A 144,179-nucleotide genomic window follows, 5' to 3' on the forward strand; every position below is an offset into this window, starting at 1 on the left:
ATGGGTTGGTTCCCTCTGTTGAGGCTCATGGAGGCAGCGCCAAAGTAGATCCTGTTCTACCCATGCCCCTTCAGATGCCCGTTCTTCCCAAAGCCACTTGCTGCCAGATGTGTTTGATGGTATGGGTCTTGAAAGGGGGGTTATGATGTTGCATTGTCTTTCCTCATTGGTGCCTGCTTCCATTCAGACCTCTCGGAAGGGATTGACCAGGAAAGCTTATGCTCATTATTGGTCTTCCTTTGTACAATCGTGCATGAATCGGTCTTTAGTTCCTGTCACTTGACCTGCCTCCTTGGCCCTTCAGTTCCTTCACAATGTTTTCCAGAAGGGCTTGGATGTCTCTGCATTGAGCGTCCAATGGACGGCTATTTAAGCGATCCACTCGCCTTTTGGTATTCTTGACCTCCTTCCTTTGGGTTCACGTCTTCTTAAGAGGTTTTCTTTGCTGAAGCTTCAGGTTCGTTCTGTGGTTCCTGCCTGGGACTTGCCTCTGGTCCATAGAGCTCTTCAGTCTCCTCCCTTTGAGCCCCTGGACAGTGTTTGAAATTTATTTCTTTCAAAGTTTTTTTCTTGGTAGCCAATACTTCTGCACAGACGTTTGGTGAGCTGGATTCCTTGTCAAACTGGCCTCCTTATTTGCAGGTTTTTTCTGACCAGTTGGTCCTTCACTTATGTCTTGGCTTTCTCCCAAAAGTTGTTTCCTCTTTTTACCATCACTGGGAGATCACTCTGCCTTCTTTTTTTCCAGCACCTGCTACTCCTTAAGAGGTTGCCTTGCACACTTTGGATGAGTTGAGGGCTGTGACAATCAATTATTCTTGCACCAAGGATTTTCGTTTGTGTGAGAGCCTATTTGTGAACCTTGGTGTCTACTGTCATGGTCGGAAGGCTTCTACGCCTACTTTGAGTTGTTGGATTTGCTTTTTGATTTCCCTGGCATATGATTCTCAGCATGTCTGTTTGCCTGGTGGTGTTCAGGGGCAGTCAACAAGGTGCATGGCACCTTCCTGGGTGGAGGCTCAAGCCGTTTTCCTGTTGGGCATTTGTCAAGCGGCCACTTGGGATTCTCCGTCTACCTTTGTCTCCCATTACAGGTTGGATGTGATGGAGTCTTTGTCCTTTGGGTCTCAAGTTTTGGCAGCTGTTACTCAGTGATCGACTTGTTCTCCTATCTGATGCCTTCTGGTTTGTTGTTTCTGCAGTATCCAGAGTTTGTCGCATTTGTATTTTGGAGGGGAGCAGGTTATGAGTTTGCTTTGGTATATTCTTACATCAGTAAGTATTGGGATGAGAAAAAGGGATGAGGAGGTAATGAATTCATTACTTACTGGTAATTCTCACTGCTCTGAATATCACGTTTCTCTTACAAATACTTACGTCCCGCCTTTCCAGTTCCTTCCTGGATCACAACATGTACACCTTGAAATCTTGGGCTTGGGGATATACAAGATGTTTTCTGGGCTCAATGCCCTTTTATCACTAGGATTGGTGAAAGGTGATTGGAGATTTGGAGGGCGGGGTTTCTTTGCACAACAGCCTTTTGATTGGTTATGGCTAGGGCACATGGGCCTGGATAGCGTAGAAACACATCATGTTAGTAAGTATTGGTACAAGAAACAGCGTATTCAGAGCAATAAGAATTACCAGTAATTAATTCATTATACGTATTTAATTTATTTATATGTATTTGTTTTTATGTGACTTGAACGTAGCTGCCAGAGTCAGACTGGCTCAACAATAAATGACAATCAAACAATAGATTAAAACGTGTATTTACAGTAAAGGAATGCATCAATTGCACAGGATAATGATTCATAACAAGAACGGTTCATTCACAGAAGCACCCATGGATCCTTTAAGGATCAGATTTCAAATTGGCTACAGTCTGCTTGTTTCATAACACTTGCATTTGTAGTGTGAGTAGGACAGTTTTACATGAATTAAATGATCGAAGGGTAGGTTTAGGGTAAATGGCCTAGCAGTTGAAGGGCCACAGCAACGTACGATACAGAATCTCCTAGTCAAGACATCTCCTTGAACAAGACGTCAAAGCTGTGTAGGGCATTTCTAGTATCTATGAATGTTACTATAGCAAACTCTCATGAGCAAGAGGGCCCACTATTGAGAGTCAAAATTGGTTTCACAAAAGACCTAGTGTGGGGATACTAGAAATCCCATTTAAACAGATGCTCATGATGCAGGAAGAGTCCACATATCAGTTAACCCTCCTATTACACACTGGTTGTGGCTTTGCAATTGGCTCTGAAGAGCACAGTGCTGCCTTTTGGTTATATTTAATCTATATAACTATGACATACATGCATACTAAGTGTAGATGATCAGCAGCTTAATAGGAATTAGGGATACCAAGGAGTGAGGCCGACTGAGGGAAGCCACCAGAAGAAGTAGTTAGGATGGCAGTAATAGGTGATGTACCCTTGCTCAAACATTAGGGGCACAAAATGCAATTTGGATTTGATATCCCCGATGGAAGGGCTGCTTTTCAGGTGGCTGTGGAACATCTTATGAATGTTTGAATGCTTGTACATAGTAGTTATCTGGGGCAGGGAAGGGGCAAAAACACTCAAGAGATGGCATGCAGGTATCTTTATCATAGGCTTTAAAGCACAATGAGTAAGGAAAAACACAAAAAAGGATTGAGATAACAGGGGAGTACAGGCCACGTGATTAACCTCTAGGAGGACCACCAATGATGCAGAGCAGAAAAAAACTTGTGATTAATATATTAAATTAGGAAAATACTAACAGTCACATACTTACCTTTACATTCCTAACATTGTTTTTTGCAATCTTTTCCTTCATTCCCAAGGTCCCAGTATTTCCTTTTCTAGTACTTACATACCAGATTTGTCATTACCTGTTCTATGCAATGACCTCATTGTCATTGCCATTTTCAGGCTCCAGGTATTAAAATGAGGTCACAATTACTTTAAAATATGCATAATATATAGATGTAGAACAAGCGCAAGACTTTCAGTAACTGTCAGACATGTGGAGTCCCTCAATTCTGTTTCTACCTTAACTGTTAGTGCCTCGATGACGACAATGAGCAGGTATTGGGTCTATTCAGTTTGTAGGATGTAGTATAAACATTAAAATAAAATGGTTAGATAGCTACAAACATCTTGTAGCATTTATGCATAATTAGTAGTCTCACTCATACATGAAGATTTTGTTAAAAAATGCAAGATGACCTACGCATTTTTAAGGTATTGCATTGAAATATTGTTATGCCCAAGGCCATGATAGGAAGGACAAATCTAATGATTATCCTTTGCACTTTCCTCTTTCTGTTGTGAGAATAAATTACATTATGGAGTGTATCGTACATTCACAGTTAAAGTTAAATTGTGTGCAACCTTGTTATTAATAGCATCCTTTTTTTGTAAACTCATTGAAGCTTGGCTATAATAAATATTGGTCTCAGGGTTCCCTACATTAAATCTGTTTGTGGAATTCTTTGGAATATATAGGGTAAATTGATTCCTTGTTTACATGTCCTTTTATCAGTCATTGAAATGTAGCTGAAATACATGTTGTACAGGTTGTTGTTCCATTCTCCTTTTAATTAAATCTGTTGAAAAAGGTTGTGCTGCATATTGTTTCATTTTACTGATCTAGAACATCATTTTCGAGGAACGCTGCTCATTTTCTTCAAGAGCCTGCATGTTTTTATCCAGAGGTGGACAATGCAAGAACATTGTAGGTATTTCATCACTGCACAATGTAAGGCATGTGATGCCACTCAGTTGCTTATCTAGTTTGCAACCTTACATGTGCATGAATATGATTACCTTATGATCATTCAGTTTGCAGTAAAATGTACGGTTTCAAAGCCATTGCAGTTATGGGTTTGCCCCCATTCGATCTTAATTGCATAATAGTTATCTTGTCTGCCCCATTGACAATGTCTAGTTCACACGATTAAAATAATATCCAATAACTGTTTGGGGTAGACTCTGTTCTTGGAGAAGGGTGAGGGACAGTGCAGACAGGGCACTTGGGCCACCACTGCGGTGTTTGAGATAGTTTGTCACTGGTGTCCTGGGATCCATCCTATTACAGCTCTGCAAACTGAGCCAGCTGATTTCAGCACCCAGACAAACACACTCACAGATTTCTACTAAATGTTATGTGTCATGTACCCATTGTACATGCACATGGCATGCACATGGAATGTCAGCTCAAAGTTCTGGGTTTCACATAACAACTGAACAATACACAAGAGGGACTAGTAGAACACAGTCACACTGACATAAGATAAATAGGACTTGCCCCATTACAAATTAACAAAATGTACTTACAGATAGGACAGTGACAGTTGTTCACTGTCAACTATGAGGGCAAGCTTGGTGCACCCTTCCACAGTACAAGGACAGTTCTGGATCTTGATTTGTCAGGAACAGGCCTAGGCGTCTCCATACATGGATATTAACATGACGACAGGGCAAAAATTTAAGTCAGGATACATGCTTCACATGCTGATGGATTCTCAGGGCAGGGGAAAACACCTGTTTGCTATGTAGTGGACATTGTCATCCCAACAAACCTACATTAGTTTTGACACTAGAACATGGTGTACCATTAATTTCTAAAACAATCGTGTTCCTTTATCCTCTTTAAAACATATAGTTGAATAATTGAATACCTATCACAGGTGTGGATGTGTCTAGCCTTATATGTCTTTTGATAATTTATTTATAAGGTGGCACGTATAGGGTAACCATTAATTATCCTTTGAGGTCTACAAAGACCTTTGGACTCAGATGGGTGTTAGATGGTTAACAACAATGAAATCAAATCAATAAACTTCACTTTTCATATATAGAGTCAGTAACTTATACCACCATGACCCATCTGGCCATGACTCACCACACCAGTTTAGTAAAGTTCAGACATTTGATGCCCTTTAGATTAACAATGCTAAGGTCATGTAAACCAAATGCAAGGCCAAATGATAAAAATACATGAATAACACAGGCTGACCGAATCTTCTAAAGAATCTCAGTCTGGACAGAATATTTATAATTAAGCATTCAAGAACCACCATACAGAATAACACCAATAGCAAATAAATGATAGATACAGTATACATTCAGTTATTGCAGATGAATTGTTTACAGCAAATTTATATAGAACAGTCAAATTAACGCGTGGCATCCTTAGCTATTACTCTATTCTGATAAGCATGTTTGGGCTTCATGCATTCTAAAGGAAGAAACATAAAAATCTGTAAGAAAAGAAAAATAATTGCATATTTGGTCATACCTCTCCTAAATGGATCAACAGGCAATGATGTCTTCATTAGTGGAGCACCTTCTGGTCAGTTCAGTAATGTTTGACCTTAATGCATCTCAACTGTGAGTGACAGAAAGCTAACACATAGCACATTATTACTCTAGCAATAATAAAAGCACATCTGAACACAGCCAGGAACAGAAAGGATCTGCCTACATTCATATCACCTAATTCTGTTATATTAAACTCCTAGAAAACAAGAAGATAAATCTCTCTCGGTCAGTTTATAGGGTGCCTTAGGTCAGAGCATATTAAATTTTCTCCACGTTCACAGCTGTAACCTTTCTTAATTTTCTGCATTCACCATTGGTTCATCATCTCCCACTGCCATCACCAGTTTCTGCATAAAAAACACAAATATTACAGATTACTCATAAGCCTATTCAGAAAGTCAGTAAGTCTTTGTTTCATGAGTACATGTTATCTTCAGGAAGCCACAAAAATGTTACAACAAAAGAAGAAAACCTTCCACAGTGCTAAATCAAATCACAGGATACTTAGAAAAATAATTTCACAACATTAGCATTTTAAACATTGCTGCTTCATTTTTCTAACATGAAACCTTTAAAAAACTAATTCTAAAATATGCAGTATAAATAATTTCATAATATTTAAACCAATAATACTTTTAGTGCATTTAAGTATGCACACACAAAATATATTTTATTTGACAGTTATTTTATTATTATGTCAAACATGTTTTCTAAAACACTCATTTTAATTATTTCACATTTTAAACTTAATTTTAGTAGCACACTTTTATTAATTATATTTACGCTCCCGCAATCCCACCTCTGATGACAATATATGTCGTCACAAAATATACTTATTAATACTTGTATTACCACTTATGTCAGTCATTTCAAAGTTTAGTTTTTCTTCAATATCTAGGGGGTCATTCTGACCCTGGCGGTAAAAACCGCCAGGGCCAACGACCGCGGGAGCACCGCCAACAGGCTGGCAGTGCTCCCTTGGGCATTCTGACCGCGGCGGTACAGCCGTGGTCAGAAACGGAAAACCGGCGGTGTACCGCCAGTTCTCCGCTGCCCTGGGGAATCCTCCATGGCGGCGCAGCTTGCTGCGCCGCCATGGGGATTCCGAGCCCCATACCACCATCCTGTTCCTGGCGGTTTTGGCCGCCAGGAAGAGGATGGCGGTATGGGGTGTCGGGGGGCCCCCGTAACAGGGCCCCACCAAGATTTTCAGTGACTGCCATGCAGACACTGAAAATCGCGACGGGTGCTACTGCACCCGTCGCACCCCTTCCACTCCGCCGGCTCCATTCGGAGCCGGCATCCTCATGGAAGGGTGTTTCCCGCTGGGCTGGCGGGCGGCCTTCTGGCGGTCGCCCGCCAGCCCAGCGGGAAACGCAGAAGAACCGCTGCGGTCTTTTGACCGCGCAGCGGTATTCTGCCGGCGGGACTTTGGCGGGCGGCCTCCGCCGCCCGCCAAAGTCAGAATGAGGGCCCTAGTGTTTCCCAGTTTTCTCAAGTTTTCAGTTTGTCTCAAAACATAAAAATATCTGCATCTCATTTTCTCTAGTTTAATTTCTTCCCTCCTCTGTTCATTGTTCATCTTTTGTCTTTTAATCAGTATGTACAATTTTTTACATCAGACAGATGGCACATTCAGCTACAATTAATAATTGTTTCAATATGTTTCCCACACTACCCTTATCAAGATTAGCCAGACAATTTTTCAATTTTATAACACCTTTGCCAACATTTTCCCTAACCCCTAGCTCTTCCAGATCTTCTATGTTTGAATTTGATTCTGTCAAGTTCTTAATACAATTTCTAATTCCTTTACTATTGTCTGAAATAGAAGTACAAAAATGTTTTTTTTGCAGCATCATGCAGACTCCACCTTCCTTTGCTTAAAGAATGTCTAACACAAGACGATTCTAAAGAACCATAGAACGGACAGCAGACATTTCAGTATCCATTAACATTCGAGCTCCAGGAAAATCAGTTAGCATGTAATTTATGATAGTAGACAACTATCTAATTTTCAAAGCATTCAGAACAAATTCTACAGAAGGAATAATTGCTCCAAATATATCCCCAATTATTTCAGAATAAGTTTTCCTTTATGATCTTGGTCTCTGCAATTCATTCGAATTATGTGTGTCATTGAAACTGTCAAATTTATAAATCCTTGGGAATACAACTCCCAAATAACAAATCTCATACCATACCCTTGGGAGACGATAATGAGCATTTCTCCCACAGATGTAATATACCCAAGGAATAACAGGGTCCTGCCCATTTAACATAAAGTACCATGTATTCTTGAAAATAAATACATGTCTGCACTTACTCTGCATCCAAAACAGTTATATCCCTTGTTTAGTGGAGGGATGGGAAGGGGCTCAAAAGAGGTAGTCTCCTAGTCAACTAACAACGCCATCTCTGCCTCCCAGGTGGACAGTTCTTCCTCCAGTGTACTCTGTGGCCTTGCCCATATTGCTGGAAATAATACTGTTATGGGGTCCCTTACGAATACCAGCACAATCGAGCCCCCTCAGGAGATTTGAGACCAGCAGAACTCACAAGCGTGCCATTCATCTCAGGAATATCGAGCCAAGACAGGCATTGGCACTTCCTCAGAAAACTTGCTCCTTCAAATTCTAGCGGAACTCAGGCCTCTGAAAATCTCCCAAGAAGAAGCAAATCAGAAAACGGAGTCGCAATTAAATTAATATCTGGCAATATTCGGCAATTTAATTCACGCATTAAAGATGTAGAGCAATGAGTATCCGATTTGGAAGATTCACGCTCTTCCTTAGATCCGTCAGTCACTAAATGTCAAGCCAATCTTGTAGATTTACAGACTCGGCTAGACGATGCAGAGAATCGCTCACATAGGTCTAATCTGAGATTTACGGGTATTCCAGAAGGACGTGAAAATGGTCAGACTCTCACAGATTTAATCTCCGATCTTGTTTTACAGAATGTTCTTTCAGAACCAAAGGATAAACTTTTGGATCTCACTATTATGCGGGCCCATCGGGTCCCTGCAGTACAGCCATCCAACGCAAAGTATCCTCGAACTGTGCTCGTCAACTTTGGCGATTTCCGTATTAAGGAATGTATTTTACAGCAAGCAATCAAGAGTAAAATTCATCAGATCCCCGGCGACTACGCCTTTAAAATCTTTTCGGATATGTCAGTTGCTGCCGCACACCGGAGAAGAGAACTGAAGGGGATGATCCCCGCATTTCAAAAAGCCGGAGCTCCGGCTGGACTCGTGCAACAATCTAAACTAAAAGTTTTTTTTCAGGGACACTCTAATTTGATCCACACAGTGGAAGCTGCTAAAACTCTTTTGCACTCAATTCAGAATTCTGATAGATCACAAGGGGCAGGGGGAGGTCAGGGAGGGGAAAACTTGAACAAAAATTCTAAATATGTATGAAAGAAGGAGCATGCATCAGGGACTTAGAGGGTTGAGACTTTCCGGGAAGGGAGGATTGTGTCACGTTTAGCGTTATTATTATGGCACTTACTGTCCAGTTCTCTGTAGTCAATGGCATTAGGGTGCCACGTCAAGGTACCTGATTAGGGAAAAAGGGAGTCAGGGGGTGGGGGCCGGCCCTGGATCTCCCAGACGGGAGGGCCCCAGGTGTCGGCCACCCAAGGGGTAGAGTAGGGACGTAGGGAGACGGGCGGGGGAGGGGGCTAGGGTTCCAAGATCCTTTATTTTCAGACTAAAATATAGGTATTTACAATGTAGAATTACTAAGTCTCTGGTGCGGATAATGTCATCTGATCCAGACTTCGGCTCACGCTTTTTGGTGGTTCCTGATCACTTAATATTTAGGCAATTCTTTGTAAAAAGTTAATGGCAAGGTTAAACTCCACATTAAAAATAGATTCCTGGAATGTTAATTGGTTAAACAATCGTAGAAAAAGGGCTGTTATTGAGGATAGGGTAAATGCTCTGTACCCCTCTGTTATCCTATTACAAGAAACTCATATCCCTGTTAAACAAATAACTGGCTTCAATATGTTGGAAAAATTTGGCTGATTATAAGGCTGTTGCCGCACCCCCAGCTGCTCATAGAGGTGTAGCGTTTTTTTAGCTAAGAATCTTGGAGCTCGGGTACTCGATTTTCTTGCCGACCCTGCTGGGCGATGGTGCTGGGTACATTGCCTAATTGTCAAAGAGAGATTTATTTTTGTCAGTTTTTACGCACCCGTGATAGATGATAGAGGCCCTTTTCTGGAACTCTTTCAATCCCTGCTGCAACTTTCAGGCAAAATTATTATTGGTGGGGATTTTAATTTTTTGCAGAATCCATGTTTTAATTCTACTGTTAAAGGTAAAAAACAGCACAAACCTAAAGTCGCTAAGATTTTTAAGATCTTTAAAGACTACATCAAAGTGTTGATGCTATGTGATCCTTGGAGAATAAGTGCTCCAAATTAGAGAGAGTACACATGCGTTTTCAGCCGGTTCAAGGACGCTTCTCGCATTGACCGTTTTTTAATAACAAAATTATTGCGCTTTAAGAATCAGTCAGTGAGCCATTCTGACTTATCCGACCATGTCACCCTAGCATTGGAAATATTCCTTCCTCCAGACCATTCTGTGCCCAAACCTAGAAGGTGGGTGTTCAGTCAGCAGCTTCTTCATGAGAAGGGTTGGGTACAGGCCTCCAAAGTCGAAATTAAAAATGATTTGAAAGTAATCGGGGGTCTTCTACTCCAGCCATGGTCTGGGACGCATTTAAGGCCTTTTTCAGGGGTTTAGTAATTGTCAAGGGGGCAGCAGATAAATTCTATCAAAGATGGCAGGCTAGGGCTTTGGAAGTAACAGTACAGAGGAGTTTGGCTATCTATGTGCAGGCTCCCACGGAAAATAATAGAAACTCTTTTGTATTAACTAAACGGGCTTTGTCTGAAAGTTTCCTCAAGAGGGTTGACATAGGATATAAGACTAATAGACAGAAAGCATATGAAGAGAGTCATTTTACAGGTAAATTCTTGGCCTGGCAAGCTCGAGATCAAATTGCTAATAATAGGATACTTGCATTGAGGTGTCCTATATCCGGGATTAGGTATACAGACCCCAGAGTTGTGGAAAAAATTATGTTAGAACACTATAGGCTAGTTTATAGCGAAACCCAGGATATTGATCATGTGGCTATTAGGGATTTTTTGGGGAATTTAGACATCCATACTCTTGCGGATGAAGATAGTGAGGCTCTATGGCAGCCATTTACAAAGTCGGAACTTTTTGAGTTTGTTAAGAATCTCCCCATGGGTAAGGCCTGTGGACCTGATGGCTTCTCGCCTGAATTTTACAAAAGCTTCATCGATATATTTATAGGTGACTTTCTGTCTTTAATTAATGGTTTGCTGAAGGGTGAGCCGATCCCCAACACTTGGTATTCTGGGAATGTGGTCAGCTTTCCTAAAACAAACAAGGACAAGGAAGGTCCTAATGCATATCATCCAATCTCTTTGTTAAAAACAGATTATGAAATCATCACCAAACTTCTGGCGAACAGGCTCAATAGGGTTGTTACTAAACTGGTGCACACTGATCAGAATGGGTTTATTGCTGGTCGGCAACTTGCATCTAACACGCATTATTTAGCTGAGGCTCTCGACTATTTTGCTTCTAATGAAATCTCTGCCATCATTCTTTTATTAGACGCGGAAAAAGCGTTTGATTTAGTCATATGGGACACACTGTTTGAAATACTATCCAGATATAAGGTGCCCTCCCAGATCTCTGCACTAATTCAAAGGCTGTATCAAGGCTCTCAGGCCAATATTATAATTAACTCCGCCTGTATTGGTCAACTTCAAGTTCAGCGCGGGACCCGTCAAGGTTGTCCCCTATCCCCTATTCTTTTTGGTCTCTTCATTGAACCTTTAGCAATTAAAATCAGACAGAATAATTGGATTCATCCCCCGCTGAAGTCAATGGGGAAGATCAAACTCTACGCTGATGATATTATTATGTTTTTAGATGAAGACTGATCCTCCCAGAAGGAGGCTCTTAAAGTGTTCTCCGAATTTCAGCAAATTGGGGGCTATAAGATTAATATGAGTAAAACGGATATTATTCTCTCTGGCTCTTCTTCTGTTAAACTGCTCCCCGAACTAAAGCATTGTGTAAATAATAGGCCAAAGAGATATCTAGGGATTGATTTTTCATCCGAAATAGGAGATTTGTACGATTTCAATTATGTCCCTTTACTTTTGAAAACCCAGGCCCTGCTGGCACTCTGGGTGTCCCTTCCCCTTTCTATCCTTGTACGAATTGCACTGATTAAAATGTCTATATTACCATTATTTAATTTTTTGTTTTTGGCCATTCCCTGTGTATTAACATCCTCATTTTTTAAGAAAATAGAGTCTATGTTCGGCTCATTTATTTGGTAAAACCACAAGGCGCGGGTTGCTTTAAGTACAGTATATGCTGATTGAGAAAAAGGAGTTTTGGCATTACCAAATTTTAAAGATTACTATTTCGCTTTTTTTGCACATTATTTGACTCATTTTAAAGTTAATCAAATTACGGGCGGCCCACCCATCACAGATTTTCGCGACTTAGTCTGCAAAGAATACAATATTCAGAATCCTGCACTATTGGCGAAATCTCCAAAAAAAGTTCAATATAAGGTTCTTAAATGGTTGTTTAAAAAGAAATCTGATTTTTTTAGAAGATATTCAATCCCATATTTGCATCTTCTTACTCCCCTCACACATTTTGTGTTGAGCTCGGGTCTTTAGCTCGATTCTGAGACAGTAAGGAGATGGGATTCTGCAGGATTTAGTAAAATGGGGGATTTTCGTATTAATGATGATTGGGCTACCCTTTCAAATATTATGTCGGCTGTTCAAAATGATTTCCTTCTGGGAGGCTATTATAGTATCATGCTCCATAGTTTGAGAGATCTGGATATTGATTCAATTATTAATATACAGGTGGTAGTTTCCGAACTGGTGACCCCCTCTGAGACAAGGCGTACGGGGGCATGGAGAAGGCTGCTTCTTGAACAGAATAAGACTGATCTCTGTGCAAAGGCGGGGAGGGAATGGGCTCGTCAAGAGGATCTTGACCTCTCAAGGGAGTGCTGGGAAAAGATTAATTATTTACATTTTTCAGTTCTCAGAGGTGCAAATTGGCATCGCATTATATTTTTTAGTAAATGGCTATTATATTGTACCCCACAAGCCTTGTCCCGAGTTATGCCCAGTTGCCCTGATCTCTGTTTTTCTTGTAACGCAATAGGTGTGGCGGGCTGGATACATGTGATGGGTACATGTCGCCTAATTCAGGATTTCTGGGATGGACTATTTAAGATATTAACAACTATTGCTCAGATCCCTATAATCCTTACAGTTTGGTTGATGGGCGTGGGCTACGACCCTGGGGCAAGGCTCCCACCTCGGTGGAAAAAGTTAGATTTTATAGCCACTGCGGTTGCCTGATCTCTTCTATTAAGAAATTGGTGTTCTAATCTAACTCCCACCCCTCAAGAATGGTTAAGTAAAATGCTGCAGGTCAGAAATCAGGAAATGAGGTATGCCAGGAGAATGGGTGGTGGCAAAAAGTTTTCACGGAGTTGGGGGGATTTTTTTTCTAGATAAGGGTATATAATTATGAGTAAAAAAAGGGGGGCTCTCTTCTCTCCCCTTTTTCTCCTAGTCACTTACCCCTATTGTTTGTAGTTGGAGCTGTCCTATTAGAAATTCCTGGGGGAGAATGTGTTTAAGAGAAATAGTATGGAATTGTAAAAAAAAATGTTTGCTCTGTTATTTTCATTGGATCTTGATAAAAGAAATTAATAAAAAGAATTATAAAAAAAACATCTCTGCACTTACTTGTTCCCACAAAATTAGTATCACTTCTGGATTGAGGTTTATGAATACACAGTTTCCCCACATGCTGAAAATCTAAAGCTAGCTTCCCTTGGGATTTTTTCACTAAATGCATAGTCATTTTTAATGTCCTCTTCAATAACCCTTTCTCTATTTTCTCCTTCAATGCTTTTCTCCTGTCATCAGTTTGATCTAGAAAAGATTTTTCTACTGGCGAAAGCAAGCATGTAAGGTTATTTCTATGTGGTCAAGCAGTGCCAAATGTTAGCGTATGCTCAAAGAAACCACCTACAGCATCTATATTCTTTTCTTTACCTATGTTACTGAAATGTTGGTTCATCGGAACAAAAGAAAACTCAACATCTAGGTTAGAATATAAATATTGTCTGTTCTTTTGGTTATAAAGCCTTGTTAGTAAAAGACTACAACTAATTCCATATGTTAATGGCAAGCTATGGTAAGTAACTCCTTCTTCTACTGATAAAGGAATCTGCATACAAACATAACATTCTCTCATATCCATTGTCTCAACATATTCATACAACAAACAATAAAAAACATTAGAAGAAAGATCTCCTTGTGAGTTTTTTAAGTGTAAGTATTTCTCATCCCTGTTAAACTTTTCTACCTTGGAAAGTGTAGAAGTCTCTAAAGACCTAATGTCACTATTTTCAGGTGTATGATGAATAATCATACTCACTATCAACAACAAACATATTAGCAAACATATAACTCCCAAAGCAATATACATATACTTGCAACACCTATTCTTTTTAACTCAATTATGATTATCTATGACTTGTAGAAAATCAGAAAGTAGAATAAAAAGAAAAATATTTAACTATGCATCCAAAAATCAAAAACAAACTAATCTTCAATCTTCTTTTGTGGTTACTTAAAGTTTTCAGACTTTTATCTAGAACTTTTGCCAAGAATCTGTTTAGCAGCTTGTCAAAAATCAGTTTTCAAAGTCTTGTTCATTCGATCGTAGTTTATTGGGCAGTGATTTTCACTTGTAGTATGTAATGTCTCTCTTGTTCAGTTGGTAATATAGTTTCAAATTTCAATTCAAAAGCAATTTCAAGTTCCAAAATATTGATCTGGATATTCACGATCAAAACAAAATGACAAAACTTCACATTGCCACTCATCTGTTGTCAAATATACCTATTCAGGACCTGAGTATCTTCGACTTGCAACTCTTTTTCTCTTTGATTTCCAATTTGCACTTATTTCTCCTTCACTCAGATCTTCATCAGTATCTGCTCTTGTTGTTGTGTTTGGCTGTTCATTTATGGTCGACTGTACATCTGGAACCCTTTCACTTGTCTGCAGTTTGGGCCATTTATCTCCTTTCACAGTTTTCTTTGACAGTCTTGTTTGCAAAATTGGACTTACAACTCTTCTCGATTCAGCAGGATTTTGACCTTGACTTGATGTATCTGCACCATTAGCTAATTCAGGAGGAGTCAAATCTGCATGAGTTTGATTCAACACAACACCCCCCTCAGCTGTTTCAGGAAATATAATTTGTTTCAACTGATCTTCCCAATTGTCTGCTTCTGGGAGAGTTCGCCTCTGACTTAACTCTCCTGCTACATTTGCTGATGCTTGAGCAGCTTCAGGTACCTCTATTTCAACACTCAGAGATGTATTTATCTCATCCCTTAGAGGAGTACCTAGATCTTCACCAGTTTGCTCGGTCTCTATTTATGTTTCCACAGTCTATCTTCTTGCTCCTTGAGACTGTTAAATAGTTGTTGGTACTCTCAACAACTCTTCTTCATCGTCCAGTGGATAGGGCACTTTTCGAGTGTGGCTGGCGTGAATCCAGTTCAGAATCCCAGCACACTTCACAGCAGTCGTCGTTACTTGTACGACCTGGACCTGAGCCTTCCACCTAGGTTCCAGACAAGTTTTCCTCATGTGTTTCTTGATCACCACCCAAACACCAGCTCCCAGACTAAAACACTGGTCTTGGGATGGTTGCACGCTCATAGCTTCCACCTGTGAACCACATCAGCCAGAATCTTGCAATAATCCAACACTATATCATCTGTCATACTCACAAGAGCATTTGCAGGAACAGCTGGCAACCTCATTGCTCTACCCATGAGGATCTCATGAGGAGATGGTCCAGTCTTTCTATCAGGTGTGTTTCTCATACTCACCAAAACCAAAGGCAATGCATCTGGCACGTCAGACTCATAGATTCACACATTTTTACAAGTCATGCTTTTAGAGTACCATTCATTTCCTCTACTAATCCAGATGCTTCAGGGCGATAGCAACAGTGCAACTTCTGCTCAATGTTTAAGGCTGAACATAGAATGTTTATCACTTTGTTATTGAAGTGACATCCTCTATCTGATTCTAAAGAGGCTGGAAACCCAAAACAAGGTATCAACTCCCTAAGTAAAAGCTATGCTACTGTGGGACTATTATTTCTACGTGTGAGTAGGTGTCAGCGAGACCGGATCCTCAGGGTTTGCGCCTGTTCCCAATCTGTCCACCTCTTGGCAGCTCCAAACTATACTAGCTGTTATAGAACAGAGATAAAGAATGGCCAAGTGAGGCTTGGGGTTTAGGTTGGGAACAGCGGGGAAGGAGACCTGTGGAAACAAGAGTTAAGAACACAATAGCAAAGTCATTAACATTAATCTTCATGAACTTTGTTATAAATATCTATACTTTGATAACATAAGAGATCAAGAGTTTTTCAATAACATGACCTTTTAGTTCTGGATACCTTGAAGTAAAAGAAGGATTACGCAAACTTTCATATAAGTGTTTCCAGAATAACATCTTATGCACTGAACATAGAACTCTCTCAAGATTGTTCTTGGAATAGTGACTATGGCATGACAAGAATCAATTAACACATTAATTCCCAAAACATGAACTGCGACAGACTCATGAATGATATTGTAAAGTCATACTCTGTTGTGATTTGAGTTTCAGGATTCAATTGCCCAAAAATTACTATGCATCTTATTGCCAAACTGTACATCAAGATTCCAATATCTGAAATGATCGCGCAACTCTGCCGATCCGAACTGCAAGGGTAAATTGCCAAGAATGAATTGTGGACACTGCCGATAATTCAACCATCACAATTCAAATGCCAGGAAATGATCGGGCACGCTGCTGATCTGAAATGCAAGGGTTAATTGCCAAGAAACAATCGCACACGCCATTTAGTCAAAAGACCAAAACTCGAAAATCTCTGGAAACGGAGTTGGGGGCAACCCCGACCCTTGCCTTACCGCCCTGCTTGAGGATCACCATGGTATTGAGGATAGGGCCTGGAAATGTCCAAGTAGGCCTCCGGAACAGGAGCCCTGGAAAATGCTGCTGCTCTGCACCGGGACCTCTGAATAGTGAGCACGTGGAGCTGGGTTGGGTTCCTTTAATAGACCCAAGCACCCCCCACCTGCCACACCCAGCAACACCCAGCCAGGCTGCAGGAAAGGCTTGGAAATAACCAAAACATTGCAAACAGTATTATTGCAAACAGTATTAATGACATTTCAAGATAAATACCTGCAGTTCATATGCAATATCAGCACACAATGCATGAATTATTACATTACATAATGTTTGTCATCTTGCATTATGTTGCCCGTAGAGCGCTCACTGTCCTGGTGTTGACTGTAGGATTCAATCCAGTGACTAAAAATACAGACAATCACCAACAAATTTCTCAGGCCACCACACACAGGCATCTCAATGAAATCCATTTACATTCTGTTAAATGGACCTCCTGCTCTTCCAATGGCGTTCAAATTGACAACTGTTCTTTTTCCCACATCCATTTGTTGACATGTAACACATCTATGACAAATTGCTTCAGCAACCTGTCTAAACTTTGGAATGAACCAGGATTGCTTAAATGTTCGAATCATCACATCTCTGCCAATGTGTGCTTGATCATGGTAATATCTTGCCATTTGTGTCAGTAGGCAGTTTGGCAAGACCACCTGCTCTTCATTTGTGACCCATAGGTCATCCGCATTTCTTTGAAAACATTTTAATTTTAACCAATTAATGTTTTCATCTTCAGTAACATTTTCCTGCACATATTTTAATTCCTTCTTCAGGCCTCAAGTATACTAGAAATTGTGCACACAGCATATCCAGATTTCAATGTTCCCACATTATCTCTTAAAGACGAACCATCCACGAAAACAACTTGATCATTTTCCTCTAACGGAGTATCTTTAATATCAGGTCTGGGTTTCATGCACAATTCAGTAACCTCCAGACAATCATGTTCGACTTCTTTCGGTTTCTTATTTTCAACATTGTCTACTGGAAGCAAGGTTGCTGGGTTAAGCACTGTATGCATTTTCTAAGTAACATTTGAAGAACATAAAATTTGAAGTTGTATCTTGTGGGCTTGGAATTTGTTAGTTACTGGGTCTGTGTTCTGGTGAGCAAAACTTCAACAGAGTGAGGGACCAAAACAGTTAAATAATGTCCCATCACAATACTCTCACACTGGACTAGTGACAAACCAACCGCTGCCACAGCCCGCAACCAGCCAGGTAAACCTGCTGCAACAGGATTTAAAGTGGCAGAAAAATATGCTACAGGGTGATTTACACCACCCTGTACCTGTGTAAGGACAGAAAGAACATGAAAATCACATTCATGACAAAACAACATTAATTGTTTTGTGTAGTCAGGCATTCCAAAAGCTGGTGCTCTGCACAAAGTTTCTCTCAGCTCAGTAAAAGCTTTTATACAACCTTAATTGAACGGTAGGGGGTCAGAAATGTCTTTGTAAGTCTTTGCAATGGCTTTGAATATCAGAAAAATTAGGACTCCACTGGCGACAGTAATTCACCATTCCCAGAAACATCCTGACATCTCTTTATCTAACCAGAGGATTCATTTGCAAAATAGCTGTAACTCTGGTTTTGCCATTAAATGTTCTAATTAATAGTTATTACTTATTCATTTTTGCATGTGTTGCTGCTTTACCAAATGTGACACCTTTATGACTGCAGATTATTCTCTTTCCACTTACTTTATGCTGTGTCAAAATATGTGGAATGCCAGACGTTGCCCATTATTGAATCGACAATACACTGTCATTTGAATTAACTTCTGGTGGACCCTACCAGTCATTGTGACAGACGCCTGAACACTGAGGCTTAATTATTCCTTGTTATAGTGAGTGTTTCTTGACATCAATCGCAGATAGTTTCTTATGCAGGCTGTAGTGGTTGGAGGAGGTGTCTAGTGCTCATAAATGCTCCAATTAAGTTTCCATCTATGTGTTAAATCAGAGGAAAAAGGGGTAAACGCATAATCGAGCACGTAATCAAGTGACCGTTTGACGAGATGAACATGTTAACATTATAATTGTTATTGGTTGAAAGAGCTATTATTTGTAGCTGATAATCTTTCCATAATAGAATGTCCTGGTTATGGATAATTAGGATATATGATAAAGTGAAAGACACACGGAATTACTATTAAGGATTGCCTGTGTGTCTTATACGGACATGCTTTTTATAGAATTCCATTATATTTTGGAACACAAAGTGAGATAATGGTTTTGCAAATGGTTACAGACAATTAACATTTTACTTTGAAATTGATGGTCTGTTATCATAAAATGTTAGTGTAAAATATATTTCATTTGCTTAGATATTATGCTACTGACAGTTACATTGTCTCTATTGGTCAGCTAATTGCTGGTTCAACAAAGTTTTAAGAAGTGTAACGTGGATTAAAAGTATTTAAACAGTCTTCTATCGTTTTTAAGATGACAATTTCACAATGGCATAATTCAACCTTAGTTCGCCTTTGAATTATCATAAACGTCAGACAGTACTTAAAACGCAACTAAGAAATAAAAAGATGTCAGACATCCATGCATGTCCATATATTAATTTAGAAACGTAGTTACTAAAATCTGGTCTTGTGAAATATAATCATTTTAGTAAGTGCCACTGTAAATGCTGAATTTAATCTAATTAAACACTTTAAACCCTTTCTCCTTCATTGATATATATGGGATGTGTTTACAGTGAGGTGAAAGATGCACAAGCAAGGGAGTCATTAGATGCCTAAAGTTGCTTTAATGTAAACAGTTCATGAAGTCTCAAAGTTCTAGAGCGAACATACTTCTACACCTACTAGTAACTCTTTAAAATCTGTGGATAGCTAAATCTTGTCTATAAGAGATCCGTTTTAACTATATTTTCTTTGCAGTGTATCTCGTTCATGGCATGTAAATGATCATGCTAAAAAAGCAAGGCAGGCACATGTAACTGTTGCATGGTTTTTCTATCAGCCCAGTTCTTACGTTAAACTTTGAGTGATTGATTAAACTTTCGGCATCACTCTTCCAGGTGGAAAAATGTTCATTGCCCTTTGGGATATAAGTGTATTCGTTATTTGAAGTTCTGTCATTCTTAGTATTACACTGACAATATAGTAGCGCGTTTATTCCTTTAGCAAATGAGTTGTAGCAATAGATACAAAAGATTAAGGGGCATATTTATACTCTGTTTGCGCCGGATTTGCGTCGTTTTTTTTTTACGCCAATCCAACGCAAAACTAACTCCATATTTACACTTTGGCGTTAGACGCGTCTAGCGCCAAAGTCCATGGAGTTTGCGTAATTTTTTAGCGTGGACACCTACTTTGCGTTAATGAGATGCAAGGTAGGCGTTCCCGTCTAAAAAATTGACTCCGAGGCATGTGCGCCGTATTTACACTCCCGGGCAAAATTGACGCCCGGGAGTGGGCGGGTCAAAAAAAATGACGTACGGCCGCTTTTGCGCCGTTTTTTAGCGCCTGGAAAAGGCAGGCATTAAGGGACCTGTGGGCTCTGAAGGAGCCCAGAGGTGCCCTCCCATGCCCCCAGGGACACCCCCTGTCACCCTTTCCCACCCCAGGAGGACACCCAAGGCTGGAGGGACCCATCCCAGGGACATTAAGGTAAGTTCAGGTAAGTATTTTTTGTAATTTTTTTGGGTGGCATAGGGGGGCCTGATTTGTGCCCCCCTACATGCCACTATGCCCAATGACCATGCCCAGGGGACAGAAGTCCCCTGGGCATGGCCATTGGGCAAGGGGGCATGACTCCTGTCTTTGCTAAGACAGGAGTCATTTCTATGGGGGTTGGGAGTAAAAAAAAATGGCGCAAATCGGGTTGAGGCGAAAAATTTGCTTCAGCCTGACTTGCCCCATTTTTTGACGCCCAAGCTCCATATCCCCCTACGCCGGCGCTGCCTGGTGTACGTCGTTTTTTTCCACGCACACCAGGCAACGTCATTGATTAAATACGGCGCCCGCATGGTGCTTCAGAATGGCGTTAGCCGGCGCTAATTTTTTTGACGCAAAACATAGCCATCAAGGCAGAATACCAGCCATGTTTACACTCTCAAGTTACATAGCCTCCATAGCCACCTGAAGGCCACATATGAGATTGTATGGGTCTATAGATGGGCATTTTATAATGGGTATCTGTGTGCAGGCCCAGTCTTCCAAAATTTCACTGGAATCTTTTTCCACCACAGACTCCCAGCAGCCCCTTCACTCTACTGTTCTTCAAACGGTGTACTTATGAGGTCAACCCACATGCTCCCTGTGAGAAAGTGGAATGTTAGTTGGGGTAGATGGCAGTTCACTACAAGTAATGATGCCTCTGTGCTTGTTAGGTCCAGTAAAGTTTTCAGTAATAATCCTGAGCTCACACTCTGGTAGCTTTGGTGCACAGCAGACAGGTTTAACTTAAGAACACAGCTAAAACATTTAGAAGTACCAAAACAATTAAAAATGGAAAATGTTTGACAATAAAAATCCCACTCCAATTTACAAAAATAGAGAATAGTTAAATGAACAAAATGGCAATAAGAAAAATATAATAACCAGAGATATACATTTTTAAAGTTTAAATTTAAAAATAGTGCCAAGAAGTGTTAAAGACCAACCACGATCATCTGGTTGTGCTTGACCATGATCTATGCACTATTTAAGGCAGACTGTCATGGAGTGCAGGTCGGATACCAAAATAAGGTTTGTACCAGTCAGCAATTTTACCTTTTAAATTAGCTTCTGAAATGGCAGTCAAAAATCCTAAGCAGGGCAAGTTAGTAGGCTGTGGCTGGATAGCCATCGGATGAGGTCTCAGCTAAGTCATTGACTTTTGGTGGGAAATCCCTGAGCAGCAGTAATTCAAAATTAGTGCCAAAGAAGGTCACTGGCAGGCCAGATACCTTTGGCACCTTTCTACACCAAAGATTTCTACCTTTTGACTTAATACATTTTTTGAAGCTCAGATTTCTCCTGCAGGGCAAAGCTCCAGGCTGTAACTGAACGCAGCATCATGAGGCCAGATACTCTCGCTGAGATGTCCGCTTAAACAGAACTTGCTGCTGTGGAAAAGCTCAGATTGAGAGCTCCCTGAATCTTTGGCCCAGCAGCAGTGCACAGCCATCGGATTGACTTGGCAGGTTTATCCTGGTTCTCCAGAGAGCTTTGGAACTGATATGTTTTTAAATCCCAGGTTTCTCAGGATATTAGAAGGAATACACTTTGAGAGAATCAGCGGTCCTCAGTAAAAGTGCTTCTAGGAGCTTGTTGTTTCCCTGTAGCTTAAAACACAGTCAGCTAAATCACCCTTGGAGTCTACTTGTTTCTCTTGGGTACAAAAGGATCAGGTCCAGTCCTACAGGACACCTTTAAGGTCACAGACAGCAGGTACAGCCCAATTCGGATCATATACAGGTCAAAAAAGTATTCTGAAGAGGGTTTGTTATTATAGGACCTGGCCCTTTTACAGGGTCATTCCCCAAACTTTTTGCCTTTTTCCTCCTTATTTTTCTGACCCTTGTTGGCTGACGTTACGACTCTGAGCACTTTTTCACTACTAATCAGTGCTAAAGTACATGTGCTCTCCCTTGTAAACTTGGTATGATTGGCTTATACCTAATTGGCATATTTAATTTAATTTCACTTGTAAAGTGGTATCCCTATACCCAGGGCCTGTAAATTAAATTCTACTAGTGGGCCTGCATCACTGCTTTCGCCACCCACTAAAGTAGCCTTTCAAACCTGTCTCAGGCCTGCTAGCGCAGGACCTGTGTGCGCAGTTTTCTGCCACAGAGACTTGGCATCTAAATTTACTTGCCAGGCCCAGAACTCCACTTTTCCTACATGTAAGTCACCCCTAAGGTACGCTCTAGCTAGCCCTATGGGCACGGTGCCATGAATGTAGAGGGAAGGACAGGTGCCTAGTAATAAGGCCTGTCCTGGTAGTGACAAACAGCCTATTTGGTTCTCACTGCTGTGAGTGCTGCCTTCTGACAGGATTGCATTGGAAATGCCTTGCCTTATGTGTAAGGGGTATTGTCTTATTTATGAGGGGTAGCGTAGGCATATTTGGTATGGTTGTAATGGTGGTAGAAAATGCTGCTTACTGGTGTAGGTGTATTTTTTATTACTATTTCAGAAATGCCACTTCTAGAAAGTGAGCATTTCTGTGTGCTTATGACTCTGGTGTTTTGCAGCTTGACACCAATCCATGTCTGGACAGAGTGACAGTTTTGTGCATACTTTTCAGACAGCCTGTACACAGGGAGGGTGTAGGTGTCACAGAGGTGCTTCTACATACTAAATAGTCTTCCTGGGCTGAAAGAAGGGAGAGGTGGGGCACACCTGCATTTGTAAAGGCTGTGCCCTGGCCTCACACAATAGGGTTGTTTACCCCCCACTTATGTTTGGAGCCTATGCTGGAGAAGAGAAGGGGATACTCCCAGAACCAGTTGTAACTGGTTGAAACCCCCTCTCCTCCTCATTGTAAAATGCGCTGTAAACTGAGTATAAGTACAGGAGAATTTTCCCCACAATTTAGACATTCTTGGGACTCCAGAGACTTACTTGGAACTGGACACAAGACGCTGCTAAAATGGACTCACCAGGACCCACCTTGAACTGCTGCTGCTGACCTGTGACCTGCCTGGTCACTAGGAGGAACTACCACCATCTGCATCCCTTGTGCTGGCCTGTTGCCGGACCTGGTAGCACTGTGCTTCCCTTCTCTATGGTCTCCAGGGACAGGGTGCCTTGGCCCCTGACCCCTGTACTCATCCAAAGCACGAGGAGTGCTAGATTTCTTCCTAAAGCACCTGGAAGAGCGCTTTAGCTTTACGCCTTGTGCTTCTAAGCGCATTGCTGTGCCAGAAATCACCGCCGGGTGCTTGTAATTGCCTCAGGTGCTTGAAAGTGCTTTCCTGATGCTGTGATCACCGCCGCGGCCCGGGCATCCATAATTACCAGAGCGCATGGTGAGCGCCCTGGTGGTTCTTGCAAATTGTGCTCGGAAGCGCGTTGCCAGGGAAATCATCGCCCCAGCCCAGACGGGCTGCCTCTGCCAAGCGCGAGTGACGCGCGGTACCTCAGACCTCTGCGGCATCATAGATTGAGCAAAAGGAGCAAGCGCATTCCTATTGTGCACCTGGGGAAAAGTGCTCTCTGCAGAGCACCACGGAGCACAAGCAGGCACCTGCTTTGGTGCCTGCACACTGCCGCAGCCTGGGCGGGCTGATCCGGAAACAAGGAGACGTTGGGCGGGGTAGGAAGCCTCGTGCGAGGTTCCTCGCTCCACTGGAGCCCCTGTGGTGCTGTACACGGGCAGGGGGAAAGGAAGCCTTCTTGGAGGCTCCCCTTTCCCCCTTTGAGCCTTAATTTCTTTTGTTGGATGTCGCGGGCAGGGCAGAAGCCTTGACGGAGGCCCCCGCACCACAGGTCCTTTGCTTCGTCCCCACTGTGGCATTTGGTGCTTTGTTCGGGCTGTCTTGCTTCCCCCGTTGGAGGGCCAGTGAAGGCCTGTGGGGGCCCCAGAGATCACGGGCCCCAGGAGGGGCACATTATAAAAATACTAGAGAGGGTGCAGGAGCACGGGCCCCCACGTTAATCTTCTTGGCACTAGGAGTGCCCACTCATCATAAAAACAGTATATATTTCTGATGGTCCTCGGATGGACATTATTGGTTTCACATGTACCTGCCTACTTTGATGATGTTACATATGTGTGCTGATGTTTACTTTGTGAAGTATATATTGCGTCACATGTGTTGTGTGTGTTGTACAAAGGCTTTACACATTGCCTCCGGGTTAGCCCTGCCTGCTCGTGCAAAGCTACCAAGGGGGTGAGCAGGGGTTATCTTGGACATGTAACTCCCTTGCCCTGACTAGAGTGGGTGGGGCCTGCCTGGCTTAGGTCAAAACCCTAGCCAACCAGAAACCCCATTTTTAACAGTTATTGTTTGACATTTATGGTTAGGACTAGCCAGTGGGTAGGGTTGATTCCTGGATATTTCCTGCCCCATTGGCAAAAAGTTCCTGGGACAAACCTACCCACCTTTTTCCGAAATTCCTGTTTTCCCTACTACAAATATTCCCACAAGGCACCCACTCTTAAAATCCAAGATGGGGAAACCCTTTCTCCCCTGTGCAGAGCTCTTGTGCCCACCCAAATGTATTGCCAGGGAAATGAGCATTCCACTCCTCTGTGCACACTCCAAATAGTTCTGGAAGCAGGTTCCCTTCCACTGGGTTTGGAGCCAGCCTTGCTAGAGTGGTCCATGGCAACTAAGGCTTTCACATCTTAATGTCTCTTATACAAAGCTGTGACTGCTCAGGCCGCACCTGCATCCTTTCAAGATAAGAAGCCCCTGGGTGCATCTCAACTGTCCCTATTGGGCTGATAGGGATCAAAAGCTCCACACCCAGTCCAACCTATCACAGGTCTAAGCCAATCTTCTGAGAGGAGATTAAGGTCAAACACTTGCCAGGCACTGTTGGCAGGGTAATGCAAATTAGCCTCCAGGAGCTTCAATGAGTGGAAATGTAACTTTCTAATATTTACTTTTCCAGAATTATTAATGAAAATATATATCTTCAACAATAAAAGTCTTTGAATGACTAATCCATTCACTATCAAAAGTTACAGAATAAAGTTTACAATCTGAACTTTTACATTTTCTAGGCTCCAACTGTAGTCCTGTCAGTTAAAATAGCTTTTGGGGTCTAGTCACTGGAGGAACATCCCACCTTTCATTTCACACTTGTTTCACTTTCAAATATTAGGCACCCTATGTTTTGGGTGGCAAGGTATACTTTGAGGTGACTGGCTAATACTTAAAAGGAGGGGTTCCCATATATTTAAAAGGATTATTATGAAACATTTGAGAGCACATACTTTTGCAGCCAAGCTACACATGGCAGGCCTGAAGCCATGTTTTACAGGCTAACCCTGTCAACAGCACCACAGGCATTGCAGCCCACGAGCCGCATTCAGCTTCAGTTCCCTGTGTGTATTTCTTTCCCCTTATGTTACTAGGAAGTTTTAGTAATCCATTAGGAGTAAGCCAATTTAACCATGCTCAAAGGGGGAGTAATGGCAGTAATGGTCGATCTTCTGGTCGCACTGCAGGCGGGTGGTGATTTTCAGCTGCGAAGCAGGTGGGGCATCTATTTTTCAGCCGCAGATCGGAGACGCATCGATCTTTCCCAATGTGCGCCGGTCTATGCGTGGATTTTTCACTCTTGGGCTGCCAGCTTCTCCTTTCAGAGTCCCAGGAACGGGATCGGCACCACTTGGCAGAGTAGGAGTCTCTCCAGAGACTCCAGGTGCTGGCAGAGAGAAGTCTTTGCTGTCCCTGAGACTTCAAACAACAGGAAGGAAAGCTCTAAATCAAGCCCTTGGAGAGTTCTTCACCAGATGAATGGCACACAAAGTCCAGTCTTTGTCCTCTAGTACAGGCAGAAGCAGCAACTGCAGGATAGCTCCACAAAGCACAGACAAAGGTAGGGCAGCTCTTTTTCCTCAGCTCTTCAGCTCTTCTCCAGGCAGAGGTTCCTCTTGGTTTCCAAAAGTGTTCTAAAGTATGTGGTTTTGGGTGCTCTTCTTATACCCATTTTGCTCTTTGAAGTAGGCCTACTTCAAAGGAAAGTCTCTCTTGATTGTGAAATCCTGCCTTAACCAGGACAGGCCCCAGATACACACCAGGGGTTTGGAGACCGCATTGTGTGAGGGCAGACACAGCCCTTTCAGGTGTGAGTGACCACTCCTCCGCTTTCTCCTACCACAGATGGCTCATCAGGAAATGCAGACTATATCCCAGCTCCCTTTTTGTCACTGTCTATTGAGAGGTGCAACCAGCCCAACTGTCAAAGTGACCCAGACAGGGAATCTACAAACAGGCAGAGTCACAGAAATGGTAAAAGCAAGAAAATGCTCACTTTCTAAAAGTGGCATTCTCAAACACACAGGGGGTCATTCCGACCCTGGCGGTCCATGACCGACAGGGCCGGGGACCGCGGAAGCACCGCCAACAGGCTGGCGGTGCTTCCTGGGCTATTCTGACCGCGGCGGTAAAGCCGCGGTCAGAAAAGGGGAACCGGCGGTTTCCCGCCTTTTTTCCCCTGGCCCAGGGAATCCTCCATGGCGGCGCTGCTTGCAGCGCCGCCATGGGGATTCCGACCCCCTTCCCGCCACCCTGTTTCTGGCGGTTCTTACTGCCAGGAACAGGATGGTGGGAACGGGTGTCGTGGGGCCCCTGGGGGCCCCTGCACTGCCCATGCCACTGGCAAGGGCAGTGCAGGGGCCCCCTAACAGGGCCCCACAAAGATTTTCACTGTCTGCTTAGCAGACGGTGAAAATCGCGACGGGTGCCACTGCACCCGTCGCACCCCTGCAACTCCGCCGGCTCCATTCGGAGCCGGCTTCCTCGTTGCAGGGGCTTTCCCGCTGGGCCGGCGGGCGGCCTTTTGGCGGTCGCCCGTCGGCCCAGCGGGAAAGTTGGAATGACCGCCGCGGTCTTTTGACCGCGGGCGGTCATTCGGCGGTGACCGCATGGCGGGCGCCGGTCAGAATGACCGCCACAATCTTAAAATCAACTTTACTAAAAGATGTATTTTTAAATTGTGAGCTCAGAGACCCCAAACTACACATGTCTGTCTGTTTTCAAAGGGAATCTACTCTTTAATCAGATTTAAAGGTAGCTCTATTGTTAACCTATGAGAGAGACAGGCCTTGCAACAGTGACATTTTTTTTTGCAATATTTCACTGTCAGAACATATAAAACACGTGACTATATGTCCTACCTTAACCATACACTGCACCCTGCCCTTGGGGCTACCTAGGGTCTACCTTAGGGGTGCCTTACATGTAAGAAAAGAGAAGGTTTAGGCCTGGCAAGTGGGTACACTTGCAAAGACGAATTTACAGTGAAAAACTGCACACACAGACACTGCAGTGGCAGGTCTGAGACATGATACAGGGCTACTAATGTTAGTGGCACAACCAGTGCTGCAGGCCCACTAGTAGCATTTGGTTTACAGGTCCTGGGCACCTCTAGTGCACTTTACTAGGGACTTACTAGAAAATCAAATACGCCAATCATGGATAACCCAATTACACACACATTTTGTATAGGAGCTCTTGCACTTTAGCCCTGGTTAGCAGAGGTAAAGTGCTCAGAGTAACAACATAGCAAAAACAGAGTCCAGCACACATTAACAACATGGGAAACAGAGGCAAAAAGTTAAGGGAGACCACACCAAGGATGAAAAGTCTAACAGCCTCTACAAAAGAGTGTCCTGATATGCCACAGTTCTGTAATGTACTCTTAGGAAACAACAGTTAAATAGACAGTGATGAGTAGAAAAATTAATGAACTTGGCTCCCATTATATGTGGAAAGTTTTATTAACTGGAATGAAGTCTCTCAAGTAAGCTAACTAAGGCCAACGTTAGCAGCTAAGCATGGCCAACAACCTGGAAAGGAATTCCATACCCAGAACTAAATAAATGGTGCCTGAATCTTCACTATGGTCTTATGAAGCTATTGGAGATATGCTGCCCCACAATGTTCGTTTTATTACATTCTAACTTACTTTAGAAGTATGGTGTGCTTCAATTGGATAAAGTTATATAATCTTGTAGCACATCAGTTTTGACTAGCAACTTTTTTAGCAACGCTCCTTATGATTCATCTTTTGCAAGTGGTAGATTGAAATACAAATATGAATTGCCATGAAATATTAGGAACACATACATTGAAAATAAGCAACATAGAGTTAATTAAAACGTATGACTTGCTCTTGAATTTCTACAAACGTTGGAGACTTATCTCAGGGGGAATAAAATAACAATTCTAACATCATGGTCCATTTGAGAAATCCGTTCCTTGACGAAGGGGGCTGCATTCATCCTTCTTTTTCTGTGAAAAAGGAAACAAAATCTATTTAAAATCTCCTAATTGCAGATACTTTGTACATACAGTTTTAGGCAAAATATGTTCAGCAGAAATGTATATTTATACTAGATAAGCAAATGTTATGGAACTCCGAAGGAACACACATGTGCAAAAGGGATTTCAGTAAATTTACAAAGCAATTTTTACAAATGGGTGCATTTTTCAATCAGGCACATTGGACCAGATCTACCTCTGTGGCTAATTATGTCTTTCTACATACTTCATGCAATCTGAAGCACACTACATGATACTGAGAGAAAAGGGCTATATTTTAATTCAGTGAGTAAGTATATCTTATTGCAGAAAAGGTACAAACATGCAAATAGTGACCATGCTCACCAGAGTGAGATTACACCCTTTAATCCTTCTGCATCAAGTTAAATTCATGTGTTTTGCACCTATTGGCACAGTGTATTATAACGTACCATAGTTTCTTTTTGGATTGAATTTTTTACCATTGGGGAGGGAGTTAAATATATCTTTTCTATTGTACTCTTTTGCTCAAGCAATGATAAGTCTGGACATCTAAGACCAAATTCCCTATGGTGTTAATATTGTTGACTACATTCTACCCAGGCATTAGCCTCCTTTTTAAACAGAGTCTGCCTCTCCCATTTCTTCAGGTCATAACATTAGAAAAATATTTAGGTGAAAGTGAAAAGACTTATACAGGTGTGATTCTCCAAATTCATTTTTTTCAGATTGTACTAATGACAAGCCAAGTTATTATTGAATTGAATTAAAAACAAGTCTTTCCTCATTTTGCCTGACAGAAGGTATTGACATAACTTCTCAATTTCTGTAGGTATACACAAAATATTGCATTGTATTTAAGTTCAGTAACCTGCTTGATGGTATAGAACAAATTGTTTCTACTTTATTGTTGTGTGTCACACAGTTATTATGTGAAAGAGATTTCTTTAGAAAATATTTAAAGTTCTGGCACTTGACTGTGGTAAAGCATTTTCAAATGTGTCACTTACTGCTGAAGTTCTATTAATGAGATGTAGCACAATTATCAACATCTGCAGTTTTGCATTGAAATGGTGAATCTAATCATACATAAAATGTTCTTATCAACATAAAAAGTGTTTGAAAAAATATCTACTCTGAATTACAGCTATTTAAATGTGAATTTGTCAAAAATAAAAACATGGCATTCTAATTTGAAATTTCTCATCTCCATTTTCAAAGTAGAGTGGATTTGGGTCAGTTAATTTATACCATTTTCACTCTTTGTGTGAAGGGGAGGATGGCAGAGGTGCTATATTTTTAATGATTGAAGGAGAAAGGGAGGAAGTTCCAGAAGAGACAGATACCACAAAGGATGATATAATTACTAAGGTTTCCCGTAACATCTGATTCGGTAGGCAAAAGCAATTTCACTTCACTAGCTTTCCCATAGTAATCATTTGCACTGAGATTAAATAACCAGAGACAGAATAGAGAAAGACAAAAATTGCAGCATGAAAGGGTAGAATCAAAATTGTGTGTACCAGATTTCTAATCTGGTTATTCATTGGTTTGATAAAGCAAGAGTTATAGATATGGCCTAAGAGCTAGCACTCACTTCTGTGTTCTCCCACCTCACATGGGGCTTCAGGAACCCTAAAAAACACATAGAGCCTCATTTTGACCCTGGTGGTTCTAAGACTGCCAGGACCGCAGTGGCGGTCGGATTGTCGTGCAAGGGGCAGTCTGACTGCCACATCACCCGTCCAAACACTTACAAACACTCCCCAACCGTACACACACATTCAGACACCTCCCAACCATACACATCCATTCTAACACTCCCACCCGCTCTCACTCTGATATACACACACCCCCACTCACACATACGCACCCCCTTCTGCAAACATTCACACCTTCACCCCCTCCACAATTATCCACACCCCACCCCCTCTGCATATGCATACATTCACACACACCCCTCCACATACGCATACATTCACATACCCCTCTGCATACGCATGCATACACACACACACCCCTCCTCATACACATAAATTCACACACACACACACCCTTCTGCATACATTTACACATACACCCCTCCACATATGCATACATTCACACACACATCCCCACTCATTTGCAGACTTGCACACATGCACCCCACTCATCCCAATACACACAACTACCCACTTGCACCCTGACACACCCTCCTCCCCTCCACATATATGCAGACACACGCCCAGCCCCATGCATACAACCAGACTCCCCCACTCGCTTGCTCACAAACACGCAATCATACACCCCCATTCGCACACATATGCACACACACCACACACATGCACCCAACACTGCCCCCACCCCCTTTTCGGACGATCAACTTACCTTTTCCGGCGAGCCAGCCGTCCGGGAGGGGATTGGTTCTGGCAGTTTTTGTACCGCTTGTACGCCACACATGCAAGACTCCACCAAGCCATATTACAGCTCGTAATACAGCCTGCGGAGTCTTGCAGGTGTGGCAGTGCTGGTGATGCATCGCCTCTTCAACTCCATTGACCAGGCGGAGTTTGGATTTCTGCCTATAAATTGGATGAAGTCCAAACACAACTCCTAATATGGTGGGCAGCAGGCCACCAGCACTGGCGGTCTGTTGACTGCAGCGGCTTCGGCAGTCTTCGGAAAAGTCCGCCAAAGTCGTAATGAGGCCGTGAATACCCCATTTATAGATTAATTTACTTTGAAAGCTTATAGTTTACAAGGCTGTTTTCCATAGTTCTGCTTAGGGGCAACCGTTTCTTTCTTTCAATCAACATTAACAATTTTGAAAATCTTAGTTAAGGAATTACATTTATTAGTTGAAAATAACCTTTGCTTACACTTGTATTTGTATGCCTTTATATAATGAGAAGTCATTTTTTATTTCGAAGCAGTGTCTCAATTAATAATTAAGTTCTACTGACGTTATTTCTTACCCTTGGTCCAATTCATAAACTGAATTTCTCTGAGTGTAGCTCACTGCTAGAAATCAGTATAAATCAGTCTTAGTCATTGGAAACGAATTGGGCCCTCTGACATGATTCTCAAGCTAGTAAGGATATGAGGTAGATATACAGATGAAAGTCCACTAATCCTTTTCCCTAATGAATGCACTGGCAGATTGTAATTTCATTTGGGGAGACACGCAAGTGAGGAAATAAAAACAACTGGAGCTCTCAAGGCCTCAGTGGAAACAACTCTTTTTGGGTGTCTTGTGAGATTAAGGACCCACCCTCAGATTGCCAGGTGTCACAGCATGGTAATAATGGGTACAAGGCTGCTGTGACAAATTGATTCTGCTCCATACGGTTCCACAGAAATTACCAAATATCACATAAAACCAGAATGCAAAGTCTGATTGAAGGCAGAAGCCTCAGAACTCTACATAGAACAATAGAACATTATGCTTACCCTGTCTTGCACTGAGAGGATGGTTAACAAGTCCCGCCAAGAATACTGTATGAAGATTGGCAAGGTGCAAGGAACCACAGGGCAACTCCATGAAAAAGGACTGCAGAGAGCAAGGCATGACTCATCAGGGAAACATAGCAGGTAAGTTGTAGTAGGGCTACAAAAGAAGAGAAAAAATCAACAAATTGCAAATAAATGCTTCATGATGAGCAAATCACAAATGACAGTGAGAACCACGTACCATAGATAGTTGTGATGTGTCATTTCCTTCTCTATATCTCTATGTAAACTGCCCCTGAGATGTTTAACTGTTTTTGGTTGGATATGTTCTAGCCAATCACTGAAGCTTCTGTTTTCCGCCCATGTCTAATGTGCGACAACCATTAGATAAGGTCTTCTACCCGATCAGTCTCTTTCTGAGTGTGAGTGGTCATATTGTGAAACTTGGGTCTCACTGTTTTCCCTATTTGCCTGCATCTCTTTGTTCTTTCATGGTTCCTGATACACTCTCAGCTGAACAAGTTCTGAGTGTTGACTTAAGAAATGTTGGTGGTTCTAAAAAAAACATAAGCAGTTTGTAATATGTAATTTAGAAAGCTGAAAGCTCAGTTTGAGATTTTACAAAAGGCTAATATGAATGTTAAAACTATGTTTACATTAAAGCCAATTCAAACTCAAGCTTTTTGAACTTTGGCAAAACCACATATGATGAAAAGAAAGCAGACGTTTTTCTGTTAAAAGGGTTATACATGGACATGTTCAAACATAAGAAGACCATAAAGAATTTTATGAGTTCTATATTTACATAAACATAACAGAGTGTTAATTTTCCAAGAATATCAGTTCCACTTTTCCACTTGATGTAATTAATTAAACAAATCTAACTGTAACTGAATAATTAATATGACTACACTTTAAAAAATATTTAACTGCTTAACCAATAGTTTGACATTTTGAAATAAAGGTGACTCATTACTTACAGTATTGTTGAAATTTTAAACCATTTTCAGAACCATTTAGCTTACATTTTAAACTTTGGAAAATGCACTACAATTAAGTCTAAGCTAATGCCACCTTTTATATGAATTCCCAAATCAAATCATCAAAATCAAATAAAGCTAAAATGCAAAAATATTCAGTAGTATACATATATCTATATATATATAAAAAATCACAGTCACCACTTTATAGTTAGTAACATGTTTCCATAGAAAAAGTGTTTATTGGCTTGCCTATATCCGTCGCATCATTTGATGAATCTTCACAATTTTTTTCCAAAATTCTGTGCTGGTGATTCTTGTTGCGCATGGCGTATGAAAATTTTTAGGGTCATCTGTGAAGTGGGGGGGGCCAAGAAAAAGAGGGTGTCAAAGAAGTTTTGTTTTCCATGTTAATTTCCATAGGACCTTTAGACAGAACAAAAGCCCAAACCGCTTGACAGAATGACACAAAATTTGGCAGAAAGCTAGTTTTCGGTACACAGATTAGGCTTTTGCTTATCTGGTGTAAATCTGTTCAGTAGTTTTTGAGATATTAAAGGGAAAATAAACTTGTGTATCTAGGGATGTGGAGCTTTTGCGAATAAATCGTGAAAATGTGAGAATTTTTGCAAATGCACATGCAAATAGTATTGCTGTAATTGGTTGGTCACAACCTAACTAGAAAGTTGTGCCTGCCATTGTATGTTATCAGAGAGGGCCCCTGAAGCTGAAAATATAAATGATAAGTGGTGAAAGCGGTCAGGGTGGAGGTAACCTGATCCTAGGTGTGTGATATAGGGGATATTCAAGTATATTCAAGGCTATTCAAGGATATTCTCGAATATTCAAGAATATGAAGAAAAGAAAAATGAAAAAATTCACAGACTCATTCATGCAGTAATTCATTCACTTATACATGCACTCAGAGACTCATGGTCCACTCACACACCCATTCATACACTCACAGATCCACTGATAGAGAAAGGCCCTGGGGCCAACCTCTGATGCCCATGGCCAAAAGCGCTCTGTGGCACAGGGTTGGTTGGTATAAGGGCTAGGCCACAGGCCCTATGACCAACACCCAGCTGTACATGGCAGGGTTTGGAATAACATAAAATAATTCAAATCGCTTTATTAAAAAAACATAGAAATTCACTGAAAAAAACAAAGGTTACAGGGAAGTTATAGTTAGGTTCTGAATTTACTCGTAGAAAACCATTGAGGTTCAGCAGTTATAGTTAGAGTTATTTCAAGTCACTATAACTTGCGCCCTGAGGTAACTATAACTCGCGCCTTCACCATGCACAACGTATTACTCCACATATTAACTCCACATATTAAATCATTGATGACATCTTGTATGACATCTTTGGTATTATCACTGCAACACTTGGAATAAACTTTGGATAAGAAATCTGTGAATGGCAAGGGTGTGAGTTATAGTTACCTTAGGGTGCGAGTTATAGTTACTTGAAATAACTGTAACTGCTGAATTTCTATGGTTTTGTACTGGTAAATTCAGAAGCTAACTACAACATCCATGTAAGCTTTGGTTTTTAGTATATATATATATATATATATATATATATATATATACACAAACACACACACACACACATATATAATTTTCTTTTGTACTTGTCAACCTTGGGGTTAGCTGTTTGCTTCATATTTTGCTGATTCGTTTTTGTTGGCCTTAGGACTCTGAGCACCTTACCACCGCTAACCAGTGCTAAAGTGCATGTGCTCTCTCCCCTATACACGGTTTGATTGTCTAATTGTTACATCCACAATTGGCATACCTAATGAACTTATAAGTGGTCTACAATTGCCTGTAAATTAAGTGATACGAGTGAGACTGCAGCACTGCTTGTGTCACCCTCTCAAGAAGCCCTTAAACATGTTTCATCCCTGCCATTGCAGTGGCTGAAGGTGCAATTTGCATTGTCATGTCAACTTGGCATTTAAAACCTCTTGCCAAGCCATAAACTCCCATTTTATTACATATAAGTCACCCCTAAGTTAGGCCCTAGGTAGCCCATAGGGCAGATTGCTATGGTGAGCAGGACATATAACTTAAAGCTGTACATGTCCTAGTGGTGAGAAACAATGAAATTAGTTTTCACTACTGTGAGGCCTGCCCCTCCCATAGTTAAAAATTGTGAAGTTCTTATTGAATTTAGTAAGCGGCAATTCCTGATTAGGAAGGAGTAGATATGTCATGTTTAGTACTTATGGTATTGTAATAAGAAATCCTCTTTAATGGTGAAGTTAGATTTGTTATTACAATTTTGAAATAATAAATGCCAAATTTAGAAACTTGGTATTTTCAAGAGTCCTTGGGTGGATAGTTATATTCAAGAAACCTTAAGACATGCCTCGATTTGACTCCCCATCTATACTGACTGCATTCTCAGACTTTTATGCCACATTGTACAGCTAAAGAAAGTCAGCGTTGGCTGCTGAGCTAGCCCACTATCTAGAGTATATTACCCTAGCCTGCCTTTCATGAGGAAGTCTTAGCCAGCCTTTCACTGTAGATGAAATCAAGGAGGCCATTCATGGACTACCAAATGGCAAAGCCCCGGGTCTGGATGGTATACCGAGGAGGTTTTATAAAGAATACACAGACCTTCTCGACCTTCATATGCTGATAATGTTTGAGGAATCCTATGAGGCGCGACAGGTGCCCCCCACTCTCAGAGAAGCACTTATAATAACGTTGATGAAACCTGATGAACCATCTGAGCATTCGGGAATAATATCACTCGCTACACCTCATTAATGATACCAACATTTTAGCTTAACTACTTCCCAACATGGTGCTGCCAGACCAGGTAGGGCTTATACTCACCCTCTCAACTACTAACAATCTCTGCTCCATCTTTGCCTTATTACACTATCTAGACTCTTCAATGAAAGCCATGGAGGTCTTGTTTGATGTGCCAAGGTGTTTGATTCCTCTAGACATATTTATTTAATATTCTGCAGAGGATGAGGATCCCCCTGTCTTTAACAGTTGGATCCCGGCTGCTTTATACAGATCTGTTTGCCTGGGTGTGAGTCAATGGCCTCATCTTGGATCCCAACAAGGTATGCAGAGGAACACAGTCCCCTGTTGCTGATCCACTTCGCCCTGGCTCTGGAGCCACTGCCACAGACAGCAACATGCAGACGCAAACTTAACAGTCCGCTTTTGCCCGTTGGTGATGTCTTTGTACTCTGAGGACATGGTGTTGCACGTCCGTGATCCAGAGACCCACCTGGCATCCCTTTTCTGTGAGTACTTGCACTTTTTATGGCAGTATGGGCTGAGAATTAACTGGGGAAAATCATATGTGCTACCCCTTTTTACTGGTACTAAACACTAATCCACAGAGTGTTCTCTGTAGTGGTGTGCACAGACCCTGTGAAGTATTTAGGTGTCTGGGCACATAGAGACCTGAAACTGGTGCAACAATATAACTATGGAAGGGTGATCTCCAAACTGGCAGATCAGGTACAGCGTTGGTCATGCTTACCTTTGAAAATGGTCATCCTGTCCCAGTTCTTGTACTTATTTAATTAATGTACCTCTGCACCTCACTCAGGCGTTTTTCCAAACACTGCAACCCATTCTGATATCCTTGGCATCGGCGGGCAAACACCAGAGAATAGCCTGGTGCCAGCTAACACTTCCCTTTAGCCATGGTGACTTTAATGCCTCAGGTGCCTACTTCTATTATTTATGGCATAACACATGCATCACTGTGGGCACCCTCAATGGTACACTCCACACATAGGTATTGAGCTTGATGATGCATATCCTACACCGCATTTCTCGCTGTTACTGCATGAGCGAGTGGATGTACCTAACTGCAGTATTCGCTCCAATAACTGCATCCTGAAAGCTTGCTGTGTCCTTGACAGATAAGCGGGCAAGCAACCGCTGTGTGCTCCGGCACTTCTGTTAGCCCGCCAAAGGCACTATCCCCCCTGTCAGAAGCTGGCATTAAGACCTTGGGAGATGTCTTCCTGAATAATCACTTTGTACCACTCTCTGCCTTACCACCATTGAGCCGCTATTCCCCTCTTCCACATTTTACCTATATGAGACAATGGGCACCTCAATGAGAGCACTACCTGATATTTCTGCAGGCTCCCCCTAACTAGCAGGCGCTACATACATTACTTTCCCAATGCACCCACACAACTCTTATTACTCACCTATATATTACGATGCACAATATTATTCAGCAAAGAACACTAATGTCTTACTAGACAAGTGAATACAATCCTAGATTCACCACTCACTAAGACAGAGTGGGAATTTTGCTGCTCATAGACTGGGAGGCTCACGTCCAATGGGATCTTAAGAATTGTTCATTTAAATTTTTTACAGCAGATGTATTATATATCTATGCAAATGGTCCAGTTCGGGCTTAGACGGAGGGATAACTGTGTGTGATGTGATGCACTCTGAGCAGTCTTTATGCATCTCTCCTGGGGCTGTGCCAAGATTTATAGGTCTTGGTAGCAGGTCATTTAGACACTTGCTAAGTTGACACTGGAATCTTTATTCTGCAATTGGCGCACATGTATTTTAGGATATGTTAAACTTTTACAACCTTCCAATTGAAAGCTAACTACTATTGCACTCTTACTTCCAAGAGGAGAGTCACTATCCAGTGGAGAAAGAAATCATGCCCAATAATAAAACTATGGTTACAAAATTGTACATATTGCAGAGACCAATTGGAGACCAATGGGGAGGAACACCAGAGTGCTGTTGGGCCCGCAAACCCGAATATGCAAAAAAAAACACATCTGGTATTTAGTAACGTGTGCCCCTAAGCAAATTACCTGCCCTGGCATGGTCCAATGATTGTTGTTAGCTTTAAAAATGTTTATGTGAGACAATGCTTGTTTTAAAACTTGTGTATGAATCTGGGGCACGTGTCAACTTATTGCCTGAGCATGTGACATCCTCATGACTCAGACTAGGTGTGGCCAGGTACAGCACCCTTATCACTCAGACTGAGTGTGGCCAGGTGACTCAGGCTGGGTGTGGCCAGGTGCAGCAGGTATTTAAAGCCACACCAGTCTTAAGGTGGTTGCTTGCTGTCAGAGTTCTTCAGATGCAGAGTGGGTTTCTCTGTCCTTCACATTTCCTGAATCATCTATTCCACAGCCCAGCATTGCGGATGCCAATCCTAGAAAAGAAGAGATCAAGAAGATTAGCATCATAATAGGCGGTAACATGCTACACACGCTTGGAAGGCTTCTTATCGGTTACCTTTGATAGTTGGTGGCCAGATGTTCAGACAGGCAGTGCGCACTAGAAGGGCATGTTATCAATGTCCTTGGTTACTTGAATACTTGCTTTCTGCCAAGTAATAATGATCCTTTTTGTTAGCTTGCAATGACAGTACAGATTTTAGCGCGTGTTCGACAACTGGTATTTTAACGATGTACTATGAACGTGTTTGCTGTAGTTGAGTTTTATATAGCATTTTTGTTATACCAATCATTGCCTATGATAAAGAATGCTCAGTGGTTGGCACACACTAGTTTCAAAATGTGAATCAAAGGTCTGTTATTTCCATGTACAATTGTCACTGTGATGTAACAGTGATTACACCAATGACATGCAAAAGTGAGCTTTAGTATGTTGATCCTATGCGGTCAGTGTGGATAAAACACTGAACTGTGTACTTTCCAATAATAACATACTGCATGAATATTTGAGAAATCTAAATACTTAAGAATTTATTTTCTTCTTTATCGCCTGTTATATGTCTATGAATGAGTGCGACTGTGTCTCATCAAGACCCAATGAACAAGATGTACACTGAATTTCTGGAACACTTTAAGTAGGTCTTCCAGTGGGTCACTATGACTTGGGAACAAGGTTTGAATAGATGTAGACAGTATAGAAGGGTAACATTGTATCTGGTTGCAGGTTCCATGTTGTTTCTTGAAGATCCCTAGAGAGAGGGGAGAGCCATCAAAAGCGGAAAAGGGGTCCCTTACAGGGACATCTAGTTTGTGGGAATTGGCGAAGAGTAGATTTAGTATATCGGTTTCATGAAAAGTGCTATTTGACTAAATGTTTAATTTATCATAAGAGATATCTGCTCTTCGTAGACCACCACTTGCCATCCTGGTCCTGCCAGGCAACTTCTGTGTTTCTCTCTCTCTCTCATCCATCCCCTTTCCCCTGGAATGTTCCTGTGCTTATCACGTACAAGTAAGTGGGAGGCACACAATGCCTAGGTTGAGTTGGGAACAAGCAACTTGGGTCGGCATTGTCTCTCCATGGGACGAACAGGATAGTGCTTGACAAATGCTTCCTGTCCTAGAGACTTCTGGATACCTATGACTGCATCCCTTCTAACACTGCCAGGTAAGGTATAGGCTGGGTGGGTTTTAGAGGGAAATGTTGAACTCTCCAGCTCTCAATCATGTATCTAATATTCTTTTATGACAATGAAACTATGTATTCATTGATCACCACAGCACCAGTGGTGCTACTCGAATGATGGGCAATTGTTTACAGCTGAAAAGACAGTGTCCTGCCTCACACAAAGGGCTGCATATCCTCTGTAGTGAGTTTGGAGTCAGGGCAGGAAGAAAGGACTTGGGTGTGCTTCAAAGATACTTCTTTGAAGTAACCCCCACTACAAAGGCACAACTGGGTATAAGTATCAGACCTCTGATCCCCAACTCAGTACAGTACTGTCCCCCAAGGATCCTCCCTCAGCCCCACCCTTTTCGATAGCTACTTGGCTCCTCTCACCAACATCATCCCACCAACACCGTTGGACCACCCCAACACCCACCACTCACGGACGCAATCTTGGCCTCACACTGGACTCATCTCTCTCCATGACTCAGCAAATCAACGCCATATCATCCTCCTGCTTCAACACCCTTTGAATGCTACGCAAGACATTCAAATGGATTCCTTTAGAAACAAGAAGAATGGTCACTCATGCCCTCATAAGCCGCAGACTGGACTACGGCAACGCCCTCTACGCAGGGACCACAGCCAAGCTTCAGAGAAAACTCCAGCGAATCCAGAACGCAGCTGCATGTCTCATCCTCAACCTCCCCCGCCACAAACACATCTCCGCCCACCTCAGATCCCTACACTGGCTGCCTATCAAAAAAAGGATAATCTTCAAAATCCTTGTTCATGCTAACAAAGCCCTCCACACCACCGGACCAGCCTACCTCAACGAACGAATCAACTTCCACAAACCAACTCGACAGGTCTGCTAAGCCAACCTCGCCCTCGCTACAGTCCCCCGCATCCAACGCACCACCTCCGGTGGCAGATCCTTTCTCGCCTCACCGCCAAGACCTGGACCTCCCTCCCCACCAACCTACACAAGACCCATGACCTCCTAACCTTCAGAAAGCACCTCAAAACATGGCTTTTCGAGCAGTAACCCCCAGCACCTTGAGACCCTACGGGGTGAGTAGAGCGCTTAAGAAATGTGTTTGATTGATTAATTGTGGAGAACTCTGCCAGGAGTAAGGACTGCTGTGTTGCTACAAGGACTGCCACTATCGACTGCTGCTCTGGAATATCTGATTTTCTGCTGTGCTGCTCTACTGCCTGCTGCCCTCTGTCCTGCTGAGGAAGGGCTGGGCCCATCTTACTTGACCCCAGAGTGACTCCAAGGACATGTTGGCTTGCCCTCTGTTCTAAGTCTCAGCGGCATCAAAAAATTATCATCATCCTGCAACAGTATCTGGAATTCACTTGCTGATAGTCTTTTCCTGCCAAGTGATGCCAATCCAGTCCTGGGCATCTTGGACTTGGCATCTCCAATTCTTGGAATTCCAATCTGCATCAATGCCATTGGGCAGATTGGAACTGGTGCATCTCCAATGACACTGACACATCACAACTGCTTTGAGGGCTGCAGACACAGCATTTCTGTAAACCCTGGCACATCGCCGCTGCTACGAGCATAAGGAACTCTGCTTTGTTGACTGTGTTACGCATCGCCTCCATTCCCAACGCATCTCTAATTTTTAGCAGCTTAGAGCTGATGCATTGCTTGCATCTTCAAGATCGATTGAAATGCATCACCTCCTTTGCTCTTGGCACCTTGTTCTCAACATCATTGCAACTTCGAACCAAGGTAGTGTTTCAGTGGGCCAAGGTCTGGTGCTCCATATCAGTCAGCCGGACTTTTCAAATTTAACCCAGTCTAGTGCATCGAGATAGCCCTGGTTGGCACTTTAAGCTTCTGAGCACCACAACTAACTTTCTCATTAAAAAAAAAAAATATTTTGACTTCTACTTATTAGATTTTTGTTGTTTTGGTCTTGATTTGGTCATAAAAATGTATTCTATTGTTCTGACCTGGATTTATTTTGTGGTATATTCACTGTGTTACTGTTTGAAGGTCCACACCAATACTTTACACATTGCCTCTCAAGTTAGGCCTCCTGGCTCTGTGCCAAGCTACCAGAGTGTGATTGCAGGTTAATTTATGGTGTGTATTTGACTTACCCTGACTAGGGTTGTGGGTCCTGCTTAGATAGGATGCATAACTCTGCCATTGAGAAACCCAAATTCTAACATTGGCGATCAGTGGTGAAGATAGAACTTGTGTTTGTGCAGTGCCAGATAGTGGCTTGATGTACACTACTCCTCTATATCTGGACCAATTTGAATTGATTTTCCCTGATTCACACATTTTAGTTTTTCCAAATTTCCCCTATACCCATTTCTTTTTGTAGTGTCTGTGACCCCACCAGCCTAGATTAAGCAGAGTGTCATCTAGGAACCTTCCCCCAGAGGATCTAGAGGACAGGAGTGAGGTGAGAAAACTTAAGCTGGAGCACGCATAAGCTTGGAAATTTAAAGAGGGAGCAATCTCTAGAGGAAAAGACGCTGGCCATGGAGGAAAAGAGAATGGCCTATGATCTAAGCCTCAGACAGTTGGACTTTCAAGCCATGCAAGGGGAGCTCAGCAGCAATGGTGGCAGTGTGCCTTCAGTGTCCACTCGGAAAGGGGAGAGCTGCATTCCAAAAGATTTGGTACCCATTTTTGTTGTGGGGGATGACCTTGACAATTACTTCTCCACCTATTAAGTGGCTCTAAGGGAGCACAAGCTTCCTGAGTAGTCCTGTGGAAGTGGTTTATGGTGATATATGCCCCAGTTGGCATATATCACCATGACACATGGAAAGTAGAGAATCAAACACGGTACACCACCATAAAGGTCATTTTAGTTAACAAACTTGGGCTGACCCCTGAAAAGTATAAACAGCCTTTCAGAGGCAGCCACAAGATTTCTTCACAGACATGGGTGTACTTCCTTGATTATGCTAACAAGGCACTGAAGGGCTGGGTGAAGGGCAGCTAGGTTGATGAATATACAGGGTTGTAGAACTTGACTTTGAGGAGCACATGCTAGGTACTTGTTTTCTGGAGCTGCATCCATCCCTGGTTGATAGCTACCTGACTGACCCAGGAAGCTTGCTGAAGAGGTGGACTTCTGGGTCAGCACCAGAGTGTCCAAGAAGTCATCTGGGGGTACTCCCAAAAGGATGATCAGTGTTTCCACTAGAAGAAAGAGGGGAGATAAAAAGAAGGCATTCACTTCAGATCCCCAAAACATTTTACAGGGGAAAGGTCCCATTTTGAACATGGCCAGCAGAAAAACTGTTTCCATGACACAAGTCAGAATAAAAAAAGTGCTATGAGAGCTTTGAGTATGGGCACTACAAAGGGGAATCCCCAATGCCACAACAGAGCAGAGCCTTCCACTGCAAGTAAGACACCAGGGGTGGTGAGTGTAGCTCTTGGGGAGGAATGTTACCCAGCTAGTCGGAGCAGCCAGTGAAATTACCATAGTGTGCCAGGGTGACGAGGAGATGGTTCCCAAAACACATGTGCCTTCCAATACTGCAAAGTATAGGCAGTGGGTGACACTAATGGGCAAGGTGTTGAGGCTCTGAGGGACACAGATGCCAGAATGGAGTCAGCTGGTGGCCCTACAGCAGATTTTAGCCAGTGTGTTCCACCAAGTTGTAGTAGCAGACAACTGTGTAGGTCACTATCCAGTGGCCCCTGCTCAGTTTGAGTGGGGAGGAGTCTCAGGTCTTCTGAAAGTTGCAGTGACTCCTGCCACGTCTGTGGATTGTTTGTTAGGAAATGACCTTGAGCACACTACCTGGAAAGAAGAGGAACTCACACCTGGAAATGTTGGAGTTACCTGAGTGGGCGTGTGCAACCATCAAGTCCGTGGCTACCCAAGAAGGGAGTTGAGTGAGTCTGGAGCCTGAATTAATGTCCCAGACAGCTGACAAAAGAAGGAATGACAAGAGGTGTGGAAAACCATCAGCCCCTGAATGTCTCCCACCTGAGGTGGATAGGCGCCAGAGGAGGTTGTCCAGGAGCCCAGTGGATAGTGATAGCCTCCTTTGGTGACCTGTAAAAAACTTGATAGATGGCAAGTAGAAGGAGGACACACCAGGGAGGACTTCTGCAAGGCACAGATGGAGTGCCCAGGTTTGGAGGGCAAGAGTTAACAGGCCGAAGCTGAGGCAGCAGGTGATGCCTTTGGTGGTCGCTGGATTTAATGGGAGGGCAACCTCCTGTAAAGTGAGCCTAAGATACCTGTGCCTAGGGAACCAAGGGCCCTGGAGGTCCCTAAATGCTACAGGGCCAGAAATGGTTCATGAGATACCCCTTACAGGACATCTGAGCCAGGTCAAAACCTTTGCCAGGCTTGTCCCCCACTTTTACTGGCCCCGGATGAATGTTTCCTCAGATACCTTCTGTAGGACCTGCTTGACCTTCCAGGCTGGTGGGAAGAGAGGACAGAAACTGAAAGCTCCCTGAATCCCTTGCTTGAAATTAGCACCCCATTTGATGGACATCAACAGTGTAGGGTCCATTGATCCCCACACAGCCTCTGGCTACAGGTTTATCCTGGTACTGGTGGTTCATGCTGCAAGATACCCAGAAGCCATCCCTCTGAGGAATGCACCTGCACCTGCAGTCACTAAGGACCTAATAGAATTTTTACCCAAATGGGTTTCCCCAAGAAATTGGTGTCTGAAAAGGGCATCAACTTTATGTCTGCTTATATGTAGTCTATGTGTAGAGCGTGTGGAGTTACCTATAGCTTCTCCACACCGTACCATCCACAAAGCAATGGGCTTGTTCAGCAAGACCCTAAATGGCATGATCAAGGTATAAGTGGAATGTCCTCTTGCCATGCCTACTCTTTGCTTAGAGGATGTGTAGCAGAAGGGGGTTGTATTCAGCCCCTTCAATCTTCTGAAAGGTCAGCCTGTAAGGGGGCCTCTAAGTCTGGTGAAGAAAGGGTGGGAGCAGTCTCCCAAGAAAACCTCTATGATGTTGTTATCAGAAGCCAAATGGTCAGGTTGTGGAAGCAAGCTTCTGACAGCTTAGAGGCTAGGCAGGATGTAAGGAAGCAGTGGTATGACCTAATTGCAACCCCTGTATAATTCTAGCCTGGGCTGAAAGTGTGGGTGATGACGCCTATGGAGCCCATGACCCTCCAAGACTGTTGTCCTGGGCCCTATGAGATTGTGGAGAGGAGGGGGGAACCTACCTTGTGGACTTGAAGACCCCCAGGCACCCACAGAGTCTGCTCCATATCAACTCTCTCAAACCACACTTTTAAAGGTGAGGTCACTATGTTGTTGGTGACAGATGCTAGGAAGAAAGAGGAGAGTGAACCTCTCTATGACCTACTAGCATCTAAAGAGGAGGATGGCTCTGGGGAAGGTGTATAACTTTCCCCTACCCTGACTTCAGAACATCAGGGAGATTGTTACCAGTTGCTGGGACAATAAACCTCTTTGTTTTTCCTCACTCCTGGGATTAAAAACCTGTGTACACATGACACTAACACAGGAGATAGCCCCCCTGTCAATAATAAAATAATTAGCATGTCTAGCAAAGTGAGGGCCAGGATTAAAGATGAGGTTTGTAAGAGGATAGAGTTGGGGGTGATTGAACCCTCCAGTAGCCCCTGCTCCAGCCCTGTGGTGCTGGTACTAAAAGCTGCCCCACCAGACACACCACCAGAAATCAGGTTCTGCATAGATTATAGGGGCTGAAATCAGTCACAAAGACTGATGCTCATCTCAAGCCCTGGGATGATGAGCTGATTGGTAGGTTAAGGGGTGCACAGTTCCTGAGTACATTTGACCTTACTTCAATACCTATCCTTAGGAGCCAAGGCAAGGTCAGTCTTTTGAATTCCAGATGGCCATTACCTGCCAATATATAAACAAATGCCCTTTGCACACAAGAATGTCGCTGCCACCTTCCAGTGGATGGTGAACCATGGTTTGGCTGGTATGGAGGCCTTCATTGCTGCTTACTTGGACAACATAGCTGTCTTTAGTAGCAGTTGGGAGGACCACCCGTTTGCCCTGCAAGAAGCGCTTCAGACCCTGAAATAGGTAGGACTGTCAAGGTAAGTAAGTGCCAGAGAGGGCACAGGTCTGTGGTGTACTAGCGAGACCTGTGGGCAGGGATAAGGTTTAGCCCCTCCAGACTAAGATAGAGACTATCATGTCCTGGGAGCCCCCAAAAACCTTAACTGAGGTGAGAGCCTTCCTAGGCCTCAGAGGGTACCACAGGGGTTTTGCCAAGGGATATGACACCATTGTTGCACCCTTGACAGATATGACTTCAAAGAAGCAGTCCAACAATGTGATTTGGACGGAGGCATGCCGAAATGCATTTGACTCCCTAAAGCAGGCCATGTGCACAACCCCTGTGCTCAAGGCCCATAACTTTTCCAGGGACTTTATTGTACAAACTGATGCCTTAGAGCATGGCATAAAGGCAGTACTGTCGCAGTTGAAAGATAAGGGCCTAGACCAATATGTAGCTTTCATCTCTATGAGGTTACTTCCCAGGGAACAGAGGTTGAGTTCTATTGAACCAGAATCCTTTGCTGTGACCTGGGCATTGAAGAAGTTGAGACCATACCTGTTTGGGACTCACTTCTGGATTCAGCAGACTACAGGCCTCTCAGGAGAATAATGCTAATGAGAGGTGAAAATCTAAAATGGTTGAGGTGGTCCATCTCCCTACATGGTATGGACTTTGTGGTAAAACACAGACCTGGATCACGCCACGCCAGTGGTGTCTCTAGCTTCTTCCACCTTAGTGATGAGAACTCCCAGGAGGTTGGACAGTTCCCCCACTTTCAGCTGCCTGATTAGGTAACTATAACTCTCGACCACACCATACACTGCTAATTTCCTCACATATATCAGTCATGAAATCTTCCATAAAGTCTTTGATACTATAACTGCAACGTTTGCGTTAAAAATTATGGATGAGAAAACTGTGCATGGCATGATTCTTGTGTATGGAGAGTTTTGGGGTGATCCGTCAAGTGAGGGTGAGTAAATAAAGGGGACCCCAAATGGCAAAATCTTCATGCATTTTCTATAGACTTTTTTAGGCAGGGCTAAAGCAATAACTGCTCAACGGAATTACTCTAATTTTAGCAGGAGGCTAGATTTTGGTCTGCAGATTGTGCTTTTTGTGATTTGGTGCAATCCCATCCATTAATTTTTGAGAATTTACGGTTCAAAAATAATATGGTTGGGTCCACTTGAGGCTCATAAAAGTCTTGCAGGCACATCAATTTAAAAATAGAGTGTTCTTATTGGCCCAAGGAGCTTTTTTTCCTTGGGCCATCTTGCTTCCGTGAGAGTCAGATTCCTGCAAGAGTGAGTGCTCTTATTGACGGCAAGCTACAGTTTAAAAATATTTCTAGTAACCATTACAGGACTTAGGAACTTAGGCCCTCATTACAACCCTGGCGGAAAATCCTGCTTACCACCGTGCAGAAGACCGCCAACATACCGCTGCGGCCGCGGAATTCCGCTACAGCTAGTACGACCCAGAGCTCGGAATACGCCATAATGCAGACACCCACACAAGTCCGCCACACCAAAGGTCAGTGATAAACTGGCGATAACAAAACCGACACCGTCACGCCAATAGGAATACGCCCACACTATCACGACCCGCGAATCAACGTGGCAGTCTTTCAGCCGCGGTATTCCATTGGTGGTACACACCGCCGCTCTCAAAATACACACACATTTACAAAACACAACCACATTGGACAAATCGAAATACACACACCTGATACACATACACACACCATACCCACACACCCAATCCAATATAAAACACACACCCACATCACCCAGAAACCCTTACTACCAGAATTCTGAAACCACGCCAGAGAGAGACACCACCATAAACAACACCAGCATCCACAGACACACAACACCATCACATATACAACATCCACGCACCTCAAACAACACACACCAACACATTCCCTCACACATCACAACACACACCACCTTACACATTACCCACACCACTTCATGGCACCTCAACGACACCCCAGGTTCTCTGAGGAGGAGCTCAGGGTCATGGTGGAAGAAATCGCCCGGGTAGAGCCACAGCTATTCGGATCACAGGTGCAGCACACCTCCATTGCAAGGAAGATGGAGCTATGGTGAAGAATTGTTGACAGGGTCAACGCAGTGGGACAGCATCCAAGAACTAGGGATGCCATCAGGAAGAGGTGGAACAACCTACGGGGGAAGGTGCGTTCCGTGGTCTCCAGACACCAGATTGCTGTACAGAGGACTGGCGGTGGACCCCCACCTCCTCCCCCACAACTAACAACATGGGAGGAGCAGGTCTTGGCAATACTGCATATTGAGGGACTCGCAGGAGTAGCAGGAGGACTGGACTCTGGAAAGTCAACTCTTTACTACCTTATCCCCCCACCCTACCTGCCATCACATACTCCCAACCTCACCCCATCACTCCAACACCTTACATATGCCCCACTATCACAACCCACCCATCCCAATACCAAGCCCTTCATGCAACACCAAAGCATGGACACCCATCACCAAAGCACGTCCACTACAGATACCCACACAGACCCCAAACCAAATATCATACAAGGACCAAGTCAAGAATGCAAGCACTGGAGTACAGGGTCACTCACCCATCGCACACGATGGCACACACAGATGCAATAATCATGCCTTTACACCCCTTCAGGACCCCTACCCAACATCACCGGACAGGAGGTACCAGACATGTCCAGTCCCCCCACAGAAGAGACCCACAGTGATGACAGCAGCTCTGCACAACTGGATCAGGATGACCAGCCCAGCCCATCAGGGACCTCGGGACAGTCGGTTCCCCTGACACTGGCACAAGCCACCACAGAGCCTCCCCCTCAGGAAACACCACCACAGCACCCACCCAGCGGGCCCTTCCCTCTGTCCCCAGGACACGTCAATCAGCAGTGTGTCCACCACTAAAGGGAACCCAGGCAAACCCACTAACCCAAGAAAATCTGGGACCTGGGGGCAGTGGCAGTGGGCACACAGTTCAGGGGACAGAGGCACAGGATAACAGGGAAGCTGGGAGGACTGCTGTGCGACAGGGGGAGGACAGGCCCAGGGAACCCACTCTCCACGAGGCAATCTCCAACATCATGGGAGCTTACCATCATTCCCAGGAGACGAGGGCAACGGTACTGGCCAAGTTTCAGGAGACCCAGAGGCTGCAGGAGGAACACTATCTGGGGATCAGGGAGGAACTGAAGTCCATTAACAACACCCTGGTCACCATTGCAGGGGTGCTGCAAGAACTTGTCAACACCAGGAGGGACACTGTGGCACAACAAGGGGCCCCTGGCACTAGCCTTGACGATGAACAGCACTCCACCTCCGCCGGTGCTAGTGGACAGGAGGCACCGCCACAGGAACACAACACTAGCGCCCCAACCCCTGCAGATGGAAAACCACCCCACAAACGGTCCCTGAGATCCAGGAACAATACAGAGAACATTGCCAAGACCCCACCAGGAAAATAGACCCCCCTAAATGTCACCCTTCTGTCCCACTTTGTCACCCTGTCCATCCTTCAACTGCCATTGCCACACTTCCTATGCCCCTTTGGACAATGCAACTGTGAAACAAGTAGACTGGACTCTGCCATGGACATTCCTCCACCATCCCCCCTGCCCATTTTACAACCCCCTCCACGTATTTGCACAGAAATAAACACACTTCAATCACAAAACAATCTGGAGTCAGTCTGTGCTTTCACAAACGTGTGATTGCAATAACCATGGAATATAGCAATGTCAATTTACTTGTTCACATACCGATGTAACACAGCTGTAGGCCTGGAGGAAATATAGCAGAGGGCACAAAGTGGGACCCACATCTGTGAAATGGAAAGCCAAAGTTACACGTCAGGGTCCATAGACTGAGTGTAAAAGACAGACTTATGCTAGCTCCAATAATAGTATGAGATATGGGAGGCAGTGACATCTTCTTACCTGTGTCTCACTGGAAGTATTGCATGATTATGTTGTTTCTGTTGTCGATATCCTCTTCTTCTGCCTCCACCTATTCACTGTCCACAGGCTCCACAGCTGCCACAAGACCACCACCTGTCCCATCCTCCTGCAGAAAAGGCACCTGCCGTCCAAAGCCAGGTTGTGCAGCATACAGCAGGCCACGATGATCTGGCACACCTTCTTTGGTGAGTAGTAGAGAGAACCACCTGTCCTATGGAGGAACCGTAATCTGGCCTTCAGGAGGCTGATGGTTCGTTCAATCACAAGCCTAGTTGGCCCATGTGCCTCATTGTAGCGTTCCTCTGCCCTTGTCCTGGGATTCCTCACTGGGGTCAGTAGCCATGACAGGTTGGGGTAACCAGAGTCACTTGCAAATATCAAGGGACAACTGTTAGACACACACTAACCCTTAGGGACAACCCCATACCCAGGCACCTATTCACATGGTATAGGGTCCTTGTCCTCACCTATATGCCACACACAGTGCCTCTGGAGTTGCCCCATCACATAAGGGCTGCTGCTATTTCACAAAATGTAAGCGTCTTGCACTGAGCCAGGAAACTTGGCATTCACATGGGAGATGCACTGGTCTGCCAAACACACCATCTGCACATTCATAGAATGGTAGCTCTTCCGGTTTCTGTACACCTGTTCACTCCTGCGTGGCAACAATGATGTTGGGGATATGTCCCAGGGCATAGAAGTCACCTTTCACTGTGGGCAAATCCTCCACCTGAGGAAACACGATGTAGCTGCGCATGTGTTTCAGCAGAGCATACAACACTCTGGACAACACGTTAGAGAACATTGGCTGGGACATCCCTGATGCAATGGCCACTGTTGTTTGAAAGGAACCACTTGCCAGGAAATGGACAGGACCTGCACTAGAGGGGGTATTCCTGTGGGATGGCGGATAGCTGACATCAGGTCTGGCTCCAACTGGGCACACAGTTCCTGGATTGTTGCACGATCAGGTCTGTAGGTGACTATGATGTGTCTCTCTTCCATTGTCGACAGGTCCACCAGCTGTCTGTACACCAGAGGATGCTGCCATCTCATCACCTGCTACAGCAGACGTGCCCTATGGAGGAGAACAGCGAGCAGAGAGTCAGCCAACACTGAGGAATCACAAAATGTAATTTGCACACATTTATTAATCCGCAATGTTCCTGTAACTGTGTATATTCAAGGCCTACATTGGTGTGATGCAGTTATTAATAATGCCATGTGACCCCCTGAAGTGGCGGCTGCCTGACCTGTAAGGTGGGACAAGGGGATATCAGGTAACTGGGCTGGCGTTGTACACCGTCGCGCTGGGCGGTCGAAGACCGTGGCGCAATTCTGCATTGGTTAACATTGGACCCTATGGGTCTGAGGAGCCAATGACGATTTACCCTGGCGATGACAGTACGCACAGCCGCGGACGTGACCGCCATTTTCTGTCTGTTCACTCACTTGATACCTGACCTTCAACAGGAGAGGACCTACACTGCAAGTGCTGCTCTGACCTGTGTCTTGAAGCGACAATGACTCATGTGTCTGGGGAAACGGCCCCTGCCTTGACTTCGGAGGAGTTTGGAAAAATTTGTGGATAGGGTCCTCCCTTCTGTGTACTGTTTCCGCCGTGTTTTTGTTCGCGTTCGTTCCGCCCCGGAAAAGGTGGTGAATAGGCCTGTTGTGATAGGGTGGGCGGTACATTGTCTTCCGCCTGTCTGTTGGTTTGTTTGTACCGCCGTGGCGGTCGGAGTGTTAAAGTGGCTGGCTATGTTGGCGGTTTCCGCCACGGAAAGAATTCCATTTTTTTCGCCGCCGGACTGTTGCGTTATTACTGCTGCTTTAACACCGACCGCCAGGGTTGTAATGAGGGCTTTGGTCCTGAAATTGTAAAAACATAATTATGAGTTATGATGTAAGGGGGTAGGGTTGGGATACCCTGCTACCCCTAGGCCCCATAGGGGGACCCAGAGGGAATTTAGGGGGAGGGGTGTTCAGCCCTCTCCCCGAGGTATATTTGGCCCCAGGGACCCCATTGGGGACCTCCTAGCCCCCCTACATGAGCCATTTTAAGCCGCATCTTCCACTGCCCAATTTAAATATTATGGTGAGGGGAGCATGCAGATTATTGAAGCAGTTGAACATGCTATGCACATAGCAGGTCATATATCAGATCCAATATTTATCAATTCAGACAATGTCATATGTGAAACTTCATTACCTCTTGTTTGGTCAGATCACCTGACAGTTCTGTTCTTCAGTGAAGTGTTGATCAACAAAGTTAAAGTTAATACAGCTTCTTCAATGGAACAACCTTGGCATCACGTCAAAGAACCTAAATTGAATTTTGCTATTAGCTGCCAATCAATCAACACTGATTGACAAAGGAGAGGCAGATAAAGTAGCCCCTCTGAACCAGTTTTTCTAGGAATTTATCTGCTCCATGTGCGCTACCTTATATGAGATACTGAAAAATGTGTATCATATGCCACTTAAAGATTTCCACAAGGCTGTTAAACTAGCTAAATTTGCCTTCTATGCAACAAAAATAGATTCTGCAAAACATGCCTCTAAGGAGGTTTTTGCAAAAGTAAAATCTACCACACAGCTTGCTTCAATGAACCAGAAGATCGCACACTCCCAAGGTATGTGCAACCTTCAAAACTAAAATTCACATAATTAAAAATTCCTTCCCTGATTCAAGCAGATTGTACTTTTTCATCTATACGTGAATGATCCATCCAAACCTAGAGAATGCTTAACTTAGGAGCCTCTCCAATTGCCTTCTATTTTGAAGAGTAATGCAGCCCTTAAAGCGTCTTCCAATCATAGGCCAATTTCATTTTCTCTGGCACCGGTGATGATGGTTAAAATGTATGTTATTAATAAATTTTCTTCATTTGTTGAATCCAATAAAAGTTTAGACATCTCACAATTTGGTTTCCATGCTGCTCATAGTACAGAATCCCTTCTTTTTAGGGTGTCTGATCAATTCAGTCACCTTCTTGACAAGGGAGGTATTGCTGACCTTTTTCTTCGTGATGTGTCGGCAGCCTTCAACACTATCTCATTCTGCTTTTATCCGTCAATTAACTGAGATAGGTGTCAAAGGCTCTGCACCTGACTGTATCTCTAATGTTACTACCAATATGTATCAAGCAGTTAGACTTCATCCTTTTCTTTTTCTAGTGTCATCTTTGAATCCTAAGCTTGTTAACATATATATAATCTCCCTGGCAGACCTGATTCATAGCTTTGGCTTTGAAGAGTTGTCATACACCAATAACACTTGATTGTTTCATTTGCCACTGAGAAGGATTCTAGCCAATAAAGATCTAGAAAATGCTTAAGGGCATATTTATACTCTGTTTCAGCTAAATTTGTGTCATTGTTTTATGCCAATTCAGCGTGAACGTACCTCCATATTTATATTTTGATGCTAGACACCATTTTTTGGATGCATGAACCTACCTTACGTCAATGAGATGTAAGGTAGGTGTTCCCATCTAAAACATTGTGCTATCCCCATAGCCCCATATTTATCCCCGTGCTAAAATGAAGCACGGGTGGGAGGAGGGGCTAAATAAGCTTTGCACCATTATTTAATGCCTGGGTCAGACCGGGCATTAGGGGACCATTGGACGCATTTCCATGGCTAAACACCATGGAATGGGCCTACAGGTGCCCACCCAAGCTCCAAGAACACCCCCACCAGAGGGTCACCGGAGGGTAGGGGACCCCATCCCAGGTAAGTGGGGTAAGTATTTTGTATTCATTTTTTGCGATCAGGGGCACTATCTTTGGGCCCCCTCCATGGCACAGGGTGCAATGACCATGCCGAAGGGACACTTGTCCCCTGTGCTGGCCATTAGGGTGGTGGGCATGACTCCTGTCTTTCTTAAGACATGAGTCATGTTTCTGATGGTTGTGTGCCAGGAAATGGCATTTTTTTTTCCTCTAACCAGGCTAGCGTCATTTTTAGCGCACAATCCCCTCCTTCCCTACCGCCATCCCCACCCGTCTAGTGTCTTTTTAAGACACCAGCCCAAGTTTAGCGCCGGCTTGCACCATTCCTTTAATATGGCATCCGGCTGGCACTGTGGAATGGCGCAAGCTGATGCTATACTTTTTGCCACAAAACTGTGTATAAATCTGGTCCTTAGTATCTGTATCTTCCTGAATAAACAAGAACCATTTAAACTAAAATTGAGAAGTAACAGAACTGCTGCTACTGGGAAATAACAAATATGTTTGGAGTGACCACTGGTGCCCCAACTAAACTTAGATTATTGTCTTCTTCAGTGGAAGTAGTCAGAATTCTTAAAGATAAAGTTGATGCCCAATTCTCCTTTAAACACTAAATTCTTGTAGTAACCTGTACCTGGTCTGACGTGCTAAAAATACTGCACAGAATCCTTGTTCTTTTTCCCTTAAATGCAACAAATATGATTTGCGCCATCATAACCTCCAGATTGGATAATTCAAACCTGCTTTATCTAGATTTGCCACAAAAGAATATCTAGAAAATCCATTTGGTTCACAATTTGGCTGTCAGATTACTCAAAGTTCCTAGACGCTGTCTATCGGCCTGATTGGTGGATGGGTTACACCATCAAAAGCGTATGGATATCCCTTCCGCCATATTATGATCTCCATAGTCTATAATGGGATCGTATTATGGTGGATGGGATACTTGTCACATTTGTGACAGAGTAACCCTCTCCACCAAACTCTAAATCAGGCCCTACATCTTCTAAGTTAATGGACCTTCTTTGGCTGACCATAGTAAATTGGAACCAATATAAAACTTTTATGAAAACCCATAAACATGTTTACAATTTGGGACCCTTACAGTTTACAGAAATTGCTTACATTTTACTCATCTACTAGATCTTTGAACTCCTTCTGTATACTCTCTCCCAAATTCTTCTGAATGAGCCGCAAAGGCTGCTCTGTTGCAGTTATAGGAGCAAAATTGTAGAACAATCTCCCTTTGAAACTTTGAACTACACTAGACTGTACTGGTTTCTTGAACAACCTCATAAACTGGTTCTTTCACAACTTCGAATCTTCAATCCACATCAGGTTACACAAGTTTTTTTAATGCTTCTTTTACTATGATGCTAGCACCTAGAAACTATGGGGGTTATTCTAACTTTGGAGGAGGTGTTAATCCGTCCCAAAAGTGACGGAAAAGTGACGGATTTACCACCAGCCGTATTACGAGTCCATTATATCCTATGGAACTCGTAATACGGCTGGTGGTATATCCGTCACTTTACCGTCACTTTTGGGACGGATTAACACTCCTCCAAAGTTAGAATAACCCCCTATGTCTGATCATTTGTTGTGCATTATAAATCACATTTACATTACATTAGATAACAATGCACCTGGGAACTGTGAGTAATATACAAGGTTCTGTTTAATCCCGCCACTCGGGATGCTTGCAGGTTGCAACCTGGCTAATCCCGGCCCCCTGATATATCTCCATTAATAAACTTGTCCAGAGACTTTCATTTTTCATTTGCGTGTTTGGGTAATTAGAGAAGTAATTTAGCTTTCGTAGACATTGCTGATTCGGGTCAAATTCTTCTGGAGCACATTTTTAAAAATTGTAGATGTGTTGCAGTGATGATGTAAGATTTCAGGAATCCTGAGACCTATATATTTCATTTTAGTGCCAAATCATAGGTTTTGGGGGTCAAGTAGTTGTATAGAGACAGAAAATAACTTCTCAGAGCAACCCGTCATTTTCTAAAATGGTGGCTACAATAGATGAAGAAGAGAAATATATAGAAATGAAACAAATAATAATGGTTTTGAATACTTTTATGAATACAATAAACAAACTTTATAATCTGAATATGAAAAAAAAAGTTTATCACTCCTGTTTTAGTCACATTTTCATAGTTCACTTTATGTATTTGTTTCGCCAATTGCTCATGCTACATTTGCAGAATGTTGAACATTTTAGAAGAGCATATCGACAGGGACATCTTTTTGTAGCACATATTTTGCAAGTACATGTAAATTCTGTAGGTAGAGACTTTAGAAATTTCATAGGTTTTAGCACCACATCAATAACTTCCTAACCAAATTCACATGGATCTTTCTCTCCATATGCATGATCCAAAACATTTACACATCTTCTGATCAAATAGAATGCTCTTTTAATGTGTACACACACAGAACATGTTGTCGGTAGAAGGTCAATTAGCAGGACAGATCTCTTGAACTCACTGTACCGAAGATTGCCAAACTCGTCAGAACTCGTTTTCCACACACGCACAAGGTATATTTCTGCCTTTTAAAGTCACAGTCTTCTTCTGCCTCAGCAAATTATTTTCGAAACTTCACAAGCTCAGCAGTTAAAGCTCCAAACCTCGTTCCGATTTTGCTCACAGTGCCATCATCTGTTAGAATATGGGCGGCCTTGAAAAGAATACTGGGCATCTCTGGGTCAAGTTTTTTGTACAGAATATGAAGCAGGATTAAATGTATTTTTTCGCCTGTTCCATACATATCTATAACTCTGACAATACTTGACTTATGAACATTGCAACATCTCTAAGTAGCACAATATTAACATCTGTGTCATTTGTCAGTACAATGACTCGATTGGAACCATTTTGAACAGCCCACTCACCATGTGGCACAATATGAATGTCAGCTTTCTCCAATTTGCTGTTAAGTTCTTGAACAATATGGCATGTACCTTTTGAAAATCTCTCTGCAGGCACCGACTTCTCATTGACAATCATTCCACCTGCAATAAATGGAAATTCAGTGTTCACTGAAGCATCAGCAATGTTTTGGTGAGTTAACATCTTCAAGTTCATATTGTTCAATGATGATGACCAGAATTTATCAAGTTGTACAAGTATAGTTGTTGAATTTGTTATGCAGGCAAGGTCAAGATTACATTCTTTGACAGTTAGTTCAAGATAGCTATGAAAGACAATGTACAGTTACACACTAACTTTGATATCTGTAGTATAGTCTGAATGACCTCTCCAATGATTTTCATGGATGAAATCTTGCCCATTCACAATTGTGACATATAGTCCACAACAACAGCAGTTTTCAATGAGGACACTTTTTCAAATTGAAATTCTTTAAGTGAAAATTTTTGTTTGAGCTCTTGTACAAAGTCGTGCTTACTGGTGTGGTTGCAGCATCTCTATCAAGTAATGTGTTTGTTGGAAGAAGATCATGTGACACAATATCCTTCATAAATGCACCATTTTTTTGCTACATCCATGTCTCTATGTGCTTGCCAAAGTTGTTTTTTTCTGTACCCTGTTTTGTAGGGGCTGGTTGGATGAAACTATTACTATGGCAATTAAAGCATATAAATTTAGCGTTAGTGAATATGTCAAACAGCTTTTTCTCTTCCACCACAAAGCTCTCCTGCTTCGGTTCTGTGTACAGTTTGATCCATGTTCCAGGACATCTAGTAGACGTGTATTTATAGCATTATCTACATATTGTTTGGTCGCAAAGTTGTGTATTTGCACAGGTTCAGTCATTTCAAAAGGGTTTCCTTGCTGCAGCATGAAATGAAGAAGTCCGTCAATGTGTTTATTAAAGTGTTCCCCTCTCTTTTTCTGCAAGTTTGTGATGAGAAACACTTTCACAGTGGTCCATTAATTTTGAATTTGTCATCTCTCTGAAAACATTGCAATTGGAAAGGACTTCATGGTAAACTAGCTGCCATTGCTCAACCTATTCGCTTTTACATATCTGACCAACAATTCCCTTGAAGCTTTTTGTTGCTCCATGGAACCTCGGTTCCAGTGTCATATCTTTAGCCACAGCATTGAACCTTCCCTCTCTGTATTTCAACACAAAATCTCTTTGGATGAATTTTCTGTAGCGCTATAGTTTTTCCACCTCTAGCTTCTTCAATTTTTCCAAATACCATGACCCGTATTTCAGGTAGTTTATTCAATTAAATTCATGAAGCACAGTAATCAGTGACTCCACAGTCTTCATGTGCAGATCCCAATCACCTTCCCAAGCAGCATGTACTACATTTTTCACTAGAGCAATCATGTGTAAAACAATTCCCCAGTAGTTGCAAAGTTCTGTTTTTTCTTCACATTCTTTGACAAATTCTACACACTTGGTTTTCAGGCTTTCTGATTTTGAACTGAGTGTATTGAACATTGGTTGGCTTTGCATTATGTCTTTTGAATGAAGTACACCCTGTGCCTTACTCACTTCTGAGATAAGATATGCAAAACATAATTTGTAATTTTTGTTCCAGAAAGCATTCCATTGCAATGTTTTTGTAGCCCCAGAGATGATGAGCATACCTTGTAATAAATGAATATAATGAGACCTGCTCAATACTGACTGGACAGTTATGCTTCCAAAGATTTTAGCCTCAATAAGTGCATTGTCTATGCCACATTCACTGAAATAACTTCCTACACACCGCAGCACAACTTTTGTCATGTGGAAAATGCCCATCATTGGATACAGATCATCAAATTCTACTGGATTGCTCATAAAAATGTCAGCTACAATATGGAAACACCTTCATCACAGACAATTGGGGGAATAGGCTCATTTTCAAGCTGAGCATGCACATTTTGGAAATATTCTAGAGCTGTGCATACTGTTGCATAGTTTGTGACTGGAGACGGTATTACTGGTAAAAACACAGCTTTCTTCAGTGGGACGGTAACCAGGGAGATGAAAGCATAAATTCTAGCCCATGGAGAAACTCACTTTTATTCATCCTTCAGTCCGACACCGAATAAGCAATATGATAAATTCATTTAAATCAGTTTTGCGGACTACAGCATCAGGTAGAAGAAGATCCATGTCCTCAGCCACTATGAAACTTTCTGGTAGACTGGAACCTGTTGATGGTTTATGGTGATTTTACACACATTGGCAAGGTTGTTGGATTATAAGTTTGCAGCTTTGTTTTCCAGCTGCTGCTTTATTGGTACGGTCTTGAAAAAGCAGTATCATGTGTGCTGGATGTTCCAGACAAACAAGACCTGTCTTCAAAATTAAAATTATCAAGAGCAGCAATTGTAAATCCTTTCCTGGTAAAGTGACTTGGAAGTGGTGTGCTGTCAGATTCACAAGATTTTACAGCATGGGCAGCTAACAGGTTTCTGCAACTTGTTGATACATCAATTCTATTCATTGAAGTGATTAGCTCTCTACTTTTGCACTTGTCATAGGTTGCGTGGGCAGTCATCATGTGTAACAGAGTTTTCCTTTCACCATGATGTAATTCATAAACTTGATTTGAAAAAGACATTACATTTGCGCAGCATAATCCTCTCGGTTCGTGGGATTGTCTTCCACTTCTTCGCTTATATATTCAAAGCCATCATCAATGTTGTCCGCTTCAGTTCTGAACTCAAGAACTTTGGTTTGTTACAGTTTTGCTTTGCTGATATTAAACAATGATGTAAAAAATGTTAAGACAACATTAGGCACTCTTGTTGACTTTTATGATTTGTGGCAGTCTGGGGTGTCAGAATATTTGTCATTAAGTCCATAAGCTAGATTTTTCAGGCCGTTTCTTAAAATGGTTCCTGCTACTTTTACTGCATCCTGTGATCTTACTTTGGCAGCAAAAACTTCAGGAGTCATATCAGCTGAGAACACCATAAGTGTCTCATCCTTTTTGCTAGACTGACAAAAATGAATTCTGTCATTGTACATTCTCACCAGAAAAACCTTAACTTCATGATTATGCCTCAATACAGTTTCATCAATGTTGACCATTATTGAACCCGTAGCCAGTAGTCAACAATAAAGAGTGGCTTTAAAACTTAATTTGCTTTTTCAAAGAGTGCAAAACTAACTGAAGGCTGGCAGTTACGTTGCTGCTGAGAGCTTAATACACATTCATATTTTCGAATGTATGCAGAGACTCACATACTCTTGTACTTTGACCTTTGTCAATCCCTTTGGCCCTTGTTCTGGCTGAACCATAGATAACACATTTAAGATCCTCTGCTTTCCGATTAGTTCTTGGAGGTGGATGAGGTATAGCCATCAATCTTCTAAGTGAATGAGCATTGGGTTTGGTTGTCGTCGCTTTCTCAGAAGACTCTGAGTCTTGCTCTGATTCACTTGTTTGGGCTATTTTGCTGAATTTGTTCCATGTTTTGTTTTCCACTGTTGTAGTACTTGTTCCAATGATGAAATATTTGGTCCCCTTCACCCATCAGTTTCAAACTTTCATGATTTTTATCTTGCCATACTTCTACATTCCTGATGATAGCTTTTCTTTCAGATTAGTTTGGCATATGACACATTTTTCTTTGTTGAAGGAATCCTCAGATTTTGTAGTTATCAGCACTCTTTCAGGAACAAAGATCCTCTGCTACCACCTGCTTCACTCATGTTTAAGAATTTGAATCAGCAGAAAACCTGAAACAAAACAATATTAAAATAAATTACCACTAAGATGGCTAAAACACATCCTTACCGGGGACTTAGAATTTCAGTGTCTGCTTAGCAGACACTGAAATTCGCGACGGGTGCTACTGCACCCGTTGCACCCCTTCCACTCCGCCGGCTCCATTCGGAGCCGGCTTCCTCGTGGAAGGGTGTTTCCCGCTGGGCTGTCGGGCGGCCTTTTGGCGGTCGCCCGCCAGCCCAGTGGGAAACCCAGAATGACCGCCACGGTCTTTTGACCGCGGTACGGTCTTCTGGCGGTTCCCGCTTGGCGGGCGGCCCCTATATTGGCTCACGTAGTAGTAATAGCACTCTATTCGAAGTGACCTTTGTGACTCCACTGCCCTAGAATTCTAGTGTCAATTCAGTTAGTCCTTTAGTTTGTCCAGAGCCAGCATCAAAGAGAAAGAAAGTGGTAATGGTCCTCACCTGTTTGATAAAAAATGCATTAACACATTTTCTGAGCTTACTCTTGATGGTTTGCCTGAGCAAAAACACCATTGTACATAAAGATCAATTGAATGTTCATACAGAGAAAATTGCACGTCAAAATCGGCTCTATCATCAAGGAATTACTCCAACAATTGTCTATCGAGTTGAGCATATTGAGTTGAAATTTAGCAAGGTTCAGAATTACAGCATTCACCAACCTGCTGTCTCAGACTGTTCACCTCCACTTAGACATGCACAAGCTTGACATCAGCAGATGCATACCTTGCAGTTTCATTTGTAATTTTTTTCTATAGTCCATATTCTAGACCATCACTGAAATCACAGGTTCCTCAGTCAACACTAACTTTCAGCCAGAATCAGACATTTAATTTTATGTTGGGCACAGACAAAGCGTACCAGCTCTTGGATTAAAACTTCTTCACCAATTTTGAGTCTGCTCCGGGATGCCTGTCCTTTCATCTTGATCTTTGCAAATGTTCCTAGATTATGCTCAGTCATGAGCAAAGATGTTAGACAGCTCAAAAATGAAGTTGTCACTGGCAACCCAAACATTTGAACTTTAATACTAATTTCTCTGACCAAATTGTAATGGTCAGAATAGTGTCTTGGTTTGGCTGTTCAAAATCTCTAATGGGTGACTGTGTAGCAGTTAACTTTATGAAACTGGTATATGTTAGAAACCTACCAGGCTATGCTCATAATTAGTTATACAAATGTAGCTCAAAAGAGGTTCTTCTGCCTGTTGCCTTCACTGCCTCAGCAACCCTTGAGATCAGCATTACATTGCTACATCTTTTGCATCCCTGGTCCTGTATTTAATCATGCATCTCCAATCAATGTGGCTGTAACTGCAGGGGGCTGAATTGTAGCTCCAGTGAGTACTTTAAAGGTCACTAGCTGGCCCACTGCAGGCATTAGTAGCAAGATTAACCTAAGAGAATGGCTTCTTTCTATAAACTGTTATGGCAATACATTGCTTCAGGAACCCTGGACAACTATATATGTATTTGTTGATGCTTTTCTAACCCTGCAGTTTCATCAGAGTTGAATAGAGGAAAGATTTGTCAACTAGGTTCAAATTATCCTTGTATTCAGATTGCAAATTGATGTACAGCACAGTTGGTTCCAAGCACACTCTATAAATTAGAACAAGTATGCATTTTGTCTTATCAAGTTTTATAGCAATGATTTTTCTTATCAGGGTAACCAGAATTTTAACAATTTATACATCACTATTGACAGAATTAATATGAATGCAAAGTCTTCCATTAAAGTTTTCAGGGCAATCCTTTGTGGTGCATTTAATGTATTTTAATATTTTTTTATTTTGAAAATTATGTTTGGGGTGCTAATAAAGGTAGATTGTGTCCATATGATGCCAGAGGCTCTCTGCTCTGTAATTATATGTTGAATCAATATTTTGAAATCTGATGTTCATTATCCTCACCCCAGATCTACATTTTGTTGATGAGGCTGTAGCCCCACCATTGGGTATTTATTTTGTATCGTTAAGATTGGTTAAACATTTTCTTGGTGGTAAGGCTGGTGATAAAAGGCAATGTGACCATAATCCTTTATGACATTGCCCCCCCTTTTGCTATGGGTAAAAGTATGGTCAAATCCGGCGGCCATTTTAACACAGGACTGTGTAAAAGACTGTTCTTTGTTAGCAAACTACAACAAAATTCCATGGTTACATTTTATTCAAAATTGTTTTCGGAATTTGGACCTGGAGTTTATGTATCTTAATCTGGAGCTTATGCCAGCCAACGCGAAGGAAATTGTAAAATTCCGTTACAAGGAGTATGTCATGAATCTTAGATACCAAGTGGCAGAGAAACTGAGATCCTTTGAGTTATATGTACAAATGTCATCTTCAAACTCGATAGAACCCTATTTTGTCTGGTTTCTGCTTCCCTCCCTATATGTGTGTGGGAAAAAATATTACCGCCATGTCCCTGTGACAACTTCTCGAAACAAAGCACTTGTCACTTTACTCTATTTTGTTCACTTTGCTCAGTTCCTAGGAAAACTTTTATACTACCAATTTTGCGCAACTTAAATACTCTTTCTCATAAGGAAGGACTGATTGGTATTCAAAGTCTTTCATCTAAACAAATGTGTAGTTCTATTTTAAGTTTTATCAAATCAGCTATTGCTATTAGAAATCGATATGAATTAGTTGATGTGACTATTTGTTAACATAATTTTAAATACTGTTTTATTGTTGTATATGATTTTATAAGAATTAACTATTATCCTGATTTAGAAGGGCTAAGGGACACGTTTGGATTTTTAGTTTTGTAAATTAGCAGATTGAAAAAGTTTGTTTTTAGAATTAAGTAATAAGTATTGTCTTTTTTATGGTGATATATATATATATATATATATGCATGTGCACTTTTATGGCAATATGCTGAATAAAGTTTTTCTGACTGACTGACATAATCCTTTAACTGCTGTTACTGACTTTCCAGTTATCCATCCATTTTGATTTTTCAGTGATAATCGATGCCTAACTGTAAAAGACAAAGGCCTCAGACTAGCATAGATCTTGCTGATACTTGAGCTTTTAACATATTTTAATGAAATATCATCTTGTGTATTTCCATATGTGTCTTTTCTCTAAGGCCATTTCTGAAGAATTGATAATGGAAGTCTCAGAGATGAGTCATACGCTTAAAAGATCTCTTACTAAACCAATGCATAGTACAGTTGCCAGTATCACTAAACAGTTTGATTCAGCTTGTTCCTTAAAAAAATAAACAACTTCATACTGCTCTTTCTATTAAGCCCAAGCACAATGCAGCGCTAACAAAATGTAATGCTCTTTATAAAGTTTCCAAATAATGGCAAAAATCTGAATGTAAGAAAGATCAATGTGGAAATTAAATGATTGTATCCATCTATGAGGATTCTAGTTATTATGGCCAACAGTTAATTCTGTCATCATTAGACATCCGTCTACTGAATGTTTGAAGCTCACATTCCTGATGAACATTGATTATCACATGTCCAGGTAGTTTAGAGCCATAAATCAATGATTGTAGTTCTTGCTGTGCTTTCCTTCTGGAAAAGCTCTATGCATTGATACAGAAACAATAGACTTGTAAAAGTCAGTCATAGATCTCAGGGGTCCATTACTCATGAATGTGCCTAATAGCACATGTAAAGCTGGATTTCTATTTTCTTGGGCTACGTCTGCAGTTGTTCCAATTTTTAAGAGAGGCAATTGATTAGATCACTGTTGTTACAGACCAATATCTTTAAATAACTCCATTGTTAAGAATGTAGTTGGTAGAATTCTGCAGTGAAGAATTTCAGGGTGGGTAGAAGTTAACATTTTCTGTAAAACTCAATATGGATTCAGGGGAGGCCTGGGCACAATGGAACAGTGGCTGATATTACATCTTATTATTAGCAAGCACACTATCACTGAAGGGTATCCATATTTGCTGGCCTTCATAGATCTTACCAGTAGCTTTTATAGAGTCAACAAGACTCAACTTTGGCAACATTTTGTCCAATTGAAAATTGATATCGCTATAGTAGACTATTCAGCTGTTGGCATATCACATTATCTGCCAAGGTTAAATTTGGAAACTACACCAAATATACAGATCCTTTCAAGCTAGATAAGAATGTTGATCAAGGGGGTGTCCTTGCCCCTCTACTGTTTATTTTATAAATTAATAATCTTAATTCTGTTTGATTAGTTGATACAGGAGCTTTCATATACTGATGCTACTGTCTTATTGGCTTGCTCTCTTAATAGTATCAAAATTTCAGTTGATGCCTGTTACGTTTAGTCAGATTTCAATGAAGAGACAAATTTGACTAAACTGTATGTTATGTCATGCAAACCAAACAGCGACAGGATGTTCACTATTTCCGTAAATATAAAAGTTCTCAAGAAGTCCCAAAATTCACCTATCTTGGACTTGTTTTTGATAATTGTGGCACCTTGACATTGTGTCTTACACTGAGGCGCAATACGTTTTCTCAATCTATTAGGGCTGACAACTTCATCACCATCTTTGGTATTAAATGATATGGCCCACCCCTTGAAATTTATTAAACACAATGCACCCCATTTGCTATGTATGGAACAGCAATGTGAGGGGATATCAAATATATGAATCTCCAAATTGAAGTGAATCATGGTTGCTGACGTTTGCTTTCTTTACCTTTGGCACTCATTTTCTCTGTCATAAGGAGCTGGGACTAACTTATGGTGATGATATCATAAAACCTGCTTGTTTGAAATGGGGTCTTTGGTTGGCAGTCAGGTTACCCCCTGTCCAAGCAGAGACCCTCACTCTAGTCAGGGTAAGTCACACACACTCCAAATTATCCTGTGCCCACCCTCTGGTAGCTTGGCAAGAACAGTCAGGCTTGACTTAGAAGGCAATGTGTAAAGTATTTGTGCAATAAATCATGCAATGACACAGTAGAACACCACAAGAATACATCACACAGTGTTTAGAAAAATATATAATATTTATATTAATAAATGCAGGTCAGAACGATTAAGATGCAATAAGTATATGTTGAGGTATCACGATTAAAATGATATAAAGTGCCTTTACTCTCTTAAAAGCAATACATGTCTCTTGCAAGCACAAAGTACCTGGGTTGCATTCAAAATCTCTGCAAGGAACCGCAGAGGAGAAGATGCGTGGTAAACAGGGAGATGGGCATCTATTTCTTGGGCCACACACAGTGATGCGTCATTTATTTTCCACGCAGGGAAGGCTTTGCATCGATTTCTGGTGTGCGGACTTGGATCCTGTTCGGGTTGTGGGGTTTTTGGACACCCCGGGGACGATGCGTTGAAATCGGCACTTGAAGTCACAGTGGCTGCGTTGATCCGGTGGGCGTTGTGTGGAAATTTCTACTGCACGGCAGGCACTGGCTCGATTTTGCTCTGGAAGTTGGGCTGCGACATTCCGGCTCGGCTTTGCATTGATCCAGTGGGCCATGCATCAAATTTCTGGTCACTGCGCTGCGTCAATCTTCTCCTTGGGAAGTTGGGCTGCGTCGTTCCAGCACGATGTGCGGTGATTTTCTCACCGTGATGCAGGCTGTGCATCATTTTCTGCAGTCTGTGCGGCGATTTCCGCCGCACAGGGAGTTATTTTTTTGGTCCTGAGGCTTTGAGGCATAGGAGGCAAGCTCTATCCAAGCCCTTGGAGAGCACTTCTCAGCACAGCCAGAGAGCAGTAAGGCAGCAGGGCAACAGCAAGGAAGCAGTCCTTCACAGAAAGCAGTCAGGTGAGTCTTTTGGGCAGTCAGGCAGTTCTTCTTGGCAGGGTGCAGGTTCTGGTTCAGGTTCTCTTCTCCAGGAAGTGTCTGAGTTGGTAGGGGCAGAGGCCCTGATTAAATACCCAAATGTGCCTTTGAAGTGGGGGAGACTTCAAAGAGTGGATTAGAAGTGCACAAGGTCCCCTTTCAGTTCAATCCTGTCTGCCAGGGTCCCAGTAGGGGGTGTGGCAGTCCTTTGTGTGAGGGCAGGCTACTGTCCTTTGACATGTAAGTGTCAGGCCCTCCACCCTCCCGGCCAAGGAAGATCCATTCAAAATGCAGATGTATGCAAGTGAGGCTGAGCATCCTGTGTTTGGGGTTTGTCTGAGTAAATGCACATGGGAGCTGTCAACTGAACCTAGCCAGATGTGGATTGTAAAGCACAGAAGGATTTCAGTGCAGTGAAATGCTCACATTCTAAAAGTGGCATTTCTAAAATAGTAATATTAAATCCAACTTCACCAGTCAGCAGGATTTTGTATTACCATTCTGGCCATACTAAATATGACCTCCCTATTCCTTTCAGATCAGCAGCTCCCACTCAAACAGTATATGAGGGTAGCCATAATGTTAGCCTATGAAAGGAGCAGGACTCACAGCAGTGCAAAAACATTGAGGAGTTTTACACTACCACGACATGAAAACGACACAGGTACATGTCCTACCCTTTGTCTACACAGCACCATGCCCTATGGGTTACCAAGGGCATACCTTAGGGATGACTTGTATGTAGGAAAAAGTGAGTTTTAGCCTTGGCAAGGAATTTTAAATGCCAAGTCGAATTGGTAATGAAACTGCACACACAGGCCTTGCAATGGCAGGCATGAGACATGGTTAAGGGGCTACTTAAGTGGGTGGCACAATCAGTGCTGCAGACCCATTAGTAGCATTTAATCTACAGGCCCTGGGCACATATAGTGCACTTTATTAGGGACTTATAAGTACATTAAATACTCCAATTGGGTATGATCCAATGGTATCATGTTTAAAGGGAGAGAGCATATGCACTTTAGCACTGGTTAGCAATGGTAAAGTGTGCAGAGTCCTAAAACCAGCAAAAACAGTATCCAAAAAGTGGAGGGAGGCAGGCAAAAAGTTAGGGGTGACCACCCTAAGACTGTCATGTCTAACAGTGCTGCTCTTTCACTTGCTCCATCCCACTCTGTGAAGAATTTGGGACTGCTACCTCCCTTCATTGGCTGACCTAAAGTAAACCAATGAGGGAAGACAGCAGTCCCAACCATCCTGTGATCTATGAGGCAGAGCTGGGCAGGTAAGTGTGATTTTTTAAAAATTGTTTGTTGCATTTCTGTGTATATGTATGAACAGTTGGGAGTGAGTGCTGTGAATTTATGTGTGTGTTTGTAAACGTGTGAGTGCATGGTTTTGAGTAAGTGTATTTGTGAGCATATACTATCCCACAAGACAAAAGGTACAGGCACCTTTCTAGTTGAAATATATTCTTCTTGCCCGGTCAAAAGTCAAAGGGAAGAAGCTCAACATGTGGGCAGAGCATAAGTCTATGGCAGTACTTTTTTCTTCAAGCTCCTTTTCTGGTAACCACATAAGATCAGACAACAGCTGCAACACTGGTCAAGGGAAATGGAGTACAATGCAAACTGAAAACTATTTTTCATTGCACTTGATGGAGCACTATGCTTTAAAGGAGTCTTTTAAAAAAGGAGGATATTATTGTAGAAATTGAAATAATGTTACTTGTATCTCTGAATTGCTCACTGCAGTCATTAGTCATTAAAGTTTATTTTCTTATTTACGCTACCATGTAACACAGTCTAACACTGTGCTGCCACAGTGGAAGGTGCAATAATAGAGTCATTGGATAGATATTGGATAGAAATTCTCCTGTCAGCATTAGAGATCCTGTACTCCAAAACTCCAGGAATACATGTGCAGTGTATAACTATTTAATTCTCGCCCTGTTAGGGATGGAAATTCAAATTTAAATGTAAGCATTCACATGTATGAGAGCTGTATGGATGGCATGCACACTCAAGGGCAATGTTAGTTCGAGATTGAGAGTCTGGTGAAAATGACAAGGTCCCATCAAAATCCTCATGTGGCTCATGAGTGTGAATGCTCAATAGGGAAGTGGATGTGTACCCATCGCTTATACCAAACCCTACTACCCTAATAGTTTTTCAAATGTATTGACTTTATACATTTTTAAAAATGTATTAAAATTTGGACATGTTATTGTTTTGTAGTGTGTACTTTTCATTGAGCTTTATGTGCTGAAGACTGGTTGAAAAAATTGAAGAGAACTGAAATGATATGTCCATAAAAACTGCAATGGTTCTCCTTTTTTCCTGTAATACGTCTAATGTTATTACCTCTTTGATTCACTCCTTTTAAACTCAGTATATCTTCATCCTTCTGAAGATGGATATTTCAGTTATTTATTTTATTTGTGACTTTTTCTGGAAAATTGTGGCAAGAAAAAAGGCCAATCTGTATAGTTGGCTATATAAGTGGTTGCGTTCTTAGGAAGTCATTTGGCTTAAATATTTTATTTGAGTTAAACAATCTAAATCCATGTATCTTCTGCTGAGAGGCATTTTTTCAATATTAATACCAATAGGTTCAGACAACTAACAAAGTACGGTTGTTCACTTCACTTCCTGATGGAAAATGATGTATTATTTCTTTAAATTGTTTTCAAAATCTCTTTTTTCTTCCAATAATCTTGGTGCTATTGGATGAAGAACTGCACATATTTAAGGCTTAAACATCAAACAATGCCCACATTAAAGTGATGATGATGGAGTTACTCAGGAAGTGATCTTACCAGAAAGTGTTTACTCTTGTAGATTGGTTCACTGATCATGGTGGAATGTTGTTGAAAGTAAAAAGTGCAGATTACAGAGGAAAGAGGAGAAAAGAAAACCTTGTGAGAATAGTAGAGTGGACTGATAGAAGTCTTACCAGTGAAGAGGCCCAAGATAAAGGACATGAATCCCATTTTGTTTAATAGACATGTGTGATGCACTTATGAACAACTTCACATAAAGTCCTTTGTAAATTTGGCCTACCAGGGTGTGAGATTGGATACGTGGCAAGTGAAACAATTTCAGTTGCATTCATTAGAGGCATTTCATTTTGACAAGAAAATGTTTGCAATTTTAATCCTAGTAACCCTGTCCAGTTTGCTGTGGTGGACACTACTGGAAATTCTAAATGGCATGGCCACTATTGTCTTACTGTCTTGTGTGGTCACTTTTGTAGGTTTATATTTGAAACCAGTTCCGGATCATTTGAAATTATCTGTAGACCTTCACATCATAGTACAGGTCAGAAAACCCTGATATAGTGTTGGAAGGTTGGTTCCAGTCTAATCTAAATCTGACCTAGTGTGATGTGAAGATACTGAGGTTTCATAATTGTTTTGCTGTCCCATAGTATCTCCAAGCTGTTTATGGGACTTTACAAACTGACCTTCAAAGCGTGTTAATGCTAAACACGAAATAGGAATGGGAATCTGGCTCAAACTTGATCCCCTTGTTACTAGCTAGTCACTTAAAAATATTAGCTCACAGTTTTTTTGCAATGATTTTAGGTAAAGTTCTGTGTGGTTGAAGTGGGCTGCTTTGTGTCTTCCCACCTGTGTGGCACCTCATGGCCTCTACAAACCCTGTCTGTTTGGGGCATCATCGACATGGGTCTTCCAACCCAATACAAGGGGGCACATACCTCTGCTCAGTTTTCACATAAGGCAGTAGTCATGAACCAGGAATTAACCAGATTTGGACAGAGTTGTGAATAGAAAATGGTGCTTGGTACAGAATAAAAAGATGAGCTTTAAGCATGCAGACAGCCAAGGCATACCATTAATGATAGAAGGCTGCATGCCATCTCTATAGTGAAGTTTGTATGGTAGGCAAAAACATTTTGGTGGCTTCTGTTGCCTGAATCATCAAAGACCATTTATCAACAAGATGGTATGTTCGAAGCAACACTAGAGATTTGTCAATGGCGCTCACATTATGGAACACAGTAATTGAAGAGTGCAGTGATATCAGACAGTCTGGATACTGGTATGTCCAATGAAGTGATGGTAAATGTCTGGTGGGAGATACAGTTGTGATAAGCAATGTGTGCTCCCGGATTTGAAGTTACCAAAATGTCTCACACCAATTACAACTGTATTAAGATGTGCATTTTACTGGTTCACTAGTCAGATCTCATCAACTGTAAAAGAGTTCAGGACAAGGGGTTTAACAATTGTTGAGGTTGAATTAGGAACTTGTGCTTCAGACTAATTGTGTTATGCCAAGGCCTAATGCGTTTAAAGATGCTGTAAATTCCCCCAAATGCCTTTATCACCTGATGAGACAACAGTAAATGCAACATGTGACATATTATCTGTTACGATTAAGTAATACACATACTATCTACCATGAAAAACTTTAAAATAGCACGCAAGACAATCTCTCTGACAGTCGGAGTAATGGTGTCATTAGCCATAACAATGGTGGCAGCAGCAGTGTTGTTATTGTTGCACATCTAGGGCCATGCTGGCAAGAAAACCACATGCTCACTTTAAAGATAACAGTACCTTAGTGGCATATATGAGCAAGTGTACCATAATTATGGCTATACAAGTTTACACTCATTTAGTTTCAGAAATATACAAATGGGTGCAAACAATGTTATAGCAGGCCTGTTAAAATGTATCCTTCTTGACTCTGGTTTAAAGCTTTTTCTTGTCTCAAGTTATTGTTATGCACGTCTTGGCACACACTGCCTATTTCAATGACTCATTATGGAGATACATTCTTTCACTCCCAAAGGTTTGAATTTGGACGAAGGCTCACATCCATTTGTAAATGGGTAGAGATGTATATCTGTGGACACAACATAAATGGTTCAGTGTTTCCAAACACAATTAGAAAGGTATTTAACATTGCAGCCATCAATACCGATTAAGGATGGTAAAATGTGTGTGTGATTTTTTTGTATTAGTGTTTCTCATTGTCCTTGGATCAGATGGCATTGTGCCTAAATGAGTTCCCATTGGTTTCAGTTTTCCGCACTATTGGCACAAGGTTTTAAATCCTTAGTTCAAGCCATAAATTAGGTGCACCACCTCTAGACGTTGTCAAGTGGGATTGCAGGTATAAGTGAGACATGAAACGGAGGTATTGAAGCCCTTCATTTTATTAGTTCAATTACAGTGATATTTTTCCTTTTTGATTTTACATGTCAGGCACTAAGAGGTTTGTTTATTCAGAGCAGTGTGAGGGTTCTTCCTGGACCAAAGGAGTTTGGACGAAATTTAGAACATCTGTCATGAGTGTGCAGATACCTCTAACAACTTTGTCAGACTCGCGCCCTAAGGTAACTATAACTTGCACCTTTGCCGTGCACAGCTAATTACTCTACATATCATATAATTGATGACATATTCTTTGCCATCTGTCATACTCTCAATACAACATTTGCAATAAACTTATTGATGAGACAACTGTGCATGGCATTATAGTTACCTTAGGGCGTGAGTTTTAGTTACTTGACAAAACCCTAACTATAACTGCTGAATTTCTATGGTTTTACACGAATGAATTCAGAACCCAACTATAACATCAATGTAACCTTTGGTTTTTTTTTCATTGAATTTCTATGTTTTTTTTAAGGTATAGTAATTTTAATTGTTATACGTGAATTTAACCACCTCCGCGCACGGTCAAAGCGGTTGCCCACAGGGCCTGACCTGTGGCCCGGCACTGAGGCCAACACCCTATAAGCACCCAACCTTTCACCGTGCACTGCATTCTCCTGTGCGCAGTAGGGTTTGCCTACAATGGCTGTCCTGCAGCCACTTCCTGCAGCCAACCCCCCTCACTACCCAACCCGATGTTGTGCACGTCCCTTTGCACATACATGGCAGAAGTTAGCCAGGTCCTCTATGGGTGTGAAAATAGGTGTGAGAGACAATATCTGTGGGTAAAAGTGGCTGTTTGTCAGTGGCTGTCTGGGTGTGAGGGTGCGTACATCAATGTTTTAGTGGGTGTGTCAGTATGTACGCAGGTCTGTGAGTTGGTGCATCAGAGTGTCAGTAGGTGTGTGAGTGGGTGTGTGACAGTCTGAGTGTGTGTGTGTGTGTGAGTGTGTAACTGTCTGAGTGGGTCTAAGTGGGTGCATGAGGGTCTGACTGGGGCTGTGAGTAAGTGCATGAGGGTCTGAGTGGGTCTGTGAGTGGGTGTGTGACTGCCTGAGTGGGTCTGTGAGCGGGTGCATGAGTGTCTGAGTGGGTCTGTGAGCAGGTGCGTAAGTGTTTGAGTGGGTGTTTGAGTGAGAGAATTGATTGGAAGAGAGAAAGAGAGAGAGAAAGTGAGAGGGAGAGAGATAGAGTTGTTTAGGCTTTGATGTCTGATAAACTTAGAATGAGTTAGTTGTCTCCAATTCAAAATAAATAATTATATATATATTTTTTTTATATTTAAAAATGGAAATGAGTCCAGCTGGACTCAAACCCCCGCAGCTCAGTGTGAAGGTCTGTGACCTTCACACTAAGCTACAGTAGTTCATTTATTTACTTTCTACCCCTTTATGGGCTTTCTTATTATTTGTTTCAAATAAAAAAAATATATATATCAAAAGCCCTTTACGGGCTATCTGGCACCACGGGGGAAGCCTTAAGGGCTCCCCCACAGTCCTTATATATATTTTTAATTATTATTGATTTATTTTACATTTTAAATAAAACTAAAATGCCGTTCACGTGCTATGTGGGACCACAAGGGAGCCCTCAAGGGTACCACATGCGGACCCTACTTAAAAAAAAAAACGTGTTTAATACAAAGCTCTTTACGGGCTACCTGCCACTGCGGGAGAAGGCTTCCCTTGCAGTGCCATTGCTTCAGGAAGTACGGAGCTGCTTTGATAGCAGTCTTGCCTGGAGCATGGTTCAAACTACGACATGGCGCCACCAACAATGGTGTTTGGGCACTAATTTATGGATACCCTGACTATCACTGTCTCACATACAGCATTATATGGAGACGTCCGTGGTCTTGGGGAAGATCCTCCTCAGTTGAACAGGGACCACCTAATTAGGCAGTAGTTTGTTTGAGCTCAAACTCAAAAAATGAATTTACTCCCTACTTGGTGTTCCATCTCTTTTACCCATTTCACAACATGGCTAATGCCATAGAAATTACACCTAGTAGCGCATGGTTTAAGAGAAGAGGGCGGGGATGTTACATTCATAGTGGAAGCTAGTGAAGCTTACCAGACAGAAATATTTTATTCCTGGGTACACTTTCCTAGGGAGGACAACACTACATTCACATTCCACACATACAGAATTGCAAATGTACTTCATCGGTACCAAGCATACCAGTATCATTAAATACTGCTCACTTATCAGGAGCCTCAGAACTGGTTTGAAGGCTCCATACAACACGTGTAATACAACCCATGAGATTAGGTCCGTTAGGTAATGACGGACCAATGTGGCCTATGTTTGCCACATACACACCTCACTCAAGTATACAAAACATGCAGGCAGCAGATCTGCAAAACTTATACATTGAGCTAGTAACACTCTAAAGATGACTTGTTCAGTTCGTAATGTGAACTCATAACCCAATACCAGCGCGTCAGGCACCACCAGCACCTGCTGGATACTAATTGGCCACTGGGATTAATCCACAAACAGTACATACTATCATCGGTAAGGTACCCACGGAACAAGAGAAAATCACGTTCTAGGTAGCCCAGAAAACAAATCACCTTGAAGCTGTGTTTCGCCATATGGGACCTCAGGAGAAACATAGAATTCTCACAATGTGCTTGCCCTTCGGGATGGTTCCCTCGGTGGATGACTGCACCACATGGGGTACAGTCTTCGCTGCAGTTTATACTACCACACATGGTACTTGCCAATTTACCGTAAGTGTTAAAACAAATTCAAAATGAGCATGGGGCTGCTCCAGCCCTAGATTTGGAGATGAAATTAATGCGTAACTTCAATACAGTATCCTCAATCATACTCAGTAACATTAAAGGGGAAGTGGTAGCACTGGCTATACTCCAGCGGCTATAAGCAGTTCCACACTTGGACCAGGAGAAACAGCTACCGAAAATAATTTCCGACACCTATACCAGTACAAGACAGGATAGTTTGGGAACCAAACCGAAAAAGCTTGAAATACAGAGTACCACCCCTAAGGAAGGTACTAAACAAGCACAGGAGGTTTCAAGAAGAGCTGGTATGAACAAAAACAATTAAAAGATAGACAAAATCAAAGAGCAGATTCTCCACTCCCGGAGAACTCCGACAGGTGATATACTCTCAGAAATAGAGAAAATATAAAAGCTCCTGACAGATATACTAAATCACGTCCCTCTTGTTGCTTTCAGGTCACACCTGTGAGACTTAGCAAGGGAGGGGGCCATCCTGATCGATGGCCTGAACACATGAAACAGAAGAAAGACTCACCACAGTCTTGAGACAAAAAAGAAGGTAAGTCCCCACAACAAAAGCCACAGTTTAAAAAGAAAAAGGTGGCAGCGCTGTCAGTTAAAAATGCCAGTACACTTGAGAACATTGCTGAAGAACAAGACGTGGGCAGTGACACTGTTAGAGAGCACAGAAGAGGTCACAATATGTCGCCAGAGTCTGAAAGATCATCTGGATCTGACACCAACTAGCGATTTCATTGCAGTTGAGACTGCGGACGGCCGCGTTCTCCCACCCGACAGGGTTTATGATATAAATATCTAAATTCTGGGATGAATTTAGTGATATCCTGCTGGCCAAAAGGGACTGGCCACCCGAGCATGTCCGTCAGCTCCCACATGAGGAAGATGTAATTTTGCATCCTTTCTCTGATATTGTTCCAGAAGCAGTAACAGAAGCTACACTGTCAATTGGGCTTTAGTGCAGGGACCCCTGTTGTACCGTAATCATGTAGGTTGGGCCAAGGATTCTCCTTGTCATGTAATACGTATCGGGTCTACACCCCAGCCTCAGCCAAAATATCCTGTTAAACACAAAGCAAAAGATCCGGTGAGGGAGATCCTCACTCAGCTCGAGTACCAGGGAGTAATTGAGCCCTGTTTCTCTACAATGAATAATGTGTTATTCCCCCTTGAAAAGCCAGACCATTCCTACATAACAGTCTTAGATTACAGACACTTTAGCAGTCATACATGTACACACAATTTACAAAATTCACATAGCTCAGCACTAATTAACAACATAGTGCACAAAAAATACAAAACAACATTTGATTTTTCCAACGTTTTTTTCTGCCAGAACTCAGCACTTGAAAGTCTGGACCTGAGCTCATTCTCATTTGGCTCACAAAAAAGCTTCTGCTGTTTGCCCCAACCCTACAAGAACAGCCCAGTGCTGTTCTCAGCCCTTGTAACATCAGTATTACATGATATTGTTCCTGAGGCATTGTCTTATGTGGATGAAATCTATCTCAGATTACGACCTCAACATTCATCTTGCCAGGGTCGATTGGATCATTTCAGGATTCGCAGCCCTTGGCTATAAATTAAATTTTAGGAAAACTACAATAGCCTTTCTCAGGTACTGTCCCTGGGATATGAGCTATCAAACGAGGGCAAAAGTCTGGCCCGCACTTTCTAGATAAATGTGCTCAACTACACCCACCTAAAACTCTCAAGAAACTACAGTCCTTAATTGGTTTTCTTTAACGTTGGCAGAAATAACATTCCTGACTATGCACAACGTATCAAGCCACTTTATGACTTAGTATACACTATGATTTTTCTTGGAGACACTGGACTATTGAACACACATACATCCTTAGGGAATTGCAACAGGACATGCAAGAAGCAAAACACTTGCACACCCGCCATAACAAAACAAATTTGGTCATCAGAATAATTGCTGGTGCCATTGGGTTCACTTATGTCATCTTTAACAAGGGTAACACAGTGCCCATAGGATATAAATCACATTTATACTCAAATGCAGAACAACGTTTTCCACCTACAGAAAAAAATCCAACTGCATTTCAGATGGCTGTCATTAAGGAGAGACCACTTGCCCAAGGGAAATGCATTATTGTCATTACCCCAGTGTCAGCTTTAGACGTCGTCACCAAAGGAAGCGTTCCTAGTGCTAAAGCATTACATCCACATTGGATTCAGTGTGCAACTTCCTTGACTCCCACCGATGTTGATTACATCTTTGACCCAAAACTTCAGACACAGGAATTTCTAAAATACAAACAGGAGTACCCCACTCAACTGCATATTTTGCCACTTGACAGATACCATACTGTCATTTACAATGATGGTTCAGTACAACCAGCTGTTGTACCAAACACCAATATTCAGCTACTTGCGCAGCTGTGAGCGGAGTGATGAAGGATGGAGTCTTCCACCCTCACAATACATACATGCAGACCCTGGGGGACTGCACAGCTCAGCTGGCTGGACTTAAAGCCCTCATTTTAGCGTTAGAACACACAGGGCCAGGATTACTGAATTTGATAGTCTGTGACTACTGTGTTGAGTCTTAAAATGATTATCTTAATCATTAGCAATTTTAATGGGTTCAGAGACTATAAAGGGAACACCATAATATGCAGAAATCTGTGGGGGGATGGTGGCTGATCTCAAGGATAAGCTACCTTTTGTCCATAAAGTACGTACATTGGGCCACCAACGTGTAGGAGTACGCGTTATCAGCAACACTTTGGCTGTTGAAGCATCCAAATATGCAGTAGCTATGTCTTCTGTGGCTGCAGTGACTGGATCTCAGATGGGATTGGATAATGAAATTCTGACTGCTGTGAAAGCTTCAGCTGAAGGCAAGTCTCTCCCAAAAGCATACCCTACAAAATATTCTTACCACATCAGTGCACAGAATGTTGCCTAAGCAACACTTCCTGGGGTGGGAGATCGAGCGATCCCCAACCAAGACCAGAGATTAGATATAATAAAAGCAGCACATGAGGGTGTCGCATCCGTTCTTGCAGTTATTTCGGCCACATTAACACTCTTGCAGAAACGCTTCTGGTGGCCAGGTCTATACAAACAGACAAAACAATACATCCTTTGTTGTGACATTTACAAGCAAATTAAGGGCTCAAACATCAAACGCCCACCACAGACATCCCTCTTAGTGTTCAATAGGCCACTACAATGTGTGTACCTGGACCATTGCGGTCCATTCCAACGGAATGGTGCATACAAATACATCTTAGTCACTGTAGATTCTGGTTCTAGATTCCTGTAGGTATGGCCACAGCGCTCGGCTGATGCTCAAACTGTTATTAAAGACTTGCTGACCTTTAGAGGTACATATGCGGTTGCAGCATTCCATTCGGACCGGGGCACTGCCTTTGCCTCTAAGGTATTCAGGGACACCATGGGGAAATCCAATACTCCTCACTGTAAAATCCAGAGGGAAATTTGTTCATGGAGAGAAGGAACCGTGATCTAAAGCAGTCCTTTACAGCTAGAGTATTAGGTTCTGGCCGCTGTTGGCTTCATCACCTACATGGGGTCCAAAGAGCACTGAATATTCTGCCAAGACTGTCCTTGGGGGGATGTACTCCCTATGAGGTTCTCTTTGGGATACCTATGTATGTTCCAGATCTTGATGGCCTTGGTTTGGTGGCAGCAGACACACCTTTTGACATCAATGAACGTCACACTGTTTTACAGGAGCTTCAGCAATTTCGTCATAAGTCATCCACCAGTGCTGCCACCTTAGGAATAAGGGATTTACCAACAACTTCCACTGGCTGGATTCCTAAAGTTGTGGATCTGGTTCATGAGAAGATCACTATGAAGAAGGAATTCGGCCCATCCTACAGAGCACCGGTCCCAGTCTTGGGAGTACAAGGTACCATAACTGTCATCTTACCACCGCTGCCTGGTTCCAAAGCAAACAGATTCATTTCCATTGATGACATCAAACTTCACCATGTGGCCAATCCTGCCTAGTCCCTTGGATAGTTCCTGGTCCCCTCTCACTACCCAACAGGACATACCTCTTCAAAGCAGAAATAGCAACACTACTTCTGAATGTGGATGAAGTCTTAACTCCACATCATTCCTCACATAAGGTCCTAAGAGACCTGTCTCTTGTGAGCATTTCAGCTGTACCAATTCCTGATGTGTGGGACAACGTTCCACTTGATATATTCAGGCCTACGGAGGTCATTCGAATTCTGTATGTCTTCAAAATTTCTATGACTGATCGAATTACACCTGGTGTTGTATCTGGTGATTGGGATGTCCAGACAGTTGATTCAATGTTAACTGAAATGAAGGATTTGAAAGTGATGATGTATATACAAATACAATTAATTATGGGGAAATGTTCTGCTATAGCAAATGGGGACAATACTACATGCACTATGCCACTAGACACAGACCAGTACTTAACTACACACAATAGGAACATTGTTTAACACCACCTGTGGGGAGCCCAAAACGTAATTCAGATAAATTTACTTTTTTTTCTGGGCATGACACAAAACATCCAGAGTCATATTGTTTCAAATTACCTCCTTCAAAAGTTAGGAAAATTTTGCTAACTGACACAAAACTGATTTATTCAGACTCCTTTGTTTCCCGTCTTGCAGATGAAGGTTACGAATACTGGGAGCACACTATTGATTTGAAGAGTGTAAGCGGAACACAAGATTAGCAAATACAGGGCAGGGAAACTTTATTTAGAGCGTGCCTGGTCAACCAGTCCCGGCGGGTGGTTGATTTTGCCAATAGACACCAATGGATGTCAGGCATGTTTTACGAATTCCTTGGGTGTTTCAAGATTAGCTGGCCAGACCCTCGCATTGTCTCAGGTCAACAGGTATAGTTGCAACATACAGTGTGGGTAAACTGTGCCCACAATGGGTACAGTCTAACACATTTGCTGCAGCTAAATAACATCTTAACACTCTTTCTGAAGATATAGACTTGCATAACTTTTTTTTTAGGTCCTAGAAAGCCACGCTCTAAAAGATTTATCAATGCAATGTATAATGAGATCTGGAAGCTCTCTCAGATACAAGCTGCTGCACGTTTAAGGCCTTAGAAAAGGCTTTAGCTGTTGTCGAAAATGGCATGAACACTGTGCCCAACAGGATATATTCCCTTACAAACATACTGTAGTGTCGTCTGCGATAGATATTATTCAGACAGACATGTCCCTTTTATATCATGGGCAACATCAGCTGCGTTCCTTCCTGCAGTTAGGTTGGACATTGCAGACTTTGAAAAATGGCCGAGTTCCATGGAATTACATTAACGGTAGTGAATTGTTCACTGCTTTTAATTTATCCAAGGAACAACAGACAATGGCTAAAAGGGAAGCAAGTTTCACAGTGCTTCACATGGAGAAGTTAGAAAAGTTGCCTTTCACAGTTGCAGAGAGCCCTTCAACAGTATGGCTCCTACATGGCATTATTAATCTGCCCATTTCCACTTTTTGTTTTTCAAAATGCCTGAAACCTCTTGCCATGGGCAGGTACGAGCGACTAGGCGATAGCTATATTAAAGAAGTGTCAGAGCTGCCCTTTGAATACAAATGTCTGAACGGTGAAACAAAGGTCTTTCTCAGCAGAAGCGAATGCGAGATTACTGTTAGTCATTCAATGATCTGCAAGCAGGTGTCCCTTCATGGCCTTTGCAATGAGGGGGTCAGAAACTTGGCCTGTTTTCTGAAGGGTACTCCTGTCCTTCTGATTTGACCAGCATTTCATGTATTGTCGAATGGAAGTTATGTGGTACTGAGCGACCTAAGATGTTGCGGTATGCAATAAGGAATTGCCTACGCAATTTCAGTCTCTAAGGTTGTTACGTGTTGTGGACAAGTTTCATTCCCCCCCACGAGAGATAAAAGTATCAGACATGTGGCCTCACATTGATACTGCTAATGTAAATTATGACAAGCTGAGCAGACTAAAGGCGCTACAGTTCCAAAAACAAGTCACATTGGCATCAGCTAGAGAGACGGATGCTTTCCAGATAGCGAGATCATCAGCCGAGATACAATCCCTATTAAGTACCAACTTCCCTAAGCACTTTGGAGAGCTGGTATCTAGAATTTTTAACGCCTCGAGCACTACTGGGATTGTCCACTTCTTTAAAGCTGTTGGGTCTGGATTTGTGTCCATCTTCCAGACTGTCATCTGAGTCATTCCATCGGCCATCCATTCAATTTTTTCAAGTGTGTTTGGTGGCTTTTCTTTAAATTTGGCATTAATAGGTTATTTCTTCTGATTCACAGTGGTTGTGTCTTTCCAGCTACGCGAGGCAATGGAGCCACTGCCACCAGCTCAACTGTTCCATGAATGCATGGTTTAGGTCATTAATGCTCCGTTGCTGGAGGAATTGAGCGTGATTGGTCATTTTCATTCCGACCACTCCAATGGTGCATGCAACCGGTCTTTCGCTGCATATGGTGCCTCTTCGAACACTTGCCCACAGTGTGTCTTGCTGTTACGACAGTGCCTTCTGTGGACTAAGCACTGCTGATGTCCCCGATGAGGGTTCATTCATGGTCATGCCCCTTGAGACTAAGGCTGATTTGCGAGGCCACTTATGAGTGCCACTCCTGCAGGTGGACCTGCAAAAGAGAATGCTACGCACTATTGCTCTGTGGATCTGTCTGTCTATCCTGTGATTGATCTAACATCTGACAATGTGGCCTCTTTTCTGAGGTCCTTTCCATTCGATGGCTTTGAAGATGCTCTTCAAGATCATAACTGTTGTTAGAAAGATTTGATAATTGGCTTATTATTCCAAATTCAAAGTTTGCATTTCCTGCCCTTACTTTGGCCTGCTGTGCTGGTCATGGTCGACTTCATGGCCCTCATTATGAACACGGCGGTCAAAACCGCCATGTTCATGCTAACGGTCTTCCCAGTGACCGCCAGCGCCCCCGGAACCCCGCCGGCTGTATAATCAACATTCCTTTGGGTCGGCGGGCAGAAACGTTGTTTCCGCCAGCCGGCCCAGAGGAATGCCTGGCCAGGACATTGATGGCGGCTCCACATGGAGCCGCCACCAATGCCTCTGTGTGGCGGGTGCAGCTGCAACCGTCGCATAGATCACTGCCTGTAAATCGGGCAGTGACCTGCGTGATGGGGCGCTGCACAGAGGCTCCTGCACTTCCCATGCCAAGTGCATGGGTAGTGCAGGGGCCCCTAGGGGTGCCACAGTGCACCCTTACCACCAGCCTTTCCCTGGCTGGAGGCTAAGGGTTAATTATCCAAGGGGCAGCAGCGCTGCCCTGTCGGATTATGATGCCGTCAACTGCCAGGCTGCCTGATGGAGGCAGGCTGGCGGTGAGTGAGGGCTGCCGCCTATGGAGGCACTCCATGGATTCATTATGTGGCAGTCTGGGCGCCTATGCAGGATGGTGGGATTTCCCGCCACTGCCATCATGGCGGCCCACACTGCCAACATCATAATGAGGGCCTATATCTCTCTGTATGTTTTTTAGCTATTTTGGTTTTTAACGTTTTTAAATATGATTTTTGCCTAGTTTGTATGCTTTTAGTTTTAGTCCAGAGCACTTTTTAGCATTGGGTTCATTCACCTTCGGTGGCGTCAACTTATGGCGTCATACTTGTTACGGCAATGGGGAGGGTGTAGTAAATCCTATTTTTTTTTTTATGTGAAACAGGAGTTAGCTTTTCCTTTGGCTTGCAGTCTCGTGCCCCCATCACCTATTGACTTTTACTTTTTAACTTGCTCTGTTTTAGCACAATTATTTAATTATATCTTTTAAGATGGGTGCCTTATTTCTAGTTAGGCCAATGTTTTAGTTTGACGTTACCAGTGCCACCGCGCTAAGGTGTCAATATCAAGCGACAAATATAAACAAACTGTATGTGTTCACAGTAGGTACTTTCCCTCTTCACCGCCTTCGAGAAAATTGTTTACATAAATTGCCGTCCCAAACATGTCTTGTTATCTTTTGTTTGGGAACAGACCTATGTCAGGGGTCCGAGCAAATCTGTATAAAAGCACCTCACTTAGACAGATAGTCAGAGGGATTCCGACAAGGTGCCATTGCTGCTATCGATCCTGCAGGTGGCATTGATGCTGACCCAGTCTTCGTGTCCATACGGAGTCTGAGCTGGAGACCTCATTCCAAGGTAATGAGGGTTGGGGGGCTCTTCTCATTGACATGGCATTGGTAGATTAGGTTTAACACACCTCTTTTAGGATGGAGATTAGGTTCACATTATTAGGGTCCTAGGACATATTTCACATTTCACGTAATTTTATGCTATTGCAAGATTGTGCGGGTCTTTGTATTAATGACTCTTGTGTTTACCATTCTGTTTCTTGCATTATTCATTATCCTAATCATTGCCGCCCATGCAACTTATCGTAGATTGCATTTTTTTTAATTGAAACCTTACTGCATCTTATTCATTGCCTGTGTTTGATTGAGACATGTAGTTCTTGTGAGAAAGGTGTTGCCTCCGTTTAACCACAACACTCCCTGAGATGTCACACTCTTGAGTCCATGTGTAAAGGCTACCACGAATCACCTTTTACTGTTTGGGTTTTTGGTGAGGTGCTGCTTGTGAGCCGGGAGGGTTGGGACGACAGTTGAGACTTGTTGTAGGATAAGCATAGCCTCCTACAAACATAAGTATTGTCATCCTTAAACCAGCAGTCTTGCCTAGAGCAAGAGTCAAACTACAACACCCCCACACTAAATGTTTAAGGCCCCTGGGACCTGGCCCACACAAGTGCCTATATATATATATATATATATTTTTTTTTAACCACAAATCTGGGAATCTCGCAAACTTGTGGCAAAAAATAATTACAAAAAAATTGTTTTGCTCTGTGCTAAGGAATCAGTGGTCCCAACCCTGGCCCCTTTCCTTTTTTTAAACTTTTTTTCTGGGACTCGGATGGCTGTCAACACTTCCTGGTTTGAAGTGTTGACAACCAATCAGAGCTGTAGATTTCCCTGCACATGCTCGTCTTTATTCACAAATGCTTTGTTGCCAGAGATATACGAATTTGGATTTCCCTAAATTTCTCAAAAACGAATATATGGATTTACTCCCAATAAGCTAAAGTGTGACCTGCATACCGACAGCTAGCTTTCTGCCCAATTTGGTGTACCTATGTCCAGTGGTTCAGCCTGTAGTCATGTCTAAAGAATCCTATGGAAATTAACATGGGAAACACAATGATTTTGAGCCCCGTTTTTCTCAGCCCCTGGTTGACGGATCAAGTCAAAAAATGCTTTTCCTATGGAAACATGGTCCTAACTGTAACATACCTACTGGGACCACCATATATATATATATATATATATATATATATATATATATATACACACACACACACACACACATATATATATATATATATATATATATATATATATATATATATATATATATATATATATATATTTATATTTAGAAATTATGGGGGTCATTACGACCTCAGTGGTCTTTTTTCAAGACCGCCGAGGGACCGCCGTGCGGAAGACCGCCTTTGCAGGCAGTTTGCCGCTCGGCCTATTATGACCGTTGGCAGCTCTCCGTCCCTTTATGGACGGAGAGCCGCCAACAGCCATACTGGCGGTAGGCAGGGAAGTTGAGGTTGCTCCACCTTCACCGCCACGCCAACAGAACACCGCCCAGCGAATCACATCCTGTGATTCGCCGTGGCGGTGTTCTGTTGGCAGTGTGGTGTCGGCGGAACTGCCCCCATGGCTCCCGTCCCCTCCTGGAGGATCGACGGAACAGGTAAGTCGATCGTCCGTTAGGGGAGGGGGGTGGGGGGGTGTTGTGTGTTGTGTGCGTGCATGGGGGTGTGCGTCTGTGTATGTAGAGGGGGTGTGTGAGTGCGTGTATGCTTGTGGGGGTGATGCGTGTTTGGGAATGAGTGCGTGTATGTCTGTGGGTATGTCTGTATGGATGTGTGCATGTATGTTTGAATGTGGGTGTGCGTGTATGACTGTGTGTGTGTGGATTTTGGCATGTATGTCAGGGTGTGTGCGTGTGTGTGTTGGTGGTGCCTGCATGCGTGTCAGGTGTGTGTGAGTTATGTGATGTTGGGGGTCGGGGTGGGGAGGGGGGCCCTTCCACCTTTGGGGGGTGGCAGGGGTGGTGGGGGGTGTAGAGGAGGGAGTCGGGGTGGGGGTGAGGGGTGGGGGAGACCCCTATCAGTGCCAGGGAAGAAATTCCCTGGCACTGATAGTGCTTACCGCCATGGATTTCATGACGGTTGAAACCGCTGGAAATCCACGGCGGTAAGCCGGGTCAAAATACCACCAGCGGTATAGTGACAGCCGCCGGGCTGGAGACCCAGGTCTCCAGCCCGGCGGGCGGGACGGAGAACCGGCGGATGACCATGGCGGTTACCGCCATGGTCATAATTCCACAAGGTAAAACTGCCAGCCTGTTGGCGGTCTTACCGCCGGTTCTCCGCCTTCCGCCAGGGTCGTAATGACCCCCTATGTTTCTTGGCAGAGGTATGCACTCTGTCCAAGCAGGAACCACAATACTGGTCAAGGTAAGTCACAAACACACCCTAGGTTAATCTGTGCTCACCCTCTGCCCGTAGCTTGGCACAGAGCAGTCAGGCTTCACTTAAGACGCAATGTGTAAAGAATTTGTCTAATGCTTCTAACACTAAAACTATTTAAAAAGATTCCAAATCAGGTTAGGATAATAGAACTTCATTTAATAAATAAAACAAGACCAAAAAATGTTAAATCCATTAACTTGAGTTACCAATTTTTAAAGAATAAACTGTAGAAAAGTGCTTTCAAACAAGAAGTGCCAATCAGGGATATCTGGTTGCACCAGACCAGGACAAAGTTAGGAGTTCAGGACAACTGCAATGAAGTGTGGACCGGATACAGGTACCCACTTAGACCTGCTGAACCCAAGTACCTTGATCCTGGTTGCATCAAGGTTGAGGGAGATGCGGGGTTCAGCCAAGGCAATGCACCAGTTTCGATCCTGCAACAGAATGAGATTTCGATTTTCTCAATGCAAAGTCAGCGATGCATCACTTCCGAGGTCCTGAATGCAATGCAGTGGTTGTGCTTCTGTAGCAGAGGATGCGTCAATTCTGAGGGCTATGCGCTGGTTCTGAAGGCAATGCACCAGGTCTGCTCCACACAGCGACAAGGATGTTCCAGTTCGGATCCACACAAAGGTGAAGATGGACTAGTTCCAATCCCCACAACGGTGAAGATGTGCCGGATCCGATGAGGATGTAAGGGTTGACTGAAGTAGGACCTTAGGCCTCACTTCCAAAGGTCCAGGACTTGGTGTGGCACCATTGGCAGGGCAGACTCACAGATGGCAGAGGCCAAGTGCAGACACAGGTATGTTTGAAGTCTTTTATGTCCCTGAGAGTACAAAAAACAGGAGACCAATCAGCTGGCTCTTAGAGTCACTCTGACTTCTGGGGTGGAGAGATGCAGGGGAAATGTAAGTCCAGCCCTTCTCACTCCTAGACAAGAGGCAGCAGTTCAGATCAGTACAACAAAGAAGGAGTCCAGCAGAGTAGCAGTCCAGCAGATTGGTAGTCCTTGTAGCAGCACAGCAGTCCTTCTTCCTGGCAGAATATCTACAGATCCAAAGGTGCACTGAAGTGGTGTGGTGTCGGAAGTCCAGTACTTATACCCAGTTGTGCCTTTGAAGTGGGGATTCTTGAAAGAAATGTCTTTGAAGTGCACAGAGGCCCTCACATCCTGCCATGGCTCCTGGCTCACTACAGGGAGGATTGCGGCCCTTTATGTGAGGACAGTCTATTTAGGTGTGAGTATCAGCTCCTCCCTCCCATCCTACGTAGGATGGTCCATCAGGATGTGGAAGACCCATCATTCACACTTAAGTTCCCTTTGTGTGTGGCTCTATAGAGGGAATGCACAAAGCTCAGATGTCAGCCAGCCCAGTATTCAGACACAAGCAGAAGGCAGCAAATGGCTAAAGTAAGGGAATCCCAAATTTCTTACAGTGACATTTCCAGAACTGCAGTTCAAAATATGACTTCATCATAAGTTGTGGTTTTAAATTGTGAGCGTAGAGACACTAAACTTGAAAAACCTATGTCTTCCAGATTGTAAATTAGACTTATAAGATGTAATAATGTAGTATGACAGTTATATTTGGGAGAACTAGGCCTTGTTGTACTGAAAAACGACTTTGGGAGTTTTTCGCTGCCAGGAAATATAAAACCTAAAAGTACATAGCCCGTCTTTTAAATATATTTCACCTTGTTGTTCAAGGCCTACCTTAAGGGTGACTTATATGTATCAGAAGGGAACGTTTGGGCCCGACAAAAGGATTATTTTGACACAGTAGTATCAAACTGCACATAAAGGCTCTGCAATATTTGAAGTTGAAAAGAATTTAAAGCTTAGAAATGACAACTGACACACCTAGAGTGGAACCCTCAACTTTCTTTGTGAGGGTCTCAGAGATTAACCACTAGGCCACTGGTGACTTCTTGCCATGTATTGTCCAGACATCTCTATGACATTCAATCCAAAGATGGTGATGAGAAGAAGACCTAAATGTTCCATTACTAGGAATGTTTAATGTTCAAAACATGAGTAAATAAACTGACACAGTGCTATGAGATACCAAGATTTGAAACTTCAGCCTACTGAGTGACAGCTCAAGAACTTTACCAATAGGCCAGAGGTTACTCTGTGTCAGGTTTCGGCGAGGCTCCAGTGCGAAAACTCTGTATGGCATTTGTGCTATTAACAATTGGTCAAAGTTAAGGCGTGTTGCAGCTATTAAATATAGCCTCTTACCAACGTGGTCTACCAAGTGGAATTGGTGGATTCTCATCATGGCGACTGAATTATCAGAAGGTCAGTGGTCTAGTCTTTCTCTTGCAGGCTTCTCGTGAGAGAATCAAGAAGTCAGTGAAGGGCACTCGCAGTGTTTGAAGTGGCGCTATTCACCTCAACAGGGCTTCTGGAAGTGTTGTTTGTGAGCACATGTGCAATAGTCAGGGTAGTGTTCGTCTCTACCGCATGTGTTTTAGGAAGTTAGGCCCTCATTACAACCCTGGCGGTCGGTGTTAAAGCGGTGGTAGTACCGTCAACAGGCCGGTGGTAAAACAATGGAATCACGACCATGGCGGAAACCACCAACATAGACAGCCATTTTAACTCACCAACCACCACGGCGGTAGAAACAAACACCGCGGCAGTAACCACCAACAGACAGGCGGAACACAATGTACCGCCCACCGTATTACAAGGCACCAGTCCGCCAGCTTTTCCGGGGCGGTAACAACGCCATCAAAAGCACAGCGGAAACAATCTGTGGAACGGAAACCACTCACTTCTCAACACCCAACAAGGAACCAGGACGCCATGGAGCCCGAGTTACAGGTCCTGCCCAAGTTGGTTTACCTCCTCTTCTATCAGGAGCAGCAAAGACACCGGCGACGACCACGGTGAGTACTGCACCTAGCATACAGGGGAGGGGAGGAAGGAAAAGAGAGTGACACACAAACGCAACACCCCCACCCCCACCCTCACCCACAACACCATACACACAAATACATGCATCAACATTACATTTATACCCTGTCACCCCCTGGAATAACATAAGGACCAAATGAAATGATTGTAACAAGTGTAATCATCGAAAAATCTGATATGCAAAAATTAAAATCATCAGTGTATACAAATATGTACACCAACTACACAAGTCCGGATAGTAATGAAATCATTGTCCGTGGACCAGTGGTCCTAAAATGCATGGGCGAAGCCCACACATGATACCTGACTCGAAACAGAGAGAACACTGCTGGGGCATCAGATCGAAAATAAACAGGCACCTCAGGGGGAGGGGGCAGGGGGGCACCTCAGCCGGATGAATGGACGACGCCACTGCTCCACGAGGGGGCTCCATGCCCACAGTTTGGTCCTGGGGAGTGCAAAGCCACAGTCTCTCAAGTCTCTCCAGTGGGTGGTTTGCTCACTGCTTTATCCTGGGGAGTGCAAAGTCGCAGTCTCTCAAGTCTCTCCAATGGGTGGTTTGCCCACTGCTGTATCATGGGGAGTGCAAAGCCACAGTCTCTCAAGTGGATGTCAGTCTCCACTGGTTCTGGAGGTGGCATTGTGCCCAGAGTGCTTCATCCTGACATAAATAGGGTGAGTGAATGCTTTTCTCCACTGGTTCTGAAGGGGGCATTGTGCCCATTGTGCGTCATCCTGTCAAGTATAGGGTGAGTGGATGCTTTTCTCCACTGGTTCTGGAGAGGGCATTGTGACCAGAGTGCTTAACATGCAGTGTGGCAGGTCCCATTCCCTCACCTGGGTGTCTGTGCCACGAGATTGCCTGGTAACAGATAGCATGATACTCCATGGAGGCAGAGACACACTCCACCCTGCTGCGACTTCGCCTGCAGGTACAAACAGTGCCGGGTGTTGTGCCTCATCTACGCTGTGCAGGGTCCAGGATGTCTCCTGCAGCCTCGGACAGCTGGCCACTGGGGTTGATAGCCATGTCAGCTGTGGTGGCACTGTCTGAGTACATCGCGGGGCTGGTGGTGGTGGTTGCGGCAGTTTCTATGATGGAGATGCTGGCGGTGGTGAATGTGTCAGCACCTGTGGAGGGACACAGCAGGACGTCTCCTGCAGCCTCGGATGGCTGCCCACTGGGGATGATCCTGGGTATAGTTGCTGAGGCAGCAGACATGCAGGTGGTGCAGGTGGCGGTGTCCACTGCCATACAGATTGCTGTTCTTGTTGCCAGAAGGGGTGACTCTGGTCCTTCAGCCGGAGGCTCCGTGCCCTGTCCTGACTTGCCCTTTGCCTTGTGTCCCTTCCCCACCTTTGATGTCGCTGCTGGTTCCTTGGCACTGTCCCCTTTTGGCTTAGAGGAGCCCTTGTTGGGTGGTTGGTGCGGCTTCTCCCTACAGCATGTGGGCACCTTCTTCACCTTGGCAGGTGGCAGAATGGGTTGATCCTTGGCCTCGCTAGGTGGCACACTGGCAGCCCTGATGGGTGCCGCCCGTGATGTGACAGGACTTGGTGAGACCACAGTGCTGGATGATTTGGTGGCTGAGGTGCTGGGCTGGGACCTGGACATCCTGGCCCTAGGGGAAGGATGGGAGGGGAGGTGTAGGGAAGAGGTCAATGTTAGCCAGGAAGAGTTTCTTAGACACAGTGGGTCGGGAAGATGGAGGGGGTTTGGGAGTGGAGGAAGAGGTAGTGGTTGTAGGAGGTTTACGTCTGCTGAATTTGGGTGAAGGTGCATGGGCCAGAGGCTGTTGTGTGGGTGTGTGCCTGCGTTTGTGTACTTTGGGAGAAGGGCTCACAGACACACTGGGAGAGGACACAGGGGATGTGTGAATGGTAGTGGGGGTGGTGATTGCACGTGAGCGGTGTGTGGTGATGGGCGTCCTGGTGATGGAGGTAGTGGATGAAGATGTAGTGCATGCAGGTGTGAGTGGAGACGAGACAGGGAGGGAGGAGGAAGACATGGATGTTGGTGTGTCTGCATGGGGATAGTGCTTGTGTGAGTACCTGTGGGATGTGTGGTGCTTATGGTTGCCATGTCCACTCTTGTGTGTTGATGAGTGTGCATGCTGGTCTGATGGTCTGCTTGGGATAGGCTGAGGTACAGGCGATTGGGTCTGGGTAGGATGGACACAGGGACAATGGCTGCCATCAGTGCTGAGACCAGAGCCTGAAATGCTCTCTGTTGGGCCGCCACGCCAGAATGAACGCCCTCCAGGTATGCATTTGTTTGCTGCAAATGCCTCTCAACACCCTGGATGGTATTCAAAATGGTTGATTGCCCAACAGTGAGTGATCTCAGGAGGTCAATAGCCTCCTCACTGAGGGCAGCAGGGCTGAATGGGACAGGGCCTGAGGTGCCTGGGGTGAAGGAGATGCCCACCCTCCTGGGTGAGCGGGCACAGGAAACTCGATGAGCAGTGCTGGTAGGGGGGGTGGTGGCTGTACCTGTTATTGCGGTGGATACAGAGGTGCCCGCTACCTCAAGGGAGCTCCCATCAGAGGAGGAGTCACTGTTGCTGGTGTCTTCTCCTGTCCCCGTCGTGGAGCTCCCTTTACCCTCTGTCCCACTGGTGCCTTCTGACTCTGTAAATTCACCCTCCAGGGCCATGTGGGTTGCAGCTCCTTCCTGCTCTGGTGCCAATGCTCCTCCGCCAGATGATGCTAATGCACACAAGGACAGGGTGACAAAACAAAAACGGGGGAAAGACAGAGGAGACACATGGTCAATGCCTGCAACACCACTACAGTTGGCGGACACAACAGGCAGGGAGCAGCCTTATGCACTAAGCTATGCACTAACAGTGCAGGGGAAAAGCACATGCCCATGGGGGACTCTGTCTAGACACATTTCATGCACAGCTAGAACCCATAGGAGCCTGACTAGGTGTAGAGGGCAAATACCACCTTTGAGGTTGGAGTGGGACAGAGCCTTCAAATCAATGGATCTACCTTTGCGCGTCTGCCCTGGCCTAGGGGAACCCACAGCCCACCTCCCCCACCCAGACACCTCGTCAAGCGCGCAGAGTCAGCTGAATGAGAGTGTACCCACCCCCTTGTGGCTGCTGTGATGCCCTCAAGCGCCCATCCAACTCACGATATGCCACCACAAGGATCCGGTACATCAGGGGGGGTCATGATGCGACGGGCACCCCTTCCACGTTGGGAGGCCATCCCCAGCTGGGCCTCCGCCGTTTTCTTGGTCCAGCGGCGCAGGTCCTCCCATGTTTTCCGGCAGTGGGTGCTCCATCTATGGTAGACCCCCAGGGTCCACACTCCCTTGGCGATGGCACGCCAAATACCCTTCTTCAGGTGGGCGCTGACCTAGAGGAATAGTGAAGTAAAAAAGGATGTTACTCCCCTGTACAGTTCTTCTCACACATTGGCCACAAACCTCCCACCCTGTCCCAGAAAAACATACACTCACCATCCTCACATGTTGGCCTGTTCCCCCCGTCTCTTCCATCCATGACACTCCATACAATTATGTCCCATCCACCATGCACACGGTTCACTCACCTGTTTGTCTGGAGGACCGTAGAGTAGCGTGTACTGGGGGAGGACCCCATCAACCAGTTTCTCCAACTCCTCCGCAGTGAAGGCAGGGGCCCTTTACCCAGACACTGTAGCCATTGTCGCTTCCAGACGCAGGTCACAGCAGCACTTGCAGTGTAGGCCCTCTCCTGTTGAAGGTCAGGTATCAAGTGAGGGAACAGATAGAAAATGGCGGTAACGTCTTCCGCTGTGTGTACCGTCACCACCGGCGTACATCGTAATTGCCTCCTGGAACCCATAGGGCCTAATGATAACCAATGCTGAATTGCGCAGTGGTCTTCGACTGCCTACCGCGACGCTGCACAACGCCAGCACAGCTACCTCATTTCGCCTTGTCCCTCCTTACAGGTCAGACAGCCGCCATTTCAGGGGGCCACATGGCAGGCCAACCAACTGCGTCACAGCTACTTTGGCCAGGAATACGGACAGACAAAGGCACACAGAGATAATTTCACGATTTTTCTAAACAGCCTTGTGAAACCTATGTGGTGTATGACCCTCTGCTCACCCTTCTCCTCCATAGGGCATGTCCGCTGGGGCAGGTGATGAGATGACGGCATCCTCCGGTGTACAGACCCCTGGTGGACCTGTCGACAATGGAAGACAGACACATCATTATCACTTACAGACTTGATTGTGCCACAATCCAGGAAATGTGTGCCCAGTTGGAGCCAGACCTGATGTCAGCCATCCGCCATCCCACAGGAATCCCCCTCTAGTGCATGTCCTGTCAGTGCTCCATTTCCTGACAAGTGGGTCCTTTCAAACAACAGTGGCCATGGCATCAGGGATGTCACAGCCAATGTTCTCCAACGTGTTGTCCAGAGTGTTATCTTCCCTGCTGAAACACATGCACAGCTAAATCGTTTTCCCTCAGGTAGAGGATCTGCCCACAGTGAAAGGTGACTTTTATGCCCTGGGACATATTCCCAACATCATTGGTGCCATTGATGGTACACATGTGGCATTTGCCCCCCCGCAGTATTGAACAGGTGTACAGAAACCAGAAAAGCTACCATTCTATGAATGTGCAGATGGTGTGTTTGGCAGACTAGTACATCTCCCATGTAAATGCCAAGTATCCTGGCTCAGTGCATGATGCTTACATTTTGAGGAATAGCAGCATCCCCTATGTGATTGGGCAACTCCAAAGGCACTGTGTGTGGCTAATAGGTGAGCCCAAGGTCCCCACACAGTTTAAATAGATGTCTGGGTATGGGAGATTCCATACTGTTTGGAGGATGTCTAAGAGTTGTCCCTCGATATTTGCAGGTGACTCTGGTTACCCCAACCTGTCAGGGCTACTGAACCCAGTGAGGAATCCCAGGACAAGGGCTGAGGAACACTACAATGAGGTACATGGGCAAACTAGGAGGATAATAGAGGGCACCTTCAGCCTCCTGGAGGCCATATTCCGGTGCCTCCATCTGACAGGTGGCTTCCTATACTACTCACCGACTAAGGTGTGCCAGATAATTGTGGCATGCTGTATGTTGCATAACCTGGCTTTGTGATGCCAGGTGCCTTTTCTGCAGGAGGATGGGCCTGATGCTGGTCTTGTGGCAGCTGTGGAGCCTGTGGACAGTGAAGAAGAGGAGGCAGAAGAAGAAGATATAGACAACCGAAACAACATCATCATGCAATACTTCCAGTGAGACACAGGTAAGAGGATGGCACTGCTTCACACATCTCATACCACTGTAGGACATAGCATAAGTCTGCCTTTTTACCTCTGTGTATGGACCCTGACATGTCACTTTGCCTTTCCATTTCACAGATCTGGGTCCCACTTTGTGCCTTCTGCTATGTTTACTGCTGCCCAACAACTGTAACATTGGTATGTGAACATGAACATTGACATTGCTATATTTCAGAGAGGTTGCAATTACACATTTGCGAAAGTACAGACTGACTCCAGATTGATTTGTGATTCAAGGGTGTTTATTTCTGTGCTAATAATTGGAGGGGTGTGTGCAATGGACTGGGGTGGTGGTGGTGGAGACATTCAGGGGAGAGAGGCACAGGACAAGAGGGAAGCTGGGAGGACTGCTCTGCAACAGGGGGAGGAAAGGCCCAGGGAACCGACTCTCCACGAGGCACTCACCAACATCCTGGGAGCATACCACCATTTCCAGAAGACCATGGGCCACATACTGCCCAAGTTGCAGGAGACCCAACGGCTGCAGGATGTACAGTACCTGGGGATCAGGGAGACCTGAGGGACATCCACACTACCATGGTCACCATTGCAGGTGTGCTGGCAGACATGGCCAACACCATGAGGGGGATGACAGTGGCACACCAACGGGCCCCTGACACTAGCCACACCGTAAAACAGCCCTCTACCTCCACAGACGCTAGTGGACAGGAGGCTCCGCCACAGGAACAACAGGCCACCAGCACCCCACCCCCTGCAGAAGGAGAACCACCCCGCAAATGGTACCTTCGATCCAGGCAGAATCCAGAGAACATTGCCAAGACCCTGGCAGGAAATAAGACTCTCCTGATTGTCACCCTTGTGTCCCACTCTGTCACCCTGTCCTCCTTGAACTGCCATTGCTCCCCTTCCTATGCCCCCTTGGACAATGCACCTGTGACAATAATAGACTGGACTCTACCCTGGACGTTCCTCCATCAGCAACCCAGCCCATTGCAATACCCCCTCCACTTATTAGCACCTAAATAAACACCCTTGAAACAAATTCAAGTATGGAGTCTGTCAAGTGTTTGACATATGTATAGTTTAACAAACCGTAAACATTGCAATTCAAATGTACTGCAATATTTACATAGGTATGACCTGTGGTGGTCAGCAACAAACACACCAGGAGCCGGAGTGGGGCACAGAGATCTGAAAATAGAGATGCCAAAGGGTACAGTAAGTGGCCATAGAAATGGGAAATCAGGCTGCTGTGTCCAATGTCAAACACAAAACTGCAATGGAAGGTGAAGTTACAGTGTCTTACCTCTGTATCACTGGAAGTACTGTTGAATTAGTGTAGTTCTGTTGTCCACATCCTCTTCCTCTGCCTCCTCTTCGTCACTGTCCACAGGCTCCACCACTGCCACACGACCATCCCCAGGCTCATCCTCCTGCAGAAATGGCACCTGGCGTCTCAAGGCCAGGTTGTGCAACATGCAACATGCAATGATGATCTGGCACATGTTCTTGGGTGAGTAGTATAGGGATCCACCTGTCAGATAGAGGCACTGGAATCTGGCCTTCAGGAGGCCAAAGGTTCGCTCATTGATCCTCCTTGTTCACCCATGTGCCTCATTGTAACATTACACTGCCCTTGTCCTGGGATACCTCACTGGGGTCAGTAGCCATGAGAAGTTGGGGTAACTAAAGTCACCTGCAAATATCGAGTGATACCTGTTAGCCACACACTCACCCTTAGGGCCAAACCCACCCCCTTATACCTACGTCAACTGGGTGGGGACCATGGGCTCACCTATTAGCCACACCCTGTGCCTCTGGAGTTGAGACATCACATATGGGATGCTGCTATTCTTCAAGAAAAAGGCATCATGCACAGAGCCAGGATTCCTTTCATTGACATGGGAAATGTACTGGTCTGCCAAACACACCATCTGCAGAGAGTGAAAGCCTTTTCTATTTCTGAACACTAGGTCATTTCTCTGGGGGGGGGACAAATGCAATATGTGTACCATCAATGGCACCAATGATGTTGGAGATATGCCCCAGTGCATAGAAGTCAGCCTTCACTGTGGCCAAATCCTCCACCTGGGGGAATACGATGTAGGTGCGCATGTGTTTCAGCAGGGCAGACAACACTATGGTCAGCATGTTTGAGAACATAGGCTTTGACATCCCTGATACCATGGCCACTGTCGCTTGGAAGGAACCACTTGCCAGGAAATGGAGCTCTGACAGGACCTGCACTAGAGGGGGGATACCTGTGAGGTGGCGGATAGCTGATACCAGGTCTGGCACACAGTTCTTGAATTGTGGCCCTATCAAGTCTGTAGGTCAGGATAATGTGCCTGTCCTCCATTGTCGCCAGGTCCACCAGGGGTCTGTACACGGGGGATGTCTCCATCTCCTATTCATCCTCAGTGGTTGAAATCTACAGTAGGGTGAAAAACGTTAAGCAGAAGGTCATATTCAAACATTTTTCCACATTAATATGCAATTTTTGATTTACAGAAACAGTATGTGAACAAGTAAGTCAGTTGATGTGCCAATGTCTGCTGTGACGTAGTTAAGTGCCATGGCCTGTGCCCACCTGAAATGGCGGCTGCTTAACCTGTGAGGAGGGAGAAGTGGAAATAAGTTAATTCCACTGGCGTTGTGTGCCGTTGCGGTCGGCGGTCAGCGACTGCCGTGCAACACCTCATTGGTTATCTTTGGGGCTTCTGGGTTCCAGGAGCCAATGGTGATGTACAACGGCGGTGACGGTACGCACCTCCGCGGACGTGACCGCCATTTTCTATCTGTTCACTCACTTGCTACCTGACCTTCAACAGGAGAGGACCTAAACTGCAAGTGCTGCTGTGACCTGTGTCTGGAAGCAACAATGGCTCGAGTGTCTGGGGGAAGGGCCCTTCAGAGGAGTTGGAGAGACTGGTGGATGGGTTCCTACCCAAGTACCTTTTACTCTATGGTCCTCCAGACAAACAGGTGAGTACACTGTGAGCATGATGCATGGGGAATGAATGTATGGATTGCTGTGTGTGTAAGCCTTGTGTAGGGGGGGTCTGAGTGGTCCTGGGAAGAGTGTTGCATGTATGATGGTCAATGTATGTGCGTAAGGGGATGGGGGGATATCGTGGGCCATGAGTATAACAGTCCAGACGGTATGACTAATACCTTTTTCGCTGTTTTTTTATGCAGGTCAGCGCTCATTAGAAAAAGGGTATTTGGCGTGCCATTACCAAAGAGGTGTGGACCCTGAGGGTCTTTGACAGGCAGAGCACCCACTGCGCAAACAGTGGGAGGACCTGCGCTGCTGGGCAAGGAAGACAGCAGAGGGGCTGGCCTCCCAACGAGGAAAGGGCGCCCGTCGTACCCTGACCCCCCTGATGTTCCGCATCCTGGCGGTGGCCTATCCAGAGTGGGATGGGTGCTTGAAGGCATCACAGAAGCCACAAGGGGGTGAGTACAGGTTCAGAATCATGACTTTGCGCACGTTAGGTATTACCTGGGTGGGGGATGTGGGCTGTGGGTGCCCCTTGGCCAGGGCGAACATGGCAGGGTATGTTCAGTGATGGGCGAGCTCATGATGCACTCCACCCCAAATAATGTTAGTGGGCATCTACTACTGGGTAGGGTCCTATGGGTTTCAGGTGTGCAGCTAATGGCGTTAGGCATTGTACCCCATGGCCTGGTGACTAGCATTGTAACTGGTAGTGCACGGCCTAGTGTATACTCTGTCTCCCCCCCATTTTTGTTTTGTCACCCTGTCCTTGTATGTATTAGCATCATCTGGCGGAGGAGCAGAGGCGATGGAGGTAGCTGCATCCCTCATGGTCCTGGAGGCCGAATCCACTGACGGTGAGGGCACCAGTGGGACGGAGGGCGAGGGGAGCACCACGACGGGGAAAGGAGGGGACAGTACCAACAGCGACACCTCCTCCCATGGAAGCTCCCTGGCGGACACCTCTGTGCCCACCCCAACTACAGGTACAGCTGCCACACCGTACCAGCACCACCCTCCCAGCAGCCCCTTAGTGTATTTCCTGTGCCAGCTCACCTAGGAGGGTGGGCATCTCTTTCACCCCAGGCACCTCAGGCCCTGCCCCAGTCAGCCTTGCTGCCCTCAGTGAGGAGGCTATTGACCTCCTGAGATCTCTCTCTGTTGGGGAGTCAACCATACTGAATGCCATCCAGGGTCTGGCAGGGCATTTGCAACAAACACATGCATACCTGGAGGGCATTCACCTCGGGGGGGGCTCCAGAGAGCATTCCAGGCTCTGGCCAACATACTGATGGCAGCCATTGTTCCTCTACCCAGTCCCAATCCCCTCAACCCCAGACTATCCCAAGCACACCTTCAGGCCAGCAATCACCCAAGTCAACACACAGAAGTGGCTCAGGCAAACATAAGCACCACACTTCATCTCACAGGTAGTCACACCAGCACCATCCACATGCAGACACACAAACATCTACTGCCTCCACTGTGTCCCCTCCTCATCATCGTTCACCTCCCTCCCAGTAGCGTCTCCACTCACACCTGCATGCACTACATCCTCATCCAATACCTCCATCACAGCACGCCTACCACTACACGCCCCTCACTGGCAGTCACCACCTCCACATCCATGCACACGTCCCCTGTGTCCTCTCCCACTGTGTCTGTGACCCCTCCTCCCAAAGTACACAAACGCAAGCACTCAGACACCCAATAGCCATCCAACTCACAACAGCATCCAGCCCATGCACCTGCACCCAAACACAGCAGACTGACACCTCCTACAACCACTCCCTCTTCCTCCACACCCAAACCTTCACCCTCTTCCCGCCCCAGTGTCCCTAAGAAGCTTTTCCTCGCCAACATTGACCTATTCCCTACCCCTCTCCCCGTCCTTCACCTCGGGCCAGGGTGGCCAGAACCCAGCCCAGCACCTCAGCCACCCAGTCCACGGCCACTGTGGTCTCGGCAGCAACTGCTGGTGTGAGAGGCTCCAAGGAGGCACCCGTCAGCCCAGCCAGTGTGCCAGCACCACCTGCCAAGGCCAAGAAGGGCCCGCCTCCTAGCAAGGGCAAGAAGGGGACACCAGCCAGCAAAGGGAAGGAGACACCACCAGCCAGCAAGGGCAAGAAAAAGACACCAGCTGGCAGAAGCAAGAAGGCACCACCATCTGCCAAGGGCAGGAAGGGGCACACAACACCTGCTATTGCACTTCAGCCATCGAGGCTGCAGGTGAAGGCCTGGAGGCTACCACCACCACTAACAGCACAGCCACTTGCACCGCTGCCAGCACCACCACCTGCACCCGGCCAGCACCGCCACCTGCACTGCCGCCAGCAGCAGCAGCCCCAGTGGGCAGCAGTCCGAGGCTGCAGGTGAAGGCCTGGAGGCTACCACCACCACTGACAGCACCTCCACCTGCAGTGCAACTGGCATCCACTGAGCAGCCGTCACCGCAGGTGAGCAGTGTGTAGTGGTGACTACATGGGCTGCAGTGCATTCTGGCCCCTGCAACACCTGTCGGTGTGACACACAGGTGAGAGACTGTGACCTGCACAAGGCCCCCTCCAGCACCAGTGGAAGAAGCCATCCACTCACCACATCCTTACCAGGATGAAGCACAATGGGCGCAAGGCCCCTCCAGCACCAGTGGGAGAAGGCATCTACTCAGCCCATCCTTGCCAGGATGAAGCACACGGGGCACAAGGCCCCCTCCAGCACCAGTGGAAGAAGCCATCCACTCACCACATCCTTGCCAGGATGAAGCACACTGGGCACAAGGCCCCCTCCAGAACCAGTGGAAGAAGGCATCCACTAGAGAGACTGTGGCTTTGCACTCCACAGGACCAAGCAATGGGCAAACCGCCCGCTAGAGAGACTGTGGCTTTGCACTACCCAGGACCAAGCAGTGAGCAAACCACCCACTTGGGAGACTGTGGCTTTGCAGTCCCCAGGACCAAGCAGTGGGCAAAGCACCCACATGAGAGACTGTGGCTTTGCACTCCCCAGGACCAAGCAGTGGGTAAACCACCCACTTGAGAGACTGTGGCTGGCACTCCCCAGGACCAAGCAGTGGGCAAACCACCCACTAGAGAGACTCTGGCTTTGCACTCCCCAGGACCAAGCAGTGGGCAAACCACCTACTTGAGACACTGTGGCTTTGCACTCCCCAGGACCAAGCAGTGGGCATGAAGCCCCCTCCAGAACAGTGGCGTTGTACCATCTTCCGGCTGAGGTGCCCCCCAATTCCCCATCTCCCTGAGGTGCCTGTATTTTTTCGACCTGATGCCCCTGCAGTGTTCTCTCCGTATTGAGGCAGGAGTCAAGTGTGGCCTTGGCCTATGTGTTATGGCCAGTGGGCCACGGACATTTTAGAGTGGGCATTGTCCCTCCGTTTGTATATATTGTACATACTGTTTATTGTTTAAGGATGTATATATCTAAAACTGTACTATTACACTCATTTTACTCCATTCCTTTTGTCCTTGCGTTATTCATGAGGGTTACGGGTTGTACATGTGATGGTGTTGCATCTGTTTGTGTGTATGGTGTTGGGGGTGGGGGCAGGGGTTTTGCGTGCTGCATGTGTGTGTCACTCTCCCCCCCCTCAGTGTGCTAGGTGGAGTACTCATCGTGGTCATCTTCTCCGGCGTTCGTGTTCCTGGTGTATGAGAAGGTACACCAGCATTGGAAAAAAGTGCAGCTCGGGCTCCATGGCGTCGTGGTTCTTCCTTGAGTGTCGAGAAGTGAGTTGTTTCCCTTCAGAGTACTGTTTCCACCGTGCTTTTGATAGCGTTGGTACCACCCCGGAAAAGCTGGCGGATAGGCCTGTTGTAATGCTGTGGGCGGTACATTGTCTTCTGCCTGGCTGTTGGTGGTTACCGCAGCGGTGTTTGTTGCTACCGCCGTGGTGGTCGGTGTGTTAAAGTGGCTGTATGTGTTGGCGGTTTCCACTGTGGTCATCATTACATTTTTTTTACCGCCAACCTGTTGGCGGTGTTACCGCCGCTTTATCACCAACCGCCAGGGATGTAATGAGGGCCTTAATCTTCAGTGTCCTGAGGAGGACGTGGTCCCCAGGATGCAGGGGACTAGTCCAGCCCCCCCGCATACTATGAGGGGCCCCTTGCATCCCTCCTATATTTTGACAATGGCCCAGGACCTGGCCCACCCAGGGGCACAACGAAAAACATGCACAAAATACCACACTTGCTTTTTTCTTTTTAAATCATGGGAAAATGTGCAGATTGTCTGAGACTTTCACTTTGATTTAAAACAAAAATACTTTTAAGCCTTACCCCTGAACCAAGGCTAGGGTGTTAGGGTAAATGTACTTTGCCTCCTTTTCTTTTTTTTCACTTGCCTTTGAGCCATGTCTGAAGCTGAGTCTCAAAATGGTTGTCTACACTTCCTGGTTCAAGTGTTGGCAGCCAATCAGATCTCTGCGCAAGACTGGGAGTATTTGTGAAGCTTATACAGCTCCAGAGATACAGATTTGATTTTCTTTTAATATTTCAAATACTACTGAGTGGATTTACACCAAATAACAAAAATCAGTCTTTCTGGACCAGAAGTTACCTTCCTGCCAAATTTTCTATAATTTCGTCCAGCAGTTTGGGATGTAGTTGTGTCCAACATCTCCCTGGGATTAAAATGAGACATGCACTTTTTGGACCCACATTTGGTGTATTTTTCTTGTTGCACACTAAGTATTTGGGGGTGATCCATCCAGCGGGGGCTTAATCTATATATATAGTCAATGAAAAAAACTAAGGTTACAGGGATGCTATAGCGTGGGTGAAAGTTACAGTTACCTTAGGGCACAAATTATAGTTACTTGAAAGAGCTCTAACTATAGCTGCTGAATATCAATAATTTTGTACGAGTAAATTCAGAACCTAACTATAACTTTCCTGTAACCTTTGTTTTTTTCAGTGAATTTCAATTTTTTTTTAATGTAAAATAATGTTCATTCCTATACATTAATCCAACCACCACTACACACAGCCTTTAGCCAGGCCCTGCGGTCAACCCCTATAACAAACCCAGTCTGCGCTGCTCATGGCCATCGGCCATGCAGCAGGAGTTGGATTCAAGGCCTGGCCTGTGGCCAGGCCCTGTGGCCAACCCCTATAACCACCCAAACCTGCACTTCACACGGCCTTTGGCTTTGTGCAACAGGGGTTGGGCACAGGGCCTGGCCTGTGGCCAGTCCCTGTGGAAAAATCCTATATAACAACCCAACCCTGCACTGCTCACCCTCCCCAGTCTGATCTAGTCCGCTGGAACCCTAAATCCCTGGGGCCTGGCCTAAACATTTAGGGCCAGATGTAGCAAGCAGTTTTGCCCATTCTGTGCCTATGGGAAAATGTGTTCGTACATATGGCCCTTAATTGCTAAACCAGCTCCCTCTCTGTGAGAGCAATTGTTTCCTCTGTCTCCCTGCCTGTATCTTTGCAGGCAGGAAGACCGAGGAAACCTCTTCTTGCAGCGAGAGAGCTGTAAAACTTCAGTGAAGCCACAACAAACAGCTATGTCCCCAGAATGGGCACCCAGTGAAATAGCAGAAGCTGGCCCTGGGGACTGTGCGGTCCCCTGGGCCATCAGTGCCCTCCAACTTAAATAGCTGGGGAGGTGGTGTACCCCATGGATGCGGGGGTCTGAAACAGACCCGATTTTTATTTTTTTAACATTTGGCCCGGCAAGGTCTCGAGCCCCCTGCACACAATCTGATAAATGCCGCGTGAAGACGGCAGTCCGTGGGCTGCGGTGGGCCAGGTATCCCCTTGTGTTATATTAATTTAAAGCTCTGGGGAGGTGGTGGGCTGTGGGGCTGCAGCAGAGGTTGGGAGCACTGTTAAAACTGTTTGAAGCCCCAGGAGTTGGTGGTGGTCCCCGGGGCTGTCGGGGGGGCAGTCACCCCCTCACACTTTTTATTTCTTCAAAGGCCCGGGAGGTGGCGATCCCCAGGGCTGTAGGGGTACCAGAGGCCCCCGCGTTAAAAATGTTAATGCCCCTGGGATGTGGCCCACCCGGGGGCCTCACACAAACAAACATGAAAGCCTACACTTTGTTTCTGCTGCAAATTCTGCAACCAGAGCTAAGGGTCAGTGTATTCCTACCCTGGCCCCTTTTTCATATTTTTTAGTGGGACTTGGCTGCAGCTAAGTTCCAAGATGCCTGCCAACACTTCCTGGTTTGAAGTGTTGGCAGCCAATCAGAGCTGTGCATTTGCCGTGCATGAGCAAAGTTGTTGCTGCCACAGATATACAAATGTGTTTTCCTTTAATATCTCTGAAACTACTGAACTGATTTACACCAAATAGGCGAAAGCACAATCTGCGTACCGAAATCTATCTTTCTGCCAAAGTTGGTGTTAATTCTGTCCAGTGGTTCAAGCTGTAGCCTTGTTCAAAGGTCCTAAGGGAATTAACATTGGAAACACAACTTTTTTGATACCCCCCCTTTTTCTCCTCCCCCCGTTTGACAGATCACCCCAAAACTATCCATGCACAACATCACCAGGAGACCTGTTTTGGAACATTTGTCAAACAGTGCCAAAGTTATAGGCAAGTCAAAAAACACTTTCAATATGGAAACATGGTCCTAACTATAACTACCTAGTGTACCCAGGTACTATATATATATATAGTTATACACACATGTATATGTACGCATACACATACACTTACCTGAGTCATATGAATGCGTTGGAAAGGCTGTTTCTCATAATATACTCTATAACTTTAAACCAATATGATGTATTCAATAGAAATAAACTTCGTTGATTTGGATTCAGAGTTTTAAAATATTTGTCCAGCCTATTAAAATAAACATAAAAGATTTGCATGCCAAGTTAAATATTTGAATGACTAACCGCATCCATCTGTCTACACTATCCTCAGAAATCTGTGTGGAAATGGAAGGAACAACCCAGTAGGTAGAATTAGGCTCAAAATAAGCTTTGGAGTTTAGTCAACCATAATAATCCTTTTATATTTATAAACCATTATTCACATTGCTCAAATAATGCTGCATCATTTGCGACAATTCGCCCTGCTGCCTAATGGGACAAAAAGTGATCCTGTATTAAAATGTCTACTTTGGCATCTTGAGGCATGCTCATTGACTCTCTGCGTTCAGTCTGCCTTCATTGGTAAGCGACACAGAGTAGTTGCAGGCTTCTTTTCATTATGATCTATTACTGGGACGCCACTTCCCAAGAAAGTTCATTGACACTCCATGGCGTTGTCATAATTGTTTTAAGTGTCTCATCAATTTGATTTTTCCCTTAAAGAGCATTTTATGCCACGTTATTTAAAGTGATGGGATTTTATCCTTGTGTTTCTTTTTTGATTGCTGCATTATTTTCAGATTTCAATGCGTTACATAGGTACATTCATGAATGCTTGAGTTTTAAATTAAGTTGCTCGGAGTACACCCCGACTTCGATTCAGAGGAAGGTACTGCCTGCATTATTTAAAAAAAATATATGTAAAACTGAGATTAGGATGTTAAGCTAGATGGCGATGGATAGTTATGTGGGTGACAGAATATATTGAGAGAGAACGTCTATGTAAGTATGGCTTACCCCTACTTCAAGGGTAGGTTCCTAAAGTAATAAAAAATACACAGAATTGACGAAGAAGTTAATTGAAAAGTATTACGTGTAAATACCTATTTCATTTCATACAACCCTAACATGTTGTCTAGTTTCTATATCTGGAAAGAAGTGGCAGAAGTAAATAAAACAAATGTTGTCTTTCCATCTGAACGAGTTACTTAAACAGCACATTTATCTAGTTCTTGACCCATGGAGCATAGCTCTCTCTACCAGAATAATGCATATATCGCTAAGGCAGCACTATGTGAATACAAATTACTAAAAGCAAGTAGAAATTCAGGTTGTAGGTCCTTCTTGACCTGCAAAGTCATTGATGATATTGTTCCACTAAATTTTAACCTATCAGAGTTAAACCTTCTGAGCAAATCAGTGTTGCTGCATGGTACAATTATGTGTTTATTGTGGTACTACTGCGGTGCATCTTTTAATTTATATAATTTGCATACAAGGGGCACTTTTGAATTTGCATATTCTACCACTGTTAATTCTACCTGTGGGTTTCCAATACATATGTCCTTACCAGGTCCTCATTCATTGGTTCTGACTGATGTTCCTACAAGGTGCAAGGTTACTGTTGCTACATCTTATTTCCAACAGTTCTTTGTACGTCCTTCTAAATATGCATTTAGGCTCTCTTAGCTAGACTAGGCCTGAAGATTCATTTTTGCAGCAGTAGAGGAAAATTACTTGTTCATTCTGTTCCCTTTGACCTGAATTAATTCCTAGGTTGCTGATGTATTAGTGATTGTCCTATTTTATTAAAGATCAAGAACATTTTTCATTGTTAACAAAGTAACAATATTTGTTCTTGCTTTCAAACAAGACAGGAAGCCTTATAAATTTCATATAAGAAATGTTCAACTTATCCTGTGTACCATGATAAAGGATCCCAAAAATTGCAGTCAACTAGAAAATGTAGTATTTTGGCAGAACTGTATGAATACATTGAGACGACTATCTAATTTTTCCTCAGTAAATCCAGAATAGTTGCAATGTTGATGGCGTCAGCCGCTACCATTGGATGCTGATTCCTGTTAGTAAGATGAGCCCACTTGGAGGGCCAATCACAAGCCTGTGGACATTTATAATTACTTTTGAAACTTTCAGTCAGTCAGTCAGTCTTGACATGCTGATGAACCTGAACATGGTGCTGCTCTTCTTCTCAATCTCTCTAACTCTTAGATATCTTCTGAAGAATTAAGTTGTCCTTCCTATTGTGCCCCATTTGCTTATGCTTTTCAGTACTAATATGCCCAAAACATTCTGAACTGCTAACTTATCCTATGTGCAGCCCGTGCTCCGCAGTGGCCTGATGCTGCTGTCTACTGATGTCGCGAAAGGGTGAACGCTCTGCTTGATGAAACGTTCCTGGATACTGTCCTATGAGGAGAGGTATAATTCATAATGTGGTTTATTGTTTCCTTATCAGCTTAGATAATAACCCTAGAGTATTTTTATAGTGATCTACCCTAGTTACATGATTTTTCCAAATTATTATTGTATTTTCTTTTGTTTTGCCTACAGGTGTTAGCCTGTTCCCACACATGCAAGTCTATATTATTGTTAGTGATAAGGATGGTCCAGCCCTGAAAAATTGATTGTTAATTTGATAACTGAAATTAATGCGCATATTATAGATCTGCTAATTTATGTTATTCTTTTGGAGTGTTTAACAGTATTGATGTTTAGCAGACTTAGGTGGTCATTCCAACCTCGGCGGTAAAAGGCGCTTACCGCCGTGCAGAAGACCGCCAGAACACCGCCGCGGCCGCGGTAAACCGCCACGGTCATTCTGACCCACAACAGGCAAACAGCCAAAATAAAGACATCCACAAAAGTCCGCCACACCAAAGGGCAGCGAGAAACTGGCGATGACCAAACCTCCACCGTCACGCCAGCAGAAATACGCCCACACTATCACGACACACGAATCCACGTGGCGGTCTTTCAACCGCGGTATTCCATTGGCGGTACACACCGCCGTGCTCAAAATACACACACATTTACAAAACACAGCCACATTGGATAATTCGAAATACACACACCTGATACACATACAAACAATACTCCCACACACCCAACACAATATAAAACACACACCCACATCACCCACAAACCCCTACTCCTAGAGATTCGTGAACACGCACAGAGATAAGAGACCCGAGCACCCAGACGCGCAATTCACTGTCACCCAGCAATACTACCACGCACTTCTAAATACACACCAATACACATCACCACACTTAGCACCACACAATCCACCCCACACATCACCCAAACCACCCCATGGCACCGCAAAGACACCCCAGGTTTTCTGACGCTGAACTCAGGGTCATGGTGGAGGAAATTGTACGGGTAGAGCCACAGCTCTTCGGGACACAGGTGCAGCACACCACCATTGCCAGGAAGATGGAGCTATGGAGCAGAATAGTGGACAGGGTCAATGCTGTGGGACAGCACCCAAGAAATCGGGACGACATCAGGAAGCGGTGGAACGACCTACGGGGGAAGGTGCGTTCAATAATATCCAGGCACAACATCGCGGTGCAGCGGACTGGCGGCGGACCCCCACCTCCTCCCCCAGAATTTACAACATGGGAGGAGCAGGTCTTGGCGATCCTGCATCCTGAGGGCCTCGCAGGAGTAGGCGGAGGAATGGACTCTGGTAAGTCATATCTTAACTACTTCATCCCCCCAACCCCACCAGCATGCCAACTCATACCCCCACCCTCACCCCCACCCCCATCACACCTACTCCTTGCAAATGTCTCACCCTCACAACCCACCCATCCCAACACCAAGCCCTGCATGCAACCACAAAGCATGGACACCCATCACCTAAGCATGCCCACTGCACATACCCATCCCCCCCAAACCACCGTCACAAAAGCCCCCACACAGGAATGCAAGCACAGGGGTACACGGGCACCCACCCATTGCACACTATGGCACACACAGAAGCTATAATCATACTTTTATACCCCTGCAGGACCCGAACGCCACGTCACCGCGCAGGAGGGTCCACAAATGTCCACTCCACCCCCAGAAGAGGCCCACAGTGATGACAGCACCTCTGTCTCCCTGGATCTAGATGACCAGCCCGGCCCATCGTGGACCTCTGGACAGTCGGTTCCCCTCAGACAGCCACAGGCCACAGCAGACCTTCCCCCCTCTGGGAACACCAGCACAGCACCCACACAGCGGGCCCATATCTCTGTCCCCAGGACACGTCAATCAGTGGTGTGTCCTCCACTACAGGGCACCCAGGTTAACCCACCACCCCAACAACAACAGGGACCTGGGTGCAGTGGTAGTGGGCACACGGTCCAAGGGACAGAGGCACAGGGAAACAGGGGAACTGGGAGGGCTGCTGTGCGACAGGGGGGGGACAGGCCCAGGGAACCCACTCTCCATGAGGCCCTCTCCTCCATCATGGGAGCATTCCACCACTCCCAGGAGACGATTGCGACGGTCCTGGCCAGGTTTCAGGAGATCCAGCTTCTGCAGGAGCAACAGTATATGGGGTTCAGGGAAGAACTAAGAAACATCAGTACCGCCATGGGCACCATCGTAGTGGCTCTGAATGAGGTAGTCACCACATTGCGGGACACTGTTGCACCACAAAGGGCCCCTGACACTAGCATGGACCAAGAACTGCCTACCACCTCCGCCGGCGCTAGTGGACAGGAGGTCCCGACACAAGACCAACAGGCCACCAGAACCCCACCCCCTGCCGAAGGAGAACCACCCCGCTAGAGGGCCCTGAGATCCAGGAAGAAGACAGAGTAAGATGCCAAGACCCCCGCCAGCAAAGGATACCTCCCTGATTGTCATCCCACTGTCCCATATTGACACCCTGTCCAACCTTACACTACCCCTGCTCCACTTTCCACAGGCATCTGGACAATGCACCTGTGATACTGATAGTCTGGACTCTGCCATGGACAATCCTCCACCATCACACCTCAACGATTTGCAACCACCCACCAATTTAGAGCACTGTAATAAACACACTTATTGCATAAAACAATCTGGAGTCTGGCTGTGATTATGTAGAAATGTATTAGACATTACCGTGCCAAATGGCATATTCACATTGTGATGCCAACATACCAATGTCACACAGCTGTAGTCCATGGGGAAATAAAGCAGATGTCACACAGTGGGGCCCACATCTCTGAAATCGGAAGGGAAAGTCACAACTCAGTTACCATACACTGGGGGAAAAGGACAGACAGTAGAGGGGTAGCAGGGGTTAAGTATATGTAATATGTCGGTGTGGATTCTTACCTGTGTGGCATTGAAAATACTGCTGTATTACAGTGTTCCTGTTCTCTATGTCGTCCTCTTCGCCTTCCTCCTCTTCACTCTCCACAGGCTCCACAGCTGCTACAACACCACCATCTGGACCATCCTCCTGCAGAAAAGGCACCTGGCATCGCAAAGCCAGGTTGTGAAGCATACAGCAGGCCACGATGATCTGGCACACCTTCTTTGGTGAGTACATTAGGGATCCACCAGTCATATGGAGGCATCTAAACCTGGCCTTCAGGAGGCTGAAGGTCCGCTCGATCACCCTCCTAGTTCTCCCATGGGCCTCATTGTACCGTTCCTCTGCCCTTGTCCTGGGATTCCTCACTGGGGTCAGTAGCCATGACAGGTTGGGGTAACCAGAGTCTCCTAATAGCCACACACAGTGCCTCTGGAGTTGACCCATCACGTAAGGGGTGCTGCTATTCCGCATGATGTACGCGTCATGCACTGACCCGGGGAACTTGGCATTAACATGGGAGATGTACTGGTCAGCCAAACACACCATCTGGACATTCATGGAATGATAACTCTTCCTGTTCCTGTTCACCTGTTCACTCCTGCTGGGGGGGACCAAAGCAACATGTGTCCCATCAATGGCACCAATGATGTTGGGTATATGTCCAAGGGCATAGAAATCAGCCTTCACTGTAGCCAAATCCCCCACCTCAGGGAAGACGATGTAGCTCCGCATGTGTTTTAGCAGGGCAGACAACACTCTGGACAACACCTTAGAAAACATGGGCTGGGACATCCCTGATGATAGGGCCACTGTTGTTTGAAATGACCCACTTGCTAGGAAATGGAGTACTGACAGCACCTGCACCAGAGGGGGGATCCCTGTGGGTTGGCGGATTGGTGACATCAGGTCTGGCTCCAACTGGGTACATAGTTCCTGTATAGTGGCTCGGTCAAGCCTGTATGTCAGTATGACATGTCTTTCCTCCATTGTCGACAGGTCCACCAGCGGTCGGTACACAGGAAGATTTCTCCATCTCCTCGCATGTGCCAGCGGACGGTGCCTATGAAGGACAACAGCGAGCACAGAGTCAATCAACCCACAGGTATGTAACCACAGCTTGCACATAACACGATTCCCAATGCATTGAATGGCTTGTATGAGTGTCGATGCAAGGCCTAGGTATGTGTGACGCAGTAGAAAATAAGGCATGTGGGCCCTTGAAATGGCAGCTGCCTGACCTATGAAGTGCGACAATGAGATGTGAGGTCAATGCGCTGGCGTGGGACACCGTGGCCGTAGGCGGTCGAAGACCGCGGCGCAAAGCTGCATTGGTTAACATTGAACCCTATGGGTCTCAGGAGCCAATGACGATGTGCGCCGGCGATCGCGGTACGCACCGCCGCGGTACGCACCGCCGCGGGTGTGACCGCCATTTTCTATCTGCCTAATCACTCAATACCTGATCTTCCACAGGAGAGGACCTACACTGCAAGTGCTGCTGTGACCACGGTCTGGAAGAGACAATGGCTCATGCGACTGGGGAAAGGGCACCTGCCTTCACTGCTCAGGAGTTGGAGAAACTCGTGGATGGGGTCCTCCCCCAGTATGCGCTACCCTACGGTCCTCCAGACCAACAGGTAAGTACACTGGGACCATGCTTTGTGGCCAATGCCTGTGTTGAGTCGGGTGGATGAAAGATGGTGGGGAGAGGAGCGATTGAGGCATGCATCAAACGACAGATGAGAGCATGTGCCACATGGCGAGGGTGGGGATGGGGGGCCACTCACATCGAGCATGCAGAAGGTGATGATTATTCTTCTCTCCCTTTACATGTCACATAGGTCAGTGCCCACCAGAAAATCGGTATTTGGCTTGCCATCGCCAAGGACGTCCGGACCCTGGGGGTCCACCAGAGACGGGGCACCCACTGCAGTAAGAGATGGGAGGACATCCGACGCTGGAGGAGGAAGACGGCGGAGGCTCAGCTAGGGATGGCCTCCCAACGTGGGAGGGGTGCCAGTCGTACTTTGACCCCCCTGATGTCCCGGATCCTGGCGGTGGCCTACCCTGAGGTGGATGGGCGCGTGAGGACATCACAGCAGACACAAGGGGGTGAGTACACTCAAATCCTGGTGACTTTGCGTGCAGTGGAGGTGTCTGGGTGGGGGTGGAGGGCTGTGGGTATCCCTAGGCCAGGGCGATATCTGTAGGCTAGGCCCCTCCGTAAGGCATGGCCCTGTGCCCCTGCCCCCCACCTCTGTAGGGTGCCAAGTACAGCTATTCATTGCCCTGTGTCATGTATGTGAGCAGAGGTCGCCCATAGGCTTGTAGGCCATGTCCCACGGATTGCGTGGTCGACCCCAAGTGCGCAGCGTAGTGCAGGGGGCTTCTGTGTCTGTCCTGTCCGCCAACAGTGTCGCCAATGCATGCACTCAACATTTCTTTATTTTTCCCCACCCCCCTTTTTTGTTGTCTTCCTGTTCATTTGTGCATTAGCATCATCAGGCGGAGGAGAAGTGGCATCGGAGCACGAGGGAGCTGCATCTCACATGGCCATGGCGGGCCATGCAACTGACTCGGATTTCACCAGTGAGAGTGAGGGCGAGGGGAGCTCCACAGCGGGGACTCGTGCGGATGTCAGTGACAGCGACTCGTCCTCTGAAGGGAGCTCCCTTGTGGTGGCGGCAACATCCGTGCCCCCCACTACAACAGGTACAGCCGCCACCCAGCGCACCAGCACCGCCCTCCCAGCAGCCCCTCAGCGTTTGCCCCGTGCCCGCTCACCCAGGAAGGTGGGCATCTCCTTCGCCCCAAGCATCTCAGGCCCTGCCCCTGTCACCCCTGCTGCCCTCAGTGAGGAGGTCATTGACCTCCTGAGGACGCTCATTGTTGGGCAGTCTACCCTTTTGAATGCCATCCAGGGTGTAGAAAGGGAGGTGCACCAGAGTAATACATACCTGGAGGGCATTCATTCGGGTCAGGCTACCCATCAGCGATCGTTCAACACTCTGGCCTCAGCACTGATGGCAGCAATTGTCCCTGTCTCTAGCCTCCCCCTCCAACTTCCTCCACCCATACCCAATCCCCTGTACCTCTGCCTATCCCAGACACACCATCAGACCAGCCTGCACACACCTCAACACCCAAGGGAAGCTCATCCAGACATAAGCACCACACATCACACAGGCATTCACACAAGCAACATCCACATGCAGACATACCAACACCCATTGCCTCCACTGTGTCCCCCTCCTCCTCGTCTCCCTCCTCCCTCCCTGTCACGTCTCCACTCACACCTGCAGGCACAACATCTGAAGCCACTACGTCCATCACCAGCACACCCACCAGAACCCCCCGCACATGTGAAGTCACCACCCCCACTGCCATTCACACGTCCCCTGTGTCCTCTCCCAGTGTGTCTGTCACCCCCTCTTCCAAGCTACACAAACGCAGGCAGACACCCACCCAACAGCCATCCACCTCACGACAGCCTCCAGCCCAAGCACCTGGACCCAAAGACACCAGATTTCAAACTCCTACAACCACAACCTCCTCCTCCACTCTCATACCTACTACACCTACCCGTCCCTCTCTTCCTAAACTTATTTTCCTTTCCAAACTTGACCTCTTCCCAACAACTCCCCCACCCCGTCCATCTAAAAAGACTCCAGTCAGCACCTCAGCCACCTCAACAGCGGGCCCTGTGAAGACAGTCTGCCATGGACTGTGGAGTCCCCCATCCTCAAGGGCAGCCAGCTCAGTAGGGAGCCAAGGCACAGGCAGCCCAAAGCCGCAAAAACATGCCAAAATTGTCAGTGCCCGGCACGAGAGGCCTAAAACACCTGGGACCAAAATACCTACCATGGCTCCGGCAGGGAGTGTGGTGCCACCTGGCACACTGCCAAAGGTGGGAAAGGGCCACAGGCGACCAGGGAAGGCTGGGAAGGGCAGCACGCCCGACAAGACCGCCAGCAGCCCAGCTGTGCAGAAGGGCCCCGCATGACCCATCCCAGGTGGGCAGGACGACACCAACAGGCCCGGTACTGCAGCCCAGGAGGGCCCCACCAGGCCCATCCCAGGTGGGCAGGAAGGTGCAGCCAGCCACAGGTCAGGTGGCGAATGACCTCCACGCCATGGGCTGATCCGCTGAACTGGGCACTCTTCCGAAGCACCGCTGAACTGGGCCCTTCATCTCAAGCACCGCTCCGCTGGGCACCGCCGTCTCAAGCACCGCTCCGCTGGGCCCTTCATCTCAAGCACTGCTCCGCTGGGCCCTTCATCTCAAGCACCGCTCCGCTGGGCACCGCCGTCTCAAGCACCGCTGCGCTGGGCCCTTCATCTCAAGCACCGCTCCGCTGGGCACCACCGTCTCAAGCACCGCCCTTCATCTCAAGCACCGCTCCGCTGGGCACCGCCGTCTCAAGCACCGCTGCGCTGGGCCCTTCATCTCTAGCACTGCTCCGCTGGGCCCTTCATCTCAAGCACTGCTCCGCTGGGCACCGCCGCCTCAAGCACCGCTGCGCTGGGCCCTTCATCTCAAGCACCGCTCCGCTGGGCCCTTCATCTCATGCACCGCTGCGCTGGGCCCTTCATCTCAAGCACCGCTCCGCTGGGCACCGCCGTCTCAAGCACCGCTGCGCTGGGCCCTTCATCTCTAGCACTGCTCCGCTGGGCCCTTCATCTCAAGCACTGCTCCGCTGGGCACCGCCGCCTCAAGCACCGCTGCGCTGGGCCCTTCATCTCAAGCACCGCTCCGCTGGGCCCTTCATCTCATGCACCGCTGCGCTGGGCCCTTCATCTCAAGCACCGCTCCGCTGGGCACTGCCGTCTTAAGCACCGCTACGCTGGGCCCTTCATCTCAAGCACCGCTCCGCTGGGCACCGCCGTCTCAAGCACCGCTGCGCTGGGCCCTTCATCTCAAGCACCGCTCCGCTGGGCCCTTCATCTCAAGCACAGCTCCGCTGGGCACAGCCGTCTCAAGCACCGCTGCGCTGGGCCCTTCATCTCAAGCATTGCTCCGCTGGGCACTTCATCTCAAGCACCGCTCCGCTGGGCACCGCCGCCTCAAGCACCGCTGCGCTGGGCCCTTCATCTCAAGCACCACTGCGCTGGGCCCTTCATCTCAAGCACCGCTGCGCTGGGCCCTTCATCTCAAGCACCGCTCCGCTGGGCACCGCTGTCTCAAGCACTGCTGCGCTGGGCCCTTCATCCCAAGCACCGCTCCGCTGGGCACCGCCGTCTCAAGCACCGCTGCGCTGGGCCCTTCATCTCAAGCACCGCTCCGCTGGGCACCGCCGTCTCAAGCACCGCTGCGCTGGGCCCTTCATCTCAAGCACCGCTCCGCTGGGCACCGCCGTCTCAAGCACCGCTGCGCTGGGCCCTTCATCTCAAGCACCGCTCCGCTGGGCACCGCTGTCTCAAGCACCGCTGCGCTGGGCCCTTCATCTCAAGCACTGCTCCGCTGGGCCCTTCATCACAAGCACCGCTGCGCTGGGCCCTTCATCTCAAGCACTGCTCCGCTGGGCCCTTTATCTCAAGCACCGCTGCGCTGGGCCCTTCATGTCAAGCACCGCTCCGCTGGGCACCACTGTCTCAAGCACCGCTGCGCTGGGCCCTTCATCTCAAGCACTGCTCCGCTGGGCCCTTCATCTCAAGCACCGCTGCGCTGGGCCCTTCATCTCAAGCACCGCTTCGCTGGGCACCGCCGTCTCAAGCACCGCTGCGCTGGGCCCTTCATCTCAAGCACTGCTCCGCTGGGCACCGCCGTCTCAAGCACCGCTGCGCTGGGCCCTTCATCTCAAGCACTGCTCCGCTGGGCACCGCCGTCTCAAGCACCGCTCCGCTGGGCCCTTCATCTCAAGCACTGCTCCGCTGGGCCCTTCATCTCAAGCACCGCTCCGCTGGGCACCGCCGTCTCAAGGACCGCTGCGCTGGGCCCTTCATCTCAAGCACCGCTCCGCTGGGCACCGCCGCCTCAAGCACCGCTGCGCTGGGCCCTTCATCTCAAGCACTGCTCCGCTGGGCACCGCCGTCTCAAGCACCGCTGCGCTGGGCCCTTCATCTCTAGCACTGCTCCGCTGGGCCCTTCATCTCAAGCACTGCTCCGCTGGGCATCGCCGTCTCAAGCACCGCTGCACTGGGCCCTTCATCTCAAGCACCGCTCCGCTGGGCACCGCCGTCTCAAGCACCGCTGCGCTGGGCCCTTCATCTCAAGCACCGCTCCGCTGGGCCCTTCATCTCAAGCACCGCTGCGCTGGGCCCTTCATCTCAAGCACCGCTCCGCTGGGCACCACCGTCTCAAGCACCGCTGCGCTGGGCCCTTCATCTCAAGCATCGCTCCGCTGGGCACCGCCGTCTCAAGCACCGCTGCGCTGGGCCCTTCATCTCAAGCACTGCTCCGCTAGGCACTTCATCTCAAGCACCGCTGCGCTGGGCCCTTCATCTCAAGCACTGCTCCGCTGGGCCCTTCATTTCAAGCACCGCTGCGCTGGGCCCTTCATCTCAAGCACCGCTCCGCTGGGCACCGCCGTCTCAAGCACTGCTGCGCTGGGCCCTTCATCTCAAGCACTGCTCCGCTGGGCCCTTCATCTCAGGCACCGCTGCGCTGGGCCCTTCATCTCAAGCACCGCTCCGCTGGGCACCGCTGTCTCAAGCACCGCTGCGCTGGGCCCTTCATCTCAAGCACCGCTCCGCTGGGCACCGCCGTCTCAAGCACCGCTGCGCTGGGCCCTTCATCTCAAGCACCGCTCCGCTGGGCACCGCCGTCTCAAGCACCGCTGCGCTGGGCCCTTCATCTCAAGCACCGCTCTGCTGGGCACCGCCGTCTCAAGCACCGCTGCGCTGGGCCCTTCATCTCAAGCACCACTGCGCTGGGCCCTTCATCTCAAGCACCGCTCCGCTGGGCACCGCCGTCTCAAGCACCGCTGCACTGGGCCCTTCATCTCAAGCACCGCTCCGCTGGGCACCACCGTCTCAAACACCGCTGCGCTGGGCCCTTCATCTCAAGCACCGCTCCGCTGGGCACCACCGTCTCAAGCACCGCTGCGCTGGGCCCTGCATCTCAAGCACTGCTCCACTGGGCCCTTCATCTCAAGCTCCGCTGCGCTGGGCCCTTCACCTCAAGCACCGCTCCGCTGGGCAACGCCGTCTCAAGCACCGCTGTGCTGGGCCCTTCATCTCAAGCACTGCTCCGCTGGGCACCGCCGTCTCAAGCACCGCTCCGCTGGGCCCTTCATCTCAAGCACTGCTCCGCTGGGCCCTTCATCTCAAGCACCGCTCCGCTGGGCACCGCCATCTCAAGCACCGCTGCGCTGGGCCCTTCATCTCAAGCACCGCTGCGCTTGGCACCGCCGTCTCAAGCACCGCTGCGCTGGGCCCTTCATCTCAAGCACCGCTCCGCTGGGCACCGCCGTCTCAAGCACCGCTGCGCTGGGCCCTTCATCTCAAGCACCGCTCCGCTGGGCACCGCCGTCTCAAGCACTGCTGCGCTGAGCCCTTCATCTCAAGCACCGCTCCGCTGGGCTCTTCATCTCAAGCACCGCTGCGCTGGGCCCTTCATCTCAAGCACAGCTCCGCTGGGCACCGCTGTCTCAAGCACCGCTGCGCTGAGCCCTTCATCTCAAGCACCGCTCCGCTGGGCCCTTCATCTCAAGCACTGCTGCACTGGGCCCTTCATCTCAAGCACCGCTCTGCTGGGAACCGCCGTCTCAACCACCGCTGCGCTGGGCCCTTCATCTCAAGCACTGCTCCGCTGGGCCCTTCATCTCAAGCACCGCTGCACTGGGCCCTTCATCTCAAGCACCGCTCCGCTGGGCACCGCTGTCTCAAGCACCGCTGCGCTGGGCCCTTCATGTCAAGCACCGCTCCGCTGGGCACCGCCGTCTCAAGCACCGCTGCGCTGGGCCCTTCATCTCAAGCACCGCTCCGCTGGGCACCGCCGTCTCAAGCACCGCTGCGCTGGGCCCTTCATCTCAAGCACCGCTCCACTGGGCACCGCCGTCTCAAGCACCGCTGCGCTGGGCCCTTCATCTCTAGCACCGCTCCGCTGGGCACCGCCGTCTCAAGCACCGCTGCGCTGGGTCCTTCATCTCAAGCACTGCTCCGCTGGGCCCTTCATCTCAAGCACCGCTGCGCTGGGCCCTTCATCTCAAGCACCGCTCCGCTGGGCACCGCCGTCTCAAGCACCGTTGCGCTGGGCCCTTCATCTCAAGCACCGCTCCGCTGGGCACCGCCGTCTCAAGCACCGCTGCGCTGGTCCCTTCATCTCAAGCACTGCTCCGCTTGGCCCTTCATCTCAAGCACCGCTGCGCTGGGCCCTTCATCTCAAGCACCGCTCCGCTGGGCACTGCCGTCTCAAGCACCGCTCCGCTGGGCACCGCCGTCTCAAGCACCGCTCCGCTGGGCACCACCGTCTCAAGCACCGCTGCGCTGGGCCCTTCATCTCAAGCACTGCTCCGCTGGGCCCTTCATCTCAAGCACCGCTGCGCTGGGCCCTTCATCTCAAGCACCACTCCGCTGGGCACCGCCGTCTCAAGCACCGCTGCGCTGGGCCCTTCATCTCAAGCACTGCTCCGCTGGGCCCTTCATCTCAAGCACCGCTGCGCTGGGCCCTTCATCTCAAGCACCGCTCCGCTTGGCCCTTCATCTCAAGCACCGCTGCGCTGGGCCCTTCATCTCAAGCACCGCTCCGCTGGGCACCGCCGTCTCAAGCACCGCTCCGCTGGGCATCGCCGTCTCAAGCACCGCTGCGCTGGGCCCTTCATCTCAAGCACCGCTCCGCTGGGCACCGCCGTCTCAAGCACCACTGCGCTGGGCCCTTCATCTCAAGCACTGCTCCGCTGGGCCCTTCATCTCAAGCACCGCTGCGCTGGGCCCTTCATCTCAAGCACCGCTCCGCTGGGCACCGCCGTCTCAAGCACCGCTGTGCTGGGCCCTTCATCTCAAGCACTGCTCCGCTGGGCCCTTCATCTCAAGCACCGCTGCGCTGGGCCCTTCATCTCAAGCACCGCTCCGCTGGGCACCGCCGTCTCAAGCACCGCTGTGCTGGGCCCTTCATCTCAAGCACTGCTCCGCTGGGCCCTTCATCTCAAGCACCGCTGCGCTGGGCCCTTCATCTCAAGCACCGCTCCGCTGGGCACCGCCGTCTCAAGCACCGCTGCGCTCGGCCCTTCATCTCAAGCACCGCTCCGCTGGGCACTGCCGTCTCAAGCACCGCTGCGCTGGGCCCTGCATCTCAAGCACTGCTCCGCTGGGCCCTTCATCTCAAGCACCGCTGCGCTGGGCCCTTCACCTCAAGCACCGCTCCGCTGGGCACCGCCGTCTCAAGCACCGCTGCGCTGGGCCCTTCATCTCAAGCACTGCTCCGCTGGGCACCGCCGTCTCAAGCACCGCTGCCCTGGGCCCTTCATCTCAAGCACTGCTCCGCTGGGCCCTTCATCTCAAGCACCGCTGCGCTGGGCCCTTCATCTCAAGCACCGCCCCGCTGGGCACCGCCGTCTCAAGCACCGCTGAACTGGGCCCTTCATCTCAAGCACCGCTGGCCCATTGCCGGAAGGGGCAGGCACGCATCTGTGTCGGGCAGGGCTGCATGAAGCACTCTGGGCACTAGTCCCCCTCCAGTACCAGTGGAGACTGATATCGACTTGCGAGAATGTGGCTTTGCACTCCCCAGGATGGCACAGTGGGCAAGCCACCCACTGTAGAGACTTGAGAGACTGTGGCTTTGCACTCCCCAGGATGGCACAGTGGGCAACCCACCCACTGTTGAGACTTGAGAGACTGTGGCTTTGCACTGCCCAGGATGGCACAGTGGGCAACCCACCCACTGTAGAGACTTGAGAGACTGTGGCTTTGCACTCCCCAGGATGGAACAGTGGCCATGGAGGCCCCTCATGGATCTGGCATCGTGGACTCATCTGGCAGAGGTGCCCCCCCTTCCCTTCCCCCTGAGGTGCCTGTAGTTTTCCTATCTGATGCCCCTGCAGTGTTCTCTCCGTTGGAGTCAGGTATCCTGTGTGTGCTTTGCCCATGTGATTTTGGCCCAGTGGCCCACGAACAATGCCTGATACACATATCGGACTGGACAATTTATGTATATAAAGTTTTAGATGTGTGATATATTTTATACTCAGTCATACAATATATTCCAAAGTTTATAATCATTTCCTTTTGTCTTTGCATTCTTCCAGGGGATTTGGGGGGGTAACTGTGATGTGTTGCTATGCATTGATGTGTGTGTTGTAGTGGGTGAGGGTGAGGGTGGGTGTGTCGCATATGTGTGTCCCCGTAATTTTTTGCCTCCCCCCTCCCCTGTGTCGTAGGTGCAGTACTCACCGTTGTCTTCTGCGCCGGCGTTCGTGCTCCTGGTAGAGGAGCAGGAAGACAATCGCTGGGAGGATGTGGAGTTCGGGTTCCATGCTGTCCAGATTCCTCGTGGGGTGTATGGAGGTGAGCGTTTTCTGTTTGAAATGTCTGTTTCCGCTGTGTTTTTATCGGCGGGGCTACCGCCCCGGAAAAGGTGGCGGATTGGTGGGTTGTGATAGGGTGGGCGGTACATTGTCTCCCGCCTGTCTGTTGTCGGTGACCGCCACACTGTTTGTTTGTCCCGCTGTGGCGGGCGGTGTGTTGAAGTGGCGGTCTCTGTTGGCGGTTTCCGCCAGAGTCGGAATTGCATTTTTTTTATCGCCAGCCTGTTAGCGGTTTTGCCGCCGCTTTAACACCGACCACCAGGGTTGGAATGACCCCCTTAGGGCCCGATTACAACCTTGGCGGATGGGATTCTCCGTCACAAACATGACGGATATCTCGTCCGCCGTATTACAAGTTCTGTTATAACCTATGGAGTTTCATGTTTGTGACAGAGTATTCCACCCCCCCCTCCAGGTCGTTTTCAGCCCCTTAATCTCTTTAGATGTTTTGGTCAGTCAATTATTTTCATGTCTGTTTGTAATTTAGTTTTGCACACCATATGCGTTACATTGATTTTGGGATTATAAGAAAGCTTTAAAACTTATTCAGTGTGGAGTTTGTTTTAGTGCCTGAATTGGTCATTATGTCTAGAATTGTGTATGTTGTTTATTTTGTTGATTTGTGTTGAATGAATCTGATTACCACAATCCTCACTGAGTCCAAAGATCTAGTCGACTTCTAGTAGGTGGGATACGGTATGGTGCCTCACCAGAGTGCTTGTGGTTTCTGAACCTGAGGTGGGAAGAAGACCTCCACGGGTGCTCAAGCTGTTGTGGTACTAGTGCTGTGTGTCTTTTGATTTCTGTAGTCTGCATTCAAGGGTCACTCGCCCAACACGTTTGAATTTGCACATTCTACCACTGTTCATTCTACCTTATGGTTTTCAAAATATATGTCTTTACAAGATCCATATTCATTGGTTTTGAATAATGTTGTTCCTACAGAGAGCAAGATTACTGTTGCTGCATCTTATTTCCAGCATTTGTTTGAATGTCCTGCTAAAGTTAGCCATGTACTCACATGTCCATGAATTCTGCCACTGATTGCCTTCTTAGTTATTACTAGTTTATGCTGCTGCTAATCAAGATTGCCATTTATCCAGTTAACTTTCCTGCCAACTAAGTTAGTTAATTTGGGGTTTTCCTTACTGAAAGTTTACCTTGTCTTGTAGATATTCTGTTTATTTTTTTCTCTTGATATTCTTGTGATAGCATCCAATTGCACCAAGTAAAGTTTTATTTCTTTGGCACTATTCGTCAACAATTTCATTGTCACAGTGGCAAAAGCAAATTGTGAAGATAAGTTTAAATACATTTGTTACCCACAAAACAAATTACTAATATCGGTATCCTGTAAAAAGAATTCTTTTGGTGATTGTTTTTTGCAACTGACCTCTTCTATTTGGGCCAGCTTTTGCTCTGATGACATGCCTTTCCATTGACATCAGGAGCAATGTAGAAGGGGGTATTTCATCTTGATTCAGGTGTTTAGTGTCTAGCGATGTAAAGTCCATTTTAAATAGTCATGCTTATCTTTATTTAGCTTATTCTTGAGCCAGGAGCCCTTGTTGTTTCACACAGAGAACTAGCACTTCAGACTTGTGTCTTTGTGGATCTTTAGAGGTCTTCATTTGAGCTTTTTGTAAAGCATTGAACACTCCAAGTCCGACACAAATGAAGGCATCCACCCAGTAGTGGTTCTCAGTTCATGTGAACATTTCATGCTCACTGTTCCACCATTGTGAGATGCCTGTGTTCTATATTTTGTTTTCACCATGCTAACATAGCTAATATTGAGGACTGCACCCTTTCGTCTGGTTCCTCCTGCTCCTATGGCAGGTACATTATCATAGATCAGTGACTCATTGCAGCAGTTTGCAACCTGTTCCCTTTAGCTCTAGGGGTCTCCTGTCTGTTTTATAATTCTTCAAGGTTGATGAAGTTTCCAGTTATGTATCTGAAGCTCAATTATGCACAACCTAGAAGACCCAACTCTAAAGATCATACGTTGTTCACTTGTCTTGCAATAATACGGGTATTCAAAACCTGCTTATGCCTTTGTGCTTTTTGTTTCAAGGCTTAGTGCCACTACCTTACTGATGCAACCAGGAACAGAATGATAAATGAAATGCTTGGATTACCCTCAGTTACTTGTGACTGCTTGGACTGTATTACAGACTAGCATTTTTATACCACTACTCCAATTTAGACAGAAACCTGCCAACCGGTCTTGGGCATTTTGCTTGACCAGGTTTCCTCCATATGGGAAAACATGCAGTCACATACTAGTTTTGGCCTCCTTATTTCTTGTCAGTGAAATATCGTTTGAGGCCTGTGGCACAGTGACCCTCGAAAGCACATCTAGGTATATTTGCATATGGATGTTTTCTCTCTAGAGGTACATTGTGGGTGAAAAAAGATGGTCTTGAATGCAGCCTCAAACAGTCATCAGTGTCTCAGATTAATTCATGCATTCTTTTTATCACTCATTGTTACACTAACTTACAGATGTCATCTTTTGTTCATCATGTTATCAACTATAGAGACAGTGAACATTTATTATCAACTATAGAGACAGTGAACCTTTATTAGCATTTGTTCTTACTTTAAAATCTAATTGAAAAAAAAATTAAGATCCTACCCCTATTAAAAAACTTTGACAAATGTATATACTTAAACTACAACATCCCACTGCACCCTAAGGGTGCTAAAACACCGCAGATCCCTGCATCCTAGTACTTTTATCATGCTGCAATATAGCCTAGTAGCACTAACATTCCATACACCCTTGCTGCCTAAAATCACTAATCCATAAAATCCTTACCAGCCAAACGAAAATCTAGATTTGCCATAACATCAAAGTGTAATGCATCCAGGGGAAACAAACCTAATAAGCCTTAGGCATCCATATCCAACTTGCTGTGCCCTAAAGAAAAGAAACCACCAATTTAGTCTGCATCATAGCTCCACAAAGTGAACACAATTCAGTGCATCCTCTATGCTTCAAATCACTGTATCTCATTGGATCCTTAGGGTACTAAACAACACTTTGTACTCAACTGTTAAAAAACTGACCCACCCCAATACACAACCTACTATATAATAATGTGTAACTGATCGAGTGACTGGGTGAATGGGTGTGACTTTTTATATTAATCCTTAGATGCTGGTTGTTTGATTGAGAAACTGATTACGCAGAGGCTGGAGCATATACAACAAGTTGTGCATTATGGAAGAGATCAATAAAAATAGCTTATTTTAAATGGAGAGGTCACTCGTTAGCTTGTTCCAGAACTTTTCAAACGGATCTGAAAATTGTAACTCTCTTCACATATTTTGTCATGAGATTTTATGCCACTTGACATTTCATTGATACCAATTCATAGTGTTTAAGTCACTAATTCCGACAATGAGATGAAAAATTAATAAAATTCAGGATTCAGACTTAGGCCCTCTTTACAACCCTGGAGGTCGGTGATAAAGTGGCAGTAATGACTGCCAAATTATGACCATGGTGGTGAGAATCCAGATAGACAGCCACTTTACCACACCAACTGCCAGGGCAGAAACAACAGGCACCACGGCGGTAGCCGCCTAGAGCCAGGCGGAAGTCAAAGTTCCGCCCACCATATAATGACAACACAATCCACCACCTTTTCTGGGGCAGTACCAACAACATCAAAAGCCTGGCGGAAACAGACCTCAGAAGGGAAAGGACCCACCATTGGAGACACAGGGAACAACCACGCCGCCATGGAGCCCGAACTGCAAATCTTTCCAATTATCTTTTACGTCCTGCTCCACCACAAACACCAATGACAGCGAAGACGACCACAGTGAGTACAGCCGCCTAGTACACAGAGGAGGTGGGCAGGAAAAAGAGAGGGACACACACACGCAACACACACACCCCCACCTCCAACACCATACACACAATCAGATGCAGTAATAAAAGATATTGACACCATAACCCTGAGGAATAATGCAAGGACACCAGGAGTGTAATAATATCCCATCCCCTGCAGCCTCAGATGGCTGCCCACTGGTGGTGCTGCTGCTGCTGCTGGTGGGGGGAGGCTCCAGCCCATCCCCCGCAGCCTCAGACAGCTGCACAACCATGGTTGGTGGTGGGGTCTCTGTCTGAGTCCCTGCACCAGGCCCCTTGCCATTCCTTGCAGCAGCTGGTGCTGGCTCCTTACCCTTCCTGGCAGCAGCTGGTGCTGGCTCTTTGCCCTTCCCGGCAGCAGCTGGGGCTGGCTCCTTGCCCTTCCTGGCAGCAGCTGGTGCTGGCTCCTTGCCCTTCCGTCCCGCAGCTGGGCAGGCACCCTTTCCTTGTGGCTGCCTGGTGCAGGCTCCTTCACCCTTTGGACATGTGGCCTGGATCCATTCCCACCACAAGTGGGTGTGGAGACTACTGGGCCCATAGACTGGGTGGCTGAGGTGCTTGCCTGTGTTTTTGCCACCCTGGCCAGACGTGCCAGACGTGAAGGACGGGGGGGGGGTAGTGAAGAGGTCAATGGTGGAGAGGAAAAACTTCTTAGGGACATTGGGGCGGGTAGAGGGAGAAGGTTTGGGAGTGGAGGAAGAGGGAGTGGTTGTAGGAGGTGTATGTCTGCTAGGTTTGGGTGAAGGTGCATGGGTTGGATGCTGTTGTGAGGTGGATGGCTGTTGGGTGTCTGAGTGCTTTATTTGTGTACTTTAGGAGGAGGGGCACAGACACAGTGGGAGAGGACACAGGGGACGTGTGCATGGATGTAGGGGTGGTGACTGCCAGTGAGGGGCGTGTAGTGGTAGGCGTGATGGCGCTGGAGGCAGTGGATGTGGATGTAGTGCATGCAGGTGTGAGTGGAGACGCTACTGGCAGGGAGGTGGACGAGGAGGAGGAGGGGGACACAGTGGAGGCAGTGGATGTTGGTGTGTCTGCATCTGGATGGTGTTTGTGTGAGTGCCTGTGGAATGATGTGTGGTGCTTGTGTTTGCCTGAGCCACTCTTGTGTGTTGTCTTGTGTGCATGCTCGCGTGCCTGTGTGCGTGGGATAGGTTGGGTTTGAGGGGAATGGGATTGGGTAGAGGATGTTGGAGGGTGGAAACAGGGACAATGTCTGCCATCAGAGAAGAGGCCAGAACCTGGATTGATCTTTGTTGGGCTGCCAAGCCAGTGTGACTACCCTCCATAAATGCATAAGTCTGTTGCATCTGGGCTTCCTGCCCCTGGATGGCATTCACAATGGTTGACTGCCCTAAAGAGATGGATTGCAGGAGGTCAATAGCCTCCTCACTCAGGGCAGCAGGGCTAACTGGGGCAGGGCGTGAGGTGCCTGGGGCGAAGGAGATGCCCACCCTCCTGGGTGAGCGGGCATGGGCAATTCACTAAGGGGCTGCTGGAAAGGCGATGCTGGTACAGGGGTGGCGGCTGTACCTGTAGCTGGGGTGAGCATAGAGGTGTCTGCCACCACCAGGGAGGAGGAGGAGGTATCTGTGTCCGAACTGTCCCCTCCAGTCTCCGCCGCAGTGCTCCCCTCACCCTCCATCCCAATGGTGCCCTCACCGTCAGTGGACTCTGCCTCCTGGGTCCTGTGGACGCAGCTTCCTCCGTTGCCTCTGGTCCTCTGCCAGATTATGCTAATCCACAAAAGGACAGGATGACAAAACAAGAAAGGGGAGGAGAGAGACAAAGTATACACTTAGTCAATGTCTGCACCAACACCACTGTTGGTGTACACACTACCCTCACACACAGGGAAGAGCCCTACACACTATGCATTGCACTACCAGTGATATTGCTAGTTACCAAGGCATGGGGAGGGGCACACACTGCCAAAGGCAGCACACCTGATATCCAAGCAGCCCTGACCAGTATTGGATGCCTACGAGCTAGGTAGCAGGACTATCCCTCCAGACCCTTGCCACCAGGGGACCTACATTGCAGTGTCAGGCCTGGCCTAGGAGCACCCACTGACCCATGTCCCCCACCTGAATACCACCCTACCATGCGTAACTTGTAATGATCGGCACTGTTATCACCCCCTTGTGGCTGCTGTGATGCGATCAAGTGCCCATCCAGCTCCGGATAGGCCACCGCCAGGATGCGGGCCATCAGGGGGGTCAGGGTTCGACGGGTACCCCTTCCTCGTTGGGAGGCCATCCCCAGCTGGGCCTCTGCCGTCTTCTGTGCCCAGCGTCTCAGGTCCTCTCACTGTTTCCGGCAGTGGGTGCTTCACCTGTCGTAGACCCCCAGGGTCCCCACGTCCTTGGTGATGGCACGCCATATACCCTTCTTTTGATGGCCACTGACCTGCAGAGGAAATACACACAGGAAATAGTATCAGTCAGGGCGTCCTGCCTGTTACACATGTGGCCCATCATACCCCTTCACAAACCATTTACACACACTTGGCCCAGGTCACATGCTATATGCCACCCAGGGGACATCCACCCACCCCCCCTACACGAGTCCTTCACACACACCACCCCATGCATTCATGCCACAGGCATCATGCCCACAGTGTACTCACCTGTTGGTCTGGAGGCCCATGCAGGAGTCCATACTGCGGTAGGACCCAATCCACCAGTTGCTCCAACTCCACTGAGGTGAAGGCACGGGCCTTTTCCCCAGTCACACGGGCCATCGTAGGTTCCAGACACAGGTCACAGCAGCACATGCAGTGTAGGTCCGGTCCTGTTGAAGGTTAGGTAGCAACTGAGTGTTCAGATAGAAAATGGCAGTTACGTCTGCGGCGGTGCATACCATCACCGCCGGCGTACATCACCATTGGCCACTGTACCCCATAGGGCCCAATGTTAACCAATGAGGATTTGCATGGCGGTTCCCGACTGCCTCCCACAACGGGGCACGACGCAGGAGAATTATCTCACTTCCACCTATCCTTCCACACAGGACAGGCGGACGCATTTCGGGAGGGGGGGCAGGCCCTGGATAAAAACTGCATTACAGTTAAAACTGGACATATAGGACAATCCCACTTAACCATTAAAATGTAACATCATACATTGTACTGTAGTGGCTTCAAAGTTCAGTTTGTGACCGGCTCCTCACTTTTTTGCCCCATAGATTGCAACCACTGTGGATGAATAGGAGATGGCAACATACCCCCGTGTACAGACCCCTGGTGGACTTGGCAACAATGGAGGACCGGCACATTATCCTCACCTATAGACTTGACAGGGCAACAATCACAGAACTGTGTGCCCAACTAGAGCCTGACCTGATATCTGCTATCCGTCAACTCACTGGAATCCCCCTCTTGTGCAAGTTCTATCAGTGCTCCATTTCTTGGCAACTGGTTCTTTTCAAGTGACAGTAGGCTTGGCAGCAGGAATGTCACAGCCAATGTTCTTAATAGTGCTGGCCAGAATGTTGTCTGCCCTGATTAAACACATGTGCAGATACATTGTTTTCCCCCAATTGGAGGATTTGGCCACAGTGAAGGCTAACTTCTATGCAATGGGACATATCACCAACATAATTGGGGCGATTGATGGGACTCATATTGCATTTGTCTTTCCCCTATTGAAATGAACAGGTGTTCAGAAATCGAAAGAGTTTCCATTCCATGAATGTCCAGGTGGTGTGCTTTGCGGACCAGTACATCTCCCATGTCAATGCAAAGTATCCTGGGTCTGTGCATGATGCCTTTATCCTGAGGAATAGCAGCATCCCAAATGTGATGGGCCAACTACAGAGGCACTGGGTGTGGCTAGTAGGTGAGCCCTGGTTCCCACCCAGTATATGTTGGTGTATGGGTATGGTGTGGGCCATTTAGGATAGCGTGTGGCTTAATGTTGTCCCACAATATTTGCAGGTGCCTCAGGTTACCCCAACCTATCATGGCTACTGACCCCTGTGAGGAATGCCAGGACAAGGGCAGAAGAACGTTACAATGAGGCAATGGGCGAACAAGAAGGATAATCAAACAAACCTTTAGCCTCCTGAAGGCCAGGTTCAGGTGCCTCCATCTAACAGGTGGATCCCTATGCTACTCACTCAAGAAGGGCTGCCAGATAACCGTGGCATGCTGCATGCTGCATGTTGCACAACCTTACCTTGAGACTCCATGTGCCTTTTCTGCAAGAGGATGAGGCTGGAGATGGCTGTGTGGCAGCAGTGGACCCTGTGGACAGTGAGGATGAGGAGGATGAGGATGAGGACAACAGAACAGCAGTGATCAGACAATACTTACAATGACAAACAGGTAAAAGTGTTACTTCACATTTCATTGTCATTATTTAGATTATCTTTGGCACAGGCATGCTGTTATTTCTCACATCTATGCCCACTCACTGTACCCTTCGGCAATTCATTTTACAGATGTTGGTGCCCCACTATCGCTCCTGGTGTGGTCACTGCAGGAAACTACAGGTCTTTCATATGTGAACATTACTGTACAGTTGAATTGCAATGTTTGAACCTGGTTAAACAAATACATACTGAACACATTTTATATATTCCATACTTGTATTTTTTCCAAGGGTGTTTATTGAAGTGCTAAAAAGAAGAGGGGCTAGTGCAAACGGATGGGGTGATGATGGAGGAAAGTCCAAAGTATAGTTCCAGTCTATTTGTAGCACATGTGCATTGTTCAAGGGGACATAGGAAGGGGAGCAATGGCAGTTCAAGGTGGACAGGGTGACAGAGTGGGACCCATGGTGACAATCAGGAGAGTCTCATTTCCAGGTGGGGATCTTGGCAATAGTCTCTGGCTTCTGCCTGGATTGCAGGGAATGTTTGAGGGGTGTTCTCCTTCTGCAGGGGGAGGAGTGCTGGTGGCCTGTTGGTCCTGTGGTGGGGCCTCCTGTCCACTAGCGGCAGCGGAGGTGGTAGGCAGTTCAGATGTCTGGCTAGTGGCAGGTGCCCACTGGTGTGAGACTGCCTCCCTCATAATGTTTGCCATGTCTGTTAGCACCCCTGCAATGGAAACCAGGGTGGTGTTGATGGCCTGCAAGTCCTCCCTGATCCCCTGGTACTGTCCCTCCTGCAGCCTCCTGTTCTCCTGCACGTGGTCCAGGATCTGGCCCAGCTTATCCTGGGAATGTTGGTAGGCTCCCAGGATCTTTGCAAGTGCCTCGTGGACAGTCGGTTCCCTGGTGCACAGCAGTACTCCCAGTGTCCCTGTTGTCCTGTGCCTCTGTCCCCTGAACCATGTGCCCTCTGCCACTGACCCCAGGTCCCTCATTGTCTTGGGTATGAGGTGTGCCCTGGGATCCCTGTAGTGGTGGACACACTGCTGATTGATGTGTGCTGGGGACAGAGGTATGGGAATGCTGGATTGATGGGTGCTGTGGTGGTGTTTACTGAGGGGAGAGGCTCTGGGGTGGTGTGTGACTGTGCCTGGGTAACCAACTGTCAAGAGGTCCCTGATGGGCCAGGTTGGTCATCCAGATCCAGGCGACCAGAGTTGCTGTCATCACTGTGGGCCTCTTCAGTTGGGGGACTGGATAGTGCTGGCACCTCTTCTCCGGTGACATTGGCTGGGATACCTGTGGGGATGTAAATGCTTTGTTAATATTTCTGTGTGTGACATATTGAGCATTGGTGGGTTGCCCTATTTGTTTGTATTTGCCCTGACAGCTTTAACTTGTGCAGGTTGGTATGTGATGGGCTAGCTGATTCTCTGTAGTGAGCATGCGTTGGTGATAGGTGTCCATGCAGGGCTGTGAGTGATGTCCATGCATTGTTGGTGCATGCAGGGCTTGGCATTGGGATGGGTGGGATGTGATGGTGGGGTGTGTGGGAGGTGGTGGGGTGATGGGTTTGAGGTTGAGGGCGGGGGTATGTGAAGGCATGCAGGTAGGAGGGGATTGATAGTAATAGAGAGTTGACTTACGAGAGTCCAGTCATCCTCCTACTCCGGCCAGGCCCTCAGGATGCATGATTGCCAAGACTTGCTCCTCCCATGATGTTAGTTGTGGGGGAGGAGATGGGGGTCTGCTGCACCTGTGCTCCAAATAGCGGAGGCTCTACCCTGATGATTTCCTCCACCATGACCCTTAGCTCCTCCTCTGAGAATCTGGGGGTCTTTGTGGTGCCATGGGTGTTGTGTGAGTTGTGTAGGTGAGGGTGTGTAGGGTAATGTGTTGGGGTGTGTGATGTGGGGTGTGTGGTTGGTGTATAGGTGATGGTGGTGTGTGGCTCTGGTTTTGTCTGTGGTCGTGGTGTCTGTCTCGTGCCAATGGTTTGTAGTCATGAGGGGATTTGGGTAATGTTGTTGGAAATGTGGGTGTGTGTTTTATAGTGCTGTGCGTGTGTGGGTGTGGTGTTTGTATGGGTGTCAGGTGTGTGTTGTTTGAATTGTCCATTGTGTTGTTGTTTTGCATGTGTGTGTGTATTTTGAGAGCGGCGGTATGTACCGCCAATTGTTTACCACCATTGAATGTCTGCCGTGGTGATTCGTGGGTCATAATGTGATGGGTGTTGTTCTGTTGGCGTAACGGTGTAGGTTTTGATACCGCCAGTTTATCACTGACCGTTGGTGTGGCGGACTTGTGTCTGTGGCTGAATAGTGACAGACTGGTGTGTGTCATAATATGGTAAACGGATATCTGCTGTGGTGGCGGTATGTTGGCGGCAGTCAGTGTGGCAGTAAGTGGGATTTACCGCCAGTGTTGTAATGAGGGCCTTAGCCATTTGTAATTTCTTTGAACAACATTTATGTCCATTGGTTATTTTTCTATATGTATGGAGAGGGTTTGTCTATTGTGCAAACCTAGCCAAAGGGCAGTGGACTGCAGTACATGGTCGACCAATGAGGGGGGAAAGCTAGGTTGTGGACAGGAAATATATTGTGATATACTGTTCTTTAAAGAGGTGACCCCAAAACAAGTAAATTGGAGCAATGTTGGAGGCATTATTTGACAAAGCTATTGCCAGACAGGATTAGAAAGATGATGTGGATCGAGATGAGGAGTTGTGCAAGATTAAAGAAAATGTGACAAGTCAGTGGAGGAAGCAATGGGGGATTATGAAATGCTGGGGAAATAAAAATCGGTGTGGTCAGAATTATCTGTGGTGGATAATATGGTGTATAGAGGAGAAAGGTTAATTGTTCCAACTTTGCTTCGACAAAGATTAATTACATTATTGCATAAGGGCCATGAAGGCATCTCAGCCATGAAGCGAAAGACACACATGGACTTTTGGTGGCCAGGTATGGACAATGATATAGATAGGTTTGTAAGAAATTGCAAATGTTGTTGGAACTGTGATAAATCCTGGGTAGCTAAAGAGTCACCTATAAGTCCCATTAAGGGTGTGTAGAGAAAGGTTGGTATGGACATTTGTGGTCCATTTAAATTCCAGGATTAAGAAACACGTTTGCTATAGTAATTATGCACTATTTCTCAAAATGACCTGAGGTTCAGATGGTGGATGAAATAAAATCAGATAACATTATTAATTTTGGAAAGACATATTTGCGAGAGAGGGTATTCCTGAAGAAATTGTTACAGATAATGGTCCTCAATTCACTTCGATAACAATTGAAAGTTTCTTTGAGCTACTTGACGTATGGCATCATAGAACAGCTCTTTATAATTCTCAAGAAAAAGGATTGGTCGAGGGATTTAACAGAGTGCTAGTGGAGTGTTTGCAGTTGGCCATTAAAAATGGGTTGGATTGGAAAGGTGAACTTAGAAGTATGTTGTGGAGTTATAGGTGTACTCCGCATTCTGTGACGCAAGAATCTCCTTTTAAATTGTTACGAGGGAGGAGACCATCAACAATTTCGTCTCCATTTTGGATGAGAAGAGAGGAGAATGTACATTCTGATTTATCTGAAGTCAGAAGGAAAATGAGAGCGAAGCAAATAATATTCTGTGACAGACATAATAAGAGAATTAACAGAGATCCTTATCAATTGAGGGTAGGTGAACATGTGAGAGTAAAATTAGGTTCTGTAGTTAAAAAAAGGAGAATCCAAGTTCTCAAAGATCAAGAAAAGTTTAAAGATTTTTGGCAATACAGTGATGTTGGAGGGAAATGAGAAATAGAATATTAGAAGATTGGTTCCTTGTAAAGGGAGATGTCAATGTGAAACTAAGGATTCCATTAAGGCTGGTTCAGAAGACAATATGGTATTATGTGAAAGGCTGCGGAATCCACCAAAATGGTTTAAAGACTACGTAATGTAATTAGTTTTAAAACTGCATTAAATGCACTAAGTTTGCATATTTATAAGGAGGAAGTTGTGTTGTATTCTTGTTTAAGTTTAAAGTTGTAAGTGTGATGACGGAATCTTTCAAGGAGTTCTGGAATGGTGAAAGTCTGTGTAGGAGTCAGATGGTGGATCGCACTGTGGGGTCTGGACGTACCTTGTATCCTGTTTCATGAGCGTAAATAAACATCTAAATATATCTTTGTGGTGAGAGACATCACTTCTTCACACTCCTCCCTTTGTTCAGTAAATAGTAATTTTACAAAACAGTCACCATTTTCCCTGCTATGAGCACAATAGTTAAATTGAAATGTGTTGTTAGATGTGATATTGGAATAATGCGTTATTAGAATAAGTGAAGTACTTCTTGCCTTGAGCAACCCAAAAACATCAGATTCACTTCTGGGAAGCTGTGCAATACAATATGTCCATGTAATATTTACCTTTTGTTAAAGGACAGAGAGTAAATGTTTATAATATATTTTGTGACGATGCAAGTGGATGAGCAGGGAGGACATCGGAGTCAAGGTGATAAAGAGTATGGATAATCAGGAAATTGTTACATTAAACCATGTTGATTTATATTCTATGAACTCTTTCGTTATAGCTAAATCTGTTCAAACAAAATGTAACAGGACTCGGTTGTCAGTTATTGTATCAACATAAAAAAGGAGGCATTAGTGAGTGGTGCATTGGTTGCAAAGCTTACTCCCTTATTTTTGTCATATTTATTGCTTATTCATTTCTATTTTGTTGCTAATTTCTTTTTATTCCTTGTAGTCAAATTCCCCTTTGAATGTATTTTAAAACAAGATTCCTTGACTCTTTTCCTGTCCATAGTTTCAGAGTGTTTGTGCTTTGCAAATCTTTTTCTGCCTACACCTCTATCTTCAGCCATAAACTAGAAGGTTGGCAAACGTTTTTTTGCCATTTGTGACTTTATTTCTCCTAACCGGGACCTTCTTAAGGAGACCCAGGACACCTTTCTCTTGTACTGTGTAGGGTGGGGTGCCAATTGGAAGAGTGTCTCTTTCCATTGATATTTAAGAAGCAAACTTGACAGACCTTCCCTGCACCCTTTCCCTGACAATAGAAAACCTTTTATAATCATAAACCTATATTCTGGAGATGTCAGAGGATACCCCTGCACTTTGTATTGTGCCGATGTAAAGCAGCCGTTCAACAGAATGAGTAACATGTTGGAAGTTGTCTATAGACTCTGTGATCAATACAAACATAAAACGTGATTAGGTATTTTAGTATTTTCAGTGCTAGATGAAACAGGGCATTCTACTTAAGAAACACCCAAAGATGCCTTCGTTTATGGGTGTGGATTGCAAATACTTTGTTTATCATCCCAATGTGCAAGAACTAAACACCAGGCTACTTCACTGATGACGTATAGCGACCTATCTGAACTTGGAGAGGCCATTCTGAGGAAAAAGAGTACAATATTTCTTCCTATAATTACTATGCTCATACTGCAGAAACATACAATCAAATTATTTGGTTGACAGAGCTGCATTATGAGAGCGAAGGATGCACCCTCTCATATAGCAGCAAATGCACAGAATAAAAATACAGTTTCCCTCTTAATGGGTCGAATTATGCAATCGGTGTATAATCATTTTTGATTGTTTTGCAACTATTATGTGAGTTCTTACAATATTTGCCGCAGCTTAGTAGAAGCCGGAAACATTTAGCTATCACTGTTAAGTTTAGTCTAATTTCATTTCTATGATTATGAACCTTTCCTGACAGAACAGTAAAAAGATATCTAATCTCTGTGTACCATAGAATGCATGCCAATACCACAATAATCATATAAGACTTGTGAATAAATTAGAGGAGGTGATCGCCAAGACACTGCGGATGATCAGAAAGTCTTACCACTTTGGTTGTTCATGAAGATTCAAAATCTATCCTACATGGTCAGTCATCGAACACACTTACAGCATGATTTAGGTTTTGAAAATGCTCAAACTTCTGAAGGAAGTTCTAGTTGTGGAATGGAATCTGACGGTTCAATTTCTTCTATGGTACTATCACTATGGTGGAGTAAATTCAGTAAATTTAATTTACTCCTTATTTAGACTGTCCTCCACAAAAGGTAGGATTTTAACTTGCAAAAAAAAAAAAATTCTGGTTGAGGGAGGTGAAACCTTTCTCAAGCAGCAACTACAGTTTACCCCAGGGTGAAGTCACAAGCAGACCATAAAATAACCTGTGATCATCCCTCAAGTAGTTTGGCACAGAACAGTTATGTTTAACTCGGAGGCAATGTGTAAAGTATTTTTGTAACACTTCAAGCAGTACACAGTGACAACAACCACAAGACCAAAACAAGACCAAATTGACAAAAAATCCAATTTATAGAACCAGATATATAAGATTTTAAAGTTTTTAGTGAAAATACTGAAAGGTCTATAGCGCCAAATGTGAATATCTGGTCACGATGACAAAGTGAGAAGTTCAGGTCCACCGTGATGGAGTGCAGAGCAGCAACAGGGACCCAGTTAGGCCTACTGAACACTCTGCCTTGCAGAGTTTTGCATGGATCTGTGTCAAAGGTTCATCGCCAGCCGTAGCGATGCCTCGGTTCTGAGATGCAGTGAGACTGCTGTGCCAGGGCCAGCATTATCATCGAACATTGAAGGGACTTGTGATGCAAAGTCCTGCATCGAGGATGCAGCATGCAGTTATGCAATGCGTTGATTTCAAAGAGGTGCAGGGCTGCGATGTGGAGTATGCTGATGTCATTAAGGCTGCCATCAATGAGGAATGCATGGACCTGTGCCGAGGGTGCGTTGTGCAGTCAGGGAAATGCAATGGTTCAGAAGAGGTGCAATGTGATACAGGTCTAATCCATGCAGCAGCAGGGATGGATCAGTTCAGCTCGGTGTTGCACTACACAGCAGAGGAGATACGTCCATTCCATTATGTCCACAGAGTCAGGCAAAGAACTTCAAGCCCACCTCCAAGGGTCCAGGACTGGTGTGGCACTACATGGCAGATGGCAGAGACTAGGTGAGGTGCAATGTCATTGGAAGCCTGGTATGTCTCTGAGGCTTCCGATCAGGTGGTCAGGCAACTAGCCCTTGCAGTCACTCTGCATTCTGGGATCAAGAGATGCAGGTCCAGTCATTCTCACTCAGACAGAAGGCAGCAGGTCAGCACAGCAGGATAGCAATTCTTACAGTGCAGTGGTCAGGCAGAGTGGCAGTCCTTGTAGCAGCACAGCAGTCCTTCCTGGCAGAGTATCCAAAGGGCCACAAGTGTACTAAAGTGGTAATGTCTTAGGTCCATTATTTTTAATGAGTTGTGGCTTTGAAGAGGGGATGAAGCATCTGGAGGCTTTCCTTTGAAGTCCCCAGGCATCCTGCCTTCCAGTCTAACTACAGGAGGTGTGTAGCCCTTTGCATGGAGGCAGGAAACAGCCTATTCAGGTGTAAGTGGGGCTGTGCACAGCTCGTCCCTCCCATATCTCCCTATTGCATCTGGCTGACTAGAAGGAATATACAAAGACCAACTGTCAGCTACACCCTGTCATGCACCCAGAGACAGGCTGTAGGCACTAACTGGCTAAGGTGGGATGCAAGTTTCTAAAAGTGGCATTTTCAGAGTTTTTCAAATCTGACTTAACCATAAGTTAGGCATTTAAATTGCAATTCCAGAGACACCAAACATAACTTGGTTATCTCTTCTCATTTGGAAATGACACTTATAAAATGTAATGAGGCATCTCCAATGTTATGAAGTGGGAGCGATAGGCCTTGTGATAGTGAAAAATGAATGTAGGAGTTTTTCACTACCAGGGCATGTAAAACCTAAAAATACATCTCCTTCATTTTCAATACACTGCACCTTATCTTCTGGGCTGCCCAGAGCCTACTCTAGGGGTAACATATGTATTAAAAAGGAATGTTTGTGCCTGGCAAAAGGTTTATTTTACCAGATCGGAATGGGAGTTTAAAACTGCACACACAGGCTCTGCAATTGCAGTTAAAAGGCTACTTTAGTGGATGGCGCAATCAGTTCTGCAGGCCCACTAGTAGCATTTAATTGACAGGACTGGGCACATGTAGGGCCATTTTACTAGGCGCCCATAAGTAAACTAACTAGGCTGGTTGGTTATAAGCTAATGTAATCATGTTTAGAAGCGAAAGCATAAGCACTCTAGCACCGGTTGGCAGTTGTAAAGTCTACAGAGTCCCAAGGCCTGAAAAAATGAGGTTTGAAAAATGGAAAAGGGAGGCAAAACATTTTGGGGGAAGGACACCCTATGGCTGATAGGTCTAACATAGCTTATCACTCAACTCTAAATTAGGCCATTTGTCTTATAGATCTTCTCTGTCCTTGTTATCAGTTCACACTGGAGAGATATTCCACAGAATGTTTGATGGATCTTTGTGACAGGCTGTTAATGGTAGGTAATAATGAGCAGTATGTGCAACACTGAAAGATGTTAACTATTTTCCATTTTTCTACTGTGACTCAAGTTTTACTTGTGCAGATTGTATATGGGATATATTGCTCTTTTCTATACATTAGAAAGCTTTTGGAAGACACTGAGGAGTTCTGTGGCTCTAATGTGGCAGATGGCCCCAGGTCACAGAACTAAAATGTGAATTGCAATATCCTGCATAAAATGAATTAAGTAGATATTTTGTCCCATAAGGGATGTTGGACTCTCTCTCCCTTCTGACAAGTTGCATTGTGACAAATCATGTGTGATGCCTTCAAACAGTCTGGTCTTTCTAACCAAAACCACTTTGCTTGCTTTTTAATGCAACATGCTGCTGAATAACACATGACATAAACTTTTTATCTTTGATGCTATGTTTAGGCACCCTGCAAGAATAAGCAGTGCTCGTCCATCAAAGAAGCATGGATTTAGTTTCTAAGATGGACTGCAGCTGGTCATGACTGCTGCCATCAGGCTTCTGTTTTAGGGATCATGGTTTAGGTCCAAAACACCAGAACTGAATGTAAATTTGTATATTTTGTTGACTGCTAAGCACAAACAAGGTTTTGGACAGCTACTGCCTCACCTATTAAAATATTTATCCAGAGACAGAATTAAGAAATGTATGAAGGCAGATATCAATGCCTTATGAACATAGGAAAATACAAGGGGCACTTGTGACATTGCTTTATTAAGGCAAACTATCTAAAGCTCCAGGACATAGTATATGTACAGCCCTACGTTCACACCCTCCACTGTCGCAAAAGGAGTTATGTATAGGATCCCAGAGAATGACTGAAAATGAAACTAAAAAAAGAAAGACATGGCAAGGCAAGTAAGATGGTTGTAAACTTCCAGGACCAGAGTTTCAAGTAAATGAGCAGATAATAACTTATAGACATCAGATCATACCTCATCAAGGGATCTAGGTTGTGGAAATGTATTATTGTAAAAACAATAATATGGTAATAGATGCTTATCTGAATTTCCAAATGAAGAGTAAAAGGGCAGTCAGGCAATTACATCGAGTTGCTGATACACTACTCATCATTATTAAAACAAGTTGAATTTCGCACCTAGAACAATTTAGCCAGAAGTTATAATTATATTTTTTTAATGTTAGAATTTTCTTGCTAACATAGCAGAAAGCAGAAGCAATTTGCTATGTGTCAGAACTGGGTTGTAGGTTGAGGGCCTACTCAGGAAACTTCCACATTCCTTGTCAGGGTGAATGACAAAAAGTCACTAGATTAAACTGTGCTTAACCCTATTGCAGTTTGGCACAGAACCAGTCAGACTTAACTTAGAGGCAAAATGTGAAGTATTTATGAAACACTTAAGCAATAATGAAGTAGAAACATAATACAAGAAAAATACCACTCGTATTTAGAAAAATAGAGCTGCACTTTAGAAATTTAAGAGGCAAGTATGGGTGTTTCTTGTGAAAAAAAAATGAAATAGGCTCCCCATCACCGTAATGACGGGTGGATTTTACACCATTTGTGTAACAAATGAATCGCCAAATATTCCACGTGGCTACCTTTTATGAGGTTGTGAACAAGAATAACTAAACATAGTGGTGATAAAACACTCAGGTTAGGAGACAACAAATGTACAATCTTGGCCACTGTACTATTACTACTTAAATGTAGACAGTTGGCAGAAGAATGTAACATGTACATGAAAAAAGGCAAGGCTGTTTTATTGTGATTGTGGGGTTCCTATTTACAGACTGCTGTACATGCTACTGCTATTTGTTTCCTAGGCTCTCTCCTCACTCATTTTGATTAGTGGCAGGCCCTTGTCCCCCTCGGGTGCAGTTGTGTTGATTTGAAGGATCAAACAAAACTATGAGGTTCATTACTGGTTTACCAAGGCACACCACAGTAGTCCATAAAGTCAGTTCCTTAGTATACTGTATCAAACGCAGTTCCAAAATTGCGTCTGTATAAAGTAAAAATTGTATTCATCAAAGGCACCATGAATCCAATGAACATCAGCTGACACATGTTTCATCATCAAGACTTTCTCAAGGATGCAAGATAAACCTGCAAAAGGGAATGCAGTCAGGTAAACTCATGATAACAGGTAATCTGATTGTTGTGTGTCGGAACAACAATCAGATTCCCTGTTATCATGAGTTTACCTGACTGTATTCCCTTTTGCATGGATGGGGAAATAACTAATCAGAAGTCCAACTAAAATGTGTTTTATGTTTCCTTTTAATAAATAACTACACAAAAAGTTGAACTTGTAGAGAACTTCCCAGAGGCCTTAAAAGCTCTAGAAAGAGTCAAGTTGGTTTGAGGCAGTAGTTGGGTATTCAGAAGTCTAAAAACACCTAGGCATTTGCTGACAATTTATAGTTAGTTCTAGGCAGCAAGAGAGGCAGGCAGTGCAGTCTCACTGTGAAAGTGAGAATGTTAGTGTAGGGTATCTGTGACATTCTACACTATCGTAATTGTATTCTAGGTGTATAAGAGTATATAGTTGCATTAATTGAGGAGTTAGGCGGTCATTCTGACTCTGGCGGGCGGCGGTTGCCGCCCGCCAGGCGGGAAGCGCCATTTGGCCGCCACGCGGCCAAAATACCGCTTCCCCTATTCAGATATTCCCGCTGGGCCGGCGGGCGCTAAGCAAGTTAGCGCCCGCCGGCCCAGCGGGAATGAGGGCCGCAACACGCCGGCGGTGTTGCGGCGGTGCGACGGGTGCAGTTGCACCTGTCACGCTTTTCACTGTCTGCTAAGCAGACAGTGAAAAGCTTCATGGGGCCCTGTTAGGTGCCCCATGAAGTGGCATGGGCAGTGCAGGGGCCCCCAGTGGCCCCAAGACACCCGTTCCCGCCAGCCTCTTCCTGGCGGTGACAACTGCCAGAAACAGGCTGGCGGGAAGGGGGTCAGAATCCCCATGGCAGCGCTGCTTGCAGCGCTGCCCTGGCGGATTCGCCCAGCCGGTGGGAAAACGGCGGGAAACCGCCGGCCCCGGTTTTCTGACCGCGGCTTTACTGCCGCGGTCAGAATGGGCTTGGAAGCACCGCCGGCCTGTTGGCGGTGCTTCCGTCATTCACGACCCTGGCGGTCAAAGACCGCCAGGGTCAGAATGACCCCCTTAGTTTTTATTATTTCAAAGTCAGCATGTGTGTTTTGTAGGACTCCTTTTTGTATCTTATCTTTTGAGTTGTTTTCCACAGCTTTTTATTAATGTAATACCTTTGCTTTTTCTGTCTTTACATTTACTTGTTTTGTTTCAGGGAACTTTGCTTTGGTTATATATTCAGGAGTATTTAAAAAAAACAAATGCTGACATCTGAGTTGATTGTGAATAGCTACTGCTTATCTAGTGAAAGCACTGCCAGGCAGGCAAAGAGCAGGGACTCTAGTGATGATTTAATCCACTTTGCTGGTTTAATATTCTGAGATATTTCCAGAAAAGCCTGTGACAGGTGGCAAGGACAGCAGTGATGCCATGCAAGACTAGTGAGGAGGGCCAGTCAGGTCTATAGTGGAACCCAATGATCGTTTGGTCATTGATGTTGTCCTTTCTTCACTCCTGTTAGAACACTGCAGAAGTAGTCAGAAATTCTCCTTGAAAAGGATTAGATTTGTGGTGGTGATAAGTTAATTATTTCTGTATGATATCAGGTGTCCCAGGAGGGAATCAAATAATACTCATGAAGATCTTCAAGTATAACATGCTTATTGGTGGCTTCAAATGGCAGAATTCTGTAGCAAGTGCACAATTGGTGAATGATAGAGGTTGAAAAGAGAGGGGAGAGGTAAAAGGAATGGAAACCTGTAGGGTGTAGCTTTCTACAGCAAATAGAGTCTTCCTTGAGTGATTTGATATAAAAAGGAAACCGATTTAGTACCATTCCTAAAATGACTATGCTGTTGTTAAGTTTTTCATTTAGGATAATGTCATTAACCATATACTCAATTAATCAACAGACAGAAGTCACCATTGTCAAAAAAAGGTAGAACATCATCAGTAACTTGTAGCATGACTGTCTCTCTTCTGCCATCACATCAAAATCTTCATTATGCATCATCTAGTAAACTGTTTTAAAAGATAAACTAAGTTAGTTACTAAGACAGCTCAGTATTACTGTTTTTAAGCAAGTGGTACTGAGGCAGTGCAGGAATTGTGTAACCCTTAAGGGATCCAACATTGATTTCACAACAGTTGAGGCTTGAAATATCCTGAGATAATGTGGCATCTCACTAAGAGCTATAGAAACAATATTATGATTCATCCATTTTCATGAAGAAGGGTTGCATAACTCATATGCCAGTGTAGCGGGGCAATGATTGGAAAAATGAATAGAAAGTTTGGCGTTAGAAAATGATCTGATAAGCTCCCACTAAGATATCTTGCTAACATTAAATGAGTTATTGAGAGATTTTATGCTGACTGTGGAAATATGCAGATGATTTGAGGGCGAGTACACAATTTGTCCTCTAGCATTTACTTTTCTGTTTATGATTTTATTGACTTCCTCACATTTGATGTTCATGTGCTGACAATTAAGAAGGGAGGGTGAACCTGTTTTAGAATGTCAAAATGTTTCCCGATTTTTGTTTTGCACAAGGGTTTGCAGGGTGAGGACTGACAATTTTAATGACATTAATGATGACTTGCCCTGAGAATCTTATTGGCTATTAAATGAGTCCATTTCTTACTTTAAAAATATTTTTTTCTTCAGGTTGCTAGACAATTTAAGAATAATCAAGATAAATTAATTGCAATGACAGGTGAAGGAATTTGTTTCATGATTGATTGTTGTGATAAAGATATATAATTGGTGAGTTGCAGGATGAAAAGTGTGTAAGATGTATGTGCTTACTTTTTAATACAAGGCAGCCTAATTATGTGAATGAGAGGGAACAGAACATTTAAAAATGGTCTAAGGAATACACACTTATTGGAATACCAACCCAATAAGAGTCTCCGGTAATGATGAGGTAAAATGTGGTGTTCTTTTCATGGGTTAGTTCATTTCAATGAGATGTTAAAGGAAAACAAGTGTGGTAACGTAGCATTATTAGATGTGCTCTAGTGATAGTTGATCACCCACATATTTGTGTCCAAGAACTAACCCATCAAAGATGGAGCTGAATTCCGACTGTAGTTGTTTGCTGCTGATTGGATTCTTGTGAATTTCAGTGGCCTTCCCATTAATCTTAGCTTTTTTATGTAGATGAATGGTGGAATATTACGAAAAGATGCACAAATCAGTGAGGAATTTAAAAGATTAATTTAGCCATGTTTCATTCTGAACAAAGGTTGAGGTTATAGCAAACACCAGTCAACTGTCTTTAGACAGTATTTAGCTGCAGATCTGCAGTTAGGCAGAAGTCATTTTAAAGAAACATTTCACACCTATTTCAGTGGATTGTGATCTAACATAATCCAAGTTAGGTAAAAGTTCTGGTTATGTTAGTGGTTGAAGGCAAATTCTCTAAAAATGTTACAGTTCGACTTGAAGATGTATAATCAAAGTAAAGACACAGGACAGAGTAATAAGCACTACTAAAATTAAGATTATTTGACTGGGAGTGAGTTGCTTGAAAGGGTTCAGAAGTGTTTTGTTCCTGTGAAGGCAGAGCAGTAAATTATATACTTTTTTCTACTTCATGAGCATATGTAAGAGGCAGTACTTAGAGTACAGAGGAAAAAAGGAACAATATATACTATGTATATAGGCCCTCATTACAACCCTGGCGGTTGGTGTTAAAGCGGCTGTAAAACCGCCAACAGGCCGGCGGAAAAAAAAATGGAATTACAACCATGGCGGAAACCGCCAACATAGACAGCCACTTTAACACTCCGACCACCACGGCGGTACAAACAAACACCGCAGCGGTAACTGCCGACAGACAGGCGGAACACAATGTACCGCCCACAGTATTACAACAGGCCAATCCGCTACCTTTTCCGGGGCGGATTCACAGCGAACAAAAACACGGCAGAAACAGGACTTGGAAGGCAAAACGCTCACCTCTACACACCCCATGAGGAACCAGGATGCCATGGAGCTAGAACTCCATATTCTACCTGCCTTTGTCTTCCTGCTCCTCTACCAGTAGCACGAACGCCGGCGGTGAAGACCACGGTGAGTACTGCACCTACAACACAGGGGAGGGGGAAGGGAAAAGAGAGTGACACACACACGAAACCCACTACACCCCCACCCTCACCACTACAACACACACACTAACACATGATGATACATTACAGTTACACCCCCAACCTACCTGGAAGAATGCAAAGACAAAAGGAAATTATTGTAACGATTGCAATCAATTAAAATCCAGTACTCAAAAATATATATACACTACTAACAAATATATACACCAAGGATACAAGTCCAGGTACTGCACCATTTATAGTCCGTGGACCACTGGGCCCAAAATGCATGGGCGAAGCCCACACAAGATACCCCATCAAACCGGAGAGAACACTGCAGGGGCATCAGATAGAAATACAAAAGGCACCTCAGGGGGAAGCGAAGGGGGGGCACCTCAGCCGGATGAGTGCACGACGCCAGATCCACGAGGGGGCTCCATGTCCACTGCTGTATCCTGGGGAGTGCAAAGCCACAGTCTCTCAAGTCTCTCCAGTGGGTGGGTTGCCCACTGCTTTAGCCTGGGGAGTGCAAAGCCACAGTCTCTCAAGTCTCTCCAGTGGGTGGTTTGCCCACTGCCTTATCCTGGGGAGTGCAAAGCTACAGTCTCTAAAGTCTCTCCAGTGGGTGGTTTGCCTACTGCTTTATCCTGTGGAGTGCAAAGCCACAGTCTCACAAGTGGATGCCTTTCTCCACTGGTTCTGGAGGGGGCTTTGTGCCCAGAGTGCTTCATCCTGCCAAGGACTGAGGTAGTGGATGCCTTTCTCCACTGGTTCTGGAGGGGGCTTTGTGCCCAGAGTGCTTCATCCTGCCAAGGACAGAGGTAGTGGATGCCTTTCTCCACTGGTTCTGAAGGGGGCTTTGTGCCCAGAGTGCTTCATCCTGCTCGTGGCGGCCTCTGTAGCGGCAGTGCTTGCGGCGCTCATTGGCCTGTGGTGCTGGTGGGTGGCTCAGTGAGCGAGCTGCTGTCGGCGGTGTTCTTGGCAGTGGTGCTGCTGGTGACGGGGTCCTTGGCAGCGGTGCTGCTGGCGGCGGTGTCCTTGGCAGCGGTGCTGGTGGCGGCAGTGTCCTGGGCAGCGGTGCTGGTGGTGGCGGTGTCCTTGGCAGCGGTGCTGGTGGCAGTCTTGTGCGCCGTGCAGGTTGGCAGCGACTTCCCTTTCTTTCTGTGCCCCTTCCCCACCTTGGATGGTGGTGCAGCTGTCTTCCCACTGCCAACTGTAGTCCTGGGAGAGCCCTTGGTGGCAGGTGTTTTGCCCTTCTCCCTCTCGGCAGTGGCCAACTTCTTATGCTTCTGAGTTGGGGGACTGTCCGTGGTCTGGCTCCTTAGCACACTGGCTGCCCTGCTGCTTGGCGCACTCCAGAAGCCGGTTACTGCTGGCAGCACTGTTCCCACTGATATGGTAGCTGAGGTGCTGGGATGGGACCTGGAAAGGCGTGCCCAGGGGACTGAAGGGGTGGAGAAGGTGAGGGGAAGAGGTCAAGGTTGGACACAAAAAGTTTTTTAGACACACTGGGACGGGTAGATGGAGGGGGTTTGGGAGTGGAGGAAGAGTTAGTGGTTGTAGGAGGTGTACGTTTGCTGACTTTGGGTGAATGTGCATGGGCTGGAGGCTGTTGTGAGGTGGATGGCTGTTGCGTGGGTGTGTGACTGCGTTTGTGTACCTTGGAAGGTGGGCTCACAGACACACTCGGAGAGGACACAGGGGATGTGTGAATGGTAGTGGGGGTGGGAGTGCACGTGAGCGGTGTGTGGTGATGGGTGTGCTGGTGATTGACGTAGTGGAAGAAGATGTAGTGCATGCAGGTGGGAGTGGAGACGTGACAGGGAGGGAGGAGGGAGACGAGGAGGAGGGGGACACAGTGGAGGCAGTGTCTGCATGGGTATGATGCTTGTGTGAATGCCTGTGGGATGTGTGGTGCTTATGTTTGCCAGAGCTTCCCTTGTGTGTTGAGGTGTGTGCATGCTGGTCTGATGGTTTGCTTGGGATAGGATGAGGTACAGGGGTTTGGGTCTGGGTGGAGGAAGTTGGAGGGGGGAGGCTGGACACAGGGACAATGGCTGCCATCAGTGCTGAGGCCTGAAAAGCTCGCTGTTGGGCTGCCTGACTAGAATGAATGCCCTCCAGGTATGCATTCATCTGTTGCAACTGCCACTCTGCACCTTGGATGGCATTCAAAATGGTAGACTGCCCAACAGTGAGGGATCTGAGGAGGTCAATGGCCTCCTCACTGAGGGCAGCAGGGCTGACAGGGGTAGGGGATGAGGTGCCTGGGGTGAAGGAGATGCCCACCCTCCTGGGTGAGTGGCTAAGGGGCACACGCTGAGGGGCTGCTGGAAGGGCGGTGCTGGTAGGGGGGGTGGCGGCTGTACCTGTAGATGCGGGGGGCACAGATGTGCCCGCCACCGCAAGGGAGCTCCCATCAGAGGAGGAGTCCATGTCGCTGGGCTCAGCTCCTGTCCCCTCCCTGGAGCTCCCGTCGCCCTCCGTCCCACTGGTGCCTTCAGACTCCGTCATCTCGCCCTCTAGGGCCATGTGGGATGCAGCTCCCTCCTGCTCCGGTGCCACTGCTCCTCCGCCTGATGATGCTATTGCACACAAGAACAGGGAGACCAAAAAAAGGGGGGGGGAAGACAGAAGAAAGACATGTTGAGTGCATGCAATACCTCTACCGTTGGCGGACACTACAGACACAGAAGACCTCTGCACTACGCCGTGCACTTAGAGTTCCCTAGTTAATCACAGGGACATGGGGTACAAGGCCTCTGCCCGATTGCTGCACACATGGAAGTCACACGAGCCTGACTAGGTGTAGTTGGCTCTGAACACTGGTGGGGTGGGGTGCCACATGGCCTGCCTTACGAAGGGGCCTTGCCTACTAAACTCGCCCTGGCCTAGGGGAACCCACAGCCCACCTCCCCCACCCAGACACCTCGTAATGCGCGCTGATTTAGCTGAATGAGAGTGTACTCACCCCCTTGTGTCTGCTGTGATGCTCTCAAGCGCCCATCCAACTCCGGATACGCCACCTCTAGGATCCGTAACATCAGGGGGGTCCTGGTGTGACAGGCACCCCTCCCACATTGGGAGGCCATCCCCAGTGGGGCCTCCGCCGTCTTCTTGCTCCAGCGGCGAACGTCCTCCCATCTTTTCCGGCAGTGGGTGCTCCGTCTGTGGTGGACCCCCAGGGTCCGGACTTCCTTGGCGATGGAAAGCCAAATATCTTTCTTCTGGTGGGCGCTGACCTACAGGAATAGTACAGGGGAAAAGAAGATATAACCGTCTGGACTGTCAGTCATTGGCCCGCGTTCCTACCCTTGCCGTGACGCACATGCACTCACCATTGTTTCATGCACACCTCATTCTCCCCTCCTATCTTCCATCCACACCACTCCACACAGGCATTGCCCATACAGCATGCTCACAGTGTACTTACCTGTTTGTCTGGAGGAACGTAGAGTAGCGTGTACTGGGGGAGGACCCCATCCACTAGTTTCTCCAACTCCTCCATAGTGAAGGCAGGGGCCCTTTCCCCAGACACATGAGCCATTGTCTCTTCCAGACTGAGGTCACAGCAGCACTTGCAGTGTAGGTCCTCTCCTGTCGATGATCAGATATCAAGTGAATGAACAGATAGAAAATGACGGTCACCTCCGTGGCGGTGCGTACCGTCACCACTGGCATAAATCGCCATTGGCTCCTGGGACCCATAGGGTCCAATGTTAACCAATGCAGGACTGCGCCACGGTCTTCGACCGCCTACCGCGATGGTGTACAACGCCAGCACAGTTACCTTATAGCCCCTTGCACACATTATAGGTCAGGCAGCCGCCATTTCAGGGGGCCACATGGCATTATTTTTAGATGTGTCACACATATTTAGGCCTTGCATACACATTAAGACAGG

The sequence above is a fragment of the Pleurodeles waltl genome, chromosome 1_2 (genome assembly GCF_031143425.1).
Source record: "Pleurodeles waltl isolate 20211129_DDA chromosome 1_2, aPleWal1.hap1.20221129, whole genome shotgun sequence".
NCBI classification, from domain to species: domain Eukaryota; kingdom Metazoa; phylum Chordata; class Amphibia; order Caudata; family Salamandridae; genus Pleurodeles; species Pleurodeles waltl.